General features: G+C 41.0%; 2 protein-coding genes across 3 annotated transcripts; one reads left to right on the forward strand and one right to left on the reverse strand.

Annotated features, from left to right (window-relative positions):
- Nucleotides 1-883: 883 nt before the first annotated feature.
- LOC126260720 (ras-related GTP-binding protein C) lies at nucleotides 884-94,200 on the reverse strand. Its single transcript, XM_049958061.1, has 9 exons — nucleotides 93,658-94,200; nucleotides 63,204-63,364; nucleotides 35,794-36,022; nucleotides 34,502-34,679; nucleotides 31,735-31,871; nucleotides 28,500-28,642; nucleotides 24,319-24,467; nucleotides 16,096-16,304; nucleotides 884-3,725 (listed from the first exon to the last, which is right to left on the reverse strand). The coding sequence occupies exons 1-8, from the start codon at nucleotides 93,658-93,660 to the stop codon at nucleotides 16,129-16,131; spliced, it is 1,176 nt and encodes a 391-aa protein (XP_049814018.1). The 5' UTR covers nucleotides 93,661-94,200; the 3' UTR covers nucleotides 884-3,725; nucleotides 16,096-16,128.
- On the forward strand, nucleotides 94,142-106,344 carry LOC126260731 (uncharacterized). 2 transcript variants are annotated; one of them, XM_049958071.1, is made up of 4 exons: nucleotides 94,142-94,313; nucleotides 94,418-94,549; nucleotides 100,541-100,684; nucleotides 103,890-106,344. In XM_049958071.1, the coding sequence occupies exons 2-4, from the start codon at nucleotides 94,510-94,512 to the stop codon at nucleotides 104,057-104,059; spliced, it is 354 nt and encodes a 117-aa protein (XP_049814028.1). In that variant the 5' UTR covers nucleotides 94,142-94,313; nucleotides 94,418-94,509; the 3' UTR covers nucleotides 104,060-106,344. The 2 variants fall into 2 exon arrangements, with proteins under 2 accessions (XP_049814028.1, XP_049814035.1); XM_049958078.1 differs by having other exon boundaries at nucleotides 94,142-94,309.
- Nucleotides 106,345-129,247: the final 22,903 nt, after the last annotated feature.

Below are 129,247 nucleotides of genomic sequence, written 5' to 3' on the forward strand. Positions count from 1 at the left end.
TCTTTAATTGCTGTTAATGTGTAAGCATGGTCCAGAACCTGAAAATATCTTTTAATGCTATTATTTATTTAATAAGACATTCGTTGTGAAATCTAAATTAACACTTAAATTTTGGATTAAATTAAACTGAAAAATTTAAAACGATTATAGAATCTGGAAGATCCAAGATTTAAAAGTGTAAATTACACAACTAGATTGCCACCATAGGAATTGCTAGAGTTATTATCAGGCATTCTTTCATGGTAACAACCTTCCAACAGTGAGTTGCTGTGAACAAATGCGTGAATAGGGTGGGGGGAACCAGTAAGACCTATATGCCCCATTGAGATAACATCTCCTTAATCTTTTTGATGTTTTGGTACTGCTGGTGAAATTAAAATTCCTCTAATGGTGTTACAAATAATTTATCAACTTTTCGTCCAGTCAGCAACCATCACTTCTGGAATCTGAATTTCATTACAAGTGGAACTCTTCTGACTTTTCTTCAAGGTATGGACAAAATAAAAATCAAATACTTAGATAAATATTTCCTGTTTTATTAAACAAAGATATTTTTATAGCTCGCATAGCACAGAAGTACATAATTTACCCATTCTCAAACATATGAGATATAAATAAAAGGCATATGTAGTAACAATTATACACATGAAACCATCAGATTTTGACCTTAAAACACTTATCTGCCTCAGATATTATGTAAATACTAAAAAGAATCACAGTGATGTACAACAAATAAATCAAGATATCTACAATGATATCACTGTGTGTACTGTAAACTGAATTAAGTACTGAATAGCTTCCTGTACTGGCAGAGTAAATTTCATATATATATATATATATATATATATATATATATATATATATATATATATATATATATAGTGCATAGGTATTGAACAACACAGAATTATACATGGAAGACACAAATAACTACAGTTCATGACAACATAAACAAAAAATTTATATATTTGTATAGCATACAATACACGGTGGCACAATACCCTTGATGACAATTATGCAATCGAGCATGAAAAAAAATTTTTTTTTTTGTTTCATATGTTCGATGGAAGACACTCAATCTCCGCCGTTAATTATAACATGTCATGGAAAAATTAACTTACAAAAAACTGACAAAGACTGTGAGTTATGTAACGTATTAAACCATTAAAAACAATGACTCCTGCAGTGTCTGTGCGAAAACTGAGATTTATAATTGACGTCACTGCTGATCGTCACAATCTTTGACAATTGTTTCCTGGAGCTTAATTAAAAAGGACAGTTAAAAATGAAATTAACTAATGAAACCTTTAAAATGATAAAATGAAATTTAGGAATTAACCCTTATTGCAGTATAAACAAATTACACCGCATATTTTAGAAGAAGAAAGAGCAAGCACTGCAACTAAACACTGAACACATTAAAATTCTTTATGATTAAATAGTAATAGGGGGGGAAACCATACATAAAATACGCATAATGAACTGCTCTTCTCCTAGTTACAATGAGAACATTACATAGTATCTATAATTTTTTGTAAATCATAAGTACGCAACATACTGTACACTCACAAAGACAACAAGAAATACACATTTAAGGTAACTTTTCAAGAATACACTGTCATGTAATAATTTATTATTGTTTTACACACATATGCAATCAAAACTATTCTTCAGTATATGAATTAAATCATGATAGCTAACTCTTCACTTTCCAAAGATTTACTTCTTCAGATATGCCCAGTGTTACACGTTGGGAATAGTTCGCACCATCCTCTTATTGATGGACACAAAATTAAATTAAAACAAATTACACATTAATAAACTATATAACAGAAAGTTTATTCAGAAGTATTATGAGTAACATATTTCCAAATACGAGCAGTATAACATAGTAATCAAAGAGGGGGCTCACAGCTACTTATTACTTTTAATAACAATGAAAACATTATTAAAGCACATTTTTCTGGCATAAAAATAGTTTCTCTGGTATTTTGACAGGGTGTAGATCTACAAACTATACTACTGAACAGTAAACCGTGTGTGTGTGTGTGTGTGTTTGTTTTTCTACCATTTTTATTTAAGTGAAATGGATGCTTAGTAGCAATTAATCGGCAGTTTTAAATACGAAAGACATTACTAAAAGATAAAACCCATGAACTAAAAGAATAAAATATATTGTTATTGTGAGATTTTTTAATGATATTTCAAGAGGACATGCTGAAACACATAACAGAATATGCACAACTGTCTTGGAATCAATTGCAGTGTGATGTGTTTTCCTTAGTCACCACAGCACTTGTTTACTGTAATGTCACCACATCTTTCTGACAACAGCCACGGGAGGCCAAGTGCAATATTATTGTGTCACAGATGTGCTTATAAACTAAAATTACATAGACATTCATTTATCCTACCATGTATTTGCAACAAAATGATTTACAGATATAAGACAGCAGAGGCAGTGTGAATGTTAAACATATTGCAATAGTTCTCCCTTTCAAAGCATCACTATCTATACACAATTACACAACAGTCGCACAATGTGGTGATCAAATTAGCTCCCAAATGACTAGTGAGGATTTTCCACAAGAATCAGAAAAATAAATAGTCACTGCAGTTTTCTATCACAAATTTTATATTCTTCAATGCTAAGAGTTTTGTAAAATGAGCAATAACAAATTCCATTAATTCTATATACGGTTACATTGTACAATTTATTACATGAGGTGATACAAAATGAAGTAGTAAATGAACAATCTATAAAATATTGCAATATTTTTGACATAAGTGATTGGCACACATGGTGTGTGAAATGCTAATCAGCACTGAAAGTTCTTCTCCAGTAGGGTTGCCCCAGACACATAATGTGAATGTAAGAAACTTCACTACCAGTTTGCTTTTTCATGCTAAGATGTAATAAATTATGCGGAAACACATTTCAGCAGTGTTGTTTATAAACAATACTGAATATAAAACAGTCCTCCATTATGTTTCAGATTTGAATTTATAGATCCTCCTGTACTGACAATGCTATAGTAGTGAGAACTGAATAATGGCACAGTGCCACAAAATCTAATATCTGTTTAAGCAATGAAATTTATGTTTTTATTGTGTCACAAATCCTCTCATATTTCTTAATGACACAGGAGATTACTAAACAAACAACTTTGATCATACTAAAACATTTCTTTATATTTATTTTTGAAAACAAGTCTTTCAGTTTAACATCTTATACAAGAAGTCTATAAATAGCATATAAAAAAACTGCAAAATTCTTAAAATTAGCTGGTTTATAGTGGCTATCAACACACAATATTCTACAAATCTGATACAGCCTTATTTTTTCCTCTCTAAGAAGGCAAATTTTTAAAAATAAGTGTCTTGTCAGCTGTTCTTAAAATATACAATTATCTCTGCACTCTGTAGTATGTACATATTTTGGCAACGCGATCAGATATGTAACGAAGAAATAAGACATTCACTGTGCCCCTTGTATGGCAATACACAACAACGTTTTATGCCAAAAAAATCTTACAAGAATGCATGGCATAATTGCAGATCAGCAAAGTCTGTCACATGCCACATTCTTCTTGCTGGTTCTTAAGCTGCATTCCTAGACTAGAATGTCCTAAACAATACTTTAACAGTACACTTAACAGGGGCAAAGTACAATCAACTGTGATGTAAGATATCCTTGTAAGCATTACCTTCATCTTCCACATGCCCTGTAAGAGGAATTGCAATAAAAGATTATAGAAAGCTTTAATAATTTTCAGATAAACCAATGACAATCAGAATAATTTTTTTCTATTTATTGCATTACAATTAGTATTTTAGCTACTCTCTTACTGCTTGATATTCAAAACATTTTATTCTGCTTTAGTCAGATTAAAATAATCCACAGCAATGTGATGATAAAAACATGTTCTAAACTAAACGGTGTCTGAAAAAGATGTGTGTGAAGTGTCGTCATCATCACACAATGGAATGTTTCCTTCAAGAGTTACAAATATCACATAAGCATCAGGACATCAAATAATTTTTCATTTGTCTGAATAAATCTGTAACACAGCCATCGGCACTAACATTGCATATGGCACTATCATATCTCAAACTGCTCCATCAGTCATACAGAGAAAACCATCCCAGCCACTCAAAATCCCATACCCTTCCTCTGGTCTAGATTCACTGATGAAATCTTCAAAATCCAGCCCCAGGACCAAGACACTATTCCCATCCCTCTGCAACTTCAACACATTTTCTCAAATCTGCTTCAACTCAGATCAGCATGCCATCTTTCCTATCAACAGTCCCATCATTTTGACAGCTGTCATCCCTTCCACACTAAAACATCTCTCCCAAATGGTCTGTCCATAAGCACATATCTACAATCCTCTGAGCACCTAAGGAATTAAATGTAAAGGAGCACCCCTCTCAGCACACAATATCACTGGACTGGAACTGCTTAACCATGTACTTCACCAGGGCTTAGACTTCTTATTGTGGTGCCAGAAAATGAGGAACATTCTACACACAATGCGTACTTTCATGTATGGTATTTGATTCCTTGGTGATTTTTTTGTTTTATGGGCTTTAGGCCACATTCTGCCTAATGTTTCATCTTCCAATGTTGGAGACATCATCAGAAGCTGTAAAGACTCAGGCAGCAATACAAACTCAAAGAGGCTAAGCAAGCTGAACTTTTTATACATATCCATACAACATAGCTAGCACTCTTGTGTTCCTTAAGTCAGGTGTCAATGCTTCCATATGTGCAAGAGATTTTTTTATACTCTTGCTGTGGCAAGTGGCAAGGATATGTACTTGGCGGTGTTCAAATACACGCACTTTTCTTGTCGGTTTAAACACTGTGTTGATACTGTGTCCTCTTACTTCTCTGCTGATGCTACCTGTGATTGTTTTTTTGAATGGGAGGAAAACTTTCTCTTTAACTGAACAATAGAAAGTTCAGACTGGTTAACAACAATTGGAAAGGACAGATAGCTACCCACCACATTGAGCTGATGCAGAGTTGCAGACAGGCACAATGCCTGTGAAACAAATCCGTGGTATACCTATGGGAAACCGCATGGCACCATCCCATTACAACCTATTCACAGGCCGTATAGAGGAATCTTTCCAAACCAACCACAATCACAAATCCCTCCCACAGTTCAGATACACTGATGAAAAATTCATGATCTTGACCAACCTATCATTCCTCTAGAATATCAACACCATCTCCCCTATTGACTTCACCTGGTCCTCCTCAACACAACACGCCACCATCTTCGATGTGCTAATCACTCCTCCTTTCTGCTTGGGAAAGTGATTTCTTTCTACCCTGAAGTACTGTTAGGTTTTCTGATCACCTGTACATCCAAAACTGAAATCCAATCTTGTTTCTCTTTTTTCAGAGTGAACTCTGATGGGCTGCTTCCACAAAATTTCCCATACAAAAATTCACTACAACTGCACTGAGTGGGTTCCCCAGCGCCACATCATCAGTTTGCTCATAGAATTTATTGTCTCACAGAAAGTAAGTTGATGTGAGGCAACATTTAAAGAGATCTGCAATACTCTTTGCAAAAATATTTTCCAACTGTGACATCACCTCATTAGGAGGAACCATAGTGAACAGTTATACAACGTCAAAACTAACTATATCACTGACTCAGCCTGAAGCATTTTAAATTTTTTTTCTTAAAACGACCACTGTCTTTAATGTAAGTGCCAGTTTTTCCTCTAAGCAGCTGTAGGAGAGTGGCCAGCATTCGGCAATCCCACAGGTTGGGCAATCAACAATAGTGCTGACAGCTGTGCAGGGTGGATAGGGACCAGGGAGGATTCAGGGTGTTGTACCGATCCCCCTTATCAACAAATCTGGGTGCTGTCTTCCACTGAAACTGAGCCAGTGGAAATCACTTCACCTGTTTTGTCCCATGTCTGGAAGAGGCAAACACAGAAAGATAGGCAGCAATGGACAGGAAAGGACGGACAACAGGTGCACTCCATGTGTGTACCTGGGGGCCTCATTCAGCAGCCACTGAGGGAACATGGTGCAACCAACTGCAGATTGTGACGAACGTTGGAACAAATGATGCCTGTCGTCTAGGTCTGAGGTCATTCTTGGGTGATTCCAGCAACTGGCAGAGAAAGCTGAGAAGACCAGCCTTGCACACAGAGTTTCACTTCTTATAATTTGCAACACTGTCCCCAGAACTGATCATGGCCATTTGACTCGGAGACGAGTGGAAGGATTGAACCAGAGACTTCGAAAGTACTGTGATAAGCTAGGCTGCAACTTCCTGAATTTGTGCCATAGGGTTGAGATCTGTAGGGTCCACTTAAACGAGTCAGGTGGGCAGAAGACACCAGAGGCTGCTACTCAGGTAGCTGACTGTGTGTGGGATGCACACAAGGGTTTTTAAGATTAGGTGACTCTCCAGCCAATCCAAATAACAACAGCTGTAACAAACACAGAAGTATCAGCATAAGATCAAAAGAAATGCCTCCCATAGATGAGAGTAATAAAATCCTAATGGTAAACTGCCAAAGCATTCACAACAAAGTACCAGAGTTTGAAGCACTCATGAAAAGCAGTGATACATAATACTAAGCACAACAAGCTGGCTGAAACATGAGTTTGATAGCAGTGAGATTTTTAGGGATAATTTAAGTGTAAAGCCTAGGCAAATGGGAAGCGAAGGTGGTATATTTGTTGCAGTGGGCAAGAAACTCGAATCTACTGAGGTAGGAATTGAAGCTGCATGTGAGATTGTTGGGGTAAGACTCCGTAACACGGGCAGGCAAAAAATGATAATTGGATATTTCTATTGCCCACCAGACTCATCTCTTGATGTAATGGAAAACTTTAGAGGAAACCTCAGTTCACCTGCAGCTCAGTTCCCCAATCATACTGTAATCATCGGTAGAGACTTTAACCATCCAACAATTCAATGGGAAAATTACAGTTGTGTTGGTGGTGGGCATGATTAAACATACTGAGAAACTTTACTAAATGCCTTCTCTGAAAACTACCTAGAACAGAGAATTAGGAACCCCACTCATGTTGGAAATACCGTATTTACTCGAATCTAAGCTGCACTCAAATGTAAGACGCACCTGAAAAATGAGACTCAAAATAAAGGAAAAAAAAAAAAAAATCCCGCATCTAAGCCGCACCTGAAATTTGAGACTCTAAATTCAAGGGGAGAGAAAAGTTTTAGACTGCACCTCCAAATTGAAACAAAGTTGGTCCACTGTAACATGAGACACAATTGAGGTCGAATGGATGAAGATACAGCTACAATAGTTTCGTTCGAGTTGTAAGCTTAACATTTACGAAGTAGCCATTGCTATGTGTCAGGCACTCCGTCCATATTTATACGGGTACCCTTCCTTTTTCACGTGCTTCGTCTGGTTTGAATCGATTGTTTACTTTGCTTTAATCTGATAAGTGCCATTCTCTTTGTTACAGGTGTTTACGTTCTTTAAGCTGAAAATGCATTATTGTACTGTGTCGTGCATTGTTTGTCGCATTCTGATAATGAGTGTTTACAACCTGTCGCCCCTCGCGGCATGGCTTGCTTTTGTGCGCGTTACTGCCAATTACAATAAAAAAAGAGAGAGGAATTGTCTCATAAGCGAAACAATGGCAAGAGACTGGTATTTGTTGTTACTTACACTGCAGCTTTCTTTGATAATGATCAACAAGAACCAAATAATAGACTGTGTGTGGTAGAAGATGTTCTGAACAAGAATTTAGCGAAAATTTTCTCTGTTTGAAAATCTTTGCAGACTCCTCTTTAGTACATTACATTCTGCACAGAAATTAGATTCATCTTAGATTTAAAAATCTAGTCAGTTCCCGTGCTTCATTTCTGACTGTATCACTATTCAGCATAAGAATAATACGAATATAAACATGACATGATATGCATATTCTTCCGCGTTTGCTTTTGTCTCACTCTGGTTTCGTAGTTTATTAGGCAGACATGATTTAAATGAGATAGCAACAGACACGAAACAATACATGGCATAATGTTTACATTCTTCTACCTATTCTTTTAATTTATTTACTGGCACAGAGGTTTTGGTGCCAGTATTTATCTTTGTGCCTGCAAAGCATGCCTGTGTAGTGCTACGTATATTCGATGGCAGAAGTTAGTTGTAGCGGCACCTACCAACATTTTTCAGAAATTCCACTTTCCACTCGATTCTAAGCCGCCGGTGGTTTTTTGGATTACAAAAACCAGAAAAAAGGGCGGCTTACATTCGAGTAAATACAGTATATTGGATCTAATGCCAACAGACAGACTTAATCTCTCTGAGGATGTCCACATCGAAACTGGTACCAGTGACCATGACACAGTTGTAGCAGCAATGATTACCAGGTACAAAGGACAACTAAAACAAGCAGAGAGATATATATGTTCAGTAAATTAGATAGAAAATCAGTACTGTCATATCTCAATGAGAATCTTGAAACTTCCAGCAGAGGTCACGAGAATGCAGAGGAACTCTGGCTCAAGTTTAAAAGAATAGTTGATCATGCACTGGATAGATATGTACCCAGTAGAACAGTTTATAGTGGGAGGGAACCTCAACAGTATACAGTCATTGTGAAGAAACTTCTAAAGAAACAGATTACTGCACAACAACATGTGTAAAACAAAGTGTAGGGTTACAGATAGAGAGATGCTGAATGAAATGTTTGGCTGTCAAGAGAGCAATGTGTGGTGCCTTCACTGATTACTGTAGCAGAATACTGTCAAGTGACCTTCCACAGAACCCAAAGAAATTTTCATTATATGTAAAGGTTGCTGGCACTACCAAAGTTAGTGTCCAGACCCTAGTGAAAAAGACAGGAACCAAAATTAAGAACAGCAAAGGAAATGCTGAAATGCTTAATTCCATTTTCAAATCTTCCTTTACAAAGGACACCTAGGAGAACTGCCCCAATTTACTTATTGCACCACTGAAAAGATGACGGAAATAAGTATTAGTGTCAGTTGTGTTTAGAAACATCTGAAATCGTTAAAATTGTACAAAGCTCCAGGACCCAATGGGATCCCTGTCACATTCAAAAATAAATTTGCGGCTGAGTTGGCCCCTCTTCTAACTATAATCTATCGTAGATCCCTCGAACATAAAACCATGCCCAGTTCTTGGGAAAAGGCACAGGTCACACCCATCTACAACAAGGGTAGTAGAAGTAATTCACAAAACTATCATCTAATATCTTTGACATAGATTTGTTGTAGAATCTTAGAACATATTCTGGCCTCAAACATAACAAGGTACCTCTAACAAAATGACCACCTCGATGCCAACCACCATGGCTTTTGAAAATGTTGATCATGTGAAACTCAATTCACACTTTTCTCACATGATATACTGAAAGCTATGGATCATTCCAAAAAGCATTTGACTCAGTACCACACCTACGTTTATTTTCAGAAGTACAATTAGATGAGGTATCAAGTGAAATTTGTGACTGGATTGAGGACTTTTTGGTAGGGGAGGATGCAGCATGTTATCTTGGATGGAGAGTCATCATCAGATGTAGAAGTAACTTCGGGTGTGCCCCAGGGAAGCATGTTGGGACTCTTGCTCTTCATGTTGTATATTAGCGACTTTGCAGATAATACTAATAGTAAAATCAGGCTTTTTGCAGATGATGAAGTTATCTATAATGAAGTACTGTCTGAAAGAACCTGCATAAATATTCAGTCTGATCTTGATAAGATTTCAAAGTGGTGCAGATATTGGCAATTTGTTTTAAATGTTCAGAAATGTAAAATTTTGTACTTCACAAAACGAAAAAAATGTAGTGTCCTATGACAATAAAATCAATGACACACTGTTGGAACCAGCGAACTCATACAAATATCTGGGTGCAACACTTTGTAGGGATATGAAATGGAATGATCACATAGGTTCAGTTGTGGTTAAATCAGGTGGTAGACTTCAGTTTACTGGGAAAGTGCAATCAGTCTACAAAGGAGATTGCTTACAAACCACTCATGCGAGTGGTTTTTTAGAATATTGCTTAAATGTATGGGAGCTGTACTGCATATCCCTAACATGGAATATTGAACATATATGGAGGGCAGTACAACTGGTCACAGGTTTGTTTAATTCATGGGAGAGTGTCAGAGAGATGCTGAAGCAACTGAACTGACAAGACTCTTGAAGATAGACATAAACTATCCCAACAAAGTCTATTAACAGAGTTTCAAGAACCAGCTAAAACAATGGTAAATCCAGGATGAAATGTATGAATATTATGAAAAGGAAAGTTGCCACTCACCATATAGTGGGGGGGGGAAAAAAAAAAAAAAAAAAAAAAAAAAAAAAAAAAAAAAAAAAAAAAAAAAAAACACAAATAAAGTTTTCAGCCCATAAGGCCTTTGTTATATATATATATATATATATATATATATATATATATATATATATATATATATATATATATATATATATATATATGGTTATAATAGAGGGAAACATTCCACGTAGGAAAAATATATCTCAAAACAAAGATGATGTGACTTACCAAATGAAAGTGCTGGCAGGTCGACAGACACACAAACAAACACAAACATACACACAAAATTCAAGCTTTCGCAACAAACTGTTGCCTCATCAGGAAAGAGGGAAAGACGAAAGGATGTGGGTTTTAAGGGAGAGGGTAAGGAGTCATTCCAATCCCGGGAGCGGAAAGACTTACTTTAGGGGGAAAAAAGGACGGGTATACACTCGCGCACACACACACATATCCATCCACACATATACAGACATAAGCAGACATATTTAAAGACAAAGAGTTTGGGCAGAGATGTCAGTCGAGGCTGCCTCAACTTCTGCCTCGACTGACATCTCTGCCCAAACTCTTTGTCTTTAAATATGTCTGCTTATGTCTGTATATGTGTGGATGGATATGTGTGTGTGTGTGTGCGCGAGTGTATACCCGTCCTTTTTTCCCCCTAAAGTAAGTCTTTCCGCTCCCGGGATTGGAATGACTCCTTACCCTCTCCCTTAAAACCCACATCCTTTCATCTTTCCCTCTCCTTCCCTCTTTCCTGATGAGGCAACAGTTTGTTGCGAAAGCTTGAATTTTGTGTGTATGTTTGTGTGTCTGTCGACCTGCCAGCACTTTCATTTGGTAAGTCACATCATCTTTGTTTTTAGATATATTGTTCCTACGTGGAATGTTTCCCTCTATATATATATATATATATATATATATATATATATATATATATATATACACACGACTGCAATCTCAGGCAACTGTAGCCACACTGTGAGCAGCAACACCAATGCACGATGGGAGTGGTGACTGGGTGGGGGTAAGGAAGAGGCTGGGGTGGGGAGGGGGGCAGACAGTAGGGTAAGGGTACCGGACAGTGACATGCTGTTGGGGAACGTGCAAGGGATGAAGTGGAGAGAAGGTGGGCAGCTAGTTGCAATCGAGAAGTTACACGGAGGGCAGGGGAGGGGCAGCGGAAAAGAAGAAAGTAAAAAGACTGGATTTGATGGTGGAATTAGGGCTGTACAGTGCTGGAATGGGAGCACGGAGGCTAGATGAGTGAGGACAATGACCAACGAAGGTTGAGGCCAGGAGGGTTACGGGAACATAGGATATATTGCAGGGAAAGTTCCCACCTGCACAATTCAGAAAAGCTGGTGTTGGTGGGAAGGATTCATATGGCAAAGGCTGTGAAACAGTCACTGAAATGGAGGATGTCATGTTTGGTAGCGTGCTCAGCAGCCGGGTGGTCCACATGTTTCCAGTTCGTTGGTGGCCATTCATGTGGACTGACAGCTTGTGGGTTGTCATGCCCACATAGAAAGCAGCACAGTGGTAGCAGCTTAGCTTGTACATCACACGACTGGTTTCACAGGTAGTCCTGCATTTGAAGGGATAGGTGATGTTTGTGACAGGACTGGAGTATGTGGTGGTGTAAGGATGTATTGGACAGGTCTTGCATCTATTTTTATCACAGAGTTATGAGCCATGAGGTAAGGGGTTGGGAGCAAGGGTTGAGTAAGGATGGATGAGTATATTGTGCACGTTCTGTGGACAGTGGAGTACAACTGTGGGAGGGGTGGGAAGGATAGTGGGCAGGACGTTTTTCATTTCAGGGCATGATGAGAGGTACTCGAAACCCTGGCAGAGAATTCAGTTGCTCCAATCCTGGGTGGTACCAAGTTACGAGGGGAATGCTCCTCTGTGGCCAAACGGTGGGACTTTGGGAGATGGTGGGGGACTGGAAAGATAATGCATGGGAGATTTTTTTTTGTACAGAGTTACTGCTCATCACTGCGGATGCAATTACCATGGGTGGCTGGGCTGTATGGAAGGAACTTCTTGGTATGGAACAAGTGGCAGCTGTCGAAGCAAAGGTATGGCTGATGGTTAGCAGGCTGTCCCTGTGCGCTCCCCAGCAGCACTGGACTGTGCGCCACCCCTGCCCTCCTATCCCTCACCCCTCCCCGCCCCAGTCTCCTCCTTACACCCCCCCCCCTACCCAGTAACTACTCCCATCATGCACTGGTGCTGCTGCTGCTGCTTACAGTGTGGCTACAGTTGCCTGAAACTGCAGTCATGTGTGTGTGTGTGTGTGAGAGTTGCATTTGCATGCGTGTGTTTGTGTGTGTGCGTGTTTGTTTGAAGGGGGGGGGGGGGGGTGGTGGTGCAGTGCCCCGTCTTATTTTTGACGAAGGCCTTACGGGCTGAAAGATTTATTTGTCACAGTCTTTTTGTTGTGCCCATCTGCGGCTCGGCATCTCCGCTCCATGGTGAGTGGCAACTTTCCTTTTCATAATATTATTACTATAGGAATATACTACAACCTCCCATGTATCGTTCACATAAGGATTGTAAGGATAAGATTACAATAATTACTGCACACACAGAGGCATTAAAACAATAATCATTCTTCCTGTGCTACATAAGTGAATAGAACGGGAAGGAACCTACAACAGAATGTAACCTCTGCCATGCGCCTTACAGTGATTTGCAGAGTACAGATGTAGAATGGAATGCCAAGTTAATGATTTTTTAGCAATATATGATCTTGGCGGCAATGTTCCCAATTTGATGAGATTCTTCTTTATCAATGGGAGAAATAGAAGAGGCTTTTGTTAGCTTGTTCATTATCTTGAGGACAGAAGTAGTTGGGATAGCCCTTAAGCTTAAGGTGAAACCAACAAGAAAGGTGCCCAAATAATTAAACACTGCGAAGGACCTACAGCTGATGCTTGCCACAGCAGGAGTGTATAAAATCTCCTGTATATGTGGTCCAGTGTAAATAGGAACTAGAAAAAGAAGCATTAACACCTGACTTGGGGAAAGCAAGAGCAATTCTTATCTGGGGAACATGGATAAATTTGCAGTAGTACGCCATGCACTGGGAGCAGGGAACCACTAAATTCATTTCTCCAATACTATAATTTTATCAAGATCCAGTCATTAATGTTCTAGAATGTACAAAGAGGGCATATAAATTCAAAAGCACAAAAACAAGTTGATCACAAAAGATGAAGGACTTAAATTAGACAAGCTATGGTCATTAATGCTAAATCAAGCATCGAGTGCCAATTCTTCAGCATTACAAACTCCGTAACACATGTTGGCATGACTCTGCAATCTTAGGCAGTAGTCTGACGGTGTCACAAACCAACAGTCGCATGGTACACAAAGTTCAGCTCTGTCAGCTTGTTTAAATTTGCACTTCTAACTGAGTCTCCAATGACGTGTCCACCAATGGAAAATAAAATGTCTGGGACCAAAGCTAATGGCAGTAAAAAAGAAAAAGGAAAATTAAATGATCATATGGCATTAATGGTCAGGAGACACAATCAGTGGTTGTTCTGCTGCCTAGTGCAAGTATTTTTATTTGATACCACTTCGGCAATTTGCACATCAACAATGATGGTATCATGAAGGAATCCCACATGCAATCTTCCCCTTCCCGTCCCTCCTAAAGTGATATTCCACTGCCGACTCAATCTACGAAATATCTTAAGCATCCAACCAGTACATTCTAATCTAGTCCTGCTACATCTACATCTAGGTGTAGACATATCCTATCAGAGGCAGGACCACCTGTGAAAACTACTCTTAACATACACTAAGGAGTTTCCATTACCACATTTGTTGTTCAGTGCAATTAGAAGTTTAAAATAACAAAGGGGACTGAATGGTTAGCCAGCAGTAGATAAAAATTCCAGTACTTGCGATAGATTAAAAGTGGGAAAATACTATTCCTACGTTTTGGAACTGTTGGTTTCTTCGTCAGGGGGGAAAGAGGGATACATCTGGTAAGGTTGAGATGGAGCAGTGGTATCCAATGAGGAGGCAGTGTCAGACTGAGGAGCAGCTGACAGGTCGTTATCTGGTAAGCACTGTGCTACCTTTAATTTTCTACAGTTTCACTTGAGGGGTCCATACCACAGAGGCAATTGGGATCCTTCCATCCAGCACTAGTTTCTTAAATTTCATAGTGGGTACTTGCTCTTAGACATATTCTCACGTCCTCTCATCGTCCTGGACTTAACCTCCACAATTTACTTATTTATATATTTTTCAAATCTTAGTATTTTTTCCTCAAATTTGTATCTTATTTATAGCTTATTTTTTCTTTTCTTCATTTACCCCTTTTTCCTTCCTTTTTTGTCATTCCCCCCCCCCCCCCCCCCTCCGATTTTTCCTCATCCCCTTTCCTGCTTTACTCTTAGTACAGCATTGCGACATCAATCCCACTTCTCATTTCTCTTTCTCTCAATCTCTTTTTTTCTTCTCATTCCTACCTCTTATCTCTGGTCTACAGCTGGTTTAGTGCTTGTCAGTGTACTAACTTTGATCTATTGTCTTTTGCATACCACCTTTCATTTTCATCTTCCTTTGTCATCAAAATAAATGGTTCCCTCTCAACATAGGGTCCGTGAATGATATCCCTGTTTACCAGCCTTTCCTCCTCACCTACCCCTGTTTCCTCACTGGCAAAGAAGTTCCAAAAGAAAGAAATAGTTTTTCCCAACTTTTGATATACCTGTTAGCAATACTGAAATTTTGTCCCATGGAGGTACATACTTGCCATTATTCTGTTTCCTTATAATTTTGCAGTTTTAGTAAGTTATCCTTTTGGAATAAGCTTAATAATGCATTAACATTATGAATTAAAACAGGCTTCTACTCACCGCACAGTGGAGTCGTTGAGTGGCAGACAGGCACATTTGAAGGAATACTGTTGGACATTATTAAGCTATTGGAAAAAGTTCTCCATCAGATATAGAAACACACAAACATACTCATATATGCACAACTCACTCATACATGGCCACTGTCATTTCCAGACACTGAAGCTTGACAGTATGAATGTGTGTTTTTCTAGACCTGATAAAGGACTTTGTCTGATAGTTTAGTATCTAACAAAATCCTTTAAGTGTGTCATCCCTCACTCAATGCCTCCTCTATGTGGAGATTAGCAATCTATCCCAATTCATATTATCTTCCATCTTGGACTCTCCATTGCTTAGCAATATATTACTAGGATATAAATGGTGACTGAGGTTTTGAATGCATGAGAATATAAAAAAAGACAAAAACAGAATATCAGGAAACACAAAAGTATACTAGCATAAGCAATAAGGAATGAAAAAACTTACTGTCTCATGTTAGCTTGGCTTTGTATTAAGGCCAAATCTGAGGAATTTTCAGCCGCAGTTTGTAATTTTACAGGAATTATAAAATTAAAAAGACAGGAATTATTAAGCAGAAGTGATAAACAGAAACATTGCCCTCTTTGCATTGGAATGTTATTGCTTCCAGTTATGATCCATTACTGATTGGTGAGTCATAAATTTGTTGTCATGTAATTGTTACTTGCTTCACTTCATTCCTTAAATACTGAGAATTATTTAAACTGAAATCACTGGAAGAGTATAAGGTCCTACAGACTATTTCAAAACAAGAAACATACGATTTCAGAAAATGGAGTTATTTGTTTGAGTTGAAATGACTAAAAAGTCAGTTCTATTGTTGTATTTTTCCACTTTTTTTATTTTGAGAAAGTACCTTACCTGTTTCAATCCTTGCAGACTCCGTTTACTGCCTCAGCTTTTCATATTGGCACCATTTACTTGTGGCTGTTCCATGCCTGCTGACAGGCTATTCACGTGGTTTGCTACATGGCTGTTTGTTGTATTTCCTAATGCCTGGCTCTTATTTCTCAATTCAAATACTTGCTGTATGGCTTCTCGGAAGCAAAGAAAATTGTAGTCAATTACCCCTGAAAAATAATATTTAACAATAATTCAGCACTCAAAAAGCAACTTGACATACGTTTATTCAATAGTGCAAATACACATTAATTCCACTAACATTGAGAGATTCAAATGTAGAGTGGACACCATAAAACATATGATACAGAGCGAGAGGGGAGGGGGGGAGGTATATTTATTATAAGTTTATTATGATTCGAATACAGCAACAATCTTGCCACTTACAATTCCTTAAACAAATCACATATTCTTTCTCAACAACATTTGCTGTGTAGTTTTATTTATTTCACTTTATTCTGAAATCTGTTGATCCCAACAGCATTAGAGTTGCTAAAAAATGGAATGAGTCAGTGCTCTTACAATATTTACAGTCATGAATTATTATGAAAATAAAAATTTACAATACTGTATACAGTATGGTACAACAAACTTAAGATTCATGACAGTAATCATATCAAATAATGTTGAATAATAATGCACAAAATAAATTATATAACAAGACATTCAGAGTTAACATTTACTCATACATTATGAGAGATTCATTCATATAATCAATTACTTAATACTTTAAAATCAATATGACATCTTTTATGATAAATAATAATTTACATTTATGCTTGCACTAAATGGGACATCCTAGTCATACAACAAAAGTACATGTATGTGCACTCATTTAGCTAAAAAATCGCTAATTGAGTAGAATTAATTTTGTTACAGATATTCTATGAATCTGCTCTTTTATTTAGTTGTTTCAAGAGAGAGACTTCTGAAGTCTGTAAGTAGAGCACTGAAAACTCTCATGCCTGAGTGACTTACTCCTTTCTGCAAAAATGTGAAGTTTGTCCAGTTACTATGAAGTCCTGTTTTCACTTTGTACTGTAGCCATAATGGGCACTATTGGTTTTAAAAATAGAATGGTTTTGTTAATGAAACACACAAGGGAGATGATATACTGAGAGAAATTTTAAGAAGCTGTATTTTCAACTAATTTCTGCAACGGTGTTTTAGATAAACAGTATTCATTATGCATATAACTCTCTTCCAAGTGGTGAAACTCTTTTCATCAATGGCCACTTACACCAAAAGATGATGCAATAAGACAATCGCACATGAAAATATCCAAGTAAGTCTGATGGCATCCTTATGGATAGATGATGCAATTACCTACAGAAAATGAAGTCTTGTAACCCTGCAATCATCCAGCCCTCTGGTGGAGCCAGCTTCATTGGCATTGTCTCCTTTGGTGGTGAGTCCGCTGTGGGAAATCTCACACCCTCTCTGGTTGTATGCCAATAGGTCATGGTACAAACCTGGCTATTTGTGGCCTTACTTTGCCTTTTCAAGGGGGTGAGATTTAGTATCACCACCAGCAGATATAGAGATAGATGCAGATGAGCTGGCATGGGTATAGCAGTAGAGTAGCTTAGAACATTGCCACGGGACGCATATGTACAGCACTCATGGACAGGCCCACTGACCCAGGTGTTTATCAGCCAACGGCAATAAGCTCGGTCCAGCAGTTCTTACGTGGGACATCAACTACCTCGGGCCCGACCTCTGCCTCACTCTGCGCTCTGTTTTTCGTGTACTTAGTTTATCCTATCACTCATGCTGGTGATGTTATGTTTGTTCTGTGCTAGTCTCTACACAGTGTTCAGACTCTCTGCTCCCCTCGAAGATTGGCTTGCAAGCAGAGTTTTCGCTCTCTGGGCTATCAGTTGAGTCGCCATTGGCTAGTATAGTAATACCTTTTGCTGAACATGACGGTTTGTGATGTCATCGTGCCTGAGCAAATACAAAAGTACCTTAATGTGAGAATAAATGTTTTGCTTCATTAACAAATCTTTACACTACACATCCTGTTTCTTATTCCATGCCCCCCACCCCATCCCACAACAGTAAAACCAGTCAAAATGCGCAATCATCATCTGATCTCCACTAATTTCAAAGGTATAGATTGATGCATGTACAAGCATGCTTTGACGGTGTGGAGAAGAAGGATTTTTGTGCATGCTTGCACATGCATACGTCTCAAGCTTTCAGTTATTTGTGCATGTGCATTAACGCACTAAATCCAACATCAGAACTGTGACTTCATTACCTGTCAAATGTAACACCACAAGATCTCCAACTGTAACAGGCAACGGACCGAGAATGGAGGAAGACGTGCATCAAGTCTGGTTTTAGAAAATCTCAATCAATAAAATCCTCTCACATCTTCCTTGCATGAATGTTAAATTCAGAAAATGTCTAAGGGATCTCAAAAGCTTTCACCAAACTACTCCTTACTCTCTGTGAATCACAAAAAATGCTGGAAAGCAACTGTACATTCTTTTCCATACAATGTCTACAGATGTGCAGCTGCCAAGAAAAATATGGAGCCACATCAATCACATCAGAACAAAGCATGCAAGAGGCAAAATATCTGTCTGTAAATGGGGTAATCTACACAGCCTATAATGTAGCTGCAGTTCAAAGCAAGAAACATTAGAACATATTACTAGTGAATACCCTGTAAGAATACTTCAAGGGAACTGGGAAAACTTCATACAGACTCGGACAAAGTCTACTGTATGGTTATGTTCCCTAGACACAGAGCTCTGATGGAACTGTCATATTAATAACTTCTCTAAATTTTCGTTAACTGTAATATTATACTAGTTAGTTAATATTTTCCTGTATTTTACTTTTGTGTTATTTTGCTGCAGTTTTAACATAAAGAGATAAAGAAGATTGTCTTGGTATTAATTGAGGCTAGTCCCTTTCTTCTTTGTACCTCTTACATTGCTTTACATGATTCAGGGCACTCTTGATGATTCAAGTGCAAATTATCAGAGTCAGACATGGGTTATCCAGTTTGCAGATTATTCGTGCATTAAAAAACTGCAGTTTTTTTCCATACCAAATAGCAATAAACAAGCTGCCATATAACAGTAAGTGCCATTTCCACTGTTTAAACAACTGCCCAGTGCCAATAAAATACTGTTTCCATTGTTGTCAGTCAGCCTGTTCATGAAAAAAAAAAAAAACCACACTGATATTGATCAGTGTGTAAGTGTCAATGAAGCAAGTTAAAAGACATTTGGAAAAGAGATGATGGGGAAAAAAAGAAAGGTGATTACATTTAAAAAAGAATTAAATGAAAGATTATGGTATTCGAATGCAGTGTTTGGGACATTAAAAAGAATAAGCAGAAAATGCAAGATTTTGTCTAGTTTTAGACCATCTGCACGAAAAAACGTGAAGAGATCTATATAAGATGACTTAGATTCTATTCTTGTGCAATAGTTTAGTGAAAAATGAGCAGAAGAATTAATTTTGTCGGGCGTGAAGTGTGCTGAAAAAACTAAATTTTTTCATGAAGTGCTAAGTTTTCAGGGAGAATTTAATGCATCAGTCTGAATGGCTAACCAAATTCAAGCATCACAGGATTCGCAAACTTGCTGCATAAGGAGCACGGCTTAGTTCAAATGTTGCGGCAGCTGATTCCTTCCGCGAAGAGTGCAAGAAATATGTGTAGGATGAGAATTTCATGCCAGATCAATTTTCAATGCAGACAAAAGTGGCCTGTATAGGAAACTTCTACCAATCAGATCTCTTGCTTTTAAGAATGAAATTTGTGCTCCTGGATATAATTGCCTAAGGAATGCATTACGATTTTGTGCACCAGGAATGTTTTTGCGAACCACAAAGTGAAACTACTAGTGATTGGAAAATCAAAAAACCCTGAGGTTCAAGGAATCACAGCTAATGGCCTTCCTGTGCATTATTACAACCAAAAATACAGCCTAGCCACCCGTGGTCATCACATCTGTAGTGACAAGCAATCCCTCTCGAAATATACCGAGGGTCTCACTAAAGCCTTCACAAACCATAATTATTCTCCCAATCATGTGCAAAAACAAATCTCCTATGCCTTATCTTTCCAGTCTCCCATCACCCCACAAAGTCCCACCTTCCGGTCACAGAGGAGCATTTCCCTCATAACTCAGTACCACCCAGGACTGGAGCAACTGAATTACATTCTCCGCCAGGGTTTTGACTACCTCTCATCGTGCCCTGAAATGAGAAATGTCCTGCCCACTATCCTTCCCACCTGCCACAGTGGTATTTCATCATCCATCGAACCTATATAACACACTCGTCCATCCCTACACAACCCCTGCTCCCAACCACTACCTCATGGCTCTTATCCACGTAATAGACCTGGACGTAAGACTTGTCCCTTACATATTCCCACCACCACCACCACCACCACCACCACCACCTACTCCAGTCCAGTCACACACATCACCACTCCCATCCAAGGCAGGGCTACCTCTGAAAGCAGTTGTGATCTACAAGCTAAGCTGCAGCCACTGGTCTGTCCGCATGAACGGCCACCCATAAACTGTGGCCATGAAATAAGAGGACCATCCTGTTGCTGAGCAGGCTGCCAAACATGATGTCCTTCATTTCAATGACAGCTTCACAGCCTGTGCCATATGGATCCTTGCCACCAACAACAGCTTTTCTGAATTGCAGAGATGGGAACTTTTCGTGCAATAAATCCTACATTCCAGTAACCCTCCTGGCCTCAACCTTCGTTAGTCATTGTCCTCTCCCATCCAGTCACTTCTCTGTTCCCACTCCAGCACTACACAGTCCTCATTCCTCCATCACATCCAGTCTTTTTACTTCTCCTCTTTTCTGCTATCTCCCCCCCCCCCCCTCTCCACCTCTCCCCTGCCTTCCGTCTAATCTCCCGATTGCACACAGCTGCCCTATCATCTTTCCACCTTGTCCTGTATTCTCCCCAACAGCACGTCACTGTCCGGTGTGTGTGTGTGTGTGTGTGTGTGTGTGTGTGTGTGTGTGTGTGTGTGTGTGATCTAAGTTTGATGAAGGCGTTACTGGCCAAATGTGACAGTCTGTTGTGCCTACCTGCGACTCAGAAGCTCCACTATATGGTGACTAGCAACTTTCGTTTTCACGGTAATGTTAGCTGATGAGAATGATTTGGTGGCATTCTGAAAAAAGTTGACTATTCTAGATGCCTGGCAGGAAGTCAAGCCACATACACTAGTTTGGTCATGATGACAATTTTTCCAGATGTAGAAGAATGAGATTTTCAACATTTCAGTGATAAAGAAATAACCACTGCATAAATATTGTATCTGGCAATGAGTTTAAATGGCTCTGAAGCTGTTGATGAAGAACACTTGAATGAGCAGCTGAAAACTGATGCAGGTGAACCTGGCTTCCAGTACATGAGTGATACCAAAATTGTGGCTGCTGCTTCACAATATAAAGAAGAAGACAGTGAATGTGATGATGATGATGATTTTGATTTGTGGAGTGCTCAATGGCATGGTGGTCAGTGCCTGTAAAAATTCCCCATCTTTTCATGTTCCCATCTTGCCAAATTCTTGAATGATGATGAAAGGATTAGGACAACACTAACACCCAGTCCCCGGGTGGAGAAAATCCCTGAACCGGCTGAGAATCAAACCCGGGACCCTGTGATCCAGAGGCAGTAATGTTTAACCACTAAATCACAAGCTGCGTATGACAGCGAATGTGAAAGTGGGAATCAAGATAGTGACCTTGTCAGTCACTGTACTACATCGTAATGTGTTGATATTCTCCTAGATTATATGGGCCATAGAGGGTTTCAGTATGATGACATTACTGCTGCAAGGAAATTTCAAAAGGCTGTGCAAAAAAAGTCAGCACCTCTCAGAAGCAGACCAGCATGGCAAACTACTCTAAAAAATAAACAGGCCTACTGTACCTACCCACAGAACTTCAAATTTATTACAAAAAAAAAAACACACACACACACATTTGAAAATATCTCAATTATTTGACTTTTCCAATTATTCATGCATCATCTCCCCACATTACACCAATAATCAGGAGTATACTGCATTTCATTTCATTTCACATGTGCGCACACCTAGTTTTTCTTTCTTTTCTTTATAATTTATCTTCTCATTTTCTCGTTTTTTTATTACTTTCACTTTCCACCATCCTCATCTAACATTCTTTCACTTTTTGCTTTTCTTTTGGTTGCATTTATAATTTTTATTCCTTCACAATCTATTTCTGATCCCAGCTCTTCTCTGTTTATTCCCAGGTGACAACAGTGCATTATTACCAACACTCTAGCATTTGAATATGGGCTGTTGGCTGACTGTTACTACTTTCTTTCATTCTCAGCATCTTTGTTGGTCCAGTTGTTGGAATAACTTCATTTCCTCTTTCCCCACCTTTAATCTGTTGCACGAGTTAAAATTACAAGACACAGGGATTTAACTGCATTTGTGTGTGCCTATCATCATTTTTGTTATTTATGGTGCATTTTAATTTACTGCCATTGGTTCACATTCTTATTTGGTATTCCTCTTTCCTGCTTCATCGCTGTTCATAGATCACACATAAAAAGCAGCAGTGCTAATGGAGCTTTTGCTATATGTTGTTTTCAATGAGGAAGATGCAAATATGTAGGGGGACTGCCTTCCAAGGAAACTAATTTTACATGTTATGCCAATCAAATTAGGTTCCATCAGACTGGACAAAAGCAGTAATCACACCAATCTTTAAACATGGAAACAGAAAAGATTGTAACAACTACAGAGGTATCTCTTTAATCAGCGTTGTGGGTAAAATCTTCTCAGGTATTGTTGAAAGGAAAGTGCGAGTATTAGTTGAGGACCAATTGGATGAAAATCAGTGTGGGTTTAGGCCTCTTAGAGGTTGTCAGGACCAGATCTTTAGCTTACGGCAAATAATGGAAAAGTGTTATGAGTGGAACAGGGAATTGTATCTATGCTTTATAGATCTAGAAAAGGCATATGACCGGGTTCCTAGGAGGAAGTTATTGTCTGTTCTACAAGATTATGGAATAGGAGGCAAACTTTTGCAAGCAATTAAAGGTCTTTACATGGATAGTCAGGCAGCAGTTCGAGTTGACGGTAAATTGAGTTCATGGTTCAGAGTAGTTTAAGGGGTAAGACAAGGCTGCAACCCGTCTCCACTGTTGTTCATATTATTTATGGATCATATGTTGAAAACAATAGACTGGCTGGGTGAGATTAAGATATGTGAACACAAAATAAGCAGTCTCGCATATGCGGATGACTAGTTGTGATGGCAGATTCGATTGAAAGTTTGCAAAGTAATATTTCAGAGCTAGATCAGAAATGTAAGGACTATGGTATGAAGATTATCATCTCCAAAACGAAAGTAATGTCAGTGGGAAAGAAATATAAACGGATTGAGTGCCAAATAGGAGGAACAAAGTTAGAACAGGTGGACGGTTTCAAGTACTTAGGATGCATATTCTCACAGGATGGCAACATAGTGAAAGAACTGGAAGCGAGGTGTAGCAAAGCTAATGCAGTGAGTGCTCAGCTACGATCTACTCTCTTCTGCAAGAAGGAAGTCAGTACCAAGACTAAGTTATCTGTGCACCGTTCAATCTTTCGACCAACTTTGTTGTATGGGAGCGAAAGCTGGGTGGATTCAGGTTACCTTATCAACAAGGTTGAGGTTACGGATATGAAAGTAGCTAGGATGATTGCAGGTACTAGTAGATGGGAACAATGGCAGGAGGGTGTCCACAATGAGGAAATCAAAGAAAAACTGGGAATTAACTCTATAGATGTAGCAGTCAGGGCGAACAGGCTTAGATGGTGGGGTCATGTTACGCGCATGGGAGAAGCAAGGTTACCCAAGAGACTCATGGATTCAGCAGTAGAGGGTAGGAGGAGTCGGGGCAGACCGAGGAGAAGGTACCTGGATTCGGTTAAGAATGATTTTGAAGTAATAGGTTTAACATCAGAAGAGGCACCAATGTTAGCACTGAATAGGGGATCATGGAGGAACTGTATAAGGGGGGCTATGCTCCAGACTGAACGCTGAAAGGCATAATCAGTCTTAAATGATGATGATGATGATGATGATGATGATGATGATGCCAATCAAATTGTTGGCATTACACACAGATACTATTAGCAAATCAAACCCATTCAAACTTACCTTGTCTATCAAAGTTGTCTTCTCTGAGTATACACACTAGAGCTAGGAACTTATTCACTTCTCTTAAGTACAAAATAGTACCATTATTAAGTTTAATTAAGCTTGAACTCTGAGAATCAAATGCTGCTGCATCTGTGTCATCTCTGAGGCTGCAAACAAAGTGACAGTGGTATAAAGGTACCATACGAAGTATACACAAAAATGTGATTTACTGTAATTGCTAATAAGTTAAAATATTATTTAGTCTCTTTTGTTAAATTCTTATGTGACAATTACACTAATAGACAACTTTTTCCCTATAAGCATTACTATCTTTCATTACTAACATGATTCTCTGTTCATGATGAACTAATTATTTTCTGAATGAAAAACAATGCAGACAGATTCATGATAAACGTTCACTCTGCCAGCGCTCCAAAGAATGCCCCATTGGTGATGAGGTCATCAGAGATGGCAGACAATACCGAATTAATGTTAAGGCATACTGTCTACAAAACCATAGAAAACATAGAATTCTCCACAACAGCAGGAGACAAGAGGAATCGCATACCAGTGAAGAGTGTATCGGCTACTGCACTTGTGGACGGACCTTGTGTTTTCTGTGGTTGCAGACTTAACTTTAGCATTGATACTAATGACACATTTACACATGGTAATGGATGGCTTACTGTAGCTATTGTACGTGGAGGTACAGGTGTACCTAGTGTTGGAGGACTTGAAAGTTTTGTTGATAGAGACATTATTGCCTATCGAACATATCATGTGACTGAACTTGCAAATAAAGACTTTGGTAAATCAGCTTATATGTCTACCTCTGCATTGTATTTGTATACTAGAAATAAGAGAAAAATATCTGTTAATGAGTCTGTATTCATATGGGTTAAAGGTAAAGGTGTATGTGAGTATGTAAAATTTGTTGGTGATTGTACTTTGTATTTTCATAAATAAAGTGATCTGTAGCGTAGCTGAGAACCGGACAAGGGTACATCACGAACCGGGGGCTCAAGGAGGCAACAGCATGTTCCATGTTAAAGTTCTTATCAGTTTGACCTTAATGTTAAGGAATCATCTTGGTATTTGGCCTAACTGAAACCACAGAAAACCTGTCTGGACAATCAGACAGGACTCTGAATCGGACAGGAATCTGAACCAACATGTTCTTCAAAGGCAGTTCTAGTTCCTTAACCGCTCTTCCATCTTGTTTGGAGCCAATCTTCTTCATCTTCATATGAATCCCTTGTAGTACGGAGTACACTGTATTGAAGATTTGGCAAATTTATTTTATTTAACTTTGCAGCCAGATGCCCTTACTGTTGCTAAAGTCATTACCTAAAGGAGGGAAGTCATGTGAACCTCCTGTTTGTGAACTGTGTAAACTTTTTGCAGTGTGTCATCGTATTTTAACTGTTCGTGTATCATGTTTTCCGAGGTGGAAACTGGGGATGGAAACAGCCCAGCATTTGGCTCAACAAGCATGGGAAACTGCCCAAAAACCACAGTCAGGTTGGGCAGTGCACCAGCCATAGTCATTAATTTGCCGCATGGATTCAATTCATCTTCATGCCTCACAAGCTAGCATGCTGCACGTGACATTACATGAGCAGGTCATGTTGTTTGGTGTCAATGATAACAGGGGAAAAAGAATATTCACTTGATTTTTTTCCTTATTTAGCGATTTTTAAATATTTAGTCATTCACATTGTAAGGACATAACAGCACAGCATTTTATTGTGTGTTACCCTTTCGAAGATAGTAAGGAAGAATGAAGATTACAAACTCAACAGATACTACACACAAGCTCAGAATGGATGAAGATGAGGCAGAAAAACAGATGTGTCCTTTCCAAAGTAACCATCCTGCATTTGTTTTGTAAAAAAAAACACACACACACACACACACACAGAAACCTAATTCAGTTGACTGGATGGAGAGAGAATCCCTTTCCTACCACATCCAAGTCCAGTGCCTTAAAACATTATGCTATAAGGGCTCAATTTTTTTGGAAGCTACAGAGCTTTTAATTACCGTATCAATGAGATAAAGCTCCGAGTTCCATCACTGGCTGCTATTGGGATTTCTTCAAATATCAATGGGATTTTCCTTTCTTAAAATGGTCTGTTTGTGCAGAAAGTACCATTTCACTTTTTACTGTATCTCTGACATTAATTTGCTGTGGAACAGAACAAATATGTTACAGGCTTAAGCATTACAACCTCTTTGGAAATCAAATTCTCCACTGTAGGAATCAATATGGATTCTGCAAGGAACTCATGTGAGATCCAGAAGGCAGCAACAGAGGTGCCCATCTGCTAACAGAAGCATAATGAACAAAATAAATATCAAACCAGTTTTGTAACAGCACTGAATAATCATAAAAAGAACTCAATATGCCATTCTCAGTTATGAGAAAATATCCAATTTGAAAATAGTTTTGGACATATCAAAAAGAAGTTTTATAGGACTGTTGTTGTTCCAGAAGCATATAAATGACACAATGGATAACATCAGCATCTACATGATTATATTCTCAGATGAAGTGTAGTATAGATGGAAGTCACAGCAAAATGACAGTTGTAGTGCAGATGACGGGCACTTGATGCAGAGACTGCCAGTTGATTCACACAAAGGTGGAAAAATCACAATTGTAAAATATGCGTAACTAAGCAATGCATATGGAACAATATAAGGTGGTCTCATCACATAAAACTGGTTGTAGGATAGGTACATCTCAGACGAATTTGTTGGGAGAATCACCCTGAACTGTACAACAAAATGTACCAACAACATCTCCACAAAACTACACTTTTCACATTTATTTTGTAAAAGATTGATACAGTAAGAATTATTACATTTTGTAGTTTAATAGTAACTGCGTTAATCCACATACAGAATTAATAAATATTTACAGGACCAAAATATAAAAAGTCTGTGAATCTTATCACTTATTGCAGTGATTTCATCGATGTACATCTAAAGCAATACATGATAATTTGTCCAGAAAACTGTATGGAGATCTACAAGTTTGGAAATTAGAATGGAACAACTGAGTAACAGCAAGAAGCTGGGTTAGTCCACAGGATGTGCTTGGATAACAAAGGTTAAAACAACTGCTCATGAAAAGCAGTAAATAATTTTCTAGGTCTTGATCCTGGCACAAATTTCATGTTACGTTAAGCTGAAGACAGGCCAAATGAAAAGTCACTTACACATAAGCTTTCAGCCACGGCCTTTGTCATTCATTCAAACAATCAAGTACATCTCACGCACACATGACAGCCAACTTCAGCAGCTCGGGCCAGAATGCAACTATCATGTGGGACAGAAGCAGCAGTCTGGAGGAGGGTGGGGAAGGGATAACAGTTTACGGGTGGGGGGAGAGAGGAACAGTGTCTGGCAAAGTGTACAGGGGATATAATGCCAACAGGCACAGCGTCAGGGGGTTTATGGCCAGGGAGGTGGGGAAAACAGAGCAAAAAACTATGGTAGCGGGGAAAAATGGGCAGGTGTGTTGGCAGAGGGTGGCAAACAAACCACACTTTTCATATTTATTTTGTAACTGGCTGAAGAGATACTGATACAGTAAAGACATTATCTCCTGAATGTACCCTCTTTGTTTGCCACCTTCTGCCAAAGCACCCATCAATCTTTCCTGTTTTCCCGCTCCTCTCCTTTTCACTCAATTCTCCCTACCTCCCTGCCCCACAATCTCCTGACACTGTACCTATTGGCATTGTGGTCTGCCAGACAGCTCTTCTTTCCCCCTACCTGTACACTGCTATCCCTTTCCCTTACCTGCCCCCTCAAAATTGCTGCTTCCACCCCACATGATAGCTGCATTCTTGCCCGAGCTTAGAGAGTTGGTAGTCATGTGTGCATGAGGTATGCTTGCTTGGGTGAGAGAATGGTGTGTGTTTCTCTTTTTCTGATGAAGGCTGTGGCCGAAAACTTATGTGCAAGTGTCTTAACTTTGCCAGTCTGCAACTTAATGTGTCATCTTTATGGTGAGTAGCAATTTATCTTTTCCTACATTGTTGATATTCCTGCCTGAAGTTTCCAATGTTTGACAAATTTTCATGTATTAGTTCAGGTGTAACCTGCATATCTGTTCTACTCAGGGTAGTTACAAATATTTACAGTAAGCGAAGGAAATATCATATGCTTAACAGAACTGCAATACTTACCCATAAATGCAAGAGACATCTATAACAACATCAATCATATCACAGCAAAGTTCATAGCTCTGCATGTCAACTGGAGAAGAATCAGTTGCTATATATATCTTCGACACAACATCGAAAAGAAAGGCTTTTTCAATTCCAGAATTCTGTAATATAAATGATGAAGTAACTAACGAGACTTAATGGAAACAACAATATTATACAAGTTGATTCCACTAAAACATTTCTGACAAAAGTACTTATTAAAGATATGAAAAGAATAGATTGCTACTCACCACATACAGTGGGCGTCGAGTGGCAGACACACACATTGGAAAAAAGGCTGGTAGATATTATTAGCTATTGCATTAAGGCCTTCATCAGATGCGCGCACCCACCCACCCACACACACACACACACACACACACACACACACACACACACAGAGAGAGAGAGAGAGAGAGAGAGAGAGAAGGCCTGACTGCATCTGAGGTGAGCTGCAATCTTTACTGGGGTGGATTGTGGAGGTACAAAAGAGGCATGGGTTGGGTAGGGGGAGGGATAGCAGGGTAGGGGTAAGAGAAGTTAGTGGTGCCTGGGAGTAGCATGCAGGGACATGATGGGGACAGGATCGGCAGCTGCTAGGTCCAGCACTGGGAGGTTGTACTAGGGAGGGCAGGGGAAGGGCAAAGGTGAGAGGAGAGAAGTAGAATAGGGAAAAGGGCTACCAACTTTTTTGTACTGTGCAAGTAGGGACTTCTCCAACAACATATCCTTTGTTTCCACAACCTTGCTAGTCCCTGCCCTCCACCTGCCTATCTCCTTCCTCGTTCGCACTCCAGCACTAGAAATATCTTATCCCATCAGTGCACCTGCTGAGTCCTTTGCTCTTCTCCACGACTCCCTTTGCCCCCTCCACCCCCCCCCCCCCCCTCTCTAGCACAGCCTCCCAATGTTGCATTTAGCAGTCACTGTCCTGTGCTCACTACATCCCTAAATACTCTCACAGGCAGTAGGAGCATCTTCCCTCACTCCTACTCTGCTATCCTCCTCCCGCCATGCTGCTTCTGCATCCCCACTGCCCACCCCAGCAAAGATTGATTGCTGCTCATCTCAGATGCAGTTACAGAAAGGCCTAAGCATCCAGAGATGACAGTGGCCATACGTGTGATATGTGTGTGTGTGTGTGTGTGTGTGTGTGTGTGTCTGATGAAGGATTTCCTCTAAGAGCTAATAATACCTGGCAGTCATTTTTCATTGTGCCTGTCTGCCACTCAATGCCTCCTCTATATGGCGAGTAACAATCTATCCTCTTCATACTGTTGTTATTCCATTCTACATTTCCCATTGTTTGATTTTACATTATTTATTCATTTTTACATGTCACATCAAAAGTAAGTCACAGTTCATGTGTGTGTTTTATAGTCACATCTAGTTTGTGAATTACTTATCTTGCATAATACTAATAAATTATCCATAAATAATCATCAAAATAAACATTGCATTCATCAACTGTGAACAAATACCACTACCACTGCACTAATTACAGAAAAATTTTCACCCAGTGATATGGGTCACAAGATGATTTCAAACTTAATTTTACCTTTAAGCAAAATTACGGTTGGGTGATGTAACTATTGATGAATAATGCCTTAAATATTAGATAGCCTTACTTTAAAGAACTGTAATGTGGTTGAAAACTGAAAGAAGAGAGTAACCGGGAGTATATACTGTTTGTAACAGAATAAAGAAGGTAGCAAATACTTGTATGTTCCTCCACATGACAAAATACAGAAGTAAGAGCTAGAAAATACAGAGACCTCGCTAAATAGAAAAATGACTCAGAACTCAGATTTGATGTACATATAGCATAGCAGGACAAAGAGAAATTAGGGTAGATAGCATACCACGACCTTTTGCCACCTAAATAAAGAATCACCACCTCTACAGAACCCCACTCAATCTGAGCTCTCTGCATAAAACTTTCCACTGTATCCTTTAGCAGAATTGAAAAGTACAGTCTGAGCCTCAACTGAAGCAAAAAAGTAATGCAAAGTTTAAGACACTGGTGCCAACACAGTTCAGTTCAGTTCAGTTCAGTTCAGTGCACCCCAACATCACTGTGACCATGAGTGTCAGTGGGTCCTATGTCAACAGTACAAGGTCCTGACAGTAGTGCAGGTACACACAGAAGCATGTTAGGGCATTGTCACCTTGCTGGGATAGTGGAGAAAGAAGCAGATTGATAGACTTGAGCCTGTTTGTAGACTGGATATTTTCAACTTGCTGGGATGGTGGAGAAAGAAGATTGATAGACTTGAGCCTGTTCAGAGACTGTATAATAAATTTCTTGTATACTCTAGTGACAACATCAGCAGTCCAATTCCTGTTAGTACACGAACTCAACAATACCAAAATTAAGGGCCTGGGAGTCTGACAAGAAATTCAACTGGACACCATTGCAAAATTCAATATCTTGCCACTTCTCAAAGTCAATTAACTTCTGAGGTCTAAATTTTCATTCTTAAGTCTAAAACTTTTCTAATTTAAAAACAGTACCTCTGTGAAGACAAACTGACAGGCTGAGCAAATAAAAAAACTAAGTGCTGGACAAAATGGAAACTTGCACTAAACTGTGAATTGAGAAGAGGCAGAAAAAGTAGCATAAATGATGAACAGGCAAATGGAAAATGTCAAATTAGTTATTGGAGAGACAATTTTCAACTTCAGGTCGCTTTACAAACAACATTTGTGTACTCTCAGCTATCTTTCCCTTCAGTATGCATGATTTTGTAAAAGTGGACTGGTGTCAGTATGAATAGGGAAGATTTTACAGTAAATGAGTTTTTATTTAGTAAGAGCTGTAGGAAATTTGACATGCATGAAGGTATCACAGGTATTACAAATATGTAATAAAAATTAGTGAATGGCAGAAGCTGGTTCTGGCAATTATATGAAAGCACTGGGGAGAAGAAGGGGATGGGGGAAGACTTTGTAATCTCATTTCGTGCTTTGTTAAGATTCTCAGGAATTTTCCAAATGTTGACACCCACTATGACTAAGTACTAGTGAGACAAAAATGTATTTGTCCTTATTGCACTGAAGCACTACATAGTGTGAGTGATCAAAATGGAGAAACACAATCTAATCCTGACTTACACAACTCCTGTCAAATTTGACCTTCTCTCTCTCTCTTCTGCTAAGAAGCAGCAGAAGCAGTCACTGAGTTAAACGGCAGACAATATTTCACACTACTTACCGAAATCAGTATATTCAACAGATTTTCCAATGTTGGTAATTGTGGAATCAGCTTTTGTACAACTTTACTGAATGCTTCAAATATACTGTGATCATAAATAGAAGTCAGATGAAAGCTCAAGTGAATCTGATCAAATCCTAGAATACAAAAAGGAACATAATTAGCAGTCTATTTTGCTTAATTTAGTAACATATTTATTGCAATGATAAAAACGAATGACATAACATCAATTTACTTAATAACAACAACAACAACAACAACTACAACTACTACTACTACACGCGTCCGAAAAATGCAAATAATCAAGAGAGTGAAAATAGCACATCACTTGGCACATCCATCGATTGGATCGCATAAACAATACACCTTGCTGACTGGTCTGTGGGACATTGTCATCAGTTTTATTGCTGTCACTGTATTCATATAATTAATCTGTGCTTTCATGCAGGATAGATTTATTGTATTGTTTGCATAATCTCTCCCTTTTAGACTTCCCAAAAGTAAATAATGATAATAATGATGATGATGATGATAATAATTCTCATTCAAGCTGACACATTGTCCGGCAAACTGAATTCCAATGATGGCAGTGTGTAGATGGTTGGCTGGGGAGGGGACCAAACAGCGAGGTCACTGGTCCTATCATCTCAGGTTACAGAAACCAAGGGAGGAATAACACAAACCGCATATTCCAGTCTCGGGGAAGAGAAAATAGGCAAACACAGAGGCAAAAGGAATGGCAGCAGCAGGAAGAGTAAAGAATTTGGATGGGTCGGGTGGGGGGGGGGGGGGGGGGGTATGGGGATGGGAGGGGGTGGTTAGTGGTTCCCCAGAAATGCTACGCACATTGGGGCACCAGCACCACCAACAACTCTTCCCGATCCCCACAACATACCATGATCATGACACAATGGGGAAAATACCTGGGCAAGAAGACACAAGAAAGGGGAAAACAAAATGGCACAAAAGACCAGACAAAATGCAGGGAAAAGGGTGGGGAGAACCTGGCAAATGTGGAGGCAACAGCGTGGTCCCATAACCAACGCCAACACTAACTGAGGGACCTCAATTCTAGAGAGAAATTCAGGTACTGAAACCTGACTTTTGTAAGTGAGGGGGGAGGGGGGGGAGGGGATAAGGACGAACATAAGCATGTGTCATCCGTCAACACCCAGGACAAGGAAAGTGGAAGGAGGGCCAAATGGCGGAGGCACTTCAGCAAAATATTTACCATTGTGAGGGGGGGTGGGGCTGCAAATACCAGGGGGGGGGGGGGGGGAAGCTCATTGTAGAGCAAAAAACCATGGACCATCTAGTGGTATGGCCAATACAATGATGGCAGAAGATGGTATGTATAATTGCTGGTGGTCGGGTTTAAGCTAGTCAGCTACAGCATGCCAGCCCGTGACACCAACCAATAGCCACACAGCATGCACCTCAGCCCATGGCTATGTATCACAAGGGAGTCTCTAGAATGTTGAATTGCACTGCTGCTATTGAGAAATGACCTGTCAATGAATTACCAACCACAGTCACTGAAGAAAACTGCTGAAAAATGGAATCTGAAAGTCAGTGTTTAGGGAACTCTATGTCAATGGGCATTAAATCCTAACTTACCTTGCATTTTTTGAAATCTGTACGTATTTCATATCCATCATTCCTAAATAGGATCCAGCATGTTTCAATGATATTTAGAAGGTCCCATTGCACATATGCTTTGCAATTTCAGCTACTAACTGGAGAGAGGGTATATAATTTTTTCTTGCAAAAATATGAGTTATGTTGTAAATAAACAAAATACAATTTGCAATTTCCTTGTCATAAAACAAAGGTGTATGCCTGGTAGTCTGCAAAATTATTGCAATATTGTCAAATGAAGATATGGTAGGAGACCGTGGCTGTTACATGAAAAACTGTTGCAGTGTACAGCAACCAGCCACAAGTTGGTTTCAGCTCACTGTATTCAAAAAGTACAGTTAGCGATTTAAAATTTATACAAATCATCATCACATGGCTTTTATGCCTTTGCCAGAACAACTGATACACTGGTTTACTGGTGAGTTGCCCTACGATAAAACAATAATACACAGTCACAAACGTGTAACAAAGATGGGTGCACTACAGATCCGTGTTAGAATGTAACTTATATGAAATGTCCACCTGGCACATTTGGTTCTAAAGCCATTCACATTTTCATCGTTAACACACGTTGCTTTTCATTATAAAATACAGATGAACACTTTACACAAGTTACATTCTAACACAAATTTGTAGTGCAACCATCTACATAACATTTTTGTAACTGTGAATATTTGTTTATCCTAGGGCAACCAATCAGAAAATCATTGTATAATTTGTTTTGATGAGAGCATGAAAGTCATCAGATGATGAATCTTGTAAATTCAAAACCAGTAATGATACTTTCTTAATAAAGAAATCTGAATTCAATTTGTGGCTGGTTGCTGTACTCCATCAACAATTTATGAAAACTTCTACTATTTACTAGTGAATGGTAGATACTGTCCATCTTCTTCCCCTGTAAATATAAACACCATAAACCTTACACTAGAAACAAAGACAAATGCCACAGATAATATAATTAGTGTACACATTCCATATTTTACCATCCAACTTGTACTAAAAAGCAACTACCTGTAGGGAGTTTTGTAGTGAACAGTATATTGCAGAATATAGCAAACAAATGGAGAAAAAAAATAGATAGTTTCACATTATATTTATGAGCATTTTTGTTCAGCGTATAACTAACCTGAATCTGCAAGATCATCGTTAGCTCTCTGATGAATATCTCTCTGTGTTTCCATCTTATAATCATCTGATAATCCATCTACTTTATGAATGAAAACCTCAAATTTAATGCTCTGATTTACTTTGAAGGCTTTTGTAACAGTAAGATTTAATTTCATCAGTGCTTCCATGTAATCATCCTGGAAATGAATAAACACTGTTACGCTTACAATCATTCAAAAATTATCATTCTTACTGGAAATGTGACAAAGAGGATCACAAAAAATACACTTTGAAATTAACAGTTACAATATTCAAACCTATTCTAAAAATTGAAGTGCTAATGAAACACAAAGAAGAATCACAAGTAAGTGTCTGACTTAAGTGAAGTATGAACACAGACTTTGGTTCACCACCTCAAATCCACATATTAATTAAAATATTGGTAAACCTGAAAATGGAAACAATTATTAGTGAGAAAGTAAGGACAACACAATCAAAAATGAGGAAATATTGATATTGGTTTGGTGTGTGTGTGTGTGGGGGGGGGGGGGGGGTGAGGAGAGAGAGAGGGGGGGGGGAGGGGGAATACAGGACCTAGTACTTTTATGTCAAGGCATTAAAACTAATACCAAGGATCTACTAATTACAATTTTAGAAAAAATTACTTAACATAATTAAGATAGTTCAGCCAAATTTATATACTGGAACCCCCTGAAATCTTGGTTTTTGGTGACAGACTGAAATGTAGCACAGTCTGAGGTCTAGGTCAGGTTGGAGGATGACAATTTGCTTGTGAACTGTCGAAGCCAATGAATGTTAAAGTAGAAAATTTGGGTGTGGTAGGGAAATTGACTGGTAACGAAGCATACTGTTTAGGTCTGTGCCACATTGAAAAAATACAAGGGGGAGGGGGGTTACCATTGTAACTATTACTGATGGTTCTTTTCTTTAGAATGTAATAAGAAATGATTATTTGCATCAAGTCATATAGATCTTCACAGAGCTGAGCTGTAAGGCAGGTTACCGATTGATGGGGTGTAGTAGTGGTGGGGGAGGGGGGGGGGGCAAAGTTGCTGGTTCCAGGAAGCCACACTGAACAACGCTCTATATGTGCCTGCAAACCAAGCAACACAGTGAGCACATGGAGTTTCAAAAATAATTACAGGCTGTTATCTCTGCTGTTATCTCTTGACTAACTGAAGTGTCAATCATAAAGATATTTCAATCTAAGTATAGAATGAAATACACTATTAATGTGACATTCTGCATTTTCTCTTAAATTTACTAAGCAACTACAAATAATTACATTACCTGAGCATCTATAACAAAAACCAGAGCTCCACACCCTCCAAATATCATATCAGAATCAAATGACTGGTCAAAGAAATCAATCTGACCAGGAAAGTCCCATATTTGGAACTGCACAAAACTTGAGTTTGAAATGTCATCTTTAATGATCTTGTTTGTACTCTCTAGAAATAATGTCTCGTTGGGTGACATTTTGTGGAAGACCACCTTTTGTATTGAAGATTTACCACTCCTACAACAAAATAAAATAACATGTAAATCAAGTTGTCAAAGTAACTAATTACTTATGTTAGTTTTTACAATTTTTTCCAACAGCATTATGCGAAACCTATCTGGCCACAGAACAAAACATCTTCAGAACTCCTATACTACATATTTCTGAAAGGAATGTACAATGCAACTGCAGATGAAAACTGCACATTGTTGGTGCATAGCTTTGTTGATAGTGCTAGAAAAATATGACATTAAAATGTGAATAGACATGTTCAAAAATGGGGTCAACAAGAAGGAAATAGGTATTAGAGTCACTGACAACCATTGTAGGTCAAACTAATTATATTTTTGAATAAAATACACAAATGAATATAGCAAATACTAAGTTTAAGCTTGTTTGAGATTTCACATTATTACATGCACACACAAAAAGGGTATCCACATATATTAACACCACAATTTACATAAGATGTAACAGGTGATTAAAAAAGAAAGAACAGATTTCAGTTTTTTATTACAAACAAACAATAAAAGATGAAACACACTGCACAAGTCGCTGGATAGAGTAATGTTCAGAGTTTTCACAAAATTGCACAGTTATTTGTAGCAACAGGACAACTACACCATAAGAGGAATCATTTCGTGTGTTGGAATATGCGTGAAGTAAATCCATTATACAAATGTAATGTGCATTCTGATGTGATTCAGCAAGAAGTCGTCTCTGCACAAGCAGATCTGTGACTGGTGTATGAAATTCTTGGAAGTTGGTTGCATATGCAAAGGAAAGGGCACTAGTTGCCCACACATGTCTGATGAAAATGTCAGGTGTACCTGAGATGTGTTCACATGGAGCCCATAGAAGTCCACAAGATCGGCAGGCCAGGAACTTAAACCTCCCAAAACAATGGTGTGGCGTGTTCTGAAATGATGCCTGCATATGAAACCTTACAAGTTGCAAATACTGCAGGAATTGCATCCTGGTGACCATAATAGAAAGTACGAATTTTGCAATTCAGCTCTCTAGGAAATGGCTGAGGTCAATTTTTCTGAATGGCTCGTCTTTTTGGACAAATCAATGTTTCATCTATTGGGTAAAGTAGACTGCCATAATTTAAGAATTTGAGGATCACAAAATCCTGGTGTCGTCATCAAATATAAGAGACTCATAGAAACTCAATGTGTTTTGTGTCGTTTCTGTCCACAAAGTTTATGGACCTATCTTTTTTGAGGACACTGTGACAGGAATGTCATACCTGGACATGCTGCAAAATTGGTTGTTACCTCTTGTTACCTCAACTTCACAAGATTCCAATGTTTTCATTTTTATGCATGACGGTGCCCTGCCGCACTTTCACCTTGCAGTGTGGTGTTATCTTAACAACACCATTCCATAATGTTGGATTGGAAGGGGTGGACAACAAGATGTTGTGGGGATGGCAAATCAAAGACTGTGTTTCATTGGCAGAACAGAAAATGCAACAGATGTACTAAAGAGACTGCTTACACTACGCTTGTCTGTCCTCTTTTTGAGTACTGCTGCATGGTCTGAGAGCCTTACCAGATAAGATAAACGGAATACAGGAAGTTCAAAGAAGAGCAGCATGTTTTGTATTATTGCAAAATAGGGCAAACAGTGTCGCTGACGTGATACAGGATTTGGAGTGGACATCATTAAAACAAAGGTGATTTTCATTGCAGTAGAATCTTCTCACACCCCTATCTGTTACAGTCAAAGCATTAAAGATGGGAACAGACACACACTCACGGAGGAAGCATAAGAATCTGATCAGTTATTCTTTTGCCATCAGGTAGTATCAAGGATAAGGAATCCTTATGTCCTGCCATCATCAGCTCTCTACTCCTTAAAAATTAAAACACGGTGTGGATGAAAAAGGTTGCCCACACCTCAAAGCAATTATAACAGAGAAAACAGGTATGACGAAGATGGACAGCAAAGGACGTAGGGTAGAGGGGGCTCCACTTGTCCCGAGTCCAATGAAGGTGACCCATCCCAAAAGCAGTTTAAAACATTACACTTGAGAATAAACACCACTTTCTCTGTGGAAACAAACAGTTAAACTGTCTATACATCAGTCAATATCAGAGACAAAAAATCCAAAAGACCATGCTTGGCATAGAGCACCAGGAGGAGGCAGCATCCCACCAAGGTGTGAGCACTCCGCAACCACAACACTGGAGTAGCTCATTACTCTCCAAGAACAAAAACCACTTCTACAGAGAAAGCTAAGAACCAGTTCAACTGTCTGTAAGACATCCACCAATGTTATAGGCAAAGAATCCAAAAGACCACACACAACATGGCAAACCAGGAGGGGGCATTCCATCAGGATATGAGCTGCTGTCTGTAAGGTTCTGCAACCACAATGTGAGGATGGCTTGTTACATAAAATAAAACTATGGGTTAATATGGTATGACTGATGCAGAGGCAACATAGGATGATGGATTTTTCCAGGAGGAATGGAAGGAGAAATACCATGAAGCAGTAGTCTCCTGGATAGTGTGAATTTTGTTAAGAGGGAGGATTAGCCCATCAGATAATGTTCCACCTCTGAGTGTGGAGACACCTTACATTCACTCACAAAATCCACAACTGGAATCATCAGAGCAAATGGTGGGCAAGTAATTGCTTCTCTAGCCCAATGGGTGGCCATTCATTCCCTGGGTTACCCCTATGATTTGGGGCCCAGAGGAAGACAACTGAGCAGGTAGTACAACTAATGTCAGAGAGAAGCTCGTGTACAGTAGATATCATATGGTAACAAGAGTGACATCAATAGCCTAGAGACATCTCTCACTATGCCACTAAAAAATTAAACACATTTGGAGGAGGTCTGTTTAATAAAAGATAGGGCTCTGTTAATGACTATCAGCTCCACCAAAAGAACACTGCACTTTCCTCATAAAGAATGTTGTTTCTGAGTAGTGGAAGGGTTGGGGTCTGGGAGGGAGATTTAAAAGCATATCCCATACTATCCATGGTTTCATAACCGTCACTGTAAATTTTTGTAGCACAATTTCTCCTGAAGAACTGAGATCAACAGATGATGAAAGGTCATGGGGATGACAAATTTTATGTCCTTGAAATAGACTAGTCATAATTCTTGGTCTGGGTACTAAACAACAGTTGTTGTGGTCATCAGTTCAAAGGATGGTTTTATGCAGCTCTCCACACTAATCTATTCTGTGCAATAGCCTCTTCATAACTACTACAACCCACATCCATTCACACTTGCTTACTGCATTCAAACCTTCATGTCTCTCTACAATTTTTACAGCCCATACTACCTCCTGTTATCAAACTGAAAATTACTCGATGCCTCAGAATGTGTCCTATCAATTGGTCCTTTCTTTTAGTCAAGTGTCCGTCGCTCATGGTAGTTGGTTGGTTGGTTGGTGGAATTAAAGGGACCAGACTGCGATGGTCATCAGTCCCTTTTTCCAAAAAATTAAAACCGCCCAAAGAGAATAAAAAACGAACAGCAGGAAAGACGTCAGACGACACAGGACGAGAAAGACTCTGACAGAGATCAGACAAAACAAATTAAAACACACAGAGTGTGACGGTGGTTGGCCGACCATAGAGAAAAAAAAGAGAAAAGCTAACCACCAAGAACACATTAAAAACTCGGTTTAAAATCAGAGGCTAAAAGCCAGAATCGACACTAAAAAACATAAACACTCAGATTAAACTATAAAAGCCCCCTGCCCGAATAAAACGCAAAACTAAGTCCACCATGGCAGAGTCATCTAGTAAAAGGGCAGGGAGCGTATCAGGCAGCGCAAAAGTCTGCCTGAGCACAGTTAAAAGCGGACAAGTTAATAAAATGTGCACCACCGTCAAAACCGCCCCACAGCGACAGAGAGGCGGGTCCTCACGACGCAATAAATAACTGTGAGACAGTCGGGTGTGGCCAATGCGGAGCCGACAAAGAACAACTGAATCTCTGCGAGTGGCTCACATGGATGACTGCCACACACGCGTCGTCACCTTGAGAGAACGGAGTTTGTTTGGCGTGGGCAGATTGCGCCATTCAGTGTCCCAAAGCGAGAGAACTTCGTGGCGGAAGACTGCCTGCAAATCAGTCTCCGGGAGGCCAATGTCCAGGGTGGGTTCACTGGTGGCCTGTTTGGCCAGGCGGTCAACAAGTTCATTGCCCGGGATACCGACGTGACCGGGGGTCCACACAAAGACCACAGAGCGGCCGCAACACGCAAGAGTATGCAGGGACTCATGGATAGCCATCACCAGACGAGAACGAGGAAAACACTGGTCGAGAGCTCGTAAACCGCTCAGGGAATCGCTACAGATAACGAAGGACTCACCTGAGCAGGAGCGGATATACTCTAGGGCACGAAAGATGGCGACCAGCCCAGCAGTGTAAACGCTGCAGCCATCCGGCAAGGAACGTTGTTCGGAATGGTCCCCTAGAGTTAGCGCATACCCGACACGACCAGCAACCATCGAACCGTCAGTGTAAACAATTCCAGAGCCCTGATACGTGGCCAGGATGGAATAAAAGCGGCGGCAGAAGGCCTCTGGAGGGACTGAGTCCTTCGAGCCCTGTGCCAAGTCGAACCGAAGGCAAGGGCGAGGAACACACCACGGGAGTGTACGCAGAGGTGCCCGGAAAGGAGGTGGAACAGGGAAAAACCCAAGGAGAGAAGCTCCTTGACGCGTACGGCGATCGGACAACCCGACCGGGGCCGACGGTCTGGCAGATGGACGACTGACTGCGGGAACAGGACACGGTAATTTGGATGCCCGGGCAAGCTAAAAACATGGGCAGCATAAGCAGCCAGTAATTGTTGGCATCGTAACCGCAGTGGAGGGACACCTGCCTCCACTAGTATGCTGTCCACAGGGCTGGTGCGTAAAGCACCAGTGGCAAGGCGTATCCCGCTATGGAGGATTGGGTCCAGCACCCGCAACGCAGATGGGGAAGCTGAGCCATAAGCCAGGCTCCCATAATCCAGACGAGACTGGATTAACGCCTGGTAGAGCCAGAACAGGGTAGATCGGTCGGCGCCCCAGCGGGTGTGGCTCAAACATCGCAGAGCATTGAGATGCCGCCAACACGCCTGTTTGAGCTGCCGGATATGAGGCAGCCAAGTCAACCGAGCATCGAAAACCACCCCCAAAAACCTGTGTGATTCCACCACTGAAAGAAGTTCGCCGTTAAGAGAAAGCTGCGGCTCCGGGTGGACAGTACGTCGCCGGCAGAAATGCGTAACGCAGGTCTTGGCTGCCGAAAACTGGAACCCATGAGCTACAGCCCAAGACTGCGCCTTGCGGATAGCGCCCTGTAGCTGACGTTCAACAGCTGCAATGCCAGTAGAGCTGTAGTAAAGGCAGAAGTCGTCAGCATACAGGGAAGCAGAGACAGAATTTCCCACGGCCGCAGCGAGCCCGTTAATGGCTATTAAAAACAGGCAGACACTTAAAACAGAACCCTGTGGCACACCGTTCTTCTGGACGTGGGAGGAACTATACGAGGCCGCGACTTGCACGCGGAAGGTACGATACGACAGAAAATTGCAGATAAAAATCGGCAGAGGACCCCGAAGACCCCATCCATGAAGCGTAGAAAGGATGTGATGACGCCATGTCGAATCGTATGCCTTCCGCATGTCGAAAAAGACAGCGACCAGGTGCTGACGGCGGGCAAAGGCAGTACGGATGGCCGACTCCAGGCTCACCAGGTTGTCTGTGGTGGAGCGGCCTTTACGGAACCCACCCTGAGATGGAGCCAGAAGGCCCCGAGACTCCAGTACCCAATTCAAGCGCCGGCTCACCATCCGTTCAAGCAACTTGCAAAGAACGCTGGTGAGGCTAATGGGACGGTAGCTGTCCACCTCCAGAGGGTACTTTCCAGGTTTCAAAACTGGGATGACAATGCTTTCCCGCCATTGCGACGGAAACTCCCCCTCGACCGAAAGACGGTTGTAAAGATCGAGGAGGCGCCGCTGGCAGTCTACTGAAAGGTGTTTCAGCATCTGACAGTGGATGCCATCTGGCCCAGGAGCGGTATCAGAGCAAGTGGCTAGGGCACTGCGAAATTCCCACTCACTGAATGGAGCATTGTAAGATTCTGGGTGGTGGGTGCGAAACGAAAGGCTCCGACGTTACATCCGCTCTTTAATGGAGTGGAAGGCCAGTGGGTAATTGGAAGAAGCGGAACTAAGAGTAAAATGCTCTGCCAAGCTGTTGGCAATTTCGCCGGAGTCTGTACAAACTGCTCCATTCAGTGAGAGCTCAGGGACACTGACAGGGGTCCGATAGCCATAGAGGCGTCGGATCTTGGCCCAGACCTGCGATGGAGAGACATGGAGGCCAATGGTGGACACATACCGCTCCCAGCACTCCTGTTTGCTTTGGCAGATAAGGCGGCGGGCCCGCGCACGCAGCCGTTTGAAGGTGATGAGGTGTTCAATGCAGGGATGTCGCTTGTGACTCTGCAAGAAAGGTGGCGGCAATTGGGCTATCAGCGCAGCCAGGACATGCTGCGAGACATCACCATCCGGTGGAAGGTAAAGACTGCAGACGGTAACAGCCTGTGGCGTCCACACCCGAACAGCGACAGCCTCTAAAGGTGTTTGGAGAGGGACAGACTCGCTGTGCAGAGTGTGAAGGACATAGAAGCAGACGCCACCAGACACCCTTTCATATGCTGCCCGGTTCTTATAATAACCCCGATAGCCACGGAGGGTGGGGGTTCGCATTGCTGGAAACCAAGTTTCCTGAAGAGCAATGCAGAAGAAAGGGTGAAGGCTGATAAGTTGGTGGAGTTCAGCTAGATGGTGGAAGAAACCGCCGCAGTTCCACTGGAGGATGGCATTGTCCATTGTGGAGAAAGGCGTGACGGGACTGGGAAGGCAGATTACGCCGCTGGGTGTCCATTGTGGAGAAAGGCGTGACGGGACTGGGAAGGCAGATTACGCCGCTGGGTCACCTGCTGTCTCCGATGGAGCACCCGTGGAAGTGCTATCCATTGCGTCTGAGGGATCAGTGAGATTGAGGTCCTCAGCGGACGCAAGGATCTCCACCTCATCCTCAGACGCAGAGCTTTTAGGTAGCGGTGGAGTAGGTGCCACCGCAGGTGTCTTGAACTTACGGGTCTTCAAAGTCGTTTTCTCTCGCTGTTCCTTTGGTTGCCGTTGTTGAGAGGGCTTATTGGAGTCAGTCTCTGGGACCGAAGAGGATCGCGAAGCCCGTCGACCAGCGACCTGTGGCTTCTTCAGCCACTGGTTGGTGTCTGCTGTGCCGCTGGTAGGAACCTGGGAAGGGAGTGACCCAAGGGATCCCTTCCGAGTGAGAAAAGCCAAAGAAGACTTACGCCTCTCTGGCTTAGAAGTGGGGACTGGTGTCCCCGTTGGTTTAGTGGGTGCTGCTCCCGAGGTAGATGGTGTGGGAGCAACAGCGAGAGAAGGGGCCCCCATCGTCAAGGGGGCAGGTGAGGTCCTCTGACTCTGAGAGCTGACTGTATATCTTGCAGCTGAAGGAGCTGGAGCAGGAGTGACAGTGGAGGCATAAGATGACATCATGCGCACGGGATGTAGTTGTTCAAATTTCCGCTTAGCCTCAGTGTAAGTCAGTCGGCCCAGGGTCTTATATTCCATGATTTTGCGTTCTTTCTGTAGGATACTGCAGTCCGGCAAGCAAGGGGAATGAGGCTCTCCACAGTTGACACAGACGGGAGGCTGAGCACATGGAGTATCGGGATGAGATGGGCGTCCACAATCTCGACATGTGAGGCTAGAAGTACAGCGAGAGGACATGTGACCGATCTTCCAGCACTTAAAGCACCGCTTTGGGGGAGGGATATAGGGTTTGACGTCACACCGGTAGACCATCACCTTGACCTTCTCTGGTAAGGTATCACCTTCGAAGGCCAAGATGAAGGCACCGGTAGCTACCTGATTGTCCCTCGGACCCCGATGAACACGCCGGACGAAATGTACACCTCGGCGCTCTAAATTGGCGCGCAGCTCGTCATCAGACTGCAAAAGGAGGTCCCTATGGAAAATAACACCCTGGACCATATTTAAACTCTTATTTGGGGTGATGGTAACGTAAACATCCCCCAACTTGTCACAAGCAAGTAACCTGCGTGACTGGGCAGAGGATGCCGTTTTTATCAAAACTGACCCAGAGCGCATTTTGGACAAGCCCTCCACCTCCCCAAACTTGTCCTCTAAATGCTCTACAAAGAACTGAGGCTTCACGGATAGAAACGAGTCACCATCAGCTCTGGTACAGACGAGATACCTGGGCGAATACACGTCACTGTCATTCATTGCCTTTCGTTCCTCCCATGGAGTGGCCAGGAATGGGAACGATTTGGGGTCATAAACGTTAGCTTTAAAATGAGCCCTCGAACGCTTAGAGACTGCCGGTGGCTGGCTGCCAGCGAGGGATGATGTACCAAGCTTCATTGCGGGTCATCCGCCCTGATGCCACCTACTCCGACCAAGGGCCCTCCACACGGGCGCCACCCAGCTGCAGCAATAGCCACCTGGCAGGATGGCCATTGCCGGGAGTCCTGATGCCCCAGGGAGATGGGCATCTACTCCTTGGCATACGTGGGGAGTTAACGGCGCAGGCATCAGTAGAGCGATCCCTGTGTTGTCAGGGGGCTACAACCAACAGGGTACATGGCGGCCCCACCACAACGGACTGGCTACCGTGCTGGATCTTAGGTGAAAAAATATCCAAGGTCGTCGTCGCAGTTAAAAGCAACACCACAGAGTGCAGGGTGGTAATCGCACCCAGGGACGTATCTTCGCCCAAGAGACAGAAAACGAGCGGGACACCATCGCAACGACGAAAAAGTCGGCTAAAGGTCTCAATGCACGATGGATACAGTGCACCATGTAAGGCGCCCTTCCCCAATTGGCTCGCTCTTCGGAATAATTTAGAAAGATGGAGGTCAAACCCGAGAGGGGACCATCACATAAGGCCGAAACATTTGAGACTCCTTTTAGTCGCCTCTTACGACAGGCAGGAATACCGCGGGCCTATTCTAACCCCCGAACCCGCAGGGGGCTCATGGTAGTGTTCTCGCTTCCCGAGCATGGGGTCCCGGGTTCAATTCCCAGCGGGGTCAGGGATTTTCACCTGCACCAAGATGACTGGGTGTTATGTTATCTTCATCATCATCATTCATCCCCATTACGGTCAGAGGAAGGCAACGGCAAACCACCTCCATTAGTACCTCGCCCAGTACAGCAGTGTGGGTCTCCCGCATCGTTCCCCTATGCTTTGTCAGGCAGCATGGGACTTCATTTCCATTTCCATTTCCATTTCTGTTTAGTCAAGTTGTGCCATAAATTTATTTTTCCCCAGTTTGATTCAATATCTCCTCATTTATAATTCTACTTAACAATCTACTCTTCAACATTCTTCTCTAGCAACATATTTAAAAAGCTTCTATTCTCTTCTTGTCTGGATAACATTTCACTTGCACACAAGGCTACATCCCGACATAAGCCTTCAGAAGAAATTTCCTAACCATTGCATTGATCAGATGTTAACAATTTCCTCTTTCAGAGATACTTATCTTGTTACTGACAGTCTGCATTTTGTACCTCCCTTCTTGAGCCATCATCAATTATTTTGCTGCCCAAATAGCAAAACTCAAACTACTTATATTATAAAATTTCCTAATCTAATTCCCTCAGCTTTGCTTGATTTAATTCAACTACATTTCATTTCCTTGTTTTACTTTTGCTGATGTATACCTTATAATCCACTTCAATTTCTTTCATTTCCTTTGAGTCTTACAACTGCCCATTACTGTCTGTAGAAGTTGTAGATAACCTGTTACTTCCTTTATTTTATTCCTGCAACTGTCAAAATTTCAAGAGTATAATCAAGTCAACAGTGTCAAATGCTTTATCTAAATCTACAAATGCTATAAACGTCACTTTGCCTTTATTTGACCTATATTCTAAAATAGATCATACAGTCAGTATCACTTCGCATGTTCCGGAACCCAATCTGATGTTCCACAAAGCTGATTTCTACTAATTTTCTCAATTTTTGGCAAATAATTTGTATCAATTATGCAGTCATGACTTGTTAATCTGACAGTTTTCTAATATTCACACTTGTAACCACACATCTTTTTTAGTATCTGAATTATTACTTCCATCTTGAACTCTTGAGGGTATTTCGTTTGTTTCTTATGTCTTGCACACTAAGTAGAATAATTTTACCATGGCTGGCTCTCGTCTCAATACTTTCGAGTTAATGTCGTCTACTCCAGGGGCCTTGTATCCACTTAGGTCTTTCAGGGCTGTCAAATCTTCTTGCAGTTTCGTATCTCCCAATTCATCTTCATCTATTTTCTTTTACTCTTCTATAAAGTTGTCGACTAGTTGGTTTCCCTTATATACATCCCCTATATATTCCTTCCATTTTTTACTTCTTTGTTTATTTCTGGCTTGCCATCTGAGCTCTTGATATTCATACAGCTGCTTCTCTTTTCTCCAAAGTTTCTCTAATTTTGCTATAGTCAGCATCAATATTTCCCATAGTTATGTATGCTTCCTACTTAGCCATTTTGCTCATCTCATTTTTTAGACACCTTTATTCCCTTTTGTCTGTTTCGTTTTATTTACTTCTATTTTTTAATTTCAACAATTAAATTCAATATTTGTTGTAGTGTCCACAGATTTCTACTAGATCTTATCTTTTTTTCCTATTTGATCATCTGTTGCCTTCCCTAAATCATATATCAAAGCTAGCCATTTGTCTTCTATTGTGTTCTATTCCCAGTTTCAGTCCAACACCTCCTAATGCTTTCTCTAAAACTCTCACCAATTTCTAGGTCCTTCAACTTCTTCAGATCCATGTCTTTAATTTCCTACCTTTTGTAATTTCTTCAGTTTTAATCTGCATTTCATAAACAATAAATTACAGTCAAAGTCCACATCTGCCCCTAGAAATGTCTTATAGTTTAAAATACTTGTTTCGAAATCTCTGTCTTTACATTATATAATCAATCTGAAGTCTTCCAGAGTCTTCAAGTCTCTTCAACATATGAAACATCCCCACACGATTCTTAAACCAAAGTTAAGCTATGATTAAATTATGCTATGTGCAGTTCCTTTCTCCCAGTTCATGTTTTCCAATTATTTTTCCTTGTCTTGCTTTTCCTACTACTGAATTAGTGTCCCCCCAGCACTATTAAATTTTTCTCTCCTTTATCTTATCTACATTCTTTAAACTGTTTCATAGCTGTGGATCTACTGGCATGTAAACTTGTACTACAGTCACAGGTGTTGGCTTTATGCCTTTCTTGGCTATGATAATGTGTTCATTACACAGTTCATAATAACTTACCAATACTCCTGTTTTCTCATTCATTGTTAGGCCTATTCCTGCATTCTCTCTATTTGATTTTGTATTTATAACCCTGTACTCGCCTGACCAGCAATCCTGTTCCTATTGCCACCATTCTACACTAATTCCCACTATACGTAACTTTGACCTATCCATCTACCTCTCTAGATTATCTAATCTATCTACCTGATCATGGGATCAAACATAATACTCTAACATGTAGGATGCCAGAATTGTTTTTCTTGATAACTACACTCTTCACCTGGAGATCTGAATGGAGAACTATTTTACCTCCAGAATATTTCATCCAAGGTGATGTGATCATCATTAAGGCATAGGGTTGAGCTGCATGACCTTGGGAAAAAAGAATAACAGCTGTGGTTTCCTCTTGCTTTTAGCAGTTTGCTGTACCTTGCTGCACCAGCACAGGGCACATTAGCTAATGTAACAAGACCAGATCAGTCAATCCTCCACACTGTAGCCCCTGTAACTATTGAGAAGGTTGCTACACTTCTTCAGGAACCGTGGGTTAGTCTGGCCTCTTCATAGATACCCTTCTGTTGTGGTGGCACCTACGGTACAACTGTCCATATTGTGAAGGCATAAAAGCTACCCCACCTTGGCAAGGTCAATGGACTATGATGGATGGACTAACCAATTACTGCATGGATACATGGGCAACACATTCTTTAAAGATGTGGGGGAGGCGGGGGGAGGCGGGGGGAGGGGGGGAGGGGGGCTTATGTCTCAGCAGAGGGGTCTCGAGGCATATTTCAACTGATAATGCCACCTGGGATATAAAATGTAGATTGGCAATGGCAAGGATAGCATTTTTCAAGTAGAGAGATTTGTTAACATCAAGTATAGACTTAAATGCCAGGTGGTCTTTTCTGAAAGTATTTGTGTGGAGTGTAGCCATGCATGGAAGTGAAACATGGATAATAAACAGTTTAGACAAGAAGAGAATATAAGCTTTTGAAATGTGGTGCTGCTCAATATTAGGTGGGTAGATCATGTAACTAATGAGGAGGTACTGAACAGAATTGGGGACAAGAGGAACTTGTGGCACAACTAGACTACAAGAAAGGATCAGCTGGTAGGATACATTCTGAGTCATCAATGGATCATCAGTTTAGAACTGGAGGGAGGAATGGAGGGCAAAAATTGTTGAGGGAGACCAAGAGATGAATAACCAAGCAGATTCAGAAGGACATAGGTTGCAGTACTTACTCAGAGATGAAGAGGCTTACACAGGATAGAGTAGCACAGAGAGCTGCAGCAAACCACTCTTTGGACTGAAGACCACAACAACAATCCCACCTGAGAGTAAGTGTCAGGAGGTTTATGCCCCTTGTATGTAAAACCAACCTGATAGTCAAGTGATTAGAAAAAGTTGTATGGTAATTGTGTACGTGAGCAAGAGAGGGTAGCATTGAAACTGAAGAGATAAGATTACTGCTTCAGCTAGGAGACTGTCAATGGGACTAGTCCGGAAGACTCCAGTGCCCAGTCTTACTCTGTGATGATTTAATGATGATGATGATGATGATGATGATGATGATGATCAGAGGTGAGGAGCACTCAAGATCATGGTCATCAGAGCCTTAATGTAAAGTCAGCATGCTAATCTCACAGGTGGGGACGAAGGCTTCCACCACATGAAGAGCAGTTTACAATGTATTAAAGTCTGCCTCCCTTCCCCGCCAATTTAGGGATGAGGCCTGACAGTTCACAAAATTTCACCACTCTTGTAACATTGGAATCGCTATCTCCGAGGACGGTGGGCAGATCTCCAATGAGACTGAGGGTAGTCCAAATATCAGTATGTAGAACACATGTGGCCAAATTACCCTGTACTGACAGTGGCACACCACAAACTTCACAGAGTAGTGGTTCCTTGCACTGAAGGAGGAAGCCATGTGTGAAAGCACTAAGTCCGATGCACAGTCTGGTAAGCAGAACCTCCTTCCAGCAGTGAGGCTGACATGAAGTCTGCCATGCCTTTGTGGTCGATTTGAGCGACTGCAGTTTGTTTTCTGTCACAATGATGTGTCTGTCAGAAAATGAGATGATGGCATGCAACAGGATGGGCCACTGAAGAACAACACCAGCCCGACATGCTACCTTGGCGGCTTTTTCAGCCACGTCGTTTCCCTCTATCCCGATGTGGCCAGGTACCCAGCAAAAGATCACCTCCTTACCGCAGTTTCGGAGCTGCTGCAAGGAGTCATGGCTGAGTTGGATCAGCTGGTCCATGGGATGCATTTAGTGAAGTGCTTGCAGTGAATTACATGAGTCGTAACAGACAAGAAACCTTGTACAGTGACATCTGTGAACCCTCTCCAGTGCCATCAGAACGCCATAATTCTGCATCATAATTTGTAAATTGTTCCAGAAGATGCACTTTGAAAATCCTAGCTGGGAAAACAGCAGAACAACCAAGGACATTCTCTTGCTGACATCCATCGGTATAAACAACGAACTGTGTTATGTATGTAAAATGACTGAAAAACATTGTAAAAACATAATCTGGAGTACAATTTTTCTTGTACTGAGTCAAGTGTAAAATAACTTTGGGCTTCAGAAGATGCCAAGGTGACAATGCGTCCCATCCCTTGCTGTGTATTTTGATGCCTGAGAGATCCAGATCCCTGAGACAGTCTGTATCATATATCCCAAATGGCTTGGTCGCACACAGCCAATTCCTGAACAGCCATTCTGGGTTGGACCACTAACTAAATGCCAATGATGAGGTGATGCTGAGATTTTTAGTGCCTGTCGAGCCAAAAGGATAAGTCGCCAAAACCAGAGTGATTGTTCGCCAGCCTCTGAACACAGACTCTGAACTGGGCTGGTCCAAAACGCACCAGTCGATATCCAAATGCCCTCAGGGTGGACAGCGCCTAACACCTTGATGTAGAAAGGACGAGGCTGGTCCGTAAACCATGCTGCCATACTCTGAAAGTAATAGAACAAATTCCCTATAAAACTGCAGGAGGCGGGACTTGTCAGCTCCCCATGTTTTTCTGCTAAGGCATTTCAAAATATTCAATGATGGAAGCCATTTGTTCATAGGTCTTTCAGGTGTGGGAACCAAGTTAATTTTGAGCCAAATAATAAACCCAAAAAGTGCGCAGTTTCTTGAAAACTGTAAAATATTGTCCCCCATTGTGAGCACTGGTTAGTTAAAACTTTGACGAGCATGGTTAAAATTAACACATGTAGTCCTCTCTTGAGAGAACCGAAAACGAGTTGTCCTGGCCCAGGTTTCCAGCCTCCTAATGGTTAGCTATAGCAGCCTCATTGTCGTCACTGACATCGTACGATCAGAGGAAGAGTAGAAGATTGCAAAGTCATCCACAAAAGAAGAGCATTTGACAGGGCACCCAACTGAAGTGGAAATGCCATTGATAGCGATGGCAAACAATGTGACACTGCCTGGGGGACTCCATTCTCTTTAACACAGCAGTCAGACAAGGCAATCGAAAATGCGATATCAGAAACGCCGATCCTCAAGAAAGAATTGGATAAGAAGTGGCAGCCGTACACGTAGTCCCCATTCATGAAGTTGGCGAAGGATGTTGTACCTCCAAGAAGTGTCATATGCTTTTTTGAGGTAAAAAAACACTAGGCAAATGGTTTCAGCATAAGGACTCCTGTATCGCCATCTTCAGTAGAATTAAGTTGTCAATGGTGGAACGGTAGCACCTGAAACTGCACTGGGAACAGCTCAGGTGACCTCAGGATTCGAGCAGTCAGAGGAGGTGGCGACTGACCTTGCGTTCAAGAGTGTTATACATACAACTGGTAATGGCTACACTTCGGTAACTTTTAGGTGCACTACAGTCCTTGTCTGATTTCCAGAATGGAATTAATATTGCCTCCTTCCAAGTTGTGGGGTACTGTCCATCAAACCAGATCCGACTGAAATAGGAGAGGAGCCGTCCTTTTGTTTCAGGGCACAGATGACAAAGCATGGCATAATGGATCTCATCAGGAGCAGTGTCTCTGGCTGCAGACAAAGCTGATTCCAGTTCCCACATAGAGAACGGAAGGTTGTAGACTTCCTCATTATGCGAGAAGAAATTGAGCTTCCTCATCCCTGCAATCCTACGGAACACCTGAGAAGCAGGAGTTTATCTGGTTGATGTAGTGACAGTAAAAAAAGTGTTCAGCTAAAATCTGAGCGATGTCTTCTGGTGTGTCCACCAAGATCCCATTACTTCACAAGGCCATAAAGAGACGTGTACTGCCGTTGCCAGAAATCTGTCTTATAGAGTACCAAACTTGCCCAGTAGAAGTCGACCAATTAATGGAAGTTGTGAATTCCCTCCAGGAAGCCGTCTTCCATTCTTTTATTACTCGCCTTGCATGTGCTCTTGCAGATCTGAAGGCATAAGGGTTTTCTGTAGTTGGACTGTGTTTGAAGTTCCACAGAGCTGTTCATCTGGTCCTGATTGCCAATCAACAGTCGTCATTCCACCAAGCTACACGCAGTCATCTGAGGTGGTTACTAGACCGGGGGACGGACTCTGTGGCAGCCCGTCAGATCTCACAAGTGATATGGACCACCGCCTCCTTTGCACAATCCTTTTGTTCAAAAATACCCTGTCGACTGTAATGCAGCCAATTTTCTCTTTGTATCATCCATCTGCGTTGTCTCCTGTCAGCCACTGTCCTAGTTGGAGACAGATCCACACTGGGAAGTGGTCACTAGAATGTAAATCTGTAGCCACTTCCCACTGAACTGAGTCTGCAATTGCTGGGGAACAAAAACAAAGGTCAGTTGCTGAAAAAGACCCTGTACTCTGGAAAACTGTTTCATCTGACCCGCATTTAGAAGGCAGATATTCTCAGAATGGAAGAGTCGCTCGATCATCTGACCCCTGGAGGGCAGCACACTGTGTGCATTTAAGTTCCCCAAGAAGGAATGGGTGTGGGAGTGCCTGGAAGAGTTGTGCCAGTGTGTCTGTATTCAAAGTATCATTAGGTGGAAGGTACAATGAACACACTGCAAAATTAAAGAGTGCGAAAACTTTCACTGCAATTGCTTGTATGGTCGTGGTAAGAGGGTCTGGAGAGGAGTGGCATCTGTCATCAATGAAAACAGCCACTCCACCTTTAGCCCTATCGCCAATAATATTGTCCTTCCAGTATGGGTGGCATCCCCGTAATGCAGGTTCGTCGGTGACTTTAAGATGTGTTTCTTGTAAGTACATGTAAAACAGTTTCTCCTGAACTAGGAGCTATAATTCTTCCAAATGTGAGCAATATCCATTTAAATACCACTGCAACACAGAAGTCACTGTGGAAGCCATTGTTTAGCGAAGATTGTTCTTGTCTTTCTCCCTCGGAGGTAGAACTTTACCAGGGAGATCAGGGGGAACGTTAACCGGTTCCTGGCTCTCCAGCTCCTCTGATTTGAACTCCATATCCTCAAGATTGTAATCCCCATCAGAGAGGGGGAGAGCGCGCCGATCCGAAGGTTTAACCACCACTTTCTTGGACTTGGAACCACTTCTCGAAGGACTTTTGGTTGCTTGGGTTGCAGGGACAGCTTAGTTGGCTTCTGGTGGTGGGTAGTGGTATGTGGCTTAGGTGGTACGCCCATTGGTGACAGCTTCCGAATGACTTCTGTTTCAAGTGGAGCCACATGGTCCACATGATGGAGCCAAGACACCCATTCCCTGAGACACAGAACATTCCACCTATGTGCCACATGATGGTCACTGAAGCATGCCCAGAGCTTCTGGTGGCAAGAGGGCTGGTGGCGCTAACCAGTCCCCCCCCCCCCCCTTTCAGGAACCCCGGAGGCGCCAAGCCCATACTCAGCAAATGAATGCCGAGCCCCTGAGGGGGCTGACTTAATGGGCCAATAGTTTCAAAGCTGAAGGTGTCACAGTGGCACAAACCTGGCAATCATAGTCCAATCGGGACAAGACCACAGCCCAGTAAATGGTTGGTTGCTTGGTATGTGGGATTGAAGGGACCAGATTGCTAGGGCCATCGGTCCCTTTTTCCATGAACGTGAAACACCCACAAAGGATAAAAAACAAACAATGGAGTTCACAAGAGACGACACAGGACAAGAAAGACTCAGACAGAGACCAGACAAAAGGAATTAAAATCACACAGAGTGTGACAGTGGTTGGCCGACCATAAAGACAAAAAAGGAAATGCCAACTGCGAAGAAATCCACTAAAAAAACCCAGTCTAAAATCGTAGGTCAAAGGCCAGACTCAAAACAAAAAAAAGGACACACACTTAGATCAAATGATAAAAGCCCCCTGCCTGAATAAAACGCAAAACTAAGCCTGCCATGGCAGCGTCATCTGTTAAAAGTGCAGGGAGCATATCAGGCAGCGCAAACGTCTGCTGAGCGCAGTAAAAAAGGGGACAGGCCAACAAAATGTTGACTACCGTCAAAGTTGACCCGCAGCGACATAAAGGTGGGTCCTCACGGAGCAGTAAGTAGCTGCGCGTCATCCGGGTGTGGCGAATACGCAGCCAGCAGAGAACAACAGACTCCCTGCGAGAGACCCGCAAGGAGGAGCACCGCGCACCAGTAGCCTCCTTGATGCCCCGAAGTTTTTTGGGTGAAGGAAGGGTGCACTATTCTTCACCCCAGGTGCGAAGTACTTTCTGCCGCAAAACTGACCTGTGGTCACTCTCCAAAAGGCCCATCTCCAAGGCTGGTGCGCCGACAGCCTGTTTGGCCAGCATGTCAACACGTTCATTTCCCAGAATGCCGACATGTCCCAGGGTCCACACAAAGACCACAGAGCGGCCGCAACAGGCAAGAGTATGGAGGGACTCCTGGATAGCCATCACCAGACGAGAGCAAGGGAAACACTGGTCGATAGCTCGTAAACTGCTCAGGGAGTCACTACAGATAACGAAGGACTCACCTGAGCAGGAGTGGATATACTCTAGAGCGCGAGAGATGGCGACCAGCTCGGCAGTAAAAACACTGCAGCCAGCCAGCAATAAGCGTTGTTCATAATGATCCCCTAGAGTAAGAGCATAACCAACATGACCAGCAACTATCGAACCGTCAGTATAGACAACGTCAGAGCCTTGAAATGTAGCAAGAATTGAATCAAAGTGGCAGCGGAGAGCCTCAGGAGGGACTGAGTCCTTAGGACCCCGTGCCAAATTGAGCCAAAGGCATGGGCGGGGCACACATCACGGGAGTATGCGCAGAGGGGCCCGGAAAAGAGCTCTGATACGAACCGCTGTCATACACCCTGACCGGGGCCGCCGTTCCGGAAGATGGACGACCGATTGAGGGAACAGGAGACGATAATTGGGATGCCCGGGCAAGCTACAAATGTGTGTAGCATACGCGGCCAGCAATCGTCGGCACCGGAACCATAATGGAGGGACACCTGCCTCCACAAGTATGCTGTTGACAGGGCTTGTTCGGAAAGCTGCAGTGGCAAGTCGGATCCCGCTGTGAAGGATGGGGTCCAGCAACCGCAATGCGGAAGGGGATGCCGAGCCATAAGCCAGGCTCTCATAATCTATACGGGACTGAATTAAGGCCTGGTACAGCTGTAGAAGGGCAGACCGATCGGCACCCCAGCTGGTGTGGCTTAAGCAATGAAGAGCATCAAGATGCCCCCAGCACATCTGTTTAAGCTGCCGAATGTGAGGCGGCCAAGTCAACTGGGTATCGAAAACCAATCCCAAAAACCAATGCGTCTCCACCACAGCAAGAGGCTCACCGTTAAGATAAAGCCATGGCTCAGGGTGAACAGAGCGTCGCCGGCAGAAATGCATAACACAGGTCTTGGCAGCCCGAAACTGCGCCTCACAGACAGCGCCATGCAGCTGCCGTTCAGCAGCTGCAATGCCAGTGGAGCTATAATATAGGCAGAAATCGTCAGCATACAAGGAGGCTGAGACAGACGTTCCCACCGCCCATTAATTGCAATTAAAAAGATGCAGACACTTAATTCAGATCCTTACGGTACCCCATTCTCCTGAACTCTGGAGGAACTATGGGAGGCTACAACTCGCACACGGAAGGTACGAAGCGACAGAAAATTAAAATTTTGTATGAAATTGGCAGCGGACCCCAAAGACCCTTAGGGAACCCACCCTGAAACGGAGCCAGAAGGCCCTGAGACTCAAGTAACCAACTCAACCGCTGACTCACCATGCGTTCGAGCAACTTGCAAAGAACGTTGGTGAGGCTAATGGGGCGGTAGCTGTCCACCTCCAGTGGGTTCTTGGCAGGTTTCGAAACAGGGATTACAATGCTTTCCCGCCATTGTGACGCGAACTCACTCTCAACCCAGATACGGTTGAAAAGGGCTAGGAGGCATCGCTGGCAGTCCACCGAGAGGTGTTTGAGCATCTGACAGTGGATATGATCTGGCCTGGGAGGCGTATCAGGGCAAGCGGCTAGGGCACTTTGGAATTCCCACTCATTGAATGGAGCATTGTACGATACAGGGTGGCGAATGTGAAATGAAAGGCTCCGACGTTCCAACCGCTCTTTCAGGGAGCGGAAGGCCAGTGGGTAATTCGCAGAAGCAGAACTCTGAGCAAAATGCTCCGCTAAGCGGTTTGCAATTGTGTCGGAGTCAGTACAGACTGCTCCATTCAGTGAGAGCACAGGGACGCTGACGGGGTTCCGATAGCCATAGAGTCGCCTAATCTTGGTCCAAACCTGCGATGGAGAGGTACCAAGGCCAATGGTGAAAACATACTTTTCCCAGCACTCCTGCTTGTATTGGCGAATGATGTGGCGGGCTCACGCATGGAGAAGTTTAAAGGCGATGAGGTGTTCCAATTAGTGATGTCGCTTGTGACGCTGGAGTGCCCGCCTGCCATCTTTAATCGCCTCAGCGATCTCAGGCGACCACCAAGGCACAGTCCTCCGCCAAGGGGACCCAGAAGAAGAGGGAATGGCAGATTCTGCAGCAGTAATGATGCCAGTGGTGACCAAGTGAACCCCCGCATCAATGGCGTCATTGGAAAGAGGCTCAATAGTGGTAATGAAGGTGAACAAGTCCCAGTCAACCTTATTCATAGCCCATCTGCAGGGGTGCCAAGAAGAGTGATGCTGTGGCAGTGACAGAAAGATCAGAAAGTGGTCACTACCACACAAGTCGTCATGCACACTCCATTGGACAGATGGTAATAGGCTAGGGCTGCAGATGGAAAGGTCGATGGCTGAGTACGTGCCATGCGCCACACTGAAATGTGTGAAGGCACCATTATTTAAAAGGGAAAGGTCAAGCTGTGCCAATACTTGCTCGGCGATGCTGCCTCGGCCTGTTGCCACTGATCCATCCCATGGAGGGTTATGGGTGTTGAAGTCGCCCAGTAACAGAAAAGGTGGCGGCAATTGGGCTATCAGCGCAGCCAGGACATGCTGCGGGCATCACCATCCGTTGGAAGATAGAGACTGCAGACAGTAACAGCCTGAGGCGTTGACACCCGAACAGCGACAGCCTCTACAGGTGTTTGTAGAGGGTCAGACTCGCTGTAAAGAGAGTGAAGGACGTAGATGCAGACGCCACCAGATAACCTTTCATAAGCTGCCCGGTTCCTATAATAACCCCGATAGCCATGGAGGGTGGGGGTTAGCATCACCGGAAACCAAGTTTCTTGAAGAGCAATGCAGAGGAATGGGTGAAGGCTGAAAAGTTATCGGAGCTCAGCAAGATGGTGGAAAAAAACGCTGCAGTTCCACTGGAGGATGACATTGTCCATGGCCGAGAAAGGCGTGAAGGGACCGGGGAGACAGATTATGCCGCTGGGTCACCTGCTGCCACCAATTGAGTACCTGTGCAATTGCTATCAATTTTGTCTGAGGGACCAGCAAGATCTAGGTCCTCAGCAGATGCCAGAATCTCCATCTAATCCCCAGATGCAGAACTTGAAGGTTGCAGTGAGGTGGGTGCCACCGCAAGTTCCTTGGTCTTCTTGGACTTTTCTCACTGCTCCTTGGGTTTTACTGGCTGGGAGGGCTTCAAAGATTCAGTCTCTGGGACGGAGGAGGATCGCGAAGCCCTACGACCAGCTGCTTGTGGGCACTTGTGCCACTGTCGGGCATCATCCTTCCCACTTGTGGAAACCTGGGAAGGGAGGGACCCAAGGGATCCCTTGCGAGTGAGAGGAGCCAAAGAAGTTGGATGCTTCTCCAGCTTAGAAGCGGGGTCTGACGTCCCCGATGGGGGGGGGGGGGGGGTGTTCCCGAGGTAGGTGGCACAGGAGCAAAACAGGGTGGGTAGTGCCCATCACGGTTGTCGTAGCAGTGGCATATGAGGAAGTCATTCACACAGGATGGAGTCATTCTTATTTCCTCTTAGCATCAGTATAGGTCAGTCTGTCCAGGGTCTTGTATTACATGATTTTCCGCTCTTTCTGTAAGATCCTGCAGTTCGGCGAGCAAGGTGAATGAGGCTCTCCGCAGTTGACACAGATGGGAGGCGGGGCACATGGAGTATTGGGATGTGATGGGCATCTGAAATCTCGACATGTGAGGCTGGAAGTACAGCAGGAAGACATATGGCCGAACTTCCAGCATGTAAAGCACCGCATCGGCGGAGGGATATAGGGCTTGACATCACAGCGATAGACCATCACCTTGACCTTCTCTGGTAACTTATCACCCTCGAAGGCCAAGATGAAGACACCAGTAGCAATCTGATTACCCTTCGGACCCCAATGAATGCGCTGGACGAAATGAACACCTCGACGCTTTAAATTGGCGCACAGCTCGTCATCAGACTGCAAAAGAAGGTCCCTATGGAAAATAATACCCTGGACCATATTTAAACTCTTATGGGGTGTGATGGTAACTGCAACACCCCCCAACTTGTCACAAGCAAGTAACGTTCGTGACTGGGCAGAGGATGCCGTTTTTATCAATACTGACCCAGAGCGCATTTTGGACAAGCCCTCCACCTCCCCAAACTTATCCTCTAAATGCTCTAAGAAGAATTGAGGCTTTGTTGACATGAAAGACTCCCCATCAGCTCTCGTACAAACTAGGAAGCGGGGCGAATAAGTGTCACTGGCATCCTGAGCCTTATGCTCCTCCCATTGTGGCCAGGGAGGGGAACGTTTTGGGATCGTATTTCTGAGCGTTGAATTGAGCCCGAGAACGCTTAGAGACTGCTGGCAGCTGGCCACCAGCAAGAGATGACGTACCACGCTTCATTGCGGGTCATCCGCCCTGATGCCACCCACTCTGACCAAGGGCCCTCCCCACGGGTGACACCCAGCCACAGCAAGGGCCACCTGGCAGGATGGCCTTTGCCAGGAGTCCCGATGCCCCAGGGAGATAGACATATACTCCTTGGCATACGTGGGGAGTTAACAGCGCATGCATCAGCAGAGTGATCCCTGTGTTCTCAGGGGGCTACAACCAACAGGGTACATGGCGGCTACCATGTTGGATATCAGGTTCAAGGAAGTTCAAGATCATCATCTCCGCACAAAGCAACACTGCACAGTGCATAGTGGAAATCGTACCCAGGAATGTATCCTCGTCCAAGAGATGGAGAGTGAGCGGGACAGCAATACGACGACAATGTCTCAATGCATGATGGACGCAATGCACCATGTAAGGCGCCCTTCCCCAATTGGCTCGCTCTTCGGAAGACTATGGAAATATTGTGGTCAAACTCGAGAGAGGACCGTCTTATATAGGTTGAAACGTTTGAGACTCCTTTTAGTCGCCTCTTACGACAGGCAGGAATATTGTGGGCCTACTATAACCCCCGAACCCGCAGGGGGCGCCCAGTAAATATGGAGTACAATTGCATGATCCGCACTCCAAAAGATGTAGGCTAGGAAGCATTGAATGTTAAGCTTTCGCATGCAGGTAGTCTTTGGTTGACAAATATGTGGCAGCCAATTTGCTTTTCGTCAAAGAAGAGCAAAAAAAAAAATTGGGATTTCACTATGTCCAAGTGCTTGGTACCCAAACACAGTTCTGGGTCAGGATAAATCGTGGCAGGATGACAAAAATGTTGTACTCAAGTTTTTGCAGCAGATAACTGGAAGGTATGGGAAAGATTCAAAGTGGGGCCCTTCAGATTTATCATCCTTTCAAGCAGTTTGCAGAACATGTTGGTCACTAATCAGTCAGTAGCTGTCGATGGATGTTTGGTTTTTTCCTGGTTTACAGGTTGGGGTGATGATACTATCTCTCCACTGTGAAAGAAAAACATCATCTTGAAGATAAGGTTAAAGACCTTAAGTAGATGGAGCCTGTTAGTCACATTCAGATTTTGGATCATCTGATTATGAATCAAGTCAGGACCAGGGCTGTATCATGTGGCAAGAGTTCGAAGCAGTTCCCAGTCAGTGAAAGGTTCACTATATAATTCATTATGGGGATAAAGTATAGGGGAATGTCTACTTATCTTTTAAACATTTGAAAGGGAGCGAAGTATGGGGAGTCAACAACGTTGAAGTGGGTCATGAACTGTTCAGCAGTCATCATTAGATTTACCACCATAAGGGGGAGACCCAGAACACTTGTTTACCTTTGACGGCCTAGTAAACTACAGAGCTTGACCACACCTGGGATGATGACATATATGTTTCCAAGGAGGAGACATAGTGTTGCCAGCATTTCTTCTCAGTGTGTTTTATTATGTAGTGAGTCATTGCACACAGATGCTTAAAAATGATGAGGACGTTCGGTGAAGGCTGTCGCTTGAGACACTGCATAGCCCTTCAATGAACCCGAATAGCTATTGTAATGTTGTTAGTCCCACTTGGCACCAGTCACCAGTTTAGAAGGCCTGTAGAAAGTGGGATAATAATTCCAGCAACACATGTGATTGGGTCAGAGACGTCTCGCACAACCACATCAAGGCAATCGGGTGGAGGGGGGCAACTAATGGCAGAGGTTCATAACTGCCAGTTGGCCTTCAGGAGAGCCCAACGTGGAAATTGGTCCATTGAGTGCTTTCAAGTAAATGGAAAGGTCACTGAGACATGGTCACAGGCAAAAAGTTCATAACGTAGCAAAGCCACATGACTGGAGATAGAGATCATAAGGTTGATAGCCAAGAAGGTGCTTTGGGTATCACGTAAAAGGGCAGATTACCATCGCTGAGTAGACAGAGCAAGATCGGAACGAAGTTCATCAATCAAAAGGTCACTACTAAACGATGTGGTGTGGCCCCGACCTCCACCCATAGGAGAAAGTACACATCGAAGTCCCTTAGTAAACAGGAGGAAAGGGAAGGAGAGTTTTCAGATTAAGGTGACTATCTCCAGGTAAGTATGTGCCTTGCTCCAATGCCTGTGTGAATCAATGCCAATACCACTGGGACAGCATACAAGAGATATACTTTCTCCAAGCTTAAAAATGTGAGAGATGATCTGAGACTAAGTTCCTGGATTTTGTGTTCCTTAATACAGGTAACATTTCTGTGATCAGGGAGGGTAGCCATCTCTACATTAGACACAAGAAGGTGGTAGCTCACAAGGCGAGTTTTCTTATATTGGCCAATCAAGTTGGCACAAATTCGGTTTTTTGCATGGGGAAGATATATACCCAAAGCATTGGCATTTAAAGCACTGAATCAGGGGTGGGAAACATGGCTTCACATAACAATGACAGACCACGATTCAGACTTTTTCAGGAAGAAAATCTTCCTCAAAAGTAAAGATGAATACTCTAGTGTCAATCTTGCTGTTTGACAGGCCTTGACATACAAGATTACGGAGCAGACCTCTCTCTTCTTCATCTGCTTGCAGCATTAAGGACCAGTGAAAAATTAAACCCAGTACCAAGGTTCATGCTCTTATGGGGTGTTATGGTAACAGTTTCCCAAAGAGAGCAATATTTCTGTTTTAATAATGACAGAACCACTTCTTTAGTGACTAAGGCAAGAGATTTCTCCAAATATATTTCCAATTTTCTTCTCAAAGGACATCAGCTCAATAGTTAGAATGCAGCCTCCAGCAGTCTGGGTGTAAACCAGGAACTGGAGGAAGTATGCTACTGCAACTTGCTTGTTTTTGCTTTCCTCCTACGGCATGGCCAAGAAAGATAAGTTAATAATAAACGTAATAATCTGCACTGAATAATTCAGCTCAGTTTGAAGAGATGGAGTGTTATAGCCACCAGACGATAACTTTAATCTTTTTACTGTGCCAAATATCTGCCATTCTACCGTCTACTCTGAGCGGCAACTCTTCTCCACAGGTGCCATCCAGCCAGAGCAATGGTCACAGGGCTCGATGGGCATTTGCCAGGGTCTAGTTGCCCCAACATGAACGATGGCACCTATTCTTAGGCAGATGTGAGAAGGTAACAGCTTGCTTATCAATAGTAGGTTTCCTGCACAGTCAAGCTTCTGTAAGTGTGCAGGTACCTGACACAGGGACTGGCTACCATGCTGGACAATTGAGTGAGCATCACTACATAGCCTGTGCTTGTGTAAAATTTTTTTGAAAATATAGAGATTGAACCCAGATGTAATGACTGAACAGAGTTAACCAAAATATGTGGTGGGAAAAGCCATAATCTATGCGCTATGAGCAAACTAGCTTGTCAGCAGGGAATCTGTCCTAAAGATCAAGTTTGACAAAAGATAAAGTCAGAGAGTAAGATCGCAACACAGGAAAGGAAGAAGTACAGTGGCTTGCCGGCCCCATGCTTGATATACACGTACTCCCAAAATAGTTATGAGCCCCCCGGGAGCAAATAAAAAACTGCTACTAGCTAAATCAGTACCGAGTTGCTCCATCCGGTGCATGGTAACATACTTAGACCCACCTTGGCATGCTGTCCACATTATGTTCAAGGCATTGCTGCTCAAGCCAGTCCCATTTCCCGACAATGGCCCAACTGAGGTCATCAGTATCTGGTGAGTGTTTCTGTGATGCCATACTGGAAGTTGGACCTGGCCCTAAGTACATTCTGCCACATTCATGTTAGCAGATACTACAGGTACCATTAAGCCATTTTCAACCTCTTGGAGGAAGGTGTTCATAACATAGGTGCAGTTTGTGCATGCATTATCATTTTGATAGGCAAACCAATGGCCAAAATGTTGGTTCTACGGTTAGACAATAGGTTGAAGAATACTGTTCCAACAGTACACAGCCATCAAATAACATTTGACAGTGATGAGTCATTTGACGTCTGTCCATGATACCAGCCCACAACATGATTGAACCCCCTCTTTGCTGGCACTGTAAGACTGCATGCCTGGGATGTGACTTGGTATCTGGCTACCTCCATACTATTCTTCAACAGTAATCAGGCATCTGACAAATCTTGCACTTGTCAGTGATCAGGAACTGACACCATTCGTCAACGTCCCATTTTAGGTATTCCTTTACCCACCTTCTTTATGCACAATAGTGTTGGTGTTGGTGTTGGTGGTGGTGGTTACTATTGCTTGTAATGGATGCCTAGAGGCCGAGATGTTCTTAAGATCAGTCCGCAATCTTCACCTTTATGAATACTTGTTGATAATATATTGTAACACACACCACCAGGAAAAATGAGAGTGGAAACCATTAAGTTTTTGAACAGCAATACCTAAAATGCCTCCTGAACAAATAATGTTTTACTGCTTTGGACAGAAAGGCTTTGGGAAATGTGACCATACTGGCATTGAACAATGAATGGTATAATTTTAATCTTCATCACCAAAATAATTTTACTTCTCTTCACACGATGCGTTTCAGGAGAACCCCCACATCAGACCTATTAAAACCAAATACACAGCATCCTGTTTTCCACTACTCCACATCGTTTGTACCTCATTGTTGTTTTCATAATGAAAACATGCATGAATTAGTATGTTAATGTTACTGCTGATAATTTATTTTATTTCTCACCTCCGAAGGCCCATCAGCAATATTCTTGGTTTCTGCTCACCAGCCAGAGGGCCTGGGGGACCATCGCCATCCTGGTCGAAGGGACCATATCCAAAATCTTTAGGAAATGAACCAACATCATACCCTGGAGCATATTGGTCATCTTCATCTTGTTCATACGACTGTAAACAAATGGTGGATCACTTAGCTTGCTTAAAGCACACATGACCACAGCACGACAGAGAGTTCCATTAACTAACCATCAGATTACTTTTAAAACATCTTATATAATTATATAATACTTTTAATTGTACCTTACAAATTTTATTGTTGAAAATTTTTTTGGTGGAGTTAACTCTCTTTGTAACAAATTTATCATACACTGTTGACTAAATGTTCTTACTATGTGTGAGAAGTGGAAAAGTGTGGTAAATACTGACGTCTTCTGTATGTATTCTTAAATCTGATTTCAATAAAATACATTTAGTAAGCCAAAACATGACGATAACTATTTCTTTTATTTCAAACAAGAAAGCTGATATGCAGGAATTTTATAACATAAAACACATTTCGTTCTTTTGGCATCTAACCAGGACGTCAGAAATCAGAATCTTATGGAGAACAATAGTGAATCGTGGAACAGTAAGAGCAACATTAGACGGATAATGGGAAGTAAGGCAGATGTGAAATAACAGAAAGATTTTAAAAAATGAAACAGACAAAATTAAGAAACTCAAAAGACAAATAAACTGGATTACAAACCATGACCAACAAATAAACAATGAGAAGGGTGATTTCAGACAGGAAGTTCAGATCCAAGGAAATGTAGTACTCGGCTAGGAGGATACATGAAAACCCTTTTTATTAAACTGACTAAGGTAGTCCAATGGTGATAAAATGTAAGTAAATAAAATACTACAGGTAAACCTATTTATTGTTAACAGGAATAATGATAACTGCTTTACATTGTACAAATAAAACAGTTTCCTGTGTCAGACACATTTATTTTGCTGTTATGCATTTCAATAGTTCACACCATCATCTTGTATTTGTATTTATCAGCAATCGCAACCTTCATAATGCCGTCCTTTATGGACGAAATATTCATTTGTGCTTTACATAATCATAGAACAGTTCATCATTAGCAAATATACAAAAGCTTTGCTGGTTCTTAGTAAGCCCATTAATTGCGAGTTGTAAATGGATTAAAATTAAACATGAAAGCATCATCAAGTAGCACAGTTTAAAACTAAACAATCAAAATCGTGTAACTTTCGAATAATCCATATAAATCAGGAACATAGAAAAGCAGTTTATGTCAAATTCCTGGGTATATTTCAAGAAAAAAATTTAACCTAGTCTTCTGTTATAAGCTACTTGGCAAGAAAGCTAAACAGTCTTGCATTTGCAATGACAATGTTGTCACACAAAAGTGATGTGGACACAAGGAAAGTTGTTTACCACAGCTATTTTGAACCAATGGTAAGATATGGAACAATCTTTCAGAGGAATGTAAATAGCATATTATTACACCTATAGATTTATGCCAACCTTTATTCCGGGATCTAAAAATTTTAACTATTCAATGCATTTACATTTATGAACTGTTTATGCATACGAATTCAGAGTTATGAATATAACAGAGGGAAACATTCCACGTGGAAAAATATATCTAAAAAGAAAGATGATGAGACTTACCAAACAAAAGCGCTGGCAGGTCGATAGACACACAAACAAACACAAATATACACACAAAATTCAAGCTTTCGCAACAAACTGTTGCCTCATCAGGAAAGAGGGGAAGGAGAGGGAAAGACGAAAGGATGTGGGTTTTAAGGGAGAGGATAAGGAGTCATTCCAATCCCGGGAGCGGAAAGACTTACCTTAGGGGGAAAAAAGGACAGGTATACACTCGCGCACACACACACATATCCATCCACACATACAGACACAAGCAGACATATTTAAAGACCAATATGTCTGCTTGTGTCTGTATGTGTGGATGGATATGTGTGTGTGTGCGCGAGTGTATACCTGTCCTTTTTTCCCCCTAAGGTAAGTCTTTCCGCTCCCGGGATTGGAATGACTCCTTATCCTCTCCCTTAAAACCCACATCCTTTCATCTTTCCCTCTCCTTCCCCTCTTTCCTGATGAGGCAACAGTTTGTTGCGAAAGCTTGAATTTTGTGTGTATATTTGTGTTTGTTTGTGTGTCTATCGACCTGCCAGCACTTTTGTTTGGTAAGTCTCATCATCTTTCTTTTTAGACGAATTCAGAGTTATTTACACAAAACCATTTTCAATATATCTATGACATAAGAAACAAAGATAATTTCATGTGTCCATCTCACAGGATAAAACTCTCCACCCAGACTCTTCAGTAAATCGCCATGAAAATTTATTCTAAATTAAAAGCGAAAAAACCTTCACAGTACGGAACTAGATTTAATGAAGACAAAATTACACACTATTTTAGTGCAAAATGTTATTATCCACTTATGTAATTTTTAAATGATGTAGGTTTCTTTGTAGAGAAATGAAAAATAACTTTGTAATGATTTCTGTAAATTAAAATTTTTATTTCTTATCTTCTTCTTCATCTTCTTCAGTTCCATTACTTATATTGGCAAATCTCCTGTGCTTTAAATTAATGATTTACACAATGATGTACATAATGAGAAAGCAATAAAATTCTGATTCTTCCATATGTCAAGTCATTAAAGGATTGTCACCAGAAAATGTTGAGCTTTTGCTAACTTGTTCTTTTATTAACGAAACTCTGTGCCTATGTAACTGGCCATCTTGTTAATGGTATTAGTGTGTCTAATGCAATGTTAAGGCATTATCACATTATTTGTGTGAATACCGAAGTGAATTAAGGTCAAATTCTTCACAAGTGTTGGTGAAAGTACGCAGTCCACAATGAAACTACACTACATTATCCAAATACAATTAATTATAAGACAAATTATACTGTTTGAAAGAATATCTAAGTTCACTGGATTACAATCCAACATACGCTTTCAAGACTACGTCTTCAAGAAGTAAAAACACAGATGAAAAATGTAGAACTGAATAAAAAACATTGATTATGTAGTGTATGACTTCGTACTCAACGGAAACGAGAGATGGGCTTCAGAGGAGTGCAGAAATTGTCATCATAGGAAGGTTGGACAAGAGCACAAATGACTAGCAAACACAATAACACAAAAGATTTACTTAACTTGTCTCTCTCCAAACATACGACGACTCAATATAAATAATGCAACAAGATACAGAATCCAGCTCATAAAATAGCAACTAGGGTTAGAGTTGCTGTCCTAAGCACAGACAATCGTGTCATCTTGAAGTGGCTCAGAGCACGAGTCAGGCGAGTCGCAACTGCCGGCTATCCTACATCATAGTGGCTGAGGGCGCTCGTAGTCCTATGCCACTGTAGTCGTGGTTCAGTGGGCATTATCAACTTGGTCCACTGGATCCCACACAATCATTATAGGCACTGGACAGAAACTTGCAATTCTGTTGCCAACTGTGATACACCAGTCGACTGGTAACAATATATTATACAACAGTTTATATACCAATGTGAGCTATATAGCCCAGCAATTATGAGAGCATATTAGTGAAACGGATCAAACATGGTGTTGATACTTCCCAAGTAGTGGACACACAATCCCACTGCCTGCTGCATATGACCAGTTGAATCTCACAAGTTGCTTCAACTCCAGTCATGCATTCTCAACGAATCAATGCCCTTGTAGGCTAACCAAGGTGCTCCTTTTCAGCCTCTTCAGATTAAGCCTTAGCATACTTACTGCTGGGAAGTGCAATCTTGCTGAAACTGGGTGATTTATAGTGGATACTGCACCCTCACAGGGGGTAATGTGGAATTTTCCCATTATATGAAGATCAACAATGAGGACATATTAAATGCAATGAAGCACGCAGAAAAAGAGGCTCTTCGCAAGGACAATACAGCTCCTCCAGTCATCATCAACTGATATCCCATGACCCACTGAAAACAGCAGTGATATCAGTTGACGCAAATTTGTTAAATTCAGGTTACACTGGGTTTTCAAAGAATAAAGGATCTTTCAGCTCTCTTAAGACACATCACAATCCACTGTTTTGGAGCCTCTCCCAGTGTCTAGTTTCCTACAGCCTCTTACTGAATTTTTGTAACAGAAAGGCACCAGTAGTTGACATGTTAAGAAACAAACCACCGCCAATTTTATATTTAAGAATATAATTTAATAATACATTCAAATTACTTTAATATATAGGTTACTTTATTGCTTTGGGGTGGGATATTTGAACAATCTAGCATATCACAGAACTTCAAATTATTTTTAAAAAATACATAAATTATTGATGGTGGAAGCATCAGCAGCTGATAACAGTACTTGGTAGGCAAATAATCAGTAGCTGATACTATGTAATAATGTGTTTTTTTTTTTAATGGAATTATCTCCTGTACAGTCAATAGTATTCTGGAAATCATATTTCAGATTGTCCTTAAAGAGAGGAGAAGGCACTACATTGATGATCTGAGATGCACCAACAACAATGATATCTTTTCATCAATGCAAAACTTTTTTTTCTGTGAACTGCAATATTTCATTGCCATTGCTCCAACATCATCAAACACTTGTAGAATGATGCAAGACACTTAAATTCTCTTTTCATCTCGAGGGCAAACATAAGGATAAAATCACCTTATAAGATTACGTCACATTGATTTTGGTCTGTCATTCCCATTTCTCCTTCTGCTTCATTTATTTTAGTTCTCCTGAGTGCCAGCTCCACCAACATGTGAGTTATTACACTCTGATTTTATTTTCTTCCAGGACAGAAGCAGTGAAAGATCATGCAGTATGCCTTCGAGCACATCAACAGAATATCTGAGGCTTGTATTTTAAGTTTCTGCCTTTTTTCAGTACACTTTTCGAGAAATGCTAGTCCAACCCATTTCTCCAGGAGTGGGTCAGCCGCACTAGAGAGTATAAGATTATCACCCACTGAAGGAACTATCGAATACTTTACAGCTTGTGGATTCTACGGAACAAGTCCAGTTTTACTAAACACACACTGTAGAAATGTAGTTACTATGCACTCAGTCGGTATCTCCTGTAGCAACGTATTTCCCTCAACAACGATTGGTGCATATGACATGCCCATAGGTTCAAGAAGTTGAGTAACACTGAGAAGATACGCTACAAGTGTCATATCATTTTCATTGTAAAATTTGCTATTATGCAAAGTAAGACGTGATCCATGACCATCAATAAACACAATAGCTGATAACAATATTTTCTTTCCTAGGAGAAATGTGTGAAATAGTTTTGATATAAATTCCGTGAAGGTTCTGAGCCACTATAATTCCAATACCACTTGCCAAACTTACCACTCTAAATTTCTCATCAAGCGCAGTTCGCTCATAACTGACATCTCACCAGCAGGTTATGTCTGACACCATAAAGTCGCAATGGAGGCATGTAGTATCAGCCATACCCCTTGGTTCGGTATTAGATCCTATACCTTTTTTATTGTTCGTGAATGACGTATCATCAATTCTAACAAAGAGATAGAGGGGCTGGCCAGAACACAAAACAGAACAGAAAATTTACATTCCTAACTTTCGGAATTTTGTTCCTTCATCAGGGAGGAGAGAGGGGGGAAAAAGGGGGAAGAAGGGAAAGTGGATTTAGTTACTCACAACCCAGGTTATGAAGCAACAGGGAAAGGTAAACAGGGAGGGTAGCAAGGATGGAGGCATGGTTGTCAGAGGGAAGCCAAAGATCACCTATAGTATCATCAGTTCTGTCCTACTGCAAATACCAAATGTATTCTGATGATCTCTGGTTGTAGCTAACTGCAAAACCAATAAACATGAAGACAACTATTGAGTTTCTCAATATCGAACTGCGTGCACCATCAAAATGGGTGCAGGATACAGTGTTAAAGCTCAACCCATCCAAAACCCAACTTCTACTGGTTAGTCATCCTAGGCTCATTAGTCTGAAACATTGGGAATCCCTACCATTTGTAACTCTAAATAGGGGAGATATCCACTTCTCTCCTTCAGCCAAGAGTCTAAGCATGATAATAGATGAAAATCTAAATTTGACTGAGCACATAACTGCAGTGTGAAAGAAGGCGTCAGTATCTCTCCATGCACTACAAAAATATAAAATGCTCTCCCCTTTTGACCAGAAAAAGGGACTCTGGTCTCTGAACACCATGGAGGTGTACGTAAATGGACCTCGAGTAGAGGTGGTAAGGGGAAGGACTCTAGTTCAGACAGAAGGGATTGGACAAGAACTGCAATCTTAAGCCCTGACCTGGGCTGCCGATGCGGGAGATGAACTGCCGTGGTTGGGAAAAGCAGACGGTTAATTCGGATGCTCTGGAGAGCTACGAATGTTTGCAATGTAACTGGCGATAAGGCGTCGCATAGCGACAGTGGAATTTCCCAAATAATGTAATTCGTTGTCTTTGGGCGGCAATATAAACAAAAGAATATGGATCGATATGAGATCCTTCACTATTTTGTTCGCTGGAGAACAAATGAAGCCCTGAGTGCAAAACACTTGTACTGTTTTTCTTAAGTAAGATGGCTGCAGATTTGTGGCGGTCTGATCTAATTTTTACTAAATGTATAAAAACATGTTCCGTCTAAGTTTGAGTGAAGTGTAAAAAGAAGAACTGTTATAACTTATCATGACGATGCACAGGCAACTCAAGCGGACAATGGCTATATTAAAGAGCACTCAATGGACATGAAATGGACATAAAAATCTACCGTCATTGTAGTACTAAGCACAAGGTACGATATATGTTTTAGTTATAATAAATATTTGTTCTGGAAATATTGAATCATTTAGCAGTGCTCATTCCTATCATCTCCTCAGTATTATTTTCATTTTAATTATGCATTCTGCTAAGATTACAGACACCAAGATCAGCAGTCCAATGTGCGTGTTACATTGACAAAAAGAAAACTGTTTTATCATCTTCTTGCATCAGCTTTAATACTGAATTTCCCTTTTGTGTGATGTTACAGTTGTTTTTTCGCCCTTAAGAACTTTCTGGTCCCTTAGGAAATTGTTTTGTCATAACAATAACTTCACGACCGGGTATGATCGTATCTACGATCATGAAGTAATTAGAAAGACGATAATGCAATTTCTTAATCAATAGCATGCTAGCTGTGACTGCTTCAAGCCACGCGAAACTGCAAGTAAAGATCATTCACATTTCATAACGCAATATTTTATGACAATGGTCAATCTCTGATTCTTACGCCAATTGTGATTGATCAAACAGTAAGCGAAATCTCAAATTCCAACTTTTCCATAGAATAACAACTTCACTTTTATTTTGTTACATCACAGCGAGCAGTTGTGCACATCTGATCTGCAATGGAGGGACTCCAGCCTCCACCAGTACGCTGGTCACCAGACTCATACTAAAAGCTCCCATCGCTAGTCTAACGTCAGAGTGGTGCACTGGGTCGAGTAAACGCAATGCTGAGGGCGTTGCCGAACCATAAACCAGACTCCCATAGTCAATGCGGGATTTGACAAGGGCTCTGTTGAGCTGCACCAGCGTAGAGCAATCTGTACCCCAGTTGGTGTTGCTCAGGCAGTGGAGAACACTGAGCTGCTGCCAGCACTTTGGTTAAGTAAGGAAGCCAAGTCAATCAGTCATCGAAAACCAGTCCTAAGAATTGATATGTCTCCAGTGAGTGAATTGTCATTAAGGTAAAGTTCTGGTTCTCGATGAACGGAATGACGCCGACAAAAGTGCATGGCAGATGACTTCACAGCTGAAAGCTGTGGGCTAGAGCCCATGACTGTGCCTTGTGAATGGCTCCCTGTAGGCGCCGCTCAGCAACAACAGTACTGGAGGAGCAGTACGAAATGCACAAGTCGTCTGTATATGGAGAAGCTGAGACCGGCAGCCCTACAGCTGCTGCTAGACCGTTAATGGCCACTAAAAATAGACACACACTCAATACGGAGTCCTGTGTGACCCCATTCTCCTGGATATGGGGTGAACTACGGGAGGCGCTAACTTGGACAGGGAAAGAAAGGAGTGACAGGAAATTTTGGATAAAAATCAGGAGTGGGCCCCAGAGACCACACTCATATAATGTGGCACGGATATGATGTTTCAAGGTCGTGTCATAAGCTTTTCGTAAATCAAAAAAACACGGCAACCAGGTTTTGGCACCTGGAAAAAGCTGTTTGGATGGCAGACTCGAGGGACACAAGATTATCAGAGATAGAGTTACCCTGGCGGAAACCGCCCTGGCATGGAGACAGCAGGCCCCGTGACTCCAGGACACAACAGAACTGCCAACTCACCATACGTTCTAGCAGCTTACAAAGAATGTTGGTGAGGCTGATGGGCTGATAGCTATCCACATCAAGCGGGTTTTTACCAGGCTTGAACACTAGAACAATGGTGCCCTCTCGCCATTGCAATGGAAAGGTGCCGTCGCACCAGATCTGGTTGAAGATGGTTGGTTGGTTGGTTTAAAAGAGGGAGGAAGGGACCAAACTATGAGTTCATTGGTCCCTTGTTCCTAATACTACAATGCCACAAGTGTGAGAATAAAACAGACGAGACATATAACACAAAACGGAAAGAAAGGAAAAACCACAAGAATGAAGGAAAGGTAACGAACACTAAAAGGAACAAAAGAGGACAAGAAAACAACAGTGGGATGCTAGAAACAGAAGAGTGTAAACCAAGAAAGAAATTACAATGGCTGGATGACCACGAGAATAAAAAGGAAAAGGTGGCCACACTGGAACACATTGAAACCTCCACCCTAAAAAACAAGGATGGAAGACACAGAGGGACAAAGGATATGTGCTAACACTTAGATCAAATGATAAAACTCACCCCCACAAATAAAACATAAAACTAAATCAGCCAATGAGGCATTGTCATATAAAATGAGCAGCATCAAGTCTGGTAAACCAAGATTTCGTCGCTGGGCAGTCAAAGTGGGACAGTGCACCAGAATATGGGCCACTGTCAACCGGGTGCCGCACCAACACTGAGGCGGCTCCTCACTGCGCAAGAGGTAACCGTGGGTCGCCCAAGCGTGACCAACATGGAGCCGGCAGAGGACAACTGATTCCCTGCGAGAGGCCTGCATGGAAGACTTCCACACATTCGTAGTCTCCTTAATGACACGCAGTTTGTTGTGTGTGCTGTTATGCCTTTCTGTCTCCCGAAGCCGAAAAATCCTGCAGGGTAAGTCAGAATGCATGGCAGGTTCAGAGGTGCTCATCTTCAGAAGCTGTTTCCGCATAGCCTGTTTGGGCAGCCCGTCGGCAAGTACGTTGTCTGGGATGCTGACGTGTCCTGGGGTCCACACAAACATCACTAAAGGACAGGACCATTCCACGGCATAGACAGCCTCTTGAATGGACGTTACCAAAGGATGGCGAGGATAGCACTAGTCGATACCTTGTAGGCCGCTCAAGGAGTCAGTACACAACAGAAACAATTCCTTGGGGCATGAACGGAAATGCTGAAGTGCACGAGATATAGCCACCAGCTCTACAGTGAATACACTGCAGCCACCGAGCAAGTTATGCATTTCAATATGGTCTCTGTGGACAAAGGCGAAGCCAATATTACCATCACCCATCGAGCCGTCAGTGTAAACCACTTCAGAGCACTGAAACACTTCAAGAATTGAGAGGAAGTGACAGAGGAGAGCCGCAGGGTTAACGGAGTCCTTACGGCCATGCGAAAGGTCCAGGCAAAGCTTCAGCCTACAGCTACACCACAGAGGTGTACGTGAAAGGCCCTCAAGGAGAGGTGGTGAAGGAAGGACTCCAATTCAGACAGAAGCGATCGCATGCGAACTGCAATTGTTAGCCTTGACCTGGGCCGCTTATGTGGGAGGTGAAACACCATTGATGGGAAAAGAAGCCGGTAATTAGGATGTTCAGGAGAGCTATGAATGTGTGCAATGGCAAGCAATTGTGCACATCTGATCTTCAATGGAGGGACTCCAGCCTCCACCAATATGCTTGTCACCGGACTCGTCCTAAAAGCTCCTGTCGCTAGTCTAACTCCGCAACAGTGCAATGGGTCGAGCAAACTCAATGCTGAGGGCTCCGCCGAACCATAAATCACACTCCCAAGTCAACGCAGCATTAAACAGGGGCTCTGTAGAGCTTCAGCAGCATGGAGCGATCTGCACCCCAGTTGGTGTTGCTCAGGCAGCGGAGGGCATTGAGGTGCTGCAAACACTTCCTTTTAAGCTGCGAAGATGAGGAAGGCAAGTCAAACAAGCATCAAAAACCAGACCTAAGAATCGATGTTTCCACCAGAATGAGTGGATCGTCATTACGGTAAAGTGCTGGTTCCAGATGAATGGTATGACGCCAACAGTAACGAATCAGACATGTGTTCATGGCGAAAACTGGAAGCCATGGGCTAGAGCCCATGACTGCGCCTTGTGGATGGCTCCCTGTAGGCGACGCTTAGCAACACCAGTTCTGGAGCAGCAGTACGAAATGCAGAAGTCGTCTGCATACAGAGAAGGTGAGACGGAGGGCCCGACAGCTGCTGCTAACCGTTAATGGCCACTAAACATAGAGAGACACTCAATACAGAGCCCTGCGGAATCCGTTCTCCTGGATATGGATGGAACTATGGGAGGCACCAACTTGGACACGGAAAGTACGGAGCGACAGGAAGTTTTGGATAAAAATCGGGAGCAGGCCGCAGGACCCCACTCACTCAATGTGTCAAGGATATGATGGCACCAGGTGGTGTCATTCGCTTTTCGTAAATCAAAAAAGACAGCAACCAGGTGTTGGCGTCTGGAAAAGGCTGTTCGGATGGCAGGCTCGAGGGACACAACATTATCAGTGGTAGAGCGCCGTGGCGGAAGCCCCGCCTGATACGGAGAAAGTAGGCCACGTGACTGCCGACACACCATACATTGCAGCAGCTTACAAAGAACGTTTGCAAGGCTGATGGGCCGACAGCTATCCACATTAAGCAGGTTTTTACCGGGTTTGAGCACCAGAACTATGGTGCTCTCCCACCATTGTCATGGAAATATGCCATCACACCAGATCCAGTTGAAGATGACGAGGAGATGTTGCTTGTAGTCAGATGAGTGATGTTTAATCATCTGGCTGTGGATCTGATCAGGCCCAGGAGCTTTGTCGGGGCAATGTGCAAGGGCACTGAGGAGGTCCCACTCTGTAAATGGGGCGATTTAGGATTCACTGTGGCATGTAGTGAATGAGAGGACTTTCCCTTCCATCTGCCATTTGAGAGTGCGAAAGGCTAGGGAGTAATTCTCCGACACAGAGGCTCGAGCAAAGTGCTCGGCAATCTCATTTGTGTCAGTAGATAACATGCCATTTATGTTAACACCGGGAACATCTGTTGGGGTCTGGTACCCGAAAAGACATTTGATCTTTGCCCAGACTTGGGAAGGTGATTTATGGCACCCAATAGTCGAGACTTATCTCTCCCAACACTCCTGCTTCCGTCATTCGATATGTTGGTAAATGGGGGCACGGAGTCGTTTAAAGGATACGAGGTGCTCCAGGGAAGGGGGCTACTTATGCCACTGTTGAGCTCGCCGACACTCCTTAATTGCTTCAGCGACTTCCGGCGACCACCAAGGGGCTGCCTTATGCCGAGGGCACCCTAAAGAGCGAGGGATCCCGTTTTCTGCCGCAGAAACAATTGTTGTTGTCACCTGCTCAACCATCAATTCGATGTCACTGTATGGGGGAGATTCAACGGTGACAGCAGAGGTGAAAGTTTCCCAGTCAACCTTGTTTAAAGCCCTTCTGGGCAGACGTCCATGGGTCTGACGCCAGGGCAGTGACAGGAAGATGGGGAAGTGGTCACTACCACACAGCTCGTTATGTGCTCTCCAGTGGATAGATGGGACAAGTCCTGGGCTGCAAATTGATAAATCAATGGTCCAGTAAGTACCATGAGCCACTCTGAAATGTGTGGCGGCCCCAGTATTTAAGAGGCAGAAGTCAAACTGAGACAGTAAAGTTTCGACATCTCTGTCTCGGTCAGTAAGCTCTGTGCCACCCCACAAAGCGTTATGTGCATTAAAATCTCCAAAAAGTAGGAAAGGTTTAGGGAGTTGATCACTCAATGGAGCTAATACATTCAGGGGTACTGCACCATCTGGAGGAAGATATTACACTGCAGACAGATATTTCCTGGCCATTCTTATTTTGATGGCCACATCTTCAAGAGGGGTTTGAAGGGCACAGTTTCACTACAGACTGAGTTTAGGACATAAACGCAAACTCCACCTGACACTCAATTATAGTCTCTACGGTTCCTGTAATATCCCTTACAGCCACAAAGGGCAGGGGTCCGCATTGCCAGGAACCAGGCTTCCTGGAGGGCAATGCAGAGACCAGGTGTAAAGCTTAACAGTTGCCATAGCTCTGCCAGGGGGTGGAAAAAACCATCCCAATTCCACTGGAGGATGACATCATCATAAGACTGGGAAGGCATGGAACATTCAATGAGGCAGTCTACGCCTCAGAGTCACCTGCTGCCACCGACTTACTGCCTGAGCAGTCTATATCCATTGTGTCTGAGGGTTTGGCGAGATCTAAGTCCTCAGCGGCTGCCAGAATCTCCACCCCATCCTCAGACGCAGAGCTTGTAGGTAGCGGTGGTGTGGGTGCAACCGTAATTTCCTTGGTCTTAGGGGTCTTCTTTTTGGATTTCTCTCACTGCTCCTTGGGATTCCCTGTCTGGGAGGACTTCAGTGGCTCAGTCTCTGGGTCTGAGGATGAGTGTGAATCCCTATGACTAACTGCTTTTGGGCTCTTCAGTCAGTGGCGGGTGTCATCTTTCTGACTAGCAGAAACTAGGGAAGGGAGTGACCCAAGGGACCCCTTCCAAGTGAGAGAAGCCAAAGAAGACTTACACTTCTCCAGCTTAGAAGTGGGGACTGATGTCCCCGATGGTTGGGGGGGTGGGGGGTGGTGCTTCCAAAGTAGGTGGTGCAGGAGCAATAGGGAGGGAAATGCCTCCCACCATCAAGGGAGCAGGTGTAGCCTTCCGGCTCCGAGGGGTGACTGGGGTTGGCGGAGCTGATGGTGCCAGAACTGTTGTAGCGGCGGCGTAAGGTGATGTCATACGTACAGGATGCAGGCGTTCAAATTTTCTCTTAGCCTCAGTGTAGGTCAGTCGGTCCAGGGTTTTGTACTCCACAATTTTCCTTTCTTTCTGGAGAATGCTGCAGTCTGGCGAGCAAGGCGAATGGTGCTCTCCACAGTTGACACAGATGGGAGGCGGGGCACATGAAGTATTGGGATGTGATGGGCATCCCCAACCTCGACACATGATGCTGGAGGTACAGCTGGAAGACATATGGCCGAACTGCCAGCACTTAAAGCACCGCACTGGGGAGGGATATAGGGCTTTACATCACAGCAGTAGACCATCACCTTGACCTTCTCGGGCAATGTATCATCCTCAAAGGCAAAGATGAAGGCACCGGTGGCAACCTGATTATCCCTCGGACCCCAGTGGACAAGCTGGATAAAATGTACACCTCACCGCTATAAATTGGCATGCAGCTCATCGTCAGACTGCAAGAGAAGATCCCTGTGAAATATGGTGCAGTTTTGATCAAGACTGGCCCAGATCTCATTTTGGACAATCCCTCCACCTCCCCAAACTTGTCCTCTAAATGCTCAACAAAAAACTGAGGCTTCATCATCATGAAAGATTCCCCATCAGCTCTCGAACATACAAGATACCGGGGTGATTAAGATCCGCTGCCATCCTTAGCCTGACGTTCCTCCCATGGTGTGGCCAGGGAGGGGAACGATTTGAGGTCGTACTTCTGCACACTGAATTGAGCTCGTGAACATTTAGAGACGGCTGGTGTTTCACCACCAGCAAGAGATGATGGACTACGCTTCATCGCGTGTCATCCACCCTGATGCCACCGACTCTGACCAGGGGGCCTCCCCACGGGTGCCACTCGGCCGCAGCAAAGGCCACCTGGCAGGATGGCCATTGCCGGGCGTCCCGATGCCCCAGGGTGATGGGCATCTACTCCTTTGCATACGTGGGGAGTTAACGGTGCAGGCATCAGCAGAGCGATCTCTGTGTTCCCAGGAGGCTACAACCAACAGGGTACATGGAGGCCCCACCACAACGGAATGGTTACCTTGCTGGGTACAAAGTACAAAGAAGTCCATGGTCATTGTCGGCACAGAAAGTGACACTGCATAGTGCATGGTGGAAAACACACACATGGAAGGTGTCCTCATCAAGAGATGGAGACGGGCGGGACTGCAATGCGACGCCGAGAAAGTGGGCTAAAGATCTCAATAGACGATGGACACGATGCACCATGTAAGACGCCCTTCACCAATTAGCTCACTCTTCAGGAAAATGTTGAGACAGAGGTCAAACCCTACAGGGGACCATCACATAAAGGCCAAAACGTGTGAGACTCCTTTTAGTTGCCTATTCTAACCCCCAGACCTGCAGGGGGTGGTTGAAGATGACGAGGAGATGTCACTTGCAGTCTGACTAGAGATGTTTAATCATCTGACTGTGGATCCAATCTGGTACAGGAGCTGTGTCGGGGCCACGTGAAAGGGCACTGAGGAGCTCCCACTCTGTAAATGGGGCATTATAAGGTTCACTGTGGTGTGTAGTGAACGTGAGGACCTTCCATTCCATCCACTGTTTGAGGGTGTGAAAGGCTGGGGGTGATTCTCTAACGCAGAGGCTTGAGCATGGTGCTTGACAATCGCATTTTCATTGGTACATAACACGCCATGTACGTGAACGCCAGGGACACCTGTTGGGGTCTGCTCACAAAAACACGTTTGATCTTCATCCAAATCGGGGAAGGCGATGTATGGCACACAATGGTCGAGACATACCTCTCCCAACACTCCTGTTTCCATCCTTTTATAAGCTGGTGAACGTGGGCATGGAGCCGTTTAACAGCTATTAGGTACTCCAGGGAAGGGTGCCACTAATGAAGCTGTAGAGGAGCTCACTGACACTTTTTAATTGCCTCAGTGATTTCTGGTGATCACCAAGGCACTGTCTTTCGCCGGGGATATCCTAAGGAACAAAGGATAGCATTTGCCGCTGCAGAAACAATCGTTCTAGTGACCCGCTCAACCACCATATCGATGGTACAATGTGGGGGAGATTGAATGGTGACAGCAGAGGTAAAAGCTTCCCAGTCTGCCTTGTTTAAAGCCCTTCTGGGTATATGTCCAGGGGAATGACGCCGGGGGAGACAGGAAGATGGGAAAATGGTCACTACCACCTAAGTCGTCGTGGGCTCCAGTGGACAGATGGGAGAAGGCCTGGGCTGCAGAGGGACATATCAATGGCTGAATAAGCACCATGAGCCACACTGAAATGTGTAGGGGCCCCAGTATTTAAGAGGCAGAGGTCGAGTTGGGGCTGTAAATTTTCGACATCTCTACCTTGGCCAGTAAGCGTGGTGCCACCCCACAAGGTGTTATGGATGATAAAATTTCCCAAAAGTAGGAAAGGTTTAGGGAGTTGATGAATCAGTGTAGCCAATACATTCAGGGGTACTGCAGGGAGATATACGTTGCTAACAGTTATTTCCTGCATCATCCGTATCCTGACAGCCACAGCTTCAAGAAGAGTTTGAAGGGGCACAGGTTCACTACACACAGAGTTCAGGACATAGACGCAAACTCCGCCTGATACACTTATATTTGCTACGGTTCTTGTAATATCGCCTATGGCCGCAGAGGGCAGGTGTCCGCATTGCCAGGAACTACGATTCCTGGAGGGCAATGCAGAAAGCAGGTGTAAAGCATTATAGTTGCCGAAGCTCAGCCAGGTGGTGGAAAAAAACCCAGCAATTCCACTGGAGGATGATGATATCGTGAGGCTGGGAAGGCATGAAGTGATAAAGGAGGCAGTTTACACCTCAAGGTCACCTTCTATCAGCAACTGAGTACTCATCCAATCAATGTCCATTGTGTCTGAGGGTCCAGCAATATCTAGGTCCTCAGGGGGCACCAGAATCTCCACCTCGTCCTCAGACGCAGATCTTGTAGGCAGTGGTGGTGTGGGTGCCACCGCAATATCTGGGTTCTTGGGTCTCTTCTTTTTTTGGTTTCTCTCACTGCTCCTTAGGTTTTTCTGGCTGGAAAGGCTTCACTGATTCAGTCTCTGGGACTGAGGAGGATCGTGAAGCCCTACTACCAGCTACCTGTGGGTGCATCAGCCACTGGCTATGCACGAGATGTAGGCATACAAATTAACTCTTAGACTCAGTATAGGTCGGTCAGTCCAGGGTCTTGTATTCCACGATTTTCCTTTCTTTCTGTGAAATCCTGCAGTCTGGCGAGCAAGGGGAATGGTGCTCTCCACAGTTGACACAGATGGGAGGCAGGGCACATTGAGTATTGGGATGTGAAGGATGTCCACAATCTCGACAGGTGATGCTGGAAGTACAGCGGGAAGACATACAGTCGAACTTCCAGCACTTAAAGCACCGCATTGGGGGAGGGACATATGGCCTGACATCACAGCAGTAGACCATCAACTTGACCTTCTCAGGTAATGTGTCACCCTCTAAGGCCAAGATGAAGGCAATGATGGCAACCTGATTATTCCTCGGACCCCAATGGATGCACCGGATGAAATGGATATCTCGCCACTCTAATTTGGCGCGCAGTTCATCGTCAGACTGCACAAGAAGGTCCCTCTGGAATATAATACCCTGGACCACATTTAAGCTCATCTGAGGCGTGATGGTGACAGAAACATCCCCCAGCTTGTCACAGGCAAGTAATGCCCATGACTGGGCATAGGGTGCTGTTTTTATCGAGACCGACACCGATCGCATTTTGGACAAGCCCTCCACTTTCCCAAACTTGTCCTCTAAATGTTCCACAAAAAACTGAGGCTTCATCAACTTAAAGGATCCACCATCAGCTCTTGTCCATACAAGGTACCGCGGCGAATAAAGTTCGGTGCCATCTTTAGCCTGGCAGTCCTCCCACTGGTGTGGCCAGGGAGAGGAACGATTTGGGGGTCATACTTCCTCGCATTAAACTGAGAGCTGGAACACTTAGAGACTGCTGGTATTTGACCACCAGCAAGTGATGTCGTGGTACGCTTCATGGCATGTCATCCATCCTGATGCCACCCCTCTGACCAGGGGCCCTCCCCACAGGCCCCACCCAGCCACAGCAAAGGCCTGCTAGCAGGCTAGCCATTGCCGGGAGTCTCTATGTCCCAGGGTGACGGGCATCTACTCCTTGGCATACATGGGGAATTAACAGTGCAGGCATCAGCAGAGCGATCCCAGTGTAGTCAGGGGGGCAACAACCAACAGAGTACATGGCAGCCCCATCACAATGGACTGGCTACCGTGCTGCATATGAGGTGCAAAGAAGTCCATGCTCATCGTCGGCGCAGAAAACGACACTGCATACTGGATGGAGGAAAACACACCCAGGAAGGTGTCCTTGCCTAAGAGATGGAGAATGAGCAGAACTGCAAAGCCACGATGACAATGAATGCTGAAGGTCTCAGTGCACGATGGACATGATGCACCATGTAAGGTGCCCTTCCCCAATTGGCTCGCTCTTTGGGAAAATTTGGAAAAATGGAGGTCAAACCCTAGAGGGGATTATCACAAAAAGGCCGAAACGAGAATACATCGGGCCTTTTCTAACACCGGAGAAGGTGGGAAGGAAGAGTGGATGAGGAAGAAGTGGTGCGGACAGAAGAGAAGAGGGAAAAGGTAAAGACAGTGGGAAATAGGCTGGTTTATGGTTTAGGCCAGGGGGAGGGGGATTGCAAGAATGCACAGGATATGCTGTAAAGCCTGGGTTTACCTATAGGCAAGGAACAGTGTATCACTCTGATCCAACAGCTCCCCCCCCCCCCCCCCCCACACACACACACACATACACACACACACACACACCACCAATGCCTCAAAGCCCCCGGATCATACCTTGTTGACTTATTCCACCTTCCATATCCACAAAAACTTACTAGTCTCCAGGAAACACATCGCTTCTGAACACACACTCTGTAACACAGCAATCCTTTATGCCTAAATTCTGACCCCTGCAGGTGCCACTGCCTCCTCTGACACTACGAAACCTGTCAACCAATCACTGACTAGCACTCCTCTGATTACCCAGTATCACTGTGGCCTTGAAAAGCAGAACCACATCCTTCACGAAGGCTTTAGCTACCTCTCATCATGTCCTGAGATGACGGATATCCTACCTTAAATCAGAATATCTTTATTCATACCTATTCTAGTCTTGCTCCCAATCCTATCCTCACGGGCCATTCCCTTGTAGTCGACCCAGGTACAAGACCCATTCCACACACCCACTCTCCACCACCTACTGCAGTCCAGTCACAGGCACTTCCTATCCTATAAAACACAAGGTCATATGTGAAAGCAGCTGTGTTATATACACATATCAAAAAAGTTTTGCATCACCCTGACAGCCGATCAGTTCCAGTCATTCTACCAGGAAGGAGGCACACGGCTCATGTTGTCTGTAGTTCAACCATGCCTAGATGGTCAATACCACAGTTTGATCATGTCTGCAATGTTACTTTGTGCCAGGAAGAGCTCTCAACAAGGGAAGTGTCCCAGCGTCTCAGAGTGAACCAAAACGATGTTTGGACATGGAAGAGATAAAGAGAGACGGGAACTGTCAATGACATGCCTCACTCAGGCTGCCCAAGGGCTACTACTGCAGTGGATGACAGCTACATATGGATTATGGCTCGGAGGAACCCTGACAGCAACGACACCATGTTGAACAATGCCTTTCGTACAGCCACAGGACGTCGTGTTATGACTCAAACTGTGCACAACTTCACCCCTGACGTCCATGGCGAGGTCCATTTTTGCAACCACGACACCACGCAGCGCGGTACAGATGGGCCCAACAACATGCCGAATGGACCGGTCAGGATTGGCATCACATTCTCTTCACTGATGACAGTCGCATATGCCTTCAATCAGACAATCATTGGAGACATGTTTGGAGACAACCCGGTCAGACTGGACGTCTTAGACACACTGTCCAGTGAGTGCAGCTACTACTACTAGCATGTGTTTCTCTGTGATTTTATAAGAGAAAACATCTGGAAGCAGTTCTGTATAACAAGTGATTTTAAAACAAAACAAATCACTATCTGATTATATTTCAAATCCTGAGAATAACATAATATCCACAGTGGTGCACCAGCATCGTCAGTATCAAGGAAGTAATACCTTCTAGCAGAAAACAAGTTCTTTGCTCTTCAAGACTGACTCATATCTAGTTCAAGGCATTACTTCACTGATGCTGCCACCACACTGGATACTTAATTCATCTGAGGATGGTTGTATAACCAATACTCATTACCCAATATAAATAAATAGTTATCTGAACCTTCTAAGATCAAACTTGAAAATTGATTGTGGATGTTCCTCAGACAATATGGCTAAATTTAAAATTCTGTGTCATTTTTTTAAAAATCTGAACAAACTGTACATACTTGAGATAACTTCGACACAAAGACAAAATGCGATATGGAAGATTCATCTCATTCAGTGGTTGTCACTGGTGTTCCACAATATCAACATACATCAATATAGGGGTTCCACAAGGTAGCATATTAGGACCAATACTATTCCTGATATGCACCAATGACTTTCACAGTAGTGTTACTCATGGTGAAAAAATTCTCCTTGCTGATGACAGCAATATTATAGTTGCTCAGAAAACAAGAGTACTCCTTGCAGAGAAAGCAAATGAAACTCTCAAGGAAGTTTATGATTGGTCAATAAGCAATAAAGTGACATTGAACACAAAGAAAACTAATGCCATGAATTTCAATTCAATGAAGAGGAAAAATGACAATGTTAAACTAAATGTAGGTGGCACCTCTACAGACTGTGTAACAAAAGCAAAATTTCTGTGAATGAACATTGACTCTCAGTTGAAGTGGTGTGAACACACAAAGGTACTTGCAAACAGAATGTCATCAGCATGTTATGCACTTAGAATCCTATCATCAGTGTGTAACATGCAGTGTCTTTTAGTTACATATTACTCATATGTACACTCAGTTCTTAGCTGTGGCATTCTTTTTTGGGGAACAAAAAACTCCACACAATTTTCAAATTCCAGGAAAGAGCCATAAGAATAATAACCAAAAGTACTAGTCGAGCTCATTGTAAAGATCTATTAAAAACACTGGGTTTTCAACTGCTCCATGTGAATACATTAATGTTGTAATTCAGTTGATCTAATTCGGTGAAACATCAGTTTGAATACAGCGCCAATTCCAGAGGGCTTGTACCTTCTGTTTTGTCTTCTTGTACGGGTGCTCTTTGGAGGGGAGTTCGTGCCAAGTTGGGGTATTAAGCGGAACAAAAATGTGATGGCTTTTTGTGTTATGTAGACTGTGTGTTGTGTAGAATAAAATAGAACATGTGGTTTAATACACGAGTAAACAGTGATGACGTGTACTTTATGTTCTTAGTCAAATAATTATCCTCATCCTCATTCCAACGAGACAAGCGTAACAGAAAAGTTAACAGGTTATGGGCCCAGGGCACTCTGTAGCAAGTGTGTTTAAAAATTCGAAGTGAAAACGAACATTAAGTGACGGAACTGCCGAAGACTACGTATTTTGACATTCTACAACAGCCGATGACGAAGAAAACAGTACATAATGACGGAACCATCTGTGAAAATTGATTGCCTGTGCAGCAGTAACTATTTTGCATGGTCTATCTGTGTTCGTTCACTGATACAGCATTATGATGCATGGATTGCCATAGAACCCGGTTTTGGAATGCGTTATGATCAGTTGGATGCAGAAAAAAGGAAGAAAAATGAAATGGCCTTGTCCATCATTCTGATGCTAGTCGAAGACCGCTACCTAGAAACAATTGGTTCTCTGAAATTACCAAAGGAAGCATGGGAGAAGCTCGAAAAGATTAACTGCAACAACGGCCAACTCAACACTAAATCCAAGATGAGAGACTTAGTAAATATCAAGAAAGATGACGATATGACTATGGATGAATATGTGACGAAAATCGTTGCTGCCAATAGAGTAGTGAAGCAAGGGGGTTTCAACTTTGATGATAAGACAGTTGCAGGTTTCATGCTTCAGAGAAACGCCTGGAACCAGATTTCAAATCTACTAAGTGCCAAGAAGAAGCCCAAGCATATGCAGCAGTAGGTAGAAGTCAGAAAAACAAGTTTTTCCGAAGCCAGGACAGATACAAGCAAAACCAAAGAGATGAGAAGAACACATCCAACAGAAACGGACTGTTTTTCCTGTGGTGAACCAGATCACATCGCCAGGGAGTGTCCACATTTCCGAGGAAAACAAGCGGGGCTCCATCAAGCAAACAGAATTATACCAAGAAATCAACATACAGAGAAAATGGATGTGCAAGCTCAACAGTTTTAAAAACTGTTCCAAACAGTGAAGGTATTAAGTGCAACTGAAAAAGAAGCTGAAGAAATAGTGGCTATGACAGTGACCAAATGTGGAGAAGGTGCTGATGAAAAGGTGTGGGTTTTGGATTCAGGAGCATCACATCATATGACTAGTCACCACGAGATACTTCAGGACTTAAAGATGGGTATCTCTGGAGAAGTGAAACTGGCTGATGGGAAAGTTACTGAAGTGACAGGTAAGGGGACAGTTATCATGAAAGCAGCAGAATCATGTGGTGGTAAGACAATCCAATTAACAGAAGTGCTTTTGGTGAAAGAACTGGATGGGAACTTGTTGTCTGTCAAACAGATGGACAAAAAAGGGATGTGTATCGGATTCAAAAATGGTGATGTTAGTGTGTCTGTTGATGAGAAGGAAGTATTGAGAGGAAGATTATCAAAAAATAATGTCTATTTAGTGCAATGTGAATATTACAAAGTGAGCAACGGTACAGTGATGCCACACAGTGACAAAACACATCAACAAATTGAAAATGAAGCAACAGCCAGAAGGGCAGAAGTTTTGTGGCACCAAAGACTTGGACACAGAGAAGCCTTACCCGAAGTATGTGGAGCCACAAACTACAAGGAAAAATGTGAAATATGTGTGCAAGGAAGAATGAAAAGACAGCCTTTCAAACTGAGCCAAACTACTACTGATAATATTCTAGAACTAGTACATAGTGACGTAGGTTACATTAGACAGACCTCCCTGGGTGGAGCACATTATTACGTTACTTACCTGGATGATCACTCAAGGTATTCGGTAGTGAAAGTGCTAAAGCATAAAAGTGATGTGTGAGAGTCTTTTGTGGAATTTAAGGGACGTGCGGAATGCGAGTCAGGGAGGAAACTGCAAAGCTTCCAATCAGACAATGGGACTGAGTACATCAACAGCAAATTTGAAGAGTTGTTCAAGGAAGAGGGCATACTACATCGGAAAAGCACAGTTTAATCTCCTCCATCCAACGGAAAAGCAGAGCGCCTGAATCAAACACTTTTATCCATTGTGAGGTGTCTACTATTTCAGAGTGGTTTGCCCAATACATTTTGGGGGGAAGCTCTAATATTGTCCTGCTATATCCGAAATAGATGTCCAACAAGATCCCTTCATGGGAAAATCCCGTATGAAGTATGGAAGAAGAAAAAACTAACTAAAGATGATTTGGGAACACACAGAGTGTTTGGCTGCTGAGCTTGGACAAGCACACTGACTTCTGACAAACTCGGAGAACGGGCAGAAGAATGTGTTTACCTTGGGGTGGAGTCACGATCTAAAGGATATCGTCTGTGGAGCCTCGGACAGAGAAAAATACTTTTGAGAAGAGATGTCATCTTTGACGAAAGAATATTCCCACTGAAGGCTACAGTAAACAAAGAACTCTCTCTTCCAGGGGAAGTAAACCTGAGGCAGATGACAACAGCTGAGCCACAAAGCAATGCAGTGACAGCAGACGACACCAGTATTGTGCAATTGGGTTTCCCGGATCCATCAACAGATGATGACAACACACCGCTGAGGAATGCAAGACCAGTAACAGAAGATCCAGTCAAATCAATAGCTGTTCGAGGAGATGGGGCCAATCCAGTGGTGGAGAAGAAGAGAGGTACGACACAGAATACGATGTAGTTCCTGGCAGTGAAGATGGTGATGTGTGTGTGATGAATGTGATACAGTGTTGCAAAGTAGAATCTCAAGTGCACATAGTGAAGTAGGGTTACGACAGTTTTCACGCCTAGTGAAACCAAAAATGTGTGGTTCGTGTCTCTCTGCAAGTTTTTTTTTTTTTTTTGCTGCTTTGTGTCAGGTGAATCCATCTGATCCAACATCAGTAGAAGCAGCTTTAGCTTCAATTCACAGGGACGAATGGTATAAAACCATGGAGTCAGATGTGAGTAGCCTAAAACTTCACAACACATGGCAACTTGTTGACCGATCAAAAGCTGACCATGTTATAGGAAGTAAGTGGGTATTCTCAACGAAGAGAAACAGAGAGGGTGATATTATTAAATTCAAAGAGAGGTTAGTAGCTCTGGGTTATAGTCAGATATTTGGAGCTGATTATTGGGAAACCTATAGCACAGTGATGAGACGAAGTAGCCCGAGGATCCTGTTAGCAACAGCAGTATTAAGGGGATGGAAAATTAAACATATTGATGTGGAAACTGCTTTTCTGAATAGCCCATGAGTGGCACTGTTTACATGGAGCAACCAAGATTGTTTCATGTGGGTAATAAAGTGTGTTTATTAAATTCACCAGACAGGTAAAGATTGGTATGATTTCTTCTGCTCTGTGATGACAAAAGTAGGTTTTGAACAATGTGAAAAGGATCCCTGTGTATTCTTCTCTAGAAATTTGATTATTGGAGTTCATGTTGACGATGTAGTTGCAATTGGTGAAGAAGAAACGATTATGACATTCATTAAGTGTTTGAAATCTCATATTATCATTAAAGAAATTAGTGACAACTTGTTGATTTTGGGTCTTGAAATAGAACAGTCTCAAGGGCAGGTGAAATTAAATCAGACGGCTTACATTCAACAGATGCTAAAAGAATTTAAAATGCATGACTGCAAGGGCATATCTACACCGTGTAACGACAACCATTTTAGTGAAGATGATAATGACAGGCCAATTGACCAGAAATTGTACCAAAAGGCAGTAGGTTGCTTGCTGTACATATCTACGTGTACTCAACCTGATATTGCTTTTATTGCAGGGAGATTGAGTCAGTTCAATTCTAAACCTTGTATTTCTCATTGGGCCAGGGTAAAAAGAGTATTTCGGTACCTACAGCAAACTAAAGAATTGAGTTTGTGTTTCCGTGCTGACTGCTGTGAAACTATTGCATTCAGTGATGCTGATTGGGCAAATGACCCAGGTGATAGTAAATCTGTGTCAGGTCACACAATTTTGTTAGCTGGAGCAGCAATCAGCTGGAAAAGTAATAAACAATCAATTGTGGCAACTTCCACAGTTGAAGCTGGGTATATTGCCATGTTTGAGACATGTAAGGAGGTGGAATGGTTTATTGATTTTTTAAAGGAGCTAAAAATTCTGAATTTGTTAGACTGCCCCTGCAGGTCAATGCTGACAACACAGGTGCAATTGAAATATATATATATATATATATATATATATATATATATATATATATATATATATATATATATATATATATAACAGAGGGAAACATTCCACGTGGAAAAAATATATCTAAAAAGAAAGATGATGAGACTTACCAAACAAAAGCGCTGGCAGGTCGATAGACACACAAACAAACACAAATATACACACAAAATTCAAGCTTTCGCAACAAACTGTTGCCTCATCAGGAAAGAGGGAAGGAGAGGGAAAGACGAAAGGATGTGGGTTTTAAGGGAGAGGGTAAGGAGTCATTCCAATCCCGGGAGCGGAAAGACTTACCTTAGGGGGAAAAAAGGACAGGTATACACTCGCACACACACACTTATATATATATAAAGAGAGAGAGAGAGAGAGTGTGTATCAGAGAGAACCAAGCATTTCAGGGTCCGCTACCATAAAGTCAGACAAACTGTCTTGGATGGTTTTCTTAAGTTTAAGTATGTGTCAACTAATGACAATGCAGCTGACATTTTAACTAAAGGACTAAGCAGCATTAAAACTGAGAAATTCAGAGACATGTTACGATTAAAATGAGTATTGTTTACTATTGGAATTCGTGATGTATTATTGTCTCATTTGTGATCTTAACTTCAGTGCCTCATTTGCGTTCCTATGTTTGGTACTGGAATTGGTGATGGTTTTATTGTCACATTTGTGATCTTAATTTCAATGTCTCACCTGTGTCCCTATGTGTAATATTGGAAGTTGTATTCTTAAACTGCACTCTTTGATGCTCACTGAGGGGAAGTGTTGTAATTCAGTTGATCTAATTCGGTGCGACATCAGTTTGAATATAGCGCCATTTCCAGAGGGCTTGTACCTTCTGTTTTGTCTTCTTGTACGGGTGCTCTTTGGAGGGGAGATCACGCCAAGTTGAGGTATTAAGCGGAAAAAAAAATGTGATGGCTTTTTCTGTTATGTAGAATAAAATAGAGCATGTGGTTTAATACATGAGTAAACAGTGATGACGTGTACTTTATGTTCTTAGTCAAATAATTATCCTCTTCCTCATTTAAAGGAGACAAGCGCTACAGAAAAGTTAACAATTAACCATTCAGTTGTACACATAAAAAATAACATTGGTAATTACTGCACAAACAGCTCTGTCCATGACCATGAAACAAGAGCTAGACTCAACTTGCATTTACCAAGAAAAAACAAACATAAAACTCAAAAAAGCATTTTTTGCCAAAGAATAAAACTGTACAGTAAATTACCAAAAGAGATTAAAGAAATTGCAAAACTAGACTTATTTTAAAAAGGCAGCATAAAAGTACCTGTTATGCAATACATTTTATACACTGAAGGATTACTTGGATAGAGTAGGGGTTTGCTAAAAAAAAATGTTATACAAATAAAAATAATAATAATAATGATTATAAAACATCCAACATTCCACATAATACTCTCACTTTGTTTTTTTCTTCTTTTTTCCTTTCTAGAAATACTTAATCCTAAACTACGCATAGCACAATATTAACAATTCTTCCTCTTTCTGAGTTGAACATCTCACTCATTATGGAGGAATGCTGAGTGTCTCTCTCTCTCTCTCTCTCTCTCTCTCTCTCTCTCTCTCTCTCTCTCTCTCTCTGTGTGTGTGTGTGTGTGTGTGTGTGTGTGTGTGTGTGTGTGTGTGTGTGTAATGAGTGAAGTGCTATGAAACAATGTGTGTATAGTGTGTGCAGTGACTGATAGTGAGATACGAGTGAACAGTGTGGCATTGCATTATTAAATAAGTTATTTGTTATATATGCATTGTATACCAGGAGTAAATATAATGACTGTCTCTAACTAGAAGTCTGTAAGTAAATGTGTATACAAATTAGCTTATTTTAAATTGGTCTAAACTTGTAAATACTTTGGCATGTCCTATATCCTTGTAAAAAGACATCTACAGATGAATAAAGCTGCTGCTGCTGCTACTACTACTACTAACATGCTGTTTGTTAAATCCCTGACTAGCATGCAGCATGGATCAGAGACTAACTAACCCATTATCTTCAATAAAAATATGTGGTTACATATTGCTTGATAAAATTTCTGCAGACTGAGAAGTCACAATTTGATCCCAGAGGATTTCATCATTGGGGATAACTAGAGGAAAAATACATTTGGGGACATGAGGGATATTAATGTGATGGAAATAAAGTTGTGGTTGGAGAGGATTGCGAAACTGTATCTGGGGACATTATACAGACAGCTGGTGGAATTTTCAGACCTTTGTAGGAAAAGCCTCAAAAATGATAAGTGTTCATGATGAAAGCTATATCTGTGAGACCATAATACATTGTGCTGGTAACAGCAATCATTGTTATTGTTGTAACATTTTGTATTACATTGCTGAGAGCAAGCAAACATACATACTGCCATAATTGCAAAATAATATTTAATCAAGTTAAATGGCCATAAACCAAGCTCATAACTGCGCATTATCACATGCCCGGCAAACAAACATGTACTGCTAGGAACACAGTGTCTTCAGAAAGAAAAAGAAAACTATATGAGACAGTAAGAACTAGTAAAGATCCAGAAGTAGTTTTACAATATAAAAATTATTGTAACATACCGAGAAAAGTTGTAAGGAAATCAAGAAACATGTATGTTAGAGAAGAAATTAACAACTCCAACAACAAAATAAAATCAATATGGAATGTTGTTTGAAAGGAGACAGGAAAAGTAACCACTCGGGTAGGTAGTATTACTATTACAGAGAACAAGACCATCGTAACCAACAGTACACAAGTAGCTAATGTATTTGACAACCATTTCTTAAGTGTAGGAGAAAAAGTTTGTGAGAACCGTTCAAAAGAAAAAGCCAGGCAGAACCTGGAAGAGCCTGTTTTGGAAAAATTTAGTCAGATTAAGTTCCACCTAACAGCCTCTTGTGCAATAAGTAAAATTATTAAATTTTTGAAAAATAAATGTTCTGTTGGAGTTGATAACATCTCTAATAATATATTAAAATAATGTTGAGCAATTACAGCTGATGTTCTAAGTCACATATGTAATGCATCACTAACTCAAGGTATTTTCCCAGACAGGTTAAAATATGCCATTGTCAGGCCTCTCAACAAAAAAGGGGACACCACAGATGTCAATAATTATCAGCCAGTATCCTTGCTTACAGTATTTTCAAAAATCTTCGAGAAAGTAACGTATTCAAGAGTGGTTAGCCATCTCAACAGTAATGGGATACTTAGTAAATCACATTTCGGATTTCAAAACTGCTGCTCCACTGAGACAGCAAAATACAATTTCACTGTCCACATAATGGAGTCTTTAAATAGTAAAATGTCACCAATAGGAATTTTCTGTGAATTGTCCAAAGCATTTGATTGTGTGAACCATGACATTATGTTACAGAAATTACAATTCTACGGTATAAATGGAATAGCATATGAGTGGTTTAAGTCAACCTACAGAACAGGAAGCAAAACGTTTCCTTATATGGGTCAAGCAATTTAAATAAGTTTGCCACTTCATCTAACTGGAGTGAAATTACATTAGGTGTTCCACAGGGTTCAATCATGGGTCACCTTCTGTTCTTGACATATGTGAACAACCTCCGTTCCTATCTGAAACAGGAAGCTGAACTGACACTGTTTGCTGATGATACAAGCATCATTATTAATCCAATAAAAGGAACTCCAATTGAAAACAATACAAATGAGGTCTTTGGAAAAGTCATTAATTGGTTTGCTGCAAATTGAAAAAACACAGTACATCCAATTTTCTGCTACAAAAAGTACAGTTCCTTCATTAAATGTAACACAACAGAAGTCAGTAGACAGGGTAGAGCATACTAAGTTTTAGGATGTACATATAGATGAGAATCTTATTTGAAAAATTCATATTTTGGATCTTCTAAAGTGACTAGGTTCAGCAACTTTTGCAATGAGAATAACTGCCAATTTTGAGGATATAGAAATTACCAAGTTAACATACTTTGCATACTTTCACTCTCTGATGTCATATGGAATAATATTTTGGGGTAACTCAACATTTAGACAAAAAGTATTCACTGCTCAAAAGACAGTGGTTAGAATGTGTGGGGTTCATAGTTGCACATCTTGTAGGCATATTTTTAAAAGATTGGGAATTCTTACAACAGCCTCACAGTACATTTACTCACTAATGAAATTTGTTCTCAACAACATGGGCCAGTTTAAAAACAATAGTGACATTCATGATTATAATACCAGAAAAAAGAAAGACTTACACTATCCTTTACTCAACCTATCTTTGGCACAGAAAGGGGTCAAATATACTGCTATAAAAATTTTTGACAAATTACCAGATGAAATAAAATGTCTGACAGACAGCAGTAATAGCTTCAAAAATTAATTGAAATCATATCTCCTTGACAACTCCTTCTATACCATAGATGAATTCTTGAGCAGGAATAAAGAAATCTATAAATATAGTATATGCATTTTGAGCCATTTAAGGGAATGGGGTTAATAATAGAAATATTACTCTTTAACTCTGTATTAAAAAAATCTTGTTTCACATGTGCATTTCTTGTGCATTTGACACATTCCACATCATAACAGCTACCGTACCGTGCGTTTGCAACCAACTAACTACAGTGCACTGACATTCAGAATAGTCTGTGGTAGTTTATTTGAGCAGAACGGCTTCTTAATATAAGTCCACAGTGTCTTCTTCAGTTCTCTGCTTACTGTACTGTCTTTTACACAATAGTAACACAACAGCATTTAAACGTAGGCATGCTACAACACTGAATACTGTGGATCAGTTATTATTTGTCATACAAAAATACACAACCCCTTCATGAGGTGTCTCAAAACTTTGTCCAGGAGGTGCATTCATACAACATTTCAAATGTGCTTAAGTTAAATAGCTGGCGATTTCAACCACTGCACCTGTATGCTGAGGAATTGTATCACAATTATATGTTTGACACTCAGTGAATCATGCGCAGAGATAAATAAATGATTGGAAGTCTACAACAAACATTGAATTACTTCTGTCATAAGGTATTCTCTAACAGAAACGGCACTACATGTTCCAACAATGTTTATTATTGCCAACTGGAAAGCAGAAAATTATTTCTATCACAAAAATGGAGGGCATCCAATCATTTGCTCATATCTGGGTCAGCATGATCTATGACATAAAAGATGTCTGTTAAATACTTGACAAGTTCGATGAATAATTACCTACAATATTATACAGCCTTTTCGATTAGCATGCTTTGCCAGCAAAATACATGTTTAAGTAGGTGTTGAAAACCTTTATCAAAAAATCAGTCCCTTTGTCACTTACCTTCGGCTTTCACTTAGCTGTATCTGATGATTCATATATTTCAATGGGAACGACGACGGAACTTCTAGTAGTAACGAATTTTTACACTTCTGAAACTCTGAAATTAATCTGGGGGTCCAAAATTTTTAAGTCTGTCTTACGGATAGGAAAGCGTTATACTGTGAAACAAAACAATATAACTGATCAAATGTTTTCAGAGTTAAGATGTTTTCACAGTCATGTCTACCTTTGAACAATGAGTCAATAAATTTATGGGGTAATGCAAAGGTGACAATCCTTCCATGTCCGCTGCTTCCTTATTTGACAGCTAATACACGAATGTTTTCTAAGACAATTTAATGATCTCGTTGAACACTAAACCCAAACTGTCATTCATTCGTAAACGTTTCGGCTCGAAAGACACAAAACAAAAATATTACAGCTGCATTCAAATTTTTGTCAAAAGAACATAATGTCTAGTCATTAATTACTTCAAAATTCCAGTTTCACCACTTACCATCCCTCTTTCTCTTTTGACAAGCCGTTCAGAGACGTCCTCAGTGTCCAGATACCAACAGAATGAACAGTAAACAAATCCAAGTAACGGAATTCAGTACTTTAAACAGTCATATGATCGGAGAGCAACTACAGGTGACTCAGTTTTCCATATCAACAGCAGAATCGACAACTGTTTGCACAGCAGCAGCCTAACTCACTATCTTCAGTAATAATTCTGAGCTTTTACTTTCTCGTGCCCCAATGCCGAGGTATTCTAAATACATAAATACAAATAGCTCATTTGAAACAATTTTCATTCACATTATTTTGATATGAACTTTGCACGTGCTTGTTTGTTATGGTTGTATTACGGAAGCAACGTTTACTCTTCCTGACTGCACACACTCCCACGGTGTGCTTGTGACAGTGGTGTTTGGTTCACTTTTCCTCTCGTAATAAGGCGTATCATGTCACGCTTGATGTAATTGTTATGCAGACAATTATTTAACTACACAAACGTTCTGCTCATGATGTTCGTTTTTCTAATGACGTCATAACAGCAGGCTGTCATACTGCGCCACCAAAAAGCTACAGTAACAGTACGAAGTTGTTAGTACCAACGTGAGAACGGAGTGCTGACAACGCTGTTGTAGAAAGACTGTCGAAGACTCGTAGGTAGAGAGCGCAACTAATTTGCCCTACGCTAACTAGTCTGGTAGTCTGTTTTTTGTAAGAATGTCAATACTGACATGTTTTAATTGTAATATCTTTTTCTTTAGGACTTTGACATAACAATGGTACATGACGCTAATCGGGAGAGTGGTTCGCGTTAGCAGCATCGTAAGGTGCGGCTTCGCTAACAAAGCGGAGAATGATTCGCTTCAGTATTATATTTCTGTTGCTGTGCATGTGTAAGTATGTTTTGCTGTTCTGTCAGATTTTTTGTCGTCAGGTGCGCGCACACCATAAAGAAAAAAAATTAGTCTTTAGAAGCCATTCTTATATTTCCCAACTGGCCATTCAATAGAATGAACTCGCTGTGGCTATTGCGATGAACTGTTCGGCGAAATTACATTAGTAACAAAAATAAAACTGTGGCCACACAATAGAAGTGGCTACGTCACCGTGCGGAAAATCATGCATTACACATAAACACCTGTTCATCTTTCTGAAATGGGTGGATGTTGTACTTTATAGTGTGGAGTAAATTAAATTATCCGAAGAATTTGCATGTTGTATAAGGTAATAGTATTAATTTTATTGCTTGTACCAGTAAACACTTATTGCTCTTTATTTAGACTTTTACATATTTAGCAGTGCATGTGTTTTAATTTAAACGTTACTGCCCTTGTATAATTTATTTTAAATCAGTTATCTCATTCAAGTGTATAGCAACCTGGCAAGTTTATGAGAGCGTGTATGAGTTATTTCATTGAACTTGGTTATGTCTGTCTTCAATTGTAGAGAAAGCTCCACTAGATTTCAAGACAGCTAATGTGGAAGCCGTGCCAGGGGGGGGGGGGGGGGGCGAGAAAATGGTGGGATTCCAGAATTGGCATGAGTGAGTGTCTTTGACTGATTAATACTTGGCTTTCAAACAAGCAAAAGAAATTAGCCGAAATATGTTTCAGAATGAATGAAAGTCTTGTAACAGTGGAGTAGGCCTATTTGAGATAGTATTCACTACGAGTGGGTATTATTGAAAATGTCTCCCTTAAACTGTAAGAAAAATTCAACCTTGGCAAAGTTGTTGTCACTATGTTAGGGATGTTGTTGTTGTTGTTGTTGTTGTTGTTGTCGTTGTTGTCATCTTCAGTCCAGAGACTGGTTTGATGCAGCTCTCCATGCTACTCTATCCTGTGCAAGCTTCTTCATCTTCAAGTAACTATTGCACCCGACACCCTTCTCTGCTTAGTGTATTCATCTCTTGGTCTCCCTCTACGACTTTTACCCTCCACGCTGCCCTCCAATACTAATTTGGTGATCCCTTGATGCCTCAGAACATACCCAACCAACTGATCCCACCTTCTATTCAGTATATCCTCATTATTTATGTGATCTACCCAACTAATCTTCAGCGTTTTTCTGTAGAACCTCATTCCGAAAGCTTCTATTCTCTTGTGTAAACTATTTGTTGTCCATGATTCACATCCATACATGGCTACACTCCATACAAATACTTTTAGAAAAGACTTCCTGGCACTTAAATCTGTACTCAATGTTAACAAACTTCTCTTCTTCAGAAACACTTTTCTTGTCATTGCCAGTCTACATTTTATATCCTCTCTGCTTCTACCATCGTCAGTTATTTTGCTTCCCAAATAGCAAAACTCATCAACTACTTTAATTTCCTAATCTAATTCCCTCAGCATCAAGTGATTTAATTAGACTACATTCCATTATTCTCATTTTGCTTTTGTTGGTGTTAATCTTATATCCTCCTTTGAAGACACTGTCCATTCCGTTCAACTGTTCTTCCAGGTCCTTTGCCGTCTTTGACGGAATTACAATGTCATTGACAAACCTAAAGTTTTTATTTCTTCTCCGTGGATTTTAATTCCTACTCCAAGTTTCTCCTTTTGTTTTCTTTACTGCTTGCTCCACAAATAGATTTAATAACATCGGTGATAGGCTACAGTCCTGTTTCAATCCATCCCCAACCCCTGAATCCCTTTCATGCCCCTCAACTGTTATTATAACTGCCATCTGGTTTCTTATAACAATTTACAAATTGTGAATAGCGTTTCGGTCCCTGTATTTGACCCTGCCACCTTCAGAATTTGAAAGAGAGTATTCCAGTGAACATTGTCAAAAGCTTTCTCTAAGTGTTAGGGATACAGTGGGGGAGGGGGCGGGGGATGCTTGACTAATATTAGGCTGCACAGAATCACCAATGGAGGCATTTAGTTTTTATGTGCCCTTGTGAATCAGCCCAGTGGAACATTTTTTCTCTGAGAGGTGTCTATTTCTCCTCCTACTTTCTTGAACTTGATTGAAAATGCTCATATTGATATTGCCATTAATGTTGCATTACATTGGTGTAAAAATGCAGAAAAATGATATTTTGATTAGAACTGGTCATATTCCTTGCCTACACTCAGTTTGCACAATTCATTCCCTGTTTGACATTGATTTTTCATCAGCTTATTAGAACATTTGTCATTGTGTGGTAAGGGCACCAACCGAGTGGCGTGTGTCAGAATAATGGATTATTTATAGATGTGACCACTACAAGACACAGTAAATATGGGATAACTAGCATTGAGTGAACATTTCAGAATGCATTTCATAGCTCATTAGTAGTGAGTTTAACTGCATCTTACAGTGTGTGATTGCTTTGGGGTTCTGCAGTTGAGAACACTCTCTCTCTCTCTAGAGAAATCTCTACTGTACTATACATGAAGTAACCTTGGCTTTTCTTGACTGTAGTTACTGAATACATCTTTTTGCATTCCTTGCTTTATGTTCACCTGTACTTCACACTTTCCATTCTAGCTTTTCTTGTTCCCAATTATGAAATTTGTAAAGGCAGTCACGCACACTCACTGTGTTGATCAGGAGGTACGTGCACAAACAACTGGAAAATGGGAGTTCAACTTCAAAACTTCTGTTTCCCCCCCCTCCAGAGCACAGCGGGATGCTTACAGCATCATCATCATCATCTATGAATCTGCCAAAAGACAGGTTTCAGCTGACTTTTATCCTCTCCAGTGTTATATTCCTTGCTGTTTCTTGTAATTATTTGTAAGATATGTCACCCTCAAATCTGCTAGCATCCCTTTATCTTCTAACTCTGCTTCTTTGCCCTTCTATTTTTCCTTCAATGGTTCTCTTTATCTTTCAGACAATTTTTCATAGAATGTCTGGCCCAGTTCACTTTCCTCTTTGTGGTATATTCAGGAGAGTTCTTGAATTAGATTTTCACTGAGCAGCAGAGTGTGCGCTGATATGAATGAAGTTTGGAAAATAGGGGACAAGGTACTGGCAGATGTAAAGCTGTGAGGGTGGACCGTGCTTGAGTAGGTCAGATGGTAGAGCACTTGCCCGCAAAAGGCAAAGGTCCAGAGTTCGAGTCTTGGTCCAGCACACAGTTTTAATCTGCCAGGAAGCTTCTGTGATGAATTTATCTCTATCTTTTCTTTTTCCATTGTTACCAGAAATACATAAGCAATAGCTTTGCCAGTATGAGATATGAGTCTCATAGTTCTGTAATCCATGCACTTCTTGCCACATATTCACAACTACAATAACCCAGCACTATTACCTGACTGTTGTGAAGAGTTGTGTTGAATGAAGTGCATGAGTGGGAGCTATGGTCAAGGCAGAGAAAATGGAAAGGCAGAGGCAATGGCTAGGAGCATATAATGGCAAGGGAGGGCATAAGAGTATAGAACCAGAGAAAACTTGCTCTAAATGTAGGCAAAATAAATGTAGGCAGGGGTAGAAGTACACATGGTGATACAAGAGGCAAGTGGCTAATACAGTGTAGAGGGAGACTGCTGGAAAAAGTGTAGAAGTGGATACATAGACCTATAAAACTAGGGAGCTAGGAGTAAGAAGCTGATTGGGGAGGGAGAGTGAGGCCAGGGGTTGTAAATAGATGGAGACTGGTATGGGACAGGGACTAGTGGAATCAATGATATATGTTAAGTGCGTTTCCCATCTGCATGATTCAGAGGATGGTGTATGAGGGTGATTTCCTGGTGGAATGGTTTGTGAAATGGCCATTACAGTTAACTATGTTGTGCTCAGTGGCATCTCTACCACTAGATGGTATAGTTATTCTTGGCCAGATATTGACACCCATTCATAAAAGACTGGAGTAGTTGCAGTTCAATTGTCAATAACATGACTATTTTCACAGGTGGCTCTTCCACTTGGTAGTGCCTATATAATACACCTGAGTCAGGGATGAAGTGTAGTATGAAGAAGGGATGTATCTCATACCAGGCTCCTAGACATGGATTTTTGTCATGTGATAGTGATTTGGAAGTAGAAGTGACATAAAGAAGAAGCTAAATATTTCATAGGGTCTATGGGTACTGGAATACTGCTTTGGAAGAGGTGGGAAGGATTTGGTGAGTATATTTCTATTTTCAGGGGACAGTGGAAGGTAGCTGTTTCTTGGCAGATGATAGATTAAGCTATTACTGTCCAGGTAATGATCAGTGGTATCAGAAATGAACATTTTGTGTTGCTTATATCTATATCCACATACATTCTCTGCAAGCCATTGTACAATGCATGGTAGAGGGTTCCACGTACCACTAGTAGGTATTTCCTTTCCTATTCCACTTGCAAATAGAGTGAGGGGAAAAAATGACTGTCTAAAAGTGTTTGTAGGAACATAATCCATGTGCTTGGACCTTTCTCAACAGTTTCAGTAGAAATGTTCAGGGTTTGTTATTGTAGAGTATGGGAAATTTGTGAAGCAGGTTTTGACTATAGTGACAGTCAGTCAAGGCCTGGGCAAGGCATCGAAGTATTGCTTATCACTGCTGATGCAATGGGTAATAAAGGGGTGTTCCTTTAACTGGTTGTTGGGTGTGGGTGGATTGTGAGAGTATTTGTTGCAGGCAGTGTTTGAAGTATAGATCCCATGATGATGATTCTAATGGAAAACCTGGAATTATCAGGGACTTACCTTTTCCTTAGAAAAATCAGGAAAATCTTAGGGAATTTTAGGAATTTCATTAAACCTCAGGGAATTAAGTGTTCTTAACCTAGCATTGAAATTTAATTTTTTTTTTTTTTAAAATCACAAATTTTAAAGTACTTAATATTTCAAAATGTGTAAATTATATGAATATTATTCAATATAAGTTATCGATGGTTAAAAACTGTGGGTGAAGTACTGCCTATGGGTAGTATATCTCAGCCGAAAGGAAAGAAAAGTCATTATTGTGGCATGCCCCCGATTCACTGTCAGGAGTATTTTGTGACACCATTTTCCTCCCCATACCTTGAATTCTTTGGCTTTTTCCCCAAGTTTGAGTTGCCAGGGAGTTTCTGGTGACACCGTATTCCTCCCCATATCTGTAATTCTCCCCCACCCCCACCCGCCCAAGTTTGAGTATGCACCCTGGAGCTTCCATGTGAAGGCATTGCTCTGGCAAGGGCTTCAGAGTACTGGCTGAGAAACTGCTCATCACTGATGTCTGTGTGTGGTAAAACTTCATGGTAAGATACTTTTTTGTGTTGTATACATGGTAGATGCATAAGTGGAACTCTTATTGGTGATTGCTTTGTTCATTATGAATAGAGGTTCTCATGGTGTTGTCAGAGATGCAGGTCTGCAGCCATGAAAGTAGCTCGTTGAGCTAAAGAGACCCAACAGAATTGATAGGAAACATTTGATATGAAGGAACGAGAACATTATGTCTTGGTTCTAACTCATGAAGCTGTAACTGAATCCAAACCGGAAAAAGGGATTAAGGTTTTGAGTGGCTATGAATGGTGTTTTTAGATGACCATCTAACAAATTGGCGATCATTATGTCTCCCAATGTTGTGCTAATTGTGTGTTCATTCTTCATTTCTTATGCAGATAACCAATAAAACTGCTCAAAGAAGGTTTTCGGTCACACTCATGACTTGTTTATGACTTGTTTAGATTTTGATATGTAAAGCTCTGTGTCAGTAATCTTTTGATCACTGGAAGTGGCTATATACAGCCACCTCTGTGTTTAGTAGTCAGTACCATCTGCTCTCCAAGTAGAGACAGATCAGTGTTAATTGATACTAAGAGGTGGCAAGGTCATTATGTATGCTAAGTGTAAGTTGTGGTATGCTAAGTGCCAGTGTCTGATTAGAAGGAAAACAACAAAGGTGCTATTCTTGGCTGTAATTTGTTCTGATAATTGCAGCTGCAGCTGAAATTTACTACAGAATCTCTATTTTTAGGTATGATTTTGTCAGTGGAATGTCAAGCCTGGAATTCGAAACTAAACAGACAGGGATTCAGAGGTTACTATGGTGATCGAGGATTTGAAGAGACAACACAGACACCAAAAAGAAATAACAACCATAATAATAATAATAATGTTGGTAAGTATTAGGCAGTTGTGTTATATGTGTAGGCAAGTGAAAGCTCCTAATTAAAAGCCAGAAATTGTAATAATTAATTATGCGAATAAATTTCAGCTGTGCAGCACAGTATAACATTAAGGTTATGAAATGGCTCTCAAGTTAGCTACATGATACCACTGTTTCTTAAATGGCTCTAAAAATGTTGCTCTTCTTATGTTTCCCAGGCGTTCTCCTTCCATAATATTTCACCTAGGTTTCCATTGAATGAAAGTTTGCTTCCAAAATGTTCTGATGTACATTTCTCCACTGGCCTTAAAACAATTTTACATTTAGTTGGTACGTTGTATATAACTATTGTGTTTGAGTTTCCAGCCTTTTGTTTTTTATTCACTGTTAATCCATGGTAGCTTTCTTTTATTACCTACTACTAAATTCAATCAGTGCTGTAGTTCTCACAGCCCCTTTTATTTTTGTCTCACTTATTTTCACTCAGATTCACAATTTTCATCACTGTTATTTATTTTCCTACTTGGTTGATGCTTCACATTTATTTACAATAGCAATATTTTGTGTGTATACATGCCAGCATTTTGTAATATGTCTAATATCTCTTAACCAGGTGGTGATGGATTGTCATCTTTATTTTAATTCCCTTCCCCTTTTTCTGCTATACAATTTTGCTGGTATCTTCTAGCACTTATTTATTCCAGTCAAAGAACAGGAAATAGCCTTTTATGTAAGTCTGCATGCTTTCGTGGCCATTGTCACTGAAGTTAACATCTTCTATGTCATTAGGGCACGTCATGTTTCTTCTAAAATGTTTGACATTTCGACCCCTCTGCTGGGATCTTCCTCAGGATCTTTTGGTGTCCACTACTGCTAGAACACTGTCAGAAACGAGTGTTGCGTCCATTTATAAAGGGGGAATTTTCTGGCGTTCGTGCTGGAGAAGTGATAGTATTGGTTAAAATTCATGTGGCTACCATTGGTGGACCATAGTCATAGGCTAATACAGAAGAAGGGGCGTTGCTAGCTCATCTCCTGTGGATACTATTGGTGGTCGTCGTCATTGGATAGAAAGGCACTGTTCAACACTTATGCTGGAGAAGGGTTATTGGTTGAAATGCCTGCTACCACTATTGGTTAGTCGTCATCAGTGGCTAGATTCGAAATGGACAGAGCAAGACCTTCTCCAGCATAAGTGTGGAACAGGAGATAAGCTACCAACGCCCCTTCTTCCGTATTAGCCTATGACTATGGCCCACCAATGGTAGCCACATAAATTTGAACCAATACTGTCACTTCTCCAGCACGAACGCCAGAAAATTCCTCCTTAATAAGTGGAGGCGACACTCGTCTCTGACAGTGTTCTAGCAGTAGTGGACACCTAAAGATCCCAGCAGAGGGGTCGAAATGTCGAACATTTTTGAAGAAACATGATGTGGCCTAATAACCCAGAAGATTTTAACTTCAGGAAATAGCCTGTTCGCTGATTTTCCTGCTCTGTTCTCCATTTTCTGAGATTCTTTAATGTCACTTCCTTGGTTGCACCTTGGGCACTTTAACATAAAAAAGTTACTATACATTATTAAATTGATATGTATCAACTTTTCTTCAGTCAGTATACTTCGTGTTCTGATATTCCATTGTGTTCACTGGCATTAAGGGGCTCCGGAACGCCCTATACTTGCAATGTTAAAATAACGTTTATAAATTACATCTTTCCTCACAAAGTATTTGAGGTAGGAAGTTGAACTTTTTACAGATTATTTATTGGAATATGGCCTACAACTTAACACAGGGATTTTACAAAATTTTAGTTCAGTTATTAAAGATTATTTTTTTTTCAATTGTAATGAAAATTCACAACATTTTTTTGCAATTTTTTATTTATATATTAAAAAATATACAGTTTTTTGGAAAAAGGCTGTGTTAAATTATGCAGAAGGTACTGTGTAACATTTACTGAAAGTTTGAAACAAATATGTTTGGAAGATCCTTAGAAAACATGTAATTAGTATGAGAAAATAAAAGTTTTGGGAATCGAGCGACAAAGATTGGATTAACTTTTTAGTGCATTCCAGGTCCATAGGATGGATTATCTTCATCCTCTGCAAACTCCTCCTCCAGCTTCCTCTTGTTCCTCCTCCTGTTAACTTTTGCTTGTATTTCTAGACTCTTTACAGCCCTGTCTGCAGCCCAAAGGCGTTCCTTGTCTAAAGCAAGCATCGCTCGTACCATGTTAGAACCTATCTTCATTCCCATATTTCTAAATACCTTGCACCTTACAATGTTGCCATCATTGAAAGTCGCAACAGCATCATACACACCAAAGTGAAGTGTTTCTATTCCAACAAATACAGTCTTGGGGATTCTCGACCATATAACACTATTTACACTTTCATTGGGGTTTTGAGTTTTTCCGTGAATACACTTTTTCAACAGTTCAGGTGCTGCTAAGTCTCTGAAAATAGGTTTTATCACCTCCATTATTGCATGAGGCAGACTATGCTTATGAGTGTACACTTCACCAGTTAGCAATCCTTTGTTATGTTTACACCAACTGTCTTCTTCTTTGGGACACAAGCTATGTTGGGGATTTTCATCGTCTTTATTGTTTACAGTAATAACACATACCTTTGGCTTTCCAACATTTCTCCTTTTCTTAAAAGCCTTCAGAGGATTTCTAATAACTTTACTTTTACTCATTATTATACTTCAACAAAACAGAGACTCAAGAAACAGAATTAATTACGAATATTTTCGAGATAACGACAGAGTAAATAAACATTAAACAATCGACAATCACACCAGCGATATATATTGAACCATCACAGGTTAGCCACAATGCATACTTTATCTCACATAACTAAAATGTACCCGATGAACACGGACATTAATAATAACACCATTTGACAGCAGTTTAACAGCGCCACAGTGGGTCACGCCCATGTAGAACACATTTCAAAAAAAATTTAAAAATAGTTGTAGTCTTCGGAATTGAATAAATTATATATCTATTAAAAGGTAATAGTCTGCAGATTCAGAAAACGCAAAAAAGTAAAAATTGAACTTTTCATGATTTTGAGCCTTTCCGGAGCCCCTTAAATAGTGTGTGTGTGTGTGTGTGTGTGTGTGTGTGTGTGTGTGTGTGTGTGTGTGTGTTCTTCCACACTTGATTTATGTTTCAGACTGGTAAACATGATTATTTCTGTTATTTCAGCTGCAAAACCAAAAATGAGAGCAGGTGTTGGACTTGGTGCATGGGGCATTATTGCTATTGTGCTGGCAATAATATTTGCTGCAGTGGGACTGTACTACGTCATCCTCTTTTACCCAATTTTGTGCAAGGAAGAAAGGAAATACAATGTCATAGAATTAGATGCTGTCTGATTGCATTCCTACAAGAGGACATTACATTTTATTTCATTGGACCAACCTCCTTTTTTATAAGCATGATTAGTCAAGTTGTGTTTTTTTACAAATGAATGATTACGAAGGTAATTGTTTTTTAGCATGTAAGTACAGAAGTCGAACATCCTTTTTCGTGGATGATAGACTTTGTCTTATACCTGATGTAGTGCTAATAGATTTTGATAGGTGGTTGATCAAATCAAGCCTTGAAAATTGAAACTGAAAGAATTAGCAATTCAAGAAGAGAGAACTATTTTTACCATATTAAGAGCTATTGTTTGTTGACAACAATAGCTCAATCTCCGTCTAACATTTTGTGTTGTGATTGTAGTCTTCTTAAAATTTGGCATACAAAATGTACCATAGTCCTACAAGTAAGCTGCTACAATGCTTTGTTTGTAGGTGAGGAAGACTATAGTGACTGATAATTTTCATTTTTGAAACAATATTGTACCCAGTCTGCAATTTGCACAATGTAGCTTTTTTCTGTATGTGCAAGATAAACTGTGTGACGTAAAAAAAAGTACAATGGAGATTGTTTCCACATAAGTTATTTTGTACCAAAGCCGTGAGATTCCAAGACAGAGATTGATAAATACTTAAAATTTTTTAGTCTTTTGGCAGTTACAGGAGATGGGGTATCTGATAAATAAATATTGGTAGCTGTTTTCTTTTTTGTGTACTGAATGTTTGTACACACTATTATTAGCATTGCAGATACCTTCACTCCTTGCTGAATTTCTTGAAGTTATTTATTTTTCTAATATTTTATACAATTCATGTACTTAATTATTTTGTATTATCTACAGTTTTATAATGTTCAAAAGAGCATCACAATAACTGAAGGAGCAGAGTTTTTATAATGTTTTTCATTATAAACTTACAGAAATTTTTCTACTCCTTTTAGTATATAATCATCCTAGCCAGAGCCCCAAGTAACTGGTAAATGTGTACTGATACTTATAGGTTTTTGATGACATTTACTTGTAGTTGTTCTAGGAAAGATCTGTACTTGAAATTTTTAAGTCATGTTTTCTAGATATGTAGGATAACCTTTGTGCAGAATGTACTTTTTGTTCTGCAGTTGGAAAGGGGATATTGTATGTATCAGAACTTTTATGGCAGACTGCTAATATGTAAAAAAAAAAAAAAAAAAGTCCTCCATCAGTCAATTTTTTGTCCTCTCATTGTTTGTTTCTCCTTGTGGATTGAAGCTATATTTTTCATCTTTTTCATTTGCATGGTTTGTCTGGATTCTAATTTTATGAGTTGCTGAAGTTTAGGTAGGTATTTTATGTAAGTTAACACTAGTTCGGAGAACTCCGAATAGTTTCCTAAAAAGTGGTTAGTAGTTTCAGTTCAATTTAGTGATGCACAGCTACAACTGTGTTACAGTTTATTTTTTTAAACAGCTGGATGTGATCTCTGTTAAAGCCAAAAATAATTTTGAAACCATTCATTTTGCTGTACATTGAAGGGGTTAAAATGATTATGGTATGTTGTAGTAGTATTGAAATATATTTATACATTAGCCACTAAACTAAAGTTGAAAATTGATAGGTCCTTTATGTAAATTATGAGGCAACAAACACAGCAATGCACTTTCAGCCAAAGTAATACCCTGTTGGATATTTTTTTCCCAGGGTACACACAATATTTCAGAGTATGAAAAACAGCCACTGAGAGATAGATGTATAGTCATAGTATTTAAATAGATAGATGAAGATTTATCTCTGCTCAGAACTAAGGTTGAAGTGAAGGCACTGTAAGACTAAGAAGTTGTACACAGCACATACAACAGGCATTGTGAACCATGGAAAACTGTAAACAGTAAAAGATACACAATGGAGTAATTATTGGGTGAAAATTAAGAAGAGAAGAGAGGATAATGATGTTTGCCACGCAAGTTGAAGTAAAAGACAGTTGGAAATTTTGTTGTTGCCTCTTGCAGCCATAGTTCATTCTTGTGTGTCGTAAAATTAAGAAAATGACTATACATTTGCCCAATACACTTTATTGCCACTAAAGACACTAACCTCTGTTTCACCACTAAATGTATCTTAACACTTACCCCACCAACAGATACTCCTCAGCCCTGGAAGATGTTTTAATCTGTCCAATACTAATGTCATTGTCTTTTGACATGCCCTTTTGTAAGTAACATCTTTTCTTCCCTGCTGTGGATCATTTATAATGTAGTATTTCTTTCTTCCAAGTCCTACATTATATGGAGATGTTTGTTTCTAGAACTGTTATATCTGCTTTGGAAACACTGTTTTCACTCGAGGAACATTTGTGTCTCATACTTAATTTCGTCCATTTTATGTCTCATACTTAATTTCGTCCATTTTATGCAAAAAAAAGGCAAACTGTAAAGTGAAGATGTAACTTAATGGCTGAACACAATTACCCTACTGTAAGATTTGTAACAATGTCCTGGAACAGAGTCTTATTATATGTTTTACTAGTATTGGCAGTTGTGTTTTATATGTGGAGGTGTAATGTCTTTACTTCATATACTTAGTTAGTTTTTGATTCTACCCAACTCCATTCAGTAGAATAATTGTTTTATTCAGTATAGTATACTTCATTATTTGCATTTTATAGACTTGTTTTGATATGTTTCGCCCCACTTCTTATACTCCCACAACCATTTTTATTTAAACAGTTCCACAGCCCCTCTCGTGGAATATTAAATTGTCTATATAGATGAGACGTGAAAGATACTGTTACCCATGGAGAACTGCTATGGTGTCATAAGAAGACAGTGTATGTGCATGTTAACAATTGTGCTGGACTGCCATGACATAAGTTTTTCTATCATTGCAGGATTGGCAGCTTCTGTAAAAAAACATAATTCTCACTATATTGATGTCATGATATTAAATAAATAATATTTAAAAATAACAGGACCATATGTATCGTAGACCATCAGGAGATAATTTTGAATGTTGTTCAATAGAAAACAGAGAGAGAACTCTTAGCAAGGTTCAAAAGACAGATGACTGGACATCGTGGATAGGGCTTTTATGATTATTGTGTGTTTGTCACAATCTTTCACAGTATTTTGTATGACAGAGAAAAACCTGTCATTTTTCAGAAATAGATGTTTTGATGTACTGGAGAATTCACTGCAGTGTGTGACAAATTGTACTGAATTTTTGTGTCTTAAATGTTGATACAAATTAGATGGTTGCTTTTATGGTGCACCAGTTGTGCAATGTGTTTTATTTTTTCAATACTAGTTTCGATGATATTGTTAAAGAATAATGTTAATATTTTATTTGCTTTATAATTGACATTTTGAAAAAAAATTATAAAATTTTATATGACATACAGTTTGACTAAGACATTCAGTGGATGTTAGTAAAGGACATGAATGTATTGTTGTTAGTGATAGTAATGAACTCTTCTGTGATGTAACACTAGAAGTTCAGTTTTATTGGTGACAAGAGCTGCTTTTTTTGTGCGATGCTGTTCTGATAAGTAATAACATTGTTGCACAGTGACAGTAACTCTGCCGGCCGAAGTGGCCGTGTTAGGTTTAACTAGTTCTAAGTTCTAGGGGACTAATGACCTCAGCAGTTGAGTCCCATAGTGCTCAGAGCCATTTGACAGTAACTCTAGTATTATATTACTATCATCATCTGACTATAGTTGATACTTTAGCGGTTGTGTGGTTGGTGCTTGTGCATAATAGCCCAGCAGCCTCACTTTCTGTCCATCCAAAGACATTTCACTTGGCACATCAGTCAGTATCAAGTGATAAATCACATTCCACATCAAAGTGTGTAAAGTCTTCCACTCTCGAAGACTGTTGTTGTACTTTCGTCACGAGTCTCATCTGGATCATGTTAAATGAAATTTGTCTCAGCATCAAAAGATGGTCCATCATCATTCAGATTGAACACCTTTAATTGCTCATCTTCCAACCAATGTACTGGTCTTCAATTTCCTTAGAGCAACAGTTTTGTTTTCGACTCACTCTTCATCATAACATCCTGTATTGCAGTAATTTGATTATAACTGATAGTTTCTGAGTGTGTCATGATCACTTCGCAGTTGTTACTGACCTTGTTCATCTTAAACGTGTGTCTGTCCAAGAGTTGCTATTGTAGATACATACCACATATCTACATCTATATACATACTCTGCAAGCCACCATATTGTTCATGATAAAGGGTGCCTTCTACCACTACCTTTCGCTTTCTTTCCTGTTCCACTCACAAATAGAGGGAAAAATGACTGTCTATATGCCTCCATAGCAGCACTAATTCCTCTTATGTTCATGGTCCTTATGCAAAATGTATGTTAACAGCAATAGAATTGTTCTGCAGGCAGTAACAAATACTGTTTCTCTCTAAATTTGCAAGAAGTATCGTCTTCCTGCAAGTGATACCCATTTGAGTTCATGAAGCAGCTCCGTAATGCAAGTGTATTGATCGAACCTACCAGTAACAAATCTCGCAGCCTGCCTTTGAATTTGCTTCAGTGTCTTCCTTTAATCTGACTGGGTTGGGATTCCAAACAGTTGAGCAGTACTGAAGAATGCGTCATAGTGGGGTCCAAAGCTGCACTTTTCTAAAATCCTCCGAACAACCGAAGTTGACCCTTTGTCTTCCTTTCCACACCATCTGCACATGCTCCTTCCATTTCATAACACTTAGCAGTAAGTATTATGCCTACATATTTAATCACCTGGACTTTGTCAAACTGCATCACTAATGCTGTATTTGAACATTACAATTTTTTTTTCCTACTCATATACTTACATTTTTCTACATTTAGAGTGGGGGAGGGGTGTATTACTTTGTATTTCAAAATTTTGACAAAGAATATTTATTATTTCTTATGAATTCTTCTACCAGATTCCATGTGTGTTTTCTCCAATGATGCCGTATTCAATATTTCTCGGTCCAGAGCCTTACTTACATTTCAGCATATATTTAAAAAATTGTGTTGAGAGTGAAAGTCAGCAACAGTAAAATAAATTTGCATTTTTTTATTTTTTATTTTTTTTTTTTTTAATTTTGTTATGGTGGTCATGAAGTCGGTAGTGCACATTATTGAAAGTGCATTGATATTTCTGAGAGTGTGCCGAAAGTTTTCTGGTTCTGGTCCCTACTTACATATCAGTAGTTCTTTAAAAAAATATGTTGTTAATATTATTCAAGAACAATTAAAAAATTTAGTTTTTTTTGTGGGCATAAAGTACCTCATTCATTTCACAGAGTCTGTTATATGTAGATGAATGGAACAATTGAAAACACAACCAAATCATCTTCAAGCAGTTTGGTGTCAGTAATGTCATTATCTCTGAAGATCATACACTTACTAGCCTCAATTATGTTATCTGGCATAGCAGCCAATATGAATTTGTACCAATGGCCAATAAGAACTTCTGTTTGCGATGGCCCACAAATCGCGAGTCCCATAGATAAATTTTATAACATTTGAGGCAGTGTGGCTTCCTTTATGTTCTATAGAACTTAATGTTGAAGGTCAATAATTTCTACCTTCATGAAGTTCTCGAACAGTAAGTGCAAACAGTGCTTAATCAGTGAGTGTGTCACTGTTGAGTCACATATGTCTGCAAATCATATAAACTCTGATTGATCAGCCCCAAAACACGTGTCCTTGCCTGAGATGTTATGTACTATTCTGTAAAGAATTGTGTGTGTTTTCTAAAGTCATGTAGTACCCAAAGAAAGAGTAATTATAAAAAAAAAAGAACATTATACTCACTTTTCCTTTGGCTTCATACTTACTCCACGATGCCTATGAAAAATCTATTTGCTCATCTTTCTCAAAATGCACTCTCATGTTGAATGTGATAACACAGATCACTATTTGTATGTCTCCTGCCACCATCACATCAACCAAATCCTTCAAAGTCGTACCACAGGCAGCATGAATTAATATGGCATAGGCATACTGCATTTCTGCCTGATGTTGCTACAGACTACCTTTTGTGTGTTCTCTAGAGTGTACTTTCTGGCTTCAACATGATTTATGCCCTTCCACTCACCTCCACTGCTGCATATGTTAGCTAGCAATCTCCATCAGCACCCGCAGTAGTCATTTCAGAGCTTGCAGAGTCATAGCACATAAATCAAGCCTACAATGCCAGAAAAATGTTTCAAGGATGGTGTGCATAACAAGGCTCTTGTTTTTGTATTTTTCATTTTGATTTCCTGTCAGCCAGATGAAGCTGGTAAACTGTGGAGTATTTATGATGTAATGAAAGAGACGCAGCATATACAGATTGCAGATGTGGTTTAGATGAAGTTAGATGAAAGTGTTACATGTGGGACACAGCACACTGAAGAATGATGGCTGGATTAGAGAAGGGAAAATTGTGCCATATTCTTCTGCAACTTCTAGAGAATGACAGTCCAGCAATACTATAGCTGTAAGAACATGAAACTAGCAAGTTCCTCCACAGTTCATTGGATGCAGCTAAATAATGTTACATAGTCTTATTGATATAGGTTTGTACATTAATTTCCATTATAGAAAGCTAAGTGTAGCAGTTACATTACTACTTGTTGAGAAGGACATGTTATGGGAGAAGAAAATTGTTCCTTTTTTTTTTTTTTTTTTTAAATTATAATAAGCTCAGTGTCGTATTTTCAAGACATAGAAGAGCTGTTTGATGAAATGATTTGTTCATGTGTAGAATAACAATTAAGTGTAACAATTTCCTTAGCTTCTAAAACAAAGTACCAAGTAGTAGACATTGAAGAATTTTAAATTGTGATACACTATCATCATTTATTTATGTATGTGCTACATTTTACTGGTAATTTAGATAATTTAAAAATAATGTACCACAGAACAGTAGTTGTTAAAACCTCATTTAGAAACATATCTGTTTTGTTGGTGGAGTGGTACATTTTGATAGTATGACATAAACTAACGTATTGATAAGACACAAGGGTGAACTTAATTATAGAGAACATATTTAGATATTGCTACCTAACATAATACTGCCAAATCCTGGTGGGAATACAATGGAAAGAGAACAGAAAACCACTCACTGTGTAATGGAGTGTTAAGCAGTAGGTAAAATGAATGAAAGGCATAACTGTCAAATTGCAATGTCAGTGTGTGTGTTTACTTTGAAGTAAACAAATATGCAAACTCAGGCTGGCTGTTTTGCTGTTTTTGGTCATGTGCTCGGTGCCTTCACTTAAAACTGAATGGCTGTTTTCACTAATTAAAATGTTAGCAGTTAAAATCCACGTGGAGATTGCTGCATTCTTTTGTATAGTACATAAACTTTTTCAATTGGTGTAAATAAATAAGGGCTGATACTGTTAGAGGCAAAGAAATCGGAAGAAAGAGAAACTTGTTAAGCTGATTGTGGTTTTGCGTTGTTTGCTCGGTGAGTATGGACCCCAACTGCCATCTTAACCCTTTCCAATCCAATTTTTCTACTCATTGCATTCTTCCCAACTTGTATTATTTATACGTATTACACTAATGGAAATGTGTCTGACATATAGCGGAAAATCAATATGTTGGACATAGTCTGACAGTGGATCCAAAAGGGTTAAGAAAATTTCATAATTCAGTGGTCTGTGGCTAGCCGAAACTATTAAATAGAAATGGTGGTTGTGAATTACATACTCATAATGACATTTTTTTTTATAAAGTTGTATTTTTGAACATTTACATTCTGCTGGGTTTAGAGAGGCCAATGTTTAATGGTAAATGGTTGTGAAACTAAGATGTGTTTTCTTACATATTCCATACTCAGTTTTCATATTATGAGAATAGAGCACCAAATATAGTTATTATTACACTGCAACAAGGAACAAATGTAAAACCTATATTGCAGTTGTCTGTGATATTTGTGTCCAAATTGTGGCTGATTGCAGAATAATTTAATGTATGATTTTAATTGTCAGTGCTGGCTATCCTTACTGTTCTACTTTTTAGTCTACTTATTTCAGCATTGCCTAATGTTTTGCTTCTTATGTACTTAAATCTTTTGTAATAGTCACATTTGTACTTAAAAGACATATTGAGTAAGAGCTTCCTCTGAAGGCAGTAATTCATATATCTATTGTGATTTGAATTTTTTGTATTTATTTTTATAGTTTTTACTCTATCTGCATTTTGATAAGTCATATGCCGTTTGAATCATGGCTTGTATACCTTGATTACTCTGTAAAACAACTTAATGTGATAAATATTGCTTCGTTTAATAAAACAAAATACTCATTGTCTTGACTAAGTGTTTGATTTTCCCATATCAGTTTCCATATAGCAACAACATTGGGAAGTAAATTTACACATCCTTCCAGGGGAACAAGAAAAAATGTTTCTAACTCAAAGGCACATAAATAGAAATGAAAACATATTTTTTCACACACACACACACACACACACACACACACCATGGATCTTGGTAGATACAGGGGCAACCATCTAAATGACTGATATGGCCATGTAAAATTAATGTCTATGTCCTTGCAGAGTTTGGTTTGCAACTGTACACAAGATCTGTATTGCTTACTTTGTAAAAAGGTGTAAATCTTCATTGGCTAAATTACATTATCCCAACCCATCAAATTTAAACACGCACTGTTACTGAATAAGGAAAAAACTGTGTATAATTTTCTTTCATCATGTATAGTTTTATCAAGAATATAAGATGTCAAATTTGAAAATATGTCTAGAAATGAAGGTGTAACCAATTAAGCCACTCTAAAGTAACCAAGTAAAATATCTGACAAATAAAACTACTACTAATTTGAGAGGGAGATACAGAAACAAATCCAAGGCACAGCCATGGGCACTAGCATGGCACCATCCTATGCCAACCTGCTTGTGGGTCATCTAAAGGAAATCTTCCAACACCCCAAACGACTTTGTCTGGCTCAGGTTCATTGATGACATCTGAATGATCAAGACCCAGAGCAAATACATCTTATCCCCATTCCTCCACAGCCTCTCAACACTTCCTTTCCTATTTGCTTCATCTGTTTCTCAGCCCAATATATACTCATACCTTTTTATATCATCTACATCTACATACATACTCCGCAATCCAGCATACGGTGCGTGGCAGAGGGTACCTCGTACCACAACTAGCATCTTCTCTCTATGTTCCACTCCCAAACAGAACGAGGGAAAAACGACTGCCTAAATGCCTCTTTACAAGCCCTAATCTCTCTTATCTTTGCGGTCTTTCTGGGAAATGTGAGTTGGCGGCAGTAAAATTGTACTGCAGTCAGCCTCAAATGCTGGTTCTCTAAATTTCCTCAGTAGCGATTCACGAAAAGAACGCCTCCTTTCCTCTAGAGACTCCCACCCGAGTTCCTGAAGCATTTCCGTAACACTCATGTGATGAGCAAAACTACCAGTAACAAATCTAGCAGCCCGCCTCTTAATTGCTTCTATGTCCTCCCTCAATCTGACCTGACTGGGATCCCAAACGCTCGAGCAGTACTCAAGAATAGGTCTCCAATGATTCTATCATTACTTCTATTCATATAAAGCCACTAACCATTGACACTTCCAGCATTCTGACAGCTGTCATACCTTCCACAACAAAAAATTGTCCCCTATAGTCCGGCATCTGTTACCCAATATGCTGAAGATCTCTAAGCTCTTGACAGACATGCACTATCCCCTAAACCTAATCCGCAAACAGGTTTAGCCCCTGTCACCACCCTGAACCATGTCCTTCACCAGGACTATCTATGATTTTCCCTGGAAGTGATGGACATCTTACACACAATCCTTCCCACCCCTCTTAAAGTGGTATTCTGCTGCCCACCCAACCAGTACAGTAACGTAGTCCATTCTCATGTCACACTCACTACCAACCCCTTTCCACATGGGTCATATTCCTGTGGAAGATCCAGATACAAGACCTGTCTGATTCACCCACCCGGCACATCTGACTCCAGTCGCATCACAGGCTCATCGAATGCCATTGTAGGCAGGACTACTTGTGAAAGCAGCTATGTCATATACCAATTACATTGCACCTTCTGCACAGTGCTTTATGTGGGCATGACAACCAACCAACTGTTCATCTAAGTAAATGGTCATTGTTAAACTTCAACCAGGAGTAGATTTGACACCCAGTGATGGAGCACCTGTTGCTCGATGTCAATGACTGCATCAAAACCTATGCCATTTGGATCCTTCCATCCCAGCACCATGTTTTCTGAGCTATGGAAATGGGAGTCATCCTTGCAGCACATTCTTTGGACCTGTAAACTGTATGGCCTCAAACTCTGCTAACCTCCTGCACCCAAACCCTCTTCCCCACCATCTCTCCTTCCTCTGATCTGTCTCCCTTCTCTATTCACTCACCCTTGTTATCGTCATTGTGCAATGATTGAACTCACCAGTCCCAGTGCCCGTGTGATGCATTCCTATGTCTTACACCTGCTGCTCTCCCTCCTATATTGTTTCATATACTTCTTGCCTCTGCTTGTGAGCCGTCAGCTCTGCCGTTCCCTAATCTTCACTGTGTGCACGTGCATGCATGTGTGTAAGGAGAGGGGTGGGGGGGGGGGTGCAGAAAGAATTCATCTGAAAGGTAATGAAGTTTTTTCTGTCTTGCCTGTGTATCAGCCAACAACTAAACACCTCCACTGTGAGTTGTTACCTATATTCCTAAACTATTTACAATTAAATATTTTCTTATACTGGCTACGATAACTCTACAGCTGATCGTTCATTCTACAGATGATGTAGTTTTTTATTCTTATTATGAGTTTAAAGTTAATTTTTTTCCTTCAGTACTATAAGTTTTTAACTGATTTATTTCATTGTATTGTTGTTGTTGTTGTTGTCGTCGTTTATCACAGGGTATTATGAGTTAATTATAATATTTATACAAATTGCAATTGTGAGTTTTCTTACTTCTGTGTGAAACAACAAAAACAAGATCTCTGGGATCCATAAAAATCAAATCAAATCCAATCCTTTAAGACAACAGTGACTGAACGCATGCTGGAATTTTGATATGAAACTCATCACTTTGGAAGGTAACCCCAAGTACAAAGAGAACTTAAACGGGGGTGCTTTTCTCTTTATCTATGTGTTCGCACCATGTCATTTTGCAGTCCATCAGTATTGAGTTTATCATAAACTTCTTCAGTCACTTTTGCAGCTGAATATAGGATTGCCCCTCGAGCATAAACATATTGCATTTATCGTTTTACCGGCCTTAACTATGGATCTATCTCCACATAACTACTTCAACCTACACCCAGTTGAACCTTCCTACTCTATTCATGCCTTAATCTCTCCTCCACTCTTTCCTTCCATTAGAAAATTTACTGCTTCCTGATGCCTCTGTCAGCCTATCCCTTCTTTTACTAAATTTGGCCATGAAGCTCTTTTGTCCTTGATTCATGTCAGTACCACCTTATTGGTTATCTGATCCCCTCTTTAAATAATTTTCAGCATTATTCTTTTACACCACATTTCAAAAACTTTTATTCTCTTCTTGTTGGTACTGTTTATCATCTACATTTCACTTTCACAACGCTACATTCCAGACAATTACTTTCAGAAAAGACATAATAATGGTTATATTATACTCAATGTTAACATATTTCTCTTTTTAAGGGACGGTCTACTTGATATTGTCAGTCTCCTTTTTATATCCTCTTCGATTTTGCTGTCACCAGCTTTTTGTCACCTAAATAGCCAAACTCATTTACTTTAATTTTAGCATTTCATTTCCTAATTTAATTCCCCCTCTATCACAGGACTTATGCTGACTACTCTTTATTCTGTTGCCAGACTTTATTGATGTTCATTTTATAACCTCTTTTTCAAGACACAAAAGACATTTCGTTCAACTAATCCTTCAAGTCCTTTGCCTTCTCTGATTGACTTACAATCTCATTGACAAATTGGATAGGTGTCATCATCCCCCCCCCCCTCTTAATTAAAACTTTTCCTCAGTTTCCTGAAGTACTTGGTGTATGTAGAGATTGAATAAATTGAGGGATAGATTTCAGTCCTGTCTCACTCCTCTGTCCACTTTTGCCTCCCTTTCATTTCATTTGACTCGTAACTGCGGTCTGGTTTCTGTACAAGTTGTATGCAACATTTTACTCATTGTATTTTATTTCCTGTAACATCCAAATTTCATAGGATGAATTCCAATCAATATTGTGAAAAGCCTTTCCTAAATCTACAAATGCTAAAAATGTGTATTTATCTTTTTACATAAACATATAAGGCAAGTACAAAAGTAGGGAGATCACTAAATCTCAAGTGATGTCACAGCCAGTTTTTCAGAATACTGTACCATTACTACTGAAAACTTGCCGATGCAACCTGCTGTTTTTCACAACAATGGAAAGACTTTTAATCAGTGTAAGGCAGCATTATCAAAACATCCAAAGGACCTGACAAGGCCTCACAAAATACTCGCAGAAAAACTTTTCTCTCTTTTCTTGATCCACTGTTGTAACTGAACTTGAGGCCCTATAGCACAGGCCACATAGAAACCAAACTGAAAGGCTACCACCAAGCTATCAAAAAATTTTCTCTTGTCTTTTGTAGGCCATCCTCTGAAAAATCCCAGAAAGCATTAGAAGAAACAAGACATTATTAACCATAGGTTTTCCCACTTTTCTAAGTTCTTTTAATATGGGCAGCTGCACTGCTTACTCAACTCTCAGGAGGAAACACCCTGGGTCACAAGATTACTCAATGGATAAGGATAGTGGTGAAGTGAGCACAGAAGTCATTTAGCACTTTCTCCAACATGATCATTTTCACTGAGTTTGTTGTTTTCAAAAGTATGGAAGCTGTTGCTTGCAGGGGGTTTGTTGTGAAGATGACTGCCATGGTTTCAGTCACTGGTACAAGCAAATCATTATTTTAACTTGCACATAATTCTGGTACAGCACTGAATTTGTGTGCTTGCCTTGCTGCAAAACACTGTGTTATGCGTGAACTAGTTTGTCTTCACCAGTACGCATTAATCGTGAAAAACACATGAAATCAGATTGCACTTTGCAGAGTATGGATGTAGATATAGGATGAACAAATAATTGTAATAAACAATGAAATTAACTTCATTTTGGCTTAAACAGATACTATTTCACACCACTATTTTGGAAGATGCAAAAATTTCATATCGGGCTGAACCCACAAATCCCATATTGTTCTGCAGACATTAACTTATTGGGGAAAAAACCATTTTCAGGCACATTACTGATAAATTAGATGTGTTACTGATTTCTTGTGTGTATACACTGAACCATATTGCATTGAAATTAAAGATGGCTTTGAAATCAGAAAAATAATAAGTTCAGCTTAAGAAAACAAATATTCAGATGCACATGATAAATTGTAAAAATTGATATATTAGTCTATACCAGAGTGAACTATTTTACAAAGAGTACAGAAAAAACGTTTCCAGTGGATTGGAGAGAGTTGTCATTAACTACTAACAAGTCTGGAATGAAAACAGAATGTAGACCAATCACTTTTGCAGTAAAGTAGTTGAGAAGAAAGGTGTACTGTATACTCTCGAAAGAGTCTAGCTGAATCCTCATTTCTTAACAAAAAAAAAGTCATGAAAATCCTTGTCAAAGCCTAAATTTCACTGGCGCTGTCAGTTTTATCAGTCCTTAAACCATAGTAAAAAGACCACGAAGAGGATGACACTATATATTCTTGTCAAGCTTGTCATGAACAGCAGCCCTTTTTTACATCACAGGGAACCAAAGCAGCTGAGAGAGAAATTGTTGCTGCCACCCCATAATCAAAGGGAAGGTACAGCACTCCAGTGGTGAGAAGTGGCAGAAATGATGAATCACTGTGGAGTCTGTGCCTCTGCAATCCAAGCTGAAGAGTTTTCACATATTTCTTAAAGAACAGCCCTTGTCTCTGTTTATGATATTACCTAAAATTCTAATTTCAGTTGATTTCTTTAAGAGACTGTCCCAATGGTGAGGCACAAAAGCAACTATCTGTGTCTTATCATACATCATTATGTGCCCCTCAGTTATACAATGCTCAGTGCTCAGCCACCTCAGATTTCTCAGCTTGTAGTAATCATGGGTGGCAAAGGTGCTCCACAAATCAGTAATGAACATGCAATTCGTCAGCCAATATGTAAGGGGCATTCAAATGAGACCCGGTCACTAGTGTAAAGTAACAGTAATGATTATATTAACTCAAAATATAATGTAAGGGGCATTCAAATGAGACCCGGTCGCTAGTGTAAAGTAACGGTAATGATTGTATTAACTCAAAAATGCAGTTATACACAGTACACATATTCAAAAATAGTCGCACTGTTGGCACATTTCTCCCATTGCGACACTAGCCGATCGATTCCATCCTTGAAGAAGCTAGTAGGCTGCCGTCAGATCCAGGCCTGGACCCATCACACACTTCGTCGTTTGTTGCGAATCGATATCCGCGAATAGCTTGTTTTAGAGGCCTAAACACATTAAAGTCACACGGTGAAAGGTCGGGACTGTACAGTGGATGTTCCAGCGTTTCCCACCCAAACCACTGCAATGTCATCTTCACCGCACTGGCTGTGTGTGGGCCGGTGTTATCATGCAGGAGGATAATGCCACTGGACAACATGCCTCAGCATTTTGGCTCGATGGCTTGTCTAAGGTTCTGTTAAGTGGCTTGGTAACGCTGGGCATTGATGGTGGTTCGCCGTTCCAGGAACTCAACAAGCAGTGGCCCTTCTGGTGAGAAAAGGAGGACATCATGACCCTACCAGAATTGGTGTGCACAACCTTTGATTTCTTTGGAAGTGGTGAAGTCGCATGTTTTCACTGCTTGTTCTGACGCTTGCTTTTTGGTTCAAAATGGTGCCATCACATTTCGTCACCTGTGACAATATACGACAGATTCCTCCTCATGATAAAGTTGTTGTTGACTCAAAGACAGCGCCATTCGAGTATTGCGGTGTTTGGCAGTCAGTTGGAAGGGAACCATTGCGCACATATTTTTCGAAAGTTAAAGTGTTGATGCACTATGGTGTAGACAGTGCCCACACTAACACCCAGGAATCGGTGGATCTCATCCGCTGTTTATTCTGTGGTTGTCCAAGACTAAAGCTTTCATTTCCACAACCATTTCTGGTGTGATGACATGATGAGTCTGTCCAGGACGAGCATCGTCTTCCAGTGACTCATGCCCCTCAAGGAATGATTTGCTCAATTCCACAATACTTTCGGACTGTACTCACCGTACACAGCGTTCATCCATTGATACAGTTCATGGCATCCCACTCCCTCCGCCAACAAACATTGAATCGTTCCTCGTTCCTGCTTACCTGCCGGTAGTGGACGATAACTTGTGTGACTACCTCCTCTTCCGCATGAAACCACACTGGCGCTACGCATCAAACGCTGCACATGCGTCAGTCTCTTTACCAATAGGTAGTGCCACCAGACCCGCAGTTATGTGGTGCCACCTTATGTGTAATGCAAAGGTAGACGCACCGACCAGGTTTCATTTGAATGGCAAGAGATTCTGAAAATGTCAGACTTCCTCAGTCCTAGATTATCTTTCCAAGAACAGTTATAATCTTGGCTGATGTACAAAACACATCTTAATATTATGTCTTTTTAAAATTCTTCCTATTTTTGAAGATACGTGACCAATATATGGTAGGAAAGCAGCTGGTCTACGTAATAAGTCCAAAGCACGACAGATCTGTTTGTTACAATTGAAAGAAAAAACAGCCCTCGGTCACTATTTTTAACAAATTAACCTGGTTTCAACACTGCTAGGAGTGTCTTCCTCAGAATGTAAATCAAAGAATGGTCTATATTCTATAACATGGTCACAGTATTATGACTAAAAACATATGATAGGGTATAAGTACGGAATCATAGACTGGCAGTACTTATATGTCATTTATAAAATAATAAATATGCCAAAAGGCCATTAGTCACAAAGATATTTAAGATAAAGAAAACTGTGGTGGCGAGCCACTAAGGGCTGCTCGTTACTTGTATGGTGCAGGTTGCAAAACGTTTTGTAACTATTTGTAATGTCTCTTGCAGTGGTCTCTCTGCGATATTTTCAGAAACTTTATAAATTATATAACTCAGTACATATCTCGGCGTCCATTTACTCCATGGAATAGCTTCTCTGCTATCTATGTTTTCTCTTATGAAAAGAATGAAGGATTCTTGCCGATTAGTCGTGAAAGGAGGAGGATGTATATGTATGTTTGTTGAGCTAGTCGCCATCTTGATGAGATTCTGTATGAGAAGGAATTTAGTACATGAACTAAACTAAAGTAAGTGTGTTCGCGTATTATGTAACTGATTATTATTGACAGTGTCTGCTTACTGCGCTGTGTTGCACGGGATCAGTGGGGAACGTCCGATTTACACTGGACGAACTTGCCGTTTTGTATGCTCAAGATATCCAGTTACTTCAAATAAATAGGCTAACACGGTCTTACCAGCAGATCTCCGGTCTTTCCCATGTGATCACCGAAAGTTAATAATTATTACAAATGTTTCCAGGAGATCGACTGACAATTTTCGTTGCACCGAGACTTCGAAATTGCTTCACTGCCTTACGGAATTTAAGTTAAGCTCAATTTAATCAGGATAGAACAGTATTGAACTGTGTGAATGTGATAAGCCTGCTTTGTGAATGAAAATTCCCTTAACATACGCATGTTTTTACTATCCTGATCAGTGAAGCTAAATCAGGCCGGTGTGAGAGAGGTTTTTAAATTTTAGATTCCACAAAAAATATAAAATATTCATGGTCTCTGAATGTGCAGCCATGTACAAAATTTTGAGATCTGTTTGTCAGTGTAGCCATTCTGCTTAAATGTAAGCTAGTTCTCGTGTCAAGGTTTCTGCATCCGAGTTGGAGTAACCCCTTCTTCCTAATGTCCTCAAGACCCCCTGTACATCTGTAAGCTGAATGACAACTCATCGCATGTAGATAGCAGTCCACAGGTGTCGATTTTCTTCCCGTAAGTCAGTATATCCAGAAAAGGATACTTTCCATCCCTTCCAAACTCCATTTCGAACCTGATGTCAGGTTGAAGGTAATTCAAATAATCCAAGAAATGGTTAAGAGTCTCTAGTCCATGTAGCCACACCATAAGCATATCGTCGACATACTTCCACAAACCGGTAGGGTTTAAAAAAAGCAGTCCTCATTGTCTTCGATAGCTTCCATAAATAAATTGGCGATGATGGGGGATAACGGGCTCCCCATAGACACTCCATCAATTTCTTCAAAACACTTATCATTGAATAAAAAATAAGTTGATATTAGCACACAATGGCAAAGCTTCATCATTTCCATATCCAGTTTGTCACTAATTAAGGGTTCTTCAAGAAGAACCTGGATAAAAAGGAGACACTACATCAAAGCTCACCAGCAAATCTGAGAGATCAAGACATAAAGGTTTCAAGTGCTTGATAATGCATGGTGTCTGTTCTTTCTGACAAAGCACGGACAGGGACTGCAGATAGGTGGGAGTGTGGATTGGCTGAGAGGTGTGCACAGATGCAATAAACACTATGTTCAGGTGGCACAGTAGTTAACACAACTGTCTAGTAAGCAGGAGATTCCGGGTTCGAATCCTGATGCAGCACACATTTTCATTCGTTGCTGCCAATTCCACCCAAAGTCCTGATTCAGCCGACTTCAATATACCCTTCCCCTGCCTTCCCTTCCCTTTCCTTTCCCCCCTTCAACCTTCAATTGCTTGGTAATGACAATAGAAATGGAAATATGGTGGTCACATTTTCCGACTGAAAAGGCTAAGAATAAACGCTAGGTACTCTTCCTAGTTGTAGATGGTTGCACACAAATTACTCATTATTGAATGTAGTGGTACTCTTTCCTTGTGGATTTTTGGCACTGTATATAATCTGAGTAGCACCAGGCCAAAAATTTTTAAGCATATATTCCAATAACAAATTCTTTTTCAAAAATGAAAGCATCTTCCATTTCATTTCTTCAGTAGGGTCATTCTGATATCTTTGAAAGTAAAGTTCTTAAGTAATAGATCCATTTTGCCTACATAATCAACCCTCAAAAGCACTGTGGCATTACCTTTGTATCCTGGTAGGATTAATAATTCCAGGTCTTCAATGAACCAGACTGCTGCCCTTTCAACAAAGGGGATATTGCTCCATGAGGTCAGAGCGTAATGCAGAGTTTGAGAAACCTCCTACCCGATTTACTTTGTTTAGTCCTCAGAAAAGCTGGACATTACTTGCTACACGGAGCAAACAAATTTATTGATAGGAAGGCTCCTCAGTGTCGGGGCAAAATTTAGGCCTTTCTCCAAACCTGATAGTGTGGTGTCATCCAATTATTTACTTGTAAGGTTAACCACAATCTGCCAACATGTGTCAATCGAGTGTAATTGGGCAAGAACAAAGCCATTAAAATTTTGAACATTGCTTAGTGACAGTGCTCCTGTGTGCCCGGTCTGAAAGTGCCCAAGAACACTCCACTTATTCTGAAGATATTGCCGACAGCAGTGACAACCTCTAAGTGCAAGTAAAACAAATCTTCAGATGTAATGTCCAACTGTCTGAGAGTAGAAGAAATATTCCCCCTTATTAGGGGAAAACTAGCATTCTTCTTAGTACTGTTGGGCATTCTGATATTAGCATAATGGAAAAATCTTTCAAATTATGTGTAATACCCTTAAGAACAGCTCCTCGACAGAAAGCAAGATCACTCAGCAGCTTCAACCTTCTTGTGAAGTTTATTGAACTTCTATACAAGATAGAGGAAGGAAGATGTAATAAAGACAGGTTAGCAACCATTGCACAAGGCAAAAGGGCTTTGTACAGGGTGAGCAAAGTAAAGTTGGCCAGGATAATATTTATAAGACTTCTGCAGAATTGACCTTACCAATTACAGAAAATGCAGGAATGTGAGATTTTGATGCATCAATTAGTTGCTGTCACATGTCTACACATGCACATCTCAAGCACGCTCTGTCCTAGAGTATTTTGCAGTGTCATTATATTTAAATGATAAAGGTGCAGAAGTGTAGTTGAAGGCAAAACATTAATTGTCGAGTGTTATGTGAAGCACAATCTTTGGAAATGTGTGGGTGTGCAACTGTTCACACAAGACTTTAAACCTGGAAGTGTTTTGCTGTGGTGAACGGAAACTGTAACTATCTAAGAAAAAGGAAGTTCAAACACCAGAAAATGTACATACCAATCTTTAGCCTTACAAATTAACTGTTGTGCTCGAGGTAAAGTGTCCAGACAAATGTTTGCCTATTCTATTGGTGGTCTCTGAGTAATGGATCCACAGTTTTCATTTCTTCTGATGATTCCTAGTTCAGCCTGTCAGGATACGCTAATTCACAGAACATGCACCATTCTGCTTCAGAAAATCCACATCAGTACTTTGAAATGCCATTGTGTAAGTTCAACATTATATTTGCTGCTTTGTCTGGTGTCTACATTGTTACAGAATTTTTTCACCAAACTGTTAATGCTAACCAGCATGTTCAGAAACTGTTAAAATTTTTGAGGAATAGGCAGCTACGGAGCTTGTTTAACTGGCTGATACTGCATTTTCAGTTTTTCTGAATTTTTTGTAGCAGGTTCTATTGCACAGAACTTGTCAGTTTATCCAAGAGTTCTCTACTTCTGTGAAATGCAAAGAAACAGACTTGTATTAATGAGAATTTTTTTTTATATTGAAATGAAAATGTACACATTTTACATTTTTTCATCCATTATTTCCTAAATGGGGTAAGGCTTAGAAGTAGATGGTACTAAAGTAAAATTTTGAAAATGTTTTTTATTTGCCTTAATACTAAAAATTGAGGCATTTTGGAAAACAGTCGTACATCGCATTCTTCACAAAAGTGCCTGGTATTTTTTATTGCGTTGCTTCACTCTGCACACACCTTACACTTCATCTGGGCCATTTTGACATTCCTGTAACTGGAATAAATTTAGAAAAATCTCTTCCATTGAGTACATTTACAAGTGAACTATTTTAGCTGAAACTGATTCAGTCAGGCTTCCTTCGCTCACCAACACTTCTGCCTGTTCATTACTGAATTCAACAAGGTGTTGGCTAGCAGGGCTTAACTACACAAAACTGCAATCATCATCTGAAAAAAGTTGTAGCCCACTAGCTAGTCACTGTCATCCACACATTTCATTGTTGTTATAATGCAAAATACAGTAATGTTTCATTTTCTCCATCATCCCCAATTTGGTTCTGACACTGACATTGGATGCAGTCTTTTTGTGTTTAATCTACAAAAGAAACATTCCCAGTGTCTTTCTATTTCACCAACAGCACATTATCTCATTTGCAAACTGAAAGTCACATTTTTTTTCAGCTTCTGGGCAACATATTTATCCAGCCCTTTTCTGTTTCTCAGTACTGAACTGAAAGGCCATTTTGAAAATATATACAACGAATATAGCAGACAATCTATGTCTTCTAGACAGAGGGCATGGTGACAAAGAGAATGTGAATGCTGAAAAGCCAGCAAAACACAATGTTGTCTGTACTCCATTCTAACCTATACAAGAGAGGTACTACAAGCATCACAGATTACCTTTATACAGATGACAAACATTGGAATACACCTACAAAGCTGAGAAATAGCTGACATAGGTTCCATGTCACTCATCTTTTTGGAGATGGGATATGCCACTCATCTCCAAGGTGTTAATAAATATGTGGATCAACTCACAGACGATAAACAACTTTTATTGGTATTTTCAACAAGACAGAGCAATAGTACACACTCCCCTGGCCACCTCAGTCACCTGATCTCTCCCCTATGATTTTATCCTATGGGGCACAGTGAAGGGTCGGGTGTACCAAAATGAGCACACACTAGAAGAGCTACATCAGAACATTGAAAATGCTGGTGTTGATATCCCTCAGGCCGAGCTGCTATGCATGCCTCACAATTTGATCCATCAAGCACATTGCTCGACTGAAGTCAACAGTAGGCAATTCCAGCATTTTCTGTAATGTTTATTAATTTCAATTTTGTGTCAGTCTTATAGTTAACACTGCAACTTGCAGCTGCACTTGCATATCAGTAGTCTTTTTATGATGAGTAAGCAAGCTAGTGTTCGTGCAATAACGATAGCTGCCTTCAGGTGTCTGCTTGTTACGATGAGTATGCATAATGCAAAACTTGAGTTGCATAATGCAAAACTTGAGTTGCATAATGCAAAACTTGAGTTGCATAATGCAAAACTTGAGTTTTTTATAAGTGTGGTAAAGAATAAGGGAAGCTTCTCAGAAAAATTGTCATTAATGCAACAATCATTTCCTTGTCTGATCCACATTTTATCCCCATCAAGCTAAATTTCCACGTTGTGGAATGGAAAAAGAGAGGTCATGTTGAACTAAATCTGTAGAGTATAATAGGACAGGACCAATTCAAAGCCCAATTCACACACTTAACATTGATTGCTACATTTTTCTCTCCCCCCACCCTCTCTCTCTCTTTCTTCAAACAATCCAATAATGTAGCATAACAGTCCCTAGTTATTTTTCTCTTTTCCAAGTAACCTATGAAGATTATATAGATATTGGACAACAGGCACTATTAGGTGCAAAAAGACTGCAGCCCTGAACACAATCCCCATTTTCTATAGAAGGTATGAGACAGCTGGGAACTGTCACAAATCACAAAGCTTTTTTGTTTTGTTTTAGATGCTCAAGTGAAATATAAAACTGTGGTAGCAGAAAAGCATTGGCAGTAAATTGTACATAAATAAAATTTTTAATGAGCAGTTTAAAATTCGGTCCTGGCAGAATGATATTATTTCCGACCAAGGCCCAAAATGGATGAAAACTGGTGTCTCAAGTAAGCACAGAAGACTGATGCCTTAAGAAGGCCTGTACACATAAGATGGTATCACTCATTGATGATTTGTCCACATGTCTAAGGTATCATTCATTTTTGCCCAGTGATGGTCATTTGCTGGCCGACAAACACCAAATCGATATTGCCCGATATTGCATAATAGCTCCACAACCACTGATCCCAGTGATGCAGAGCATTAAGACTACAGGGACCGATGACCGTCGCAGTCTGGTCCCTTGAATCCCCCAAACCAACCAACCAACCATTAAGACTACATGCCATACCTAAACACAATAGCTACCAAGAGCCTCATGATCAATACTGGAGTGACGGGCTAAGACTCAGTCTTCACAGAGACTGATGACCCCAAACTCGAGGAACATTTGTAATTAACTAATGCAACTGCATTCAAGAACCCCCATGGAATAATTAAAATACAGTTAATCTCCCACCCAAGCTAACCTCTCTAAAACTTGCCAGGCAGCTGTTTATTTTTAAGAATACAAATTAATAGTAACTCCCAAACACGTAAATCTGATTGTTGTTGGTTTACCTCAAGTGTTATGGCACTCAACATTAACTAAAATGGTTAATAACACAAAAAGGTCACAGAATAATTTAGTGTCTGACATCGATCCAACAAAGCTTACCATTACATAATATCAGCATAAAAGGGTGTGGCCTGTAAAAGTAACCACTACACTATGCAATTTATATCCTGAAGGAGAGGCTTAGGTATAACTAAGACCTGTGGCCACCATAGTCATTGTCTAATAAAACTTTTCTTTGCATTTTCAACGCAATCTCACTGCTTGATTACAGTTTGAATGCTGGTGCATGACGACAGATCCAGGTTTCATTCAGTGATTTGTATGTGCAGAAACAGCAGATTGCAATTAAAGACAGACACGCATTGCAATTAAAGACAGACACGCACTGCAATGAAACATTATTTCCAATAAAATTTGATCAAATGAGCAATTGCAGCAACCACCATATTCACTGCTTTACAACTCCAGTTTTTTGTGCAAGATATTGTGTACTTGCTCAGTTGAGATGCCCAATGTCTTAGCTCTCTCTCATGCTCCAACTAGTAATCTTTCATTATGATATTGTGGAATTTTTCTGTGTTCTCTCATTGTGCTGACTTCAACTGGGTGACCATATTGATTTCCCCATCTTCAGTGCATTTATTCATATTTAGAATCATTAACTGAGAAGTACATTCTCTTCAGTACTTGAACAGAGTCTTCCAGATCTAATACAACTGAAGTTTTGATTTGTCCAGCAGTACAGCCCTTCAAAGGAGAATGTTAAACAATACAAAAACCAAGCTTTCATTCCATGTTCTGAAGTGCTTGCTACAATGACCAAGCTCAATGGCAGCCATTAGTTAACTGCTTGATGTATCTGAATGACTGCTACAAGAATCAGTTACCTTCTGGGTCATTCCATGCCAAGTGGTCTAGAGATTCCTGCATGATCACAGATTTTGATGAAATTTTGTATAAACAATCACATGTTCCCTCTGAATACTGGTAAAATTTCGCAATCATTAATCCAGTACTTCAGGGGATCTAGTCATTTGTTTGACCCCATAGTGTAGCTAACAACAGTGCACACAAGAGTTTTCGCCAACTTTGAGACATAATATCTATAATAATATCTTCTTGAAAGAAATAAAGTAGGGTTATCTTATACAACTTTTTGCTGTCTCTTAGGGAAGGGAAAGAAAAGAACAGGTTTCCTGAGTGATTTGCATATGAATCATTTAAAGCAAAGTCAGCTGGGGCAGGGGGAGGGGGGGGGGGGGAGAGGAAAGAAATATGGAGTTTATCTTTCTTGTACCTCTGGAAGTAACTGCAGGATACATCAGAAACCTAGCACGTAACTTACCAAATACAAGGGCTCAGAAAATAAAATTTCATTTTCGTCCTTTTCAATCGTTTACAAATTGAGGGCAAAGTTGACAATTTTTCTACAAATACCAAAAATGGCTATTTTTGCCACATTAAAAAAGTCTCCTGAAAACTCTTAAATCATTTTCATTAGAATGATTATGTTCTAAACCACCTAAAAACTATATTTGGTTTTGCAATGAAAGCATGTAACACCCTAAAAAACAAGGTGGAGGGACACTGAAAATGGACCCATATTCTACTGGTGCTTAAATCTGACATTTTTTATTATTTTCTACAATTGTTTAGTGCTCCCTGGGCAAGGCAATATCAAAAGTCGTGACTAGGAAGTGAGACAAAAGTCCGAATAACTCTGAAAGATCCCGATAGTAAAACTGTTGCACGGCAGCTGTAGCATACTTTTTATAGCTGCAGCACACTTTTTATAGCTGCAGCACACTTTTTATAAATAGCCTGCAGGTTTTACATTATCGTCACATTGTGTAGATTTTGGTGAAGTTCATTGCGGTCTTCTTGCCATTGTTTGGACTAGATTCATGTTATACAGAATTTTTGGTATGTCTATTACGTAATGCTACTGATGTGCTAGTTCAATTCTGGTTAAGATATAGCGTGCTTTTGTGTTGGCATATTTTGGCAGAATAGTGTACACATGAACATTGTGTAAATTTGATGGTATGGCCCATGGAGGCTTAATCACTACTGGTTCCATTTCAAGTGGGAAAACCAGCATACCCATCACAATAGGGGTGACGCCCAACAGTCACCCAGTACCAGTCACAGGTGAGTTTCTTTACCACAGGTTCCCAAACCTGGTAAGGGTTTCTTTACACAGGATCCCAAGCTGATGATACATTTCTGTAAGCATCAGAGGCCTAAGCTAGAAGATTTTAGGATCCTATGCTTATGTTTACTTCAAGCTGATTGACTGTTTAAACAAAATTCATTAATTTGCTGCAGAAAGCTGTGAGGAAAGTTATACTTCCAGCCAGACGATGTCACTCGCGGTATTGTCTGGGAAGAAATTTTGATAAGACAGAATGTAAACAATTACATTTTTCAAATGTGACAACCTCAAATTATTAGAGTCACAAAAATGAAAAACTATTCTTTTTAGTGGATTCCCTATTCAATTTCATTTGAATTTTCTAGAGCTGAACACTGTAGATATGTCCTGAAAGACTACTTCCTTGCATTTTTTCTAACTCAAACTCCTCTCCTAGCCACCAGGACTTTTGATATCTTCCATATAGAGTAAATAACAATTTTATAACATAATAAAAGATGTCAAATTTAATTTGAGTACCAATGGAATATGGGACCATTTTCAATGCATCTACACAGTGTCATTCTTTTTGTAAGTCCTTATATGCTCACACTGCAAAACCAAATATAGTTTTTCGTCTTTCTAATAA

Source organism: Schistocerca nitens, chromosome 1, assembly GCF_023898315.1.
Source record: "Schistocerca nitens isolate TAMUIC-IGC-003100 chromosome 1, iqSchNite1.1, whole genome shotgun sequence".
NCBI classification, from domain to species: Eukaryota; Metazoa; Arthropoda; class Insecta; order Orthoptera; family Acrididae; genus Schistocerca; species Schistocerca nitens.

What these genes read in the sequence shown, in the direction of transcription:
- LOC126260720 (XM_049958061.1), bottom strand. An exon ending in CGATGATCTTGCAGATTCAG is followed by an intron (nt 31,872 to 34,501) that starts GTTAGTTATACG and finishes TTTGTATTCTAG; the next exon opens with GATTTGATCAGATTCACTTG. An exon ending in GATGTCTCTTGCATTTATGG is followed by an intron (nt 24,468 to 28,499) that starts GTAAGTATTGCA and finishes CTTTGTTTGCAG; the next exon opens with CCTCAGAGATGACACAGATG.
- LOC126260731 (XM_049958071.1), top strand. Translation starts at nt 94,510, where the DNA reads ATGATTCGCTTCAGTATTATATTTCTGTTGCTGTGCATGT. An exon ending in ATTTCTGTTGCTGTGCATGT is followed by an intron (nt 94,550 to 100,540) that starts GTAAGTATGTTT and finishes CTCTATTTTTAG; the next exon opens with GTATGATTTTGTCAGTGGAA. An exon ending in TAATAATAATAATAATGTTG is followed by an intron (nt 100,685 to 103,889) that starts GTAAGTATTAGG and finishes CTGTTATTTCAG; the next exon opens with CTGCAAAACCAAAAATGAGA.